The sequence below is a fragment of the Marmota monax genome, unplaced genomic scaffold, assembly GCF_021218885.2.
Source record: "Marmota monax isolate L192 unplaced genomic scaffold, Marmota_monax_Labrador192_F-V1.1 WCK01_AAM20220418_F8-fsc00007, whole genome shotgun sequence".
NCBI lineage: Eukaryota > Metazoa > Chordata > Mammalia > Rodentia > Sciuridae > Marmota > Marmota monax.
The window spans coordinates 16,632,569-16,759,256 of record NW_026692781.1 but is presented as its reverse complement, the minus strand read 5'-3'; the positions used below and the strand labels follow the sequence as shown (position 1 = coordinate 16,759,256).

General features: G+C 33.0%; 1 protein-coding gene across 2 annotated transcripts; it reads left to right on the top strand.

The window, feature by feature from the left end:
* Window positions 1-12,797: 12,797 nt before the first annotated feature.
* Window positions 12,798-112,646, top strand: Nckap1 (NCK associated protein 1). 2 transcript variants are annotated; one of them, XM_058580303.1, is made up of 32 exons: window positions 12,798-13,131; window positions 29,992-30,009; window positions 31,052-31,162; window positions 45,818-45,910; window positions 46,225-46,281; window positions 46,941-47,083; window positions 47,227-47,317; window positions 50,128-50,265; window positions 50,960-51,008; window positions 55,203-55,359; window positions 58,400-58,456; window positions 60,840-60,936; window positions 61,299-61,405; window positions 62,271-62,403; window positions 65,030-65,111; window positions 66,263-66,321; window positions 69,855-70,000; window positions 72,082-72,214; window positions 75,837-75,956; window positions 77,190-77,329; window positions 78,093-78,224; window positions 79,762-79,980; window positions 80,165-80,295; window positions 80,592-80,689; window positions 86,799-86,892; window positions 93,504-93,586; window positions 94,010-94,090; window positions 104,992-105,085; window positions 107,583-107,699; window positions 108,530-108,639; window positions 110,620-110,709; window positions 111,731-112,646. In XM_058580303.1, exons 1-32 carry the CDS (start codon window positions 13,024-13,026, stop codon window positions 111,845-111,847), a joined length of 3,405 nt encoding a protein of 1,134 aa, XP_058436286.1. In that variant the 5' UTR covers window positions 12,798-13,023; the 3' UTR covers window positions 111,848-112,646. The 2 variants fall into 2 exon arrangements, with proteins under 2 accessions (XP_058436286.1, XP_046303346.1); XM_046447390.2 differs by lacking the exon at window positions 29,992-30,009.
* The last annotated feature ends 14,042 nt before the right edge of the window (window positions 112,647-126,688 follow it).

The window sequence follows — 126,688 nt, the reverse complement described above, 5'->3', positions numbered from 1 at the left end:
CAAATAAAGAAAATAAAATTTGGATATTTTTGTGTGTTATAGAGAAGAAGTAAGATGATTTCATGAACACTACAAAATTTTATTATAGTTCTGACAACGACTTTTAAGCTTATCTTAAAACTTATTAAATGAAAATTAAATGAAGAGTATATCCATTTAAAAAAACAGAAAAAAGTATATTAATCAAGCTTTTAGATAAAGTAACTTTCAAGAGATATGGTCAATATTTCCAGCAAAAATGCTGTTTGATGATTCTTGAGGGGAGGGGGTCAACCAAAATGATTTTGCAAACTTTTTTTGTTGTTATTTGATATAAATATCTAGCAAATATTTAATGTTGAAAAAACATTTAGTCAATAAAATACTTCCGTATGATTTTGAATATTATCTGAGTTTCTAAAATTGTTTTTGTTTACACCTACATAGTAGCCAAAAAACTTTTTACCTAACCAAATTCCCAGCTCACCAAGTAGTTGCCTAATATCAAAATAAACGAAACAAGCAGTGCATGAGAATTATTGTAGACAAAACAGGTAGAACAATTCTTTGTGGCTTTATGCCTGTGAGTCCCTAGAAGAAAAAGAATGTGATTATTCCGGGTGTGGTTTATCTGTCTCTCTTTCAATTCAGTGACTCAGCGCAATGAAATCACTGGGTGTATTCTTCATCTGCTTCTCAAAAAAAAAAAAAAAAGATTTAGGAAGCTACTCATCACACACTGTTAGCTTAGGTTCCATTTGATAGAGAGATATGTATTTAACTGATCTTAATGAGTTGTACCCCTTGTTCTTACAGTCTCCTCTTTTAAAAATGTTAAAAATTACCAAATGTGAAAATAAAATTAAGCCGATGTTGAACATACTGTATAATGCAAATGTTTTTCTGAGCAAACTAGAAATAGTTGCCTTTGAAGAAATAATTCAGAGATTACTTTCAAGAGTTTCTGATAATAATATTACATTATTTATATTATATTATTAGCATCACATAAATAAAGAATTCTGGTTTTGATTACAGATAAGCTAAAACCCTTTATGTTCAAGTTTGGGAAAAGATCATTAAGATTCAAAGTTGGGTGATAATTATCATGCTCTTCTTTCTACTTTTTTATGTTTAAAATATTTGTAATAAATAGTTTTTAAAAACTCACAATGTAGTTGAGCATAGTGGCACTGGCACCAATCTATAATCCCAGCACCTCTGGAACTGAGGTAGGAGGATCACAAGTTCAAAGCTAGCCTTAGCACTTTAGTGAGGTCCTAAGCAACATAGCGAGACCCTGCCTCTAAATAAAATATAAAAAGGGCTGGAGATGTGGCTTAGTGGTTAAGTGCCCCCAGGTTCAATCCTCTGTACAAGCCAGTCAATAAATGGGCCAAGGAACTGAACAGGTACTTCACAGAAGAAATACAATGGTCAAACAACATATGAAAAAAAAAATGTCCAACATCTCTAGCAGTTAGAGAAACGCAAATCAAAACTACACTGAGATTCCATCTCACTCTAGTCAGAATGGCAACTATCAAAAATACAAGTAACAATAAATGTTAGTGAGGATATGGGGGAAAAGGTTCACTTATGCATTACTGGTGGGACTGCAAACTGATGCAACTACTCTGGAAAGTAGATTCCTCAGAAAACTTGCAATGGAACTACTCCTGGGTATATACCCAAAGGACTTAAAATCATGACACAGCCACTTCAATGTTTATAGCAGCTCAATTCAATAGCCAAGCTAAGGAACCAACCTAGCTGCCCTACAACAGATGAATGGATAAAGAAAATGTGGTATTACACACAATGGAATCTTACTCAACCATAAAGAAGAATGAAATTTGCCGGTAAATGGATGGAACTAGAGAACATCATGCAATGTAAAATTAGCCAGTTCCCAAAACACCAAAAGCAGAATGTTCTCTTTGATATGTGGATGCTAATCCACAATAAGGGAGGGGAAGAAAAGAAGTTCCTTAGACTAGATAAAGCAGAATAAGGGAAAGGAACAGGGATGGGAATAGGAAAGACAGGAGAATGAATCAGACATGACCTTTCTATGCTCATATATGAATACACAACCAGTGTAACTCTACATCATGTACAACCACAATAATGGGATCCAAATTGGAACAAGTTATACTTATTCTATGTATGTATAATATGTCAAAATACACTCTAATGTTATGTATATCTAGAAGAAACAAATACAAAATAAAATGAATTGATTGATAAGAGGATTAAATGATATGTACTTAGCATTTAGGTTAAACAATATGAAATTACTTTTTCTTGGTAGGTTAAAAATGGTAGATTATCAGCAATTTCACGTGTTCAACCTAATACTAAGTCTTTAAAATATTAATAGTAATAACTTTTTATTCATTAGTATGATCTTGAGAGAATTACTTTATTTCAGAGAGTCTCAGTTTCTCTATTAATACAACGAAAACCTATGATGTGATACAGGTGTGGCACTGTATCACATATCTTCAGGCCTGCTACTAGGGAGTTCCAGACCAGTCTGGGAAACATCTCAAGAAAATAAAGATTCTGCTTCTTCATCTAATTGCTGTAAGGTTTACATGAGATGATGTTTATGCAATCACTTTGAAGATGAAAAATATGAAGAAATCAGAAAATATTCTTAGAACTGGGCATCTCATGTACTTAAGAATGAATATTTATTCTGGAAAAATTAGAAGGGTATGCCTATACAGTATGAAACTTGGGAAGGGAGTTGTGGTTCGTAAAGTTTGGAGATTCAGAAAGGAAATCACTTTTTAAGCCTACTCTTGAGTTCAGCACCACTCAATATCACAAAAAACAGAAGAATAAAATCTGTGGCTCCTGCCATATACAAATTTTGTGTCACGATTGAGAGGATGGTTTGTACTAACTGCATGGAAAATAATAACTAACTTCTATAATGCTTGTCACAGGCTGGGCCTCTGCTGACATTTTCTACGTGTATTATTTCATTTAATCCTCAAAAAGTTCTATCATGGTTCTAGTTTTTCACAGATGAGGAAACTGAGGCACATGGGGATTAAATAATGTGTTCACACATAACAATAAAAGGCATTAAAGAAATAATACCTGTGAAAAAAATCTTGTGTTAAATGAGTAAGTTCAAAACTATAGCCAAGTAAAATAAATAAATAAATAAATAATATTTTGCTGAGGAAAAAAACCCACAAAAACCGAAAACCCCCAAATTCACAACCTTTCCAATGAAAGTAGGAATACCTCTTGAAATGAAAAGGACATAGAAGAAAAATAAATCTTTCACATGAATTAAGCTAATATGTCTCCCACAGAGAGAAGAAAAAGAAAACCCTTATTCTTAGTATTTGCTTATCTTTCTACAAGAGATAAGAATTGAGGCAGCTTACCTAACTCTGATAATTGTAGTCAAGTCTATGTTGTCAAACTTATTTAATGTTAAATGATGATGGGGTGGTGATATTTACTTTATATTTACTTTTCCCTACCTGAAAAAGCAATCACAGTATGAGACAAAGAACCGATTGTCTGGTGGTGTAGGAGTTTGCCACCTGGCATGGAAATCAAGAGAGGAGGTATTTTGCTAATAAGAAAATAACATCAACATTCTAAAACATCTGAACATCTAAATATTTGAAAACCTAACACAATAAATTTGCTTAGAACTGCTTCTTCTATTTTTGCAATCCTTTCCACCTATTTTATGTATCTTTCTCCCTCATGTTAAATTTTACTTCTTAGAAATAGGGTATGAAGACAGTGTACCAGCAACAGATTTCCAAATGTGCTGCTTTACACAGAGCAGCTTTGAAAGTTGAAAAGCTGGCTGGTTCTACTTTAGCAGCAGGCTTCTGAGACTACATTTACAATAATTCTGCAATCATTTTTGAGGCAGATTAACTATGGCTTATGTAATGTGTAGGACCCACCGGCTCTCTTTAAAACACTGTTAAGTTTCATTAAGGAAGCAGCCAACCCTGTATTACCTATAGCAATAAGAGAAAGGGATATGGAAAAAAGTGATAATTTGCAGTCCATCCAAATATTTTGTGCTAAACAGCAGTTTCCCTGTCTTACTTTCCACTAAACTGTTTAGACAAGGTGTTCAGTTGAAAACAAAAACAGAACAACCCAAGTTGTTTCATGTTTTCAGTTGTCCGTCATACCTTCTGTTGGAGATGCTAGAGGGAGGCACATAAGATTCTGCAACTTGTATTTGGGGTAAAAAATGGGAGTTCATAACCCACTTGAATCAAATGTATGGAAGATGATATGTCATGAGCTTTGTAATGTTTTGAACAACCAATTAAAAAAAACTTAAAAAGAGAATAAATAAAGCAAATAAATTAATAAAGATTGCAATCACTAAAAAAAAAAAAAAGAATGAACTCGAGTAATTGAGGTATAGTAGGTTATTTAATCCTGATAAAAATGTCAATTATAGAAGGCCACCCTGTTACCATAGGCTAATGCACTGAACTTATCAGGAAAGAGGCACTTTTTACAGCTCTGGATGATGTTTTAAAAAGTTTGTTTTCTAACTTTTATGTTGGTTTAAACCTGGACACTTGGCATATGATGACTTGGGTACAACATTCCTCCCATTCTGTTTTCTTTGACAAACATTACAATGCAGAGTGGTTCTGAATCTAGCTTTGGAGCTTTATACAGACTTAGTGAACCCAGAAACTCTTTAAAAAATTGTATTTTTGTTGCAGTGTTGGAGATCAAACCCAGTGCCTTGCGTGAGGTTAGGCCAGTGCTCTACTTTTTTTTTGAACTACATTCCCATCCTTGTCCATTTTTCTGGGTAAATGAGTAGTTTCATTTAAAAAAAAAAATGGGCCAGGGGTGGGGTTCATTACCCATATCTAATTAGAAATCTTAGAACTAAGAATTAATTTAGCCTATAAATCTGTACCACCATGTAAAGAAAAAAAATGATTACAGCTTTGTTTTATTTCTGCTTTGACTCCTTGAGGACAATGAGTAAAGATGAACTATTCACTTCGTTCCTTTCTTCTGATTCAAATCAAAGGCTTTAAATCTATCTCACTGTCTTTTAAAACAAGACAACTTTGTTGTTTCTAGAATCAGTTGCATAGTCAAAATTCTCTTCTAATGTTTGTAATTTCTATAGTTTGCAATCAATCTAGTAGTTGCATTTTTAGCTAACATAGTAGATAATAAAACTACTAGCTTTTTGAAATCTAATATATTAAATAACATAGCTACTTTCCACTTAAGTAGACTTAATAAATGTTTACTGCTCAAGTCATACAATTTTATAATTAAAATATGACACAAAGTATTTACACATACATATGTGTATGCTAAAGTTTGCTTTAAGATGTTCCTGATATTTTAACTCTAGAATAAACCATATGAAATAAAAAAATAAATTGAATAGTAGTTAAGGAAATGTCACTTTGCTCTCTTCAAAAGCTAAAAATAAATTGTTCATCCTTTCATTTCAAATATAGCACAAATGAAGATCATGGAATAGGATAAATACAAAAAGTAATTGTGGAAAATGTGACTAAATTCTAATTCTAAATGTCCACATTGAAGCAATTAAAAATGATGGAAGGAATGGTAAAACTTTAATCCACGAATAGTCTAGGTGGGGATGTATATGTTCATGGCTTTAAAAGAGTAAAACAGGATTTGATAGTAGTAATTTAATTTGTAAGATAGTGGTTAAGTAACAATGAATTTTAATTTAAGTGGGAATACAAAAGTTAAATTTAAGCACCAGTGAGCACCTGACTTATTGTAAACATTTAGACTTCAATGAAGTTTTAATGGGAAAAATAATCTTATAAAGAGTTTATAATATTTTAGCACAGTATGTGTCTTATAATAAGGAAAATTTAATGTTCTTAACATTTGTACATAATCCACACTTAGAAGTATAATGGGTATAGTATATGCCTAACATAAAACTGAAAATGTCACTTTCAGAAATTATTACTTGGAAATAGGAGTTTGTCAAGCAAAACATTTTAATGTAATTAGGTAGGTTTTATTTTTATAAAATTGAATATTATAACACAATGCGTTAACTATCTAAAGGAGTCTATTATTCCATAGCCAGTATTCTATTCTTTTTCTGCTCTCTTCTTCCATTGCCCTCACCTAAAATAAATAAATAAATAAACAACAACAACAGCAGCAGCAGCAGCAGCAGCAGCAACAAAACAACTCACAACCTCCTCCTTCTTCTTCTTCTTCTTCTTCTTCTTCTTCTTCTTCTTCTTCTTCTTCTTCTTCTTTTTTTTATCTGAAGCAACTTACCAATGTAGGAAATCTCAACTGGGTAGCCAGGGGCAACAACAATAATAATAACCATAGAATAGTAACAACAGGCAATACTTACAGTTCATGTAACTGTATAAGATACAAATGCTATAAATGATTTCATAGCTTCCTCACAACAATCTAGTAAATTATCTTGGGTACAGTTATTTTTATTTGAGGTAAAAAATGGAGAAGATTAGAGAACTACAGCCACATGCCCTAGGTCACACTGCTGTAAGAAACAAAGCCAGAATTCCAACTCTGTGAGCTCAACCTCAGAGCTTAGCCCCATCCCCTCAACCCCGCCCCCCTCCCGTCCTCTCTAACCTAAATATATAACATAAAGCTCAAGTGAACATTTTAATATTTTTGGACACCAGTTTTCCCTTTTAGGATGATGAAATATTTCCATTTCATTGAGAAATTAGAAAAGATGAGAAAGTTTTCTCATTTTCTCCAAATCAATTCTGCTGACCAACATCAGTGCACACAGCAAGTGGTGAAGGGTGGGAACATCATCCCTTACTAATTGTGATGTTAGGCACAACATCCTCATCTATTTAATAGGAACGATAAAGTATAGCTACTTCAAGAGTTTGTTCTGAAGGTGAAACACATTAATACATGTAAAACAGGTGGAACAGGCCAGGACACATTGCAAGTGCTCAATGAGAGTTAATATCATCTTATTTTCTCTACCCTTATCCTACCTTCACCACCATAAAAAAAAAAAAAATTAACCTGGCTTTATACCATTTGCTTCCTCTCCATCTCTTTCCCTCTTGTTCTATCCGTGCCTCTGCTCCTTTGATTATTTCATTCTCTACTTAAACATAGTTTTCCCTCTCTGATGAATAACCTAGAAACTGCTGTTGAAAATAAAAACCCTTCCCTTAGTTTTTTAGGTACTGATACAAACTCACTCAGTTTTAGTTTTAGCCAACTAAAACCAATCATATCCTTACACTGTTCATTCAATACAATTTTTTCCATAGAGAAAACTGAAGTTCTTCGAATGACTTTAAAGGAAAAAGACTTTAAAGGAAAGCCGAATCTATTGTTAGTTTTGTAGAGCAAAAGCAAACAAACATGTGCAAGTTGTATTACCAAACATTTGTCAGGCTACGAGATGAATCTAATTGGATATGAACAGTCAAGATCCAGCCTATCAGTAATTTTTCATTGTTTTATATTTGAACTTGTTGGATCAGCTCTATTTCTGGTACTTTTTTTGCTGCTGGCTAGTGGGGACTCTTACATTTCATTTAGGCCTGTATTTGTTATTCTTCTGCCATACCAAGTTGCAGTCTCTGCCTATCTTTACTACTTACTTCATTTCCTACAGATATTGGGATACTGTTGCTCCATCTTTTCTCTATTCTCTTTCTTAGTCATTTTTAGTGGAGCAAATTTCATGCCTCATGGACTTTGCCATGTAGGAGGACAGAGCTTGAGGTATTGAGCTAGCATATACTTTATTATCTAGCTTTTCTATAACCACTGCTAAACTACAGTGAAATCTATCATGTTTTTCCACAGATCTTCATCCAGAGGGAGTTTCTCTATTTATATAACATTCTGACTACGGTCTTTAAAACATTTTAAAAATACCATACCTGGAACCTCAGTGCCCATAGCCATTTAATTGTATTTTTGGATAACTTGGCAGATTTTCTTCATCTAGGGTACAAGCCCAAATTTCACAGATCCCTTGACTATGATCTACAGTTGCTGCTCGCACACTGAGGGCACAGAGGAGTCTAGATGCCAAGCAGCAACATGTTATATTTGATTGCTGACTTGTTTGATAAAATACTTTGTTCTTAAAAAAAAATACTTTAAAAATGACAATTCCTGGGGGCTGGGGTTGTGGCTCGTGGTAGAGTGCTTACCTAGCACACATGAGGCATTGAGTTCTATCCTCAGCACCACATAAAAATGAAAAAAAGATACTGTGTCCACCTACAACTAAAAAGTAAATACTTAAAAAGAATGATGATTCCTTGAAAAATCCCATTAATTTGTTATTTGATACCTGCCTCTTCCCACAGTTTGACCTACCTTTTAAAAATTTTTTAAATTAGTTATACATGACAGTAGAATGCATTATATATAATGAAGTTAAATTTCTCATTTTTCTGGTTAGATACGATGTGGAATCCCAGCAGTTATATAGTTACATATGCACATAGGGTAATAATGTCTGATTTATTCTACTATCCTTCCTACTCCCATACTCCTTCCCCTCCCTTCACTTCCTTCTACCTAAAGTAACTCTATTCTTCTCTAGCCACCCCCTCATTGTGAATTAGCATCCACATATCAGACAAAACATTTGATCTTTGTTTTTTTGGGGATAGGCTTATTTTGTTTAACATGATATTCTCCAGCTCCATTTATTTACTGGCAAATACCATGATTTCATTCTTCTTTAAGGCTGGGTAATACTCCGTCAAATATACACACCACATTTTTTAATCCATTCATCTGCTGAATGGCACCTAGGCTGGTTCCATAGTTTAGCTATTGTGAACTGAGCTGCTATAAACATTGATGTGTCTGTATCAGTTTAATATACTGATTTTAAGTCTTTTGTGTATACACCGAGAAGTGGGAGAGCTGGGTAAAGTGGTGGTTCCATTCCAGGTTTTCTGAGGAGTCCTATACAGTTTTCCATAATGGTTGCACCAATTTGTATCTCCACCAGCAATATATGAGTGTACATTTTCCCCCACATTCTCACCAACATTTATGGAATTGACCTACCTTTTACTCTCTGAAATCAGTTTTGTCAGAATGTAGCAGTTCTCTAAAGAGAGGGAGGGAAGATAGATGTGTCTAATATATGTCTACTATTCTATTCTTAGAATGTTTTAAAGATAAATTTGTTCACATATTTCTAGTTACACCTAACTACTAATACCTGATTTGAAATCTGATGGGAGGAAATATGTTGAATTTGTCTTGAAGAACACAGGAATATTACCTTTGACAGAGACATACTAATAAAATGGTTTTCACCTAAAAACTCATGGAAAGGCCCTTCATCTTTTTTTTTTTTTTGCCTTACATAGGGGATTGTCAGCTAAGTGTTTTTTTTTTTTTAAAGCAAACTAAAATATCTCTCACAATTTGCAAAAAGCATTGCAGAAATAATTCTCATTCTAGTTACTAGAGAAAGCAAAGCTGAAGAAAGCCATTTGAAAGAGCTGGTGAATCATCAGTGAGGGAAAATATGGCAGACTTGAGCTGCAAAAGAAAGTGAAATGACTATTTATGAAGAATTAATTAGGTATAAGAAATGCTAGAGGAATGGGTAGAAGTAGGTTCATCAGATGCATGACAAATGTAACGCCATCTAACTAGACATTAATGGCATCACAGTAAAGAGCACACATGACCTTTATAGTCAGACCAATAAGGGATCCAATACCAGCTTTTCCAATTTCTACAGGTATGACCATTGGTAATTTAAGACACCTTTCTGCATTTCATTTCCTTATCTGTAAAATGAAAGATAATATCTTGAAATAATTTTGAGAAAAGTAGATGAGGAAATAAAACTCAAATATAAGCACCTGACACAGTGCAAAAATATTTAATACATATTAAATATAATTACTATTGTTTATTTTATTCCTAATAGAGATATTATAATGTTGGCAGCAGAAACTGTTATCAGTTAGAATCAAGTTAGGCTGTAAGTAATAGATGTCCCTCTCACCCCCCACCAAAAAGGAAAACTGAATTAAAAGTTTATTTCTCTTTCACCTAAAATCCAGATCTAAATGGGCCAGGGTTGATATGGCAGTTCTGCTCTGAGAAGCCCACCTAACACCCACACATACCTTACATTTTCATGTTCTGCTATTTTGGCTGTTATGGTCTAAGAGAGTGGATGTTGCATCCTTGACACAGGTGGCCAAATGAAAGAAGTGGGCAAAAGGTGAGCCATAGCAGTCTCTTAAGGAAGGTTCTTGAAAGCATGTTTTCTAATGACCAGAAATTTAGTCATATGGTTACACTAAGCTACGAGGGAGGTTTGGAGATGTAGTCTTTATTCTGCTTTTAAGGAGGAAAGAGACTGCATACACATGCGATTGATCTAAATATCAAAATTCTTCTTGATGCAAAATATAGAGAAATGAAAAAATTATGAATAGTTCATTAAAATTTAATCTTTTATTCAAAAAAGATATAATATACTATGCCTAGTCTTTCTAAAAATTAGTTACAATACAAATTGAATAATTAGACTAGGATCTACAGCCAGAAGTGGTGGTGTACCCCTGGAATTTCAGAGATTCAGGCCCCTCAAGCAGGAGGGTGGCAACTTTGAGATCAGCCTGGGCAACTTAGTGGAAACTCTGTTTCAAAATAAAAATAAATAAATAAAAAGGGCTGGGGATAAAGCTCAGTGGTAGAGAGCCCCTGGATTCAATTCTCAGTGCCACAATAAAATAAAATTAAATAAAAAAAAAATAGGATCCATACAGGAGTCATTCTATTGAACACTCTCAGTTACAAGCATTCACAAATATTCAAGTTCATATGGAGACTTATAGTAGCTTTTCTTCAGTAAGAATTGTGTTCAAATTTATACTATGGTGTCATTTTCTTGTTCTGGCTATGCAGCATTTTCTAAAAAGTAGAAAATGAGATAAGCTTTCATTGGTAAGATTCTATAATTCGTCCTCTAGAACTGGCTTATTTGTGGTTTTCCCCAAAGAACACATATTTTCCTCTATGTCCAGCATCTTCAAAGTTTCTTACCTGGGTGCCCCAAACCTGGGTGCCTTCAATTCCCAGGTCTGCTCTTACTATCTCAGGCACCAGACCCTTGCCTCCTCTAAATTAAGATGTTAGCTATCAGCTTGAAAAGTAACTGGATACATTAAATTCCTCAACCAGTTAATGACTATAGTAAATAACTAAAAATGTGTTTGTATTAAACAAACGAGACTATATACAAAGTATTTATTGAAGGTAATGCAACTCTTATGTATAAACTTTCAAGAATAACTGCAGCTATCCTTTTGACTTTTTTTTTTGAAAGGAACAGGGCTCTTTTTAATACCCCTTGAATCAAATCCATTTAGTCTATTCCTTCTTTTAGGGATAGTAAAATGAAGATTTCCATACGAATAGAAGATGCAATAGTTTTAAAAGCTATTCATTACAATTTCCTTTTCATAGAGTGTTTTTATCAATAAATTGATGGCTTAAATTATTCTTGAGAATGTCTCATTGAGCTGGGCGAGGTGGTGCATGCCTGTAAACCCAGGGGCTAGGGAGGCTGAGACAGAAGGATCCGGAGTTCAAAGCCAGCCTCAGCAAAGGCAAGGTACTAAGCAACTCAGTGAGTCACTGTCTCTAAATACAAAATAGGCCTGGGGATGTGGCTCAGTGGTCAGTACCCCCGAGTTCAACTCCCAGTACCTTGCCCCACCTCCAGGGGGAAAAAAGAAAGAATGTCTCATTGAAGGTGACATTTTGTCATTGACTTAAAGAATGTAATATAAAAGGTTAACACATAGGAAGAAGGTAAAGTCCCAAATTTCAAAGTGACATGAATCCTCTTGCCTGGAATTTGTCACCCCAATCAATCGCATTAAATCCTTGATTTATTCAGTTTGGAACGTCTAATGTATTTGACCAGAGGGATTACAGTTGGAGTGTCGACGAGAAGAAATTGATCAGGAGGAAAAAACTGTGATGAAAGTTTCCAAGAAAAAGTGGAATCTGGTAAAAAAAAAAAAATGGGAACATTCCCTCATTTTTTGGCTACCACATCAGAGCCTATTAGGGTCCCCTCCGGATGGGTGCTCCTCGTAGACAAATTTCAGATTCGAATTATCTCAGGAACTTGAGTAGTCTTCACTTCCGACCTCCTTCCTTGCAAACAGGCTTGAGGCGGGGGAGTTAGGGTGGGTAGGGAGGTTGGGAGAGGCGATGCCGGTCTTGCTAAGCACAACAGCTGCTGTGTTCGGTGGGGAGCGTCTGTTAAGCAGTGGGAGGAAAAGCGCTCGGAGCCACCAGCCCACTCTTAGGCGAAACTCGCCCTCAAAACACCCCTTCTTCCCAGTGTTCCTGCGGGCCTCTTTACGGGGGTGGTGAGGAAAAGCAACTTTGGGGAACTAGAAGCCGAAGGGTGCGGGGATTAGTGGGACGAACAGAAGACGCGACCCCTGGTGCATCCAGCACGGGACGTTCGCATCCCGGCATCCGGCGCAGTGGGCCAGCCGAGCCAGGGCCGGGCAGGGAGGGCGAGGGCCGGCGGGGCGCAGTCCCCGGACTGGCCTCGCGGGGGCGCCAGCGGGACCGATCAGGTGACCGAGCGCCTGTCCGGGGCTGCGGGAAGCGGCCTCGTTCTCAGCCGCCGGAGACGCCGCCGCCGCCGCCGCCGCCGCCACACCTAGTGGAGGAGCCGGGGAAGGCGGCTCGGTGGGGGCTGGGGTGGAGAGCGCCGGGGGAGGGGACGGAAGGGCGGCGGGCGGAAGGCAGGAGGCTGCCGGGGCGCTGGCTGCTGCCCGGGAAGGGGCCCCGAGGCATCCGCCGCGGTTTGCTCTGTCACCGGCGCGGGCTTGGGGCTCGAGGGCTATGGGCGCGCTCCCCTGAGGCGGAGGTCGCGGGCGGGAGGGGAGGAGGCCTGAGAGAGGTTGCTGCGGAGGCTGCGGGCCGGTGACTGGGCGCGAGGCGGCCGGCGGCGGCACCGGCACCACCATGTCGCGCTCCGTGCTGCAGCCCAGTCAGCAGAAGCTGGCGGAGAAGCTCACCATCCTCAACGACCGGGGCGTCGGCATGCTCACCCGCCTCTACAACATCAAGAAGGTGCGCACGGGCCGGCGAGGCCGCGGCGGGGGCGGCGGGCCCTGGAGGGATGGAGGGCAGGGGAGGCCGGGAGGGTGGGGGCAGTGGGCAGCGCAGAGGGCAGAAATCTCGGCCTCGTCGCGTCAGGCCCGACCCCAGGTCGCCGGGATGCGACGCGGCCTAATGCAGAGTCCTGAGCGCCTCCCCCGCTGGCTCGCGCAGCGGCCGGAGGCAGGGAGAAGCCATTTCCCGGCTCCTGGCGGCCGATGGGAACCCGGGCCCGCGCCGGGAGAGGGGCGCCGCGTCCACCGTGTTCGCCCCTGGGTGCCCTCGCCGCGGGCCCGCGTCCTCAGGAAGCGCGGGGGGGGGTATTGTAGGTGGGCTGGGAAAACTTGGGGCTCCAGGACTGAGATCGAGGGGCTCTGGCGGAGATGGCAGCAGCGAACAGGGTTTACGGCCCTCCTCTCAATTATCTGGTGTGCAAGTGTGGGAATGTGGGCAGGAATGGCTAATCGGATGGACCCCGCATCCTTTCCTCTTCACTTTATTTTAGGTTGCTAAATAAAAGCCCTTTGAGAGAGTGTTGACGATTTAAGATTATTTCATTTTGAAGGTGGAGAGGAGGGGAAAGTGAGGGTGGAACCAATTTTTCTTCTGAAATACTTCTGGGCTGTGAGTCACTAGAACAGGAATAACAACCCTTTTCTCTTCCCTCTGTACTCCTCCTCATTTTAGTTTTTCTAATTCTTATCTGATAATACCAAAACACTTTCTTAAAAGTACAGTGTCTGTACAAAGTTAATATGTTGGCACTACCGCTGGGATATAGCATAGTCTCACAATTTGAGTAACTAAAACAGGTCCATTGAAAATGTACGTGTCTAAAGATTGAGAGGAAGGCAGAAAAGTGGATGAAAAGATAGAAAAAAAAAGTTACGTTCATTCTTTTTAGGAGAAAATAACCTAAATTCTTTTGCTTTTAGAGCAAGGTTGAGAAGTTTTAAAAAATCTGATAAAGAGAAAAAGGGGGATTTTTTTTTTTTTTTTGGTTTAGATCCTTATGAATTTTCAAAGTGTATTTGATGTCGTATCTTCATATTTTTTATTAGTTTTTTATGGTATCATAAATGTTACCTCTTTAGTTTAATCATAGCAGTAGATTGTAGGTTGTGAGTTAGGCCTGTGGAGATTTTCACATCAAAGGGTTAGAGTGTAAAATTGATTATTTCTGCAGATGATTTACACACTAATTATAAAGAAGACCGTCCTGAGTAATAATGATACATTTGGGGCAGGGGATATAGTTCAGTGGTAGAGTGGTTGCCTAGTGTGCTCAGGCCCTGGGTTCCATTGCCAGTACCACCAAAAGAAACAAACAAAGCACCAAAAAACAAAACTTTGGGAAAGGATAGCTATCTTCTTGGGCTACTCACCTTAATTGCAAGGATTAATTGACTCTAAACCCAGTGCAATCTGGAAGAGTAACTGCAACATGCCTATTTAGTTTGTTACATGTTATGTGACTGTAGCTCACTGTCATTACAAAGAAGCCATCTGCATTTACAGAGAAGCCTTGATTACAAATTTATGTAGTTTAGAAATAATTTAATTTTAGATAGAATTACTTTAGTTTACACTGACCTGAGCTTTGGGTGAGTTTATGCTGTTTAAGAAATTTGGAAATTGGTGCCTATATGAAAACTGAGCCCCAAACATGAACAAGACAAACATTTCTGAAAGTTACTAGACCTGTGGTATTGTGGTTAAAGGAAATGGTTCTGATGGTTTCTAGAAGAGGAAGTGAGAGTAACATCAAAAGTGATTTGGGTATTTGGGCAGAATACCTATTTTTAAGTAGTCATTAAACATTTTATAGTGTGCATACAGTCAGCTTTTAATATACACTTTCATAGATACGATTAAATGATAAGTATTTAAACTCTTATAATTCCAGTTCATTGCCTTTTCTCAAAGCACTATTTTTTTTTCACTTCCTGTTTTGAGGAACTTAAGGCTCTCCTTTTTTTAAAAAAGAAATATTTATTACACAATACCTTCATTTTATTTATTTTTTTATGTGGTGCTGAGGATCAAACCCAGGGCCTTACATGTACTAGGTGCTGAGCCACAACCTCAGCCCTAGGCTCTCATTTCATTAACTACTGAAATGTAAAGTAAGCTGAATGTGATTGTTGTCATATCCAAGTGTCAAGTATTTTGAGTTATTGAAATACTATATTTTAGCATTTGCCATATATTTATAGTTTTTTGAGAAATATTTTGCCTACCTTGCCTGATGATGAATTCCTTCTATACAGTGTATTTTTAAAGTACTTGTATATTAGGGCATTACTTGGACATAAGGCCATGGTTAGAGCTTGTTGAAATTTTATATATATACACACAGAGAAATATGTGTTTAATGATAATGACTTTTGTTTTGTTCCCCTTGTATAATTTTGCATATAAAGCATTGGATAGATTTTGGATTTTTAGCCTATGGAATTGTCTATAAGACTGTCATATCTTCCCAGCTGGCCAAGGGATTGAAACATTTGTTCAAATATCTTGCCAAAGAAGTGAGTAAGAGCTGTTCACCATGTGTTTATAAGGTTCATGCTGTCTGCATTCTTATGGCAGTATAAGCTACATCATCTTTTCAATCTCAATCTCAGAGCCCTCCAAAAAATCTTCCACCTTATAGTATGTGTCTGCCAGCCAATTATCACATTTTTATTAATGCATGTGCATATTAGATTGTCTACCAAATGTGGTTTTCTGCTCTATTTCAGTTGAAAGTGTAGGTTGAGTATTCCTTATCTGGAATGCTTGGGATCAGAAGTGTGCTGGATTTTTTCAGATTTTGGAATATATATAATGAGATATCTTGGGGCGGGACCCAAGTCAACATGAATGATTCATATGTGTCTTATACACATAGCCTGAAAGTAATCTTATACAATATTTTTTTGGATATCTGCATTTTGACTGTGACATGCCACATTATGTCAGGTGTGGAATTTTCCACTTATGGCATCATGTAGATGCCAAAAAAAAAAAAAAAAACTCTTCAGATTTTGGAGTATTTCACATTTCAGATTTTCACAAGAGAGGTGTATACAGTGGAAAAGATGTTAGTGAAGATATGCAAAGAAATATACTTTAGTGAGCTAAATAAAATAGGTTATTATAATATGCTTGAACATTTATGAGGGAAGTATAACATGGTTACTGAAAATTTTTTAAAGTCATCAGTCAAAAATTTTTTTGAGATTTGAATATTTACAAGTTTCAAAAATTAGGGGAAACTTGTACTTTAATAGGGGTTGTAAGAACACAAAGGGGAATTGGGAAGTAAATGATGTGAAGGTGATAGGTAGTTTAATGTTTAAATTTATTCCTAATTCCTTAAAGTTTTAATTTTTATTAAAAAAAATACATATCTTCCTTTTCCAAACTTAATAATGCTATTCAGTCAATCACATAGTGACAACGTTTTTGTAGGCCACTTTTCTGTCATTTGCTATAGCATGGCAGAGAGTGTGTTGGTAGAATTAAGAGCTTTGGGCCAAAGATTAGGAGATCTGCATTCCATTCTTCATTCTGTCCCGGAGAGTTCTTTTTTTTTTTTTTGTAGTTGTAGGTGGACACATGCCTTTATTTTATTTGTTTATTTTTATGTAGTGCTGAGGATTGAACCCAGTGCCTCATGCTAGGCAAGCTCTCTGCTGCTGAGTTACAGCCCAAGCCCACTGAGAGTTCTTTAACTATGAGGAGGTTACTTGACTTCCCTAAACTTCCCTTTTCTTGATGGGTGAAATAGGGAAAATTAAGAGGAACACTATTCTAACTTTGATTATGTTTATATTTATTAGTTCATTGAGAAGTAGTAGAGTACAAGTATTCTTGTACTGGTTCATTTTAAATAGTAAGGTTCATTTTAAATAGTAATGAACAGTTTGCTTTAGTTTTCTATAATACAGGGATTTTTTATGGAGGTGGGATACTGGGGATTGAACTCTGGGGCACTTGACCACTGAGCCACATCCCCAGCCCTATTTTGTATTTTATTTAGAGACAGGGTCTCATTGGGTTGCTTAGGACCTCACTAAGTTGATGAGGCTAGCTTTGAACTAGTGCTCCTCCTGCCTCAGCCTCCCAAGCCACTGGGATTACAGGCATGCACCACTGCTCCTGGTTTATTATATACGGATTGTAATGACTCCTATTTACTTCATAGAATTGTGAAGATAAAGGATAATAATATGTGAAAATAGGTTAAAATTTCTTTCTTTCTTTTCTTTTTTTAAATAGTTTAGGTTTTTATAAATGTTTGGTAATTTATAAATCTGAGGAACTTATTTTAGTATTTGTTTTTCTGAAAATTTACTGCTGTTTAACAAACATACTCCCAAACCCCAAAAGAAAGATTTTGTTGAGTTGAAAGCATGTTTCTTTCTTTTTTTTTTTTAAATCATTTATTCTTTTGCTACACTATCACCAACATAAGATTGATCTCTGTATCAAAAAAGATCCGTTGGGCTGGGGTTGTATCTCAGTGGTAGAGTGGTCACCTCACATGTGGAAGGCACCGGGTTCGATCCTGAGAATCGCATAAAAATAAAAATAAAGGTATTGTGTCTATCTACAACTAAAAAAAAAAAATTAAAAAAAAGATCTGTTAATACTTGCTCATTTTTCCTATTGTTAAATTATTGCCTCAGTTCTGAAGGTTAGAAAAGGAGAAAGAAAAATAAAAACCCCTTGCAGCTATCAGAAATGGTTTCTTTAATGGAGTATTTTCAAGGTTTCAAACACCGTTTTTTTTTTTTTTTAAATTAGATGAATTCTCTGTCCTCCAGTCCTTCTCATGGTTTTGGATAGTTTTGATTCTTTTTTTTTTTTTGTATATTTTTTTTAGTTGTGGGTGGACACAATACCTTTATTTTATTTTTATGTGGTGCTGAGGATCGAACCCAGTGCCTCACACATGCTAGGCAAGCACTCTACCACTGAGCCACAACCTCAGCCCTAGTTTTGATTCTTGAGGACAAAAATTACCAGAACAACAGTAAAATCAAAAGTCTTTAGCTGATCATGTGCTTAATGGCAGGGAAAAAAAGATGTTTGTAAAAGGAGCAGTGCAGGGTGAGGAGAGGAGAATTGGCTTTAGTCTTCCCTTTCAGAATTAGGGCATTCCTTTTTTGTTTGTCAGACAGGGGCAGAGAAATCAGGTTAGTCTTGTTTCAAGATGGAATTGTGACAGTTCTATGCTATTAAATGTTGTTAATATCAGAATTTTTTTCTTTCCATTTTGGGCTTCATTATTGAGAGCCTTAAACAGGTTAATAATAAATTTGAATTTAAATGATATGTATTTATTTAAATAAATCCTGTTATATCTGCTTGTACTTATTTAAATAAATCTGTTATATCTTGCTTTATTTTTAAGGTAGCTGCATGTAAAATGAGGATTGGTAATTTATTTTTTATGTTGGAGGTAGGCTGAGAGGATAAAGATCACTGAGCCTGTGTGTAGCTGTGTGGTAGAGCACTTACTTGCCTAGTCTTGGGTTCAATCCCCAGTACTGCAAACAACAACAGAAACCTCACTGGATCACTGGATAATACTGAGGAAAAATTATTATTTTTAGTTTTTTAAGTGGTAACAATGAATTATCCATATTGTGTTTCCTTTGTGGAATTGTTAAGTATCCTAAATATTAAAACAAATTTTAATCATTACAAAAGTTGTGTATGTTTATTATAAGAACCTCAAACAGAACAGAAATGTGTAACTTCAAATTCCCTGTCTGTTCATCTCTTTTAAAAATAAGCTATATATACTCACACCCTTCTCTGTACAAATGCTAACATATGTGCATGCATATTTTATTATATTATGATTAAATTAGGTAGATTCTTTACAAAAATCAAATTGGAGAAGCAGCATGGTACAATTTTCATATAAATGAAATATTTACATTTAAAGAAAATTAAAGGCTGGACATTTGGCTAACTATATCCAATATGTTAAAAATGAGGAAATCAAGATGAAAAAGTATGTCAGTGTTGAAAGTTCTTGTCCTTTCTGGCTAGGATGTTTGAAAGTCTAATTTACAATCTTCTTTGATCATGTGCCAACAATGTTATTAGTATTTAGTAAAATCCAACAGTAATTGGGCCAAGTGACATTTTATGTTAGTAGAGCTAAGCAGTTTTGGTCCTTCAGACTTCTTGGACCAACTGTCCAATAATAATAGTACATAATAAAAGTAATGCTACCTGCCATTTATTGAAACTTTACAATATGCTGCTTTGCATTTTCTTTCATTCTCCTTAGATCTATGATGTAGATGTATGTTATAAAGAACTTGAATTATTGAGATCTATGTTATAAAGAAATTGAATTATTGAGATTGCTGAAAAATTGAATTAGTACCTTCTTTCCTTGACCCCTAATCCTGGGCCCTAAATTTAATTATTTTGCCATCAGATTTACAGTCATTAGTGAAATTAAAAAAAAAAAAAGTTAGCCGTTAATGGAACTTTATTTATTTATATGTGGTGCTGAGAATTGAACTCAGTGCCTCACACATCACATGAAAGGCAAGTGCTCTACCACTGAGTTACAAGCCCAGCCCCTGAAATTTTTGTAGGAGAGATTTCTTCTGAAATCTTTCTGAGGAAAAATAGAATTCAGTATTTGAACATGCAGTAACCTTTAAAATATGCATAATGGTTATGTTACAGAAATTTTCCTTTTTTACTGTGAACTACTTCTGTATAAAAGTTATATGAATTTGTATGAAAAGACCATTTACATCATGTTATCAATGTCAGTGTACCAGAGTGAATTTTGTTTATTTATTTATTATTGGTATTAGGTATTCAACCCAGAACACTTTACCTTTGAGCTACATCCCCAGTCCTTTTTGTTTGAGATTGGGACTTGCTAAGATGCTTATTACAGGAGATTTTTACTTGATTTTTTAAAGTGTTAAAATGAGAAATAATTTAGAATTATGAACCTAAAAATTCAGTTCAAACTTTTTTTGGGAAATATATTTTGTGTTTACTTTGCATGTTAAATGTTTTTTCTTTTTTTTCCCTTATGATTACTTCTGAGATTCAGTCACATCCTCAGCCCTTTTTATTTTTTGAGAGAGGGTCTCACTAGGTTGCTTAGTCTTGCTGAGTTGCTGAGACTGGCTTCAAACCTGTGATCCTCCTGCCTCAGCCTCCTGAGCCTCTGGGATTACAGGCCTGTACCACTGCGTTTGGCTGCAGATGCATTTTGAAATGTGCAAACTGAGAGGACTAACCAGAGTAGTAATGCTAAAGAAAGTAAATAGGAAATTTTGCTTAAACTGGGGGAAGCAAAGTATGTATAAAACAGAATGTTAAGTGTGAAGGAAAAGAAACAACAAGCATTTTTCTTCCATAATTTTAGGAGTACATGCAATTATTTCCTCACTTGAAGATGTTTTATTTTTAAAGTCAAATGGTTATGTTTTTACATTGAAAAAAGCCTGTAACTGGAAATGTAGGAAATGCAATTAAGAAAAAATAACAAGTCTATTTCTTTCACTGTTTGGACTTTACAAAATTAATTGTACTTAATTATATGCCTTAAATGTGTGTGTGGTTTTTTTTTTTTTTTGGTCTGCTATTTTTAACATTGCATTTATTAGTAAATATAGTAAATCTTAATTTTGATTCTGTTATTTAAAAATTTATATTATTAGACTTTGGTAAATTGTTTACTTAATCTGACAATGATGAGAAAATCTCTTAAAAAACATAGTACTGGAGTATTTTATTTACATTACCAGACCTTATAAGTTCTTTATGTAGTTTGTAAATAGATTTGTATATGTGCCGATTTCAAAGGAATCTCTTATTTTCATAAAGCTGTACTAGAAAATAGTTTCTTACTACATATTTGAGTATTTTAGATATTTGTTTATGATAAAACTGCATCTTTAAAACTATTTTATAACTCATAAGAGCTGGTCTTTCAGGTGGTCCCAAATGTTATTCATTTTTATTCATTTATTCTATCCTGGCATTGGAGAAACAGGTAAATTAAGATGAAGTCTCTATTGCCAACACATTTGTATCTAAGTGGGAGAGAGATGCATAGATATTTAAATAAAATCCAGTGTGTGAATAGGATTCCAAGGGAGTCTTGAGAAGGAAATTAAGGATTTCAGTCTGAGAGAGATGGGAAGGAGAGGTCGTGACACTTGTGCTTGGTTTTGAAGTATGAGGAACTTCAGCCTTGCATTGATAAAGACTAATCATCATTATTTCAGATTCTGGAACATTTGTTCAGTAAAAATAGGTAGAGATGTAAAATATATAAGATTAAAAAATACCGTAGTAATGCACTTCTTACAGGCATACATTTATAAACTTTTCTATACTTCCTTTTCTGAACTTTTTCCATACTTGTAGTATATTTCTGTGGGTTGATAGCTACATTATAAAGCTCTGATACTAATGTTTTTAAAACATGGGCAAATTATTTATCTTTTCTTGGCTATAGTTATTTATAAAATGAGGAGATGAGTGGTTCTTAGCTACAATAGAATTATCTTGGAAGGTTTTAAAAATTTTTCACATATCTGGATCCTTATCTGAACCTACTGAATCACAAAAAGCCCTGAAGTACTTCTGATGTTAAGAACCACTGAAATAAGTAAAATGTAAATTTATTAATACCTGTGATTTCTTTCACTGATAATTATTCCCTGTCATGATTTAGTTTTGTTATACTTAAATTTCTGGACGGCTGCTCATTGTAGTGAAACTGGCTTCATAGTACTTAATATGCTTACAGGTCCTTTATGCTCCAAGCTGTTTTTTTGCTTTTTAAATCATGCTAATCTTACTGATTCTAATTCTTATAATCTCCAGTAGATATTCTAATTCTCCCATAATTAGGAATTTTTAAAAATTAACCTCATAAGTTGAGAATTAAATGACTTAATTTGTCAGAAGTCCTAGTACAGTGTCTGATTATGAGTAAGAAGTAAATGAATGTTGGATAAATGTTGGGTGTTGTTATTCTATCCTGGCTAGAATGCAGGGTCTCACACATGCAGGGCAAAATTCTATCACTGACCTACAATCCTAGCCTTTCATGTTAATTTTTTCCCCTCATTAAATAAAGTTCATGGCCACAAAGGCATTCCTGTATATCAGTGACAAATCCTCTGAGATGGTAATGAGAACAACCACCCCATTCACAATATCCTCAAAAATAAAATAAAATAAAATAAAATACTTGGGAATCAACCTAACAAAAGAGGTGAAAGAACTATACAACGAAAACTACAGAACCCTACAGAGAGAAATAGAAGAAGACCTCAGAAGGTGGAAAGATATACCTTGTTCATGGATAGGCAGAACTAATATCATTAAAATGGCCATATTACCAAAAGTACTCTATAGGTTTAATGCAATGCCAATCAAAATCCCAAGGGCATTCCTCGCAGAAATAGAAAAAGCAATCATGAAATTCATCTGGAAAAATAAAAGACCCAGAATAGCAAAAGCAATTCTAAACAGGAAGAGTGAAACTGGCGGTATAGCAATACCAGATTTTAAACTATACTACAGAGAAATAGTAACAAAAACAGCATGGTACTGGTACCAAAACAGGCAGGTAGACCAATGGTACAGAATAGAGGACACAGAGACCAATCCATAAAATTACAACTACCTTATATTAGACAAAGGTGCCAAAAGCATGTGATGGAGGAAGGATAGCATCTTCAACAAATGGTGCTGGGAAACTGGAAATCCATATGCAACAAAATGAAATTGAATTCCTTTCTCTCACCTTGCACAAAAGTTAACTCAAAATGGATCGAGGAGCTAGGAATCAAACCAGAAACTTTGCGTCTAATAGAAGAAAAAGTTGGCCCTAATCTCCATCTCGTGGCGTCGGGCTCCAAATTCCTTAATAGGACACCTATAGCACAAGAGTTAAAATCAAGAATCAACAAATGGGACATACTCAAACTAAAAAAATTTTTCTCAGCAAGAGAAACAATAAGAGAGGTAAATAGGGAGCCTACATCCTGTGAACAAATATTTACCCCTCACACTTCAGATAGAGCTCTAATCTCCAGAATATACAAAGAACTCAAAAAATTAAACAACAAGAAAACAAATAACTCAATCAACAAATGGGCCAAGGGTCTGAACAGACACTTCTCAGAGGAGGACATACAATCAATCAACAAATACAGGAAAAAATGCTCACCATCTCTAGCAATCAGAGAAATGCAAATTAAAACTACTCTAAGATACCATCTCACTCCAGTAAGAATGGCAGCCATTATGAAGTCAATAACAAGTGCTGGTGAGGATGTGGGGAAAAGGGTACACTTGTACATTGCTGGTGGGGCTGCAAATTGGTGCGGCCAATTTGGAAAGCAGTATGGAGATTCCTTGGAAAGCTGGGAATGGAAACACCATTTGACCCAGCTATTCCCCTTCTCGGACTATACCCAAAAGACCTAAAAAGAGCATACAACAGGGACATAGCTACATCAATGTTCATAGCAGCACAATTCACAATAGCTAGACTATGGAACCAACCCAGATGCCCTTCAATAGATGAATAGATAAAAAAAAAAATGTGGCATTTATACACAATGGAATATTACTCAGCACTAAAAAACAACAAAATCATGGCATTTGCAGGGAAATGGATGGCATTAGAGCAGATTATGCTAAGTGAAGCTAGCCACTCCCTAAAAAACAAATGCAGAATGTCTTCTTTGATATAATGGGGGTGACTCAAAACAGAGCAGGGAGGAAGAGCATGAGAAGAAGATTACCATTAAATAGGGACGAGAGGTGCATGGGAATGGGAGAGAGAAGGGGAATTGCACAGAAGATGGTAGGAGACCCTCATTGTTATGCAAAATTACATATAAGATGGTGTGAGGGGAAAGAAAAGAGAGAGAAACTTGTCACAGTAGATTGGGTAGAAAGAGGGGAGGGGAGGGGAGGGGGGGATAGGAAGGGCAGCACAATACAGTAGACACTAGTATGGCCCTATGTATAAATGTGGCTGTATAACCAATGTGATCCTGCAATCTGTACACGTGGAAAAATAAGATTACGTACCCCATTTGAGTCAAATGTATGATAAGATCATTGTAATGTTTTGAGCAACTAATAAAAAATTAAAAAAAAAAATTTTTAAAGTATATTTTTTAGTTGTAGATGGACATAATACCTTTATTTTATTTATTTATTTTTATGTGTTGCTGAGTATTGAATCCAGTGCCTCACGCTTGCTAGGCAAGCACTCTACTACTGAGCTACAACCCCAGCCCAAAATCTAATTCTTAATAACAAAAGTGTTGACAGTTTATAACACTTAAACTAATGTCTTTGTTTCGTAAACTGAAATGTTCTGTATATTGGAAGCTGAGAAATGTTTTGGGGCAATAGTAACAGACATCTTCTGAATTGAATAGTAATTAGTATCTTATTTGAATCATTAAAATTATTCTTTATTAAGAATTTTGAAGGATGTGGTGGTTCATGATCTTAAGTCATGATTATCCTTAAACTTGTGTCTAGAGAACAATAACCATAATTTCTGTATCTTTGAATCTGTTATTGGCTTTAAGTAGGAAGTGTAGTTATTAATAAAATTAAATTAATTTGAGGGGCTGGGGTTGTGGCTCAGTGGTAGAGTGCTCACCTAGCATGCACAAGGCACTGGGTTCGATCCTCAGCTCCATATAAATATAAAATAAAGATATTGTGTCCACCTAAAACTTAAGAATAAATATTAATAAAGTAAATTAATTTGAAAACATTTCCAGTAATTTCAGTATACTGTCCTTTCAGGCCTTTTAATCTCAACTGTTACCAGTGGATTGATTTCTTTTTTCTTTTTTCACCTTTCCAAGTACAAGGGAAGCACTAATTTAAAACAGATTGGCCAAAATATAGGTGATATACAAGAGAAAAAATTGGGAGACTAACCACTGATACCAGAATTCCAGGTTTGATTAGCTGTTGATTGGTTTTTAAATACTTACGTACAATTTTCATATTTGTTGTATTATTTCCATTACTTAAAAAATTTATCATAAAAATAACCAGTAGAGGCCAATGTGGTATTACACATTGACTAGGGGAAATCGAAACAGGAGGAGTGCAAGTTTTAGGCCAGCCTTAGCAGTTTATTGAGTCTCTAAACAATTTTTTTGAGAGAGACCATGTCTCAAAATAAGAAATAAAAAGGGCTGGGAATGTGGTAGTGGTTAAGCATCCCTGGGTCTAATCCCCAGTACCAAAAACAACAACAACAACAACAACAACAACAAAAAAAAACCAGTAGACTGGGCCTAATAGCATAGGCCTATAATCCCAACAACTCAGAAGGCTAAGGCAGGAGGATCATCAGAAGTTCAAGACCAGCCTGGGCAATTTAGACTCTCTCAAATAAAAAAGGCTGGAGATATAGTACAGGGGTAAAATGTCCTCTATCCTCAATACCCTGCAAAACAAAAGAATGACCAGTAAATTGCTTTTGCAGTCAATAATATAGGTGATATCTATTCTAGGTATTAGTTTTAGTTTGTTAAAAACTAAGAGGAGAGGGGTTGGGGTGGTGGCGCTTGCCAAGCATGTGTGAGGCCTAGGGTTTCATTCTCAGCACCGTATATAAATAAATAAAATAAAGGTCCATTGACAACTAAAAATATTTAAAAAACAAAACGAACAAAAAACTAAGGGGAGAATCTTGGTTCCTTGTGTCTTCAATTTTGCAAAACCTGCTTTAAAAAATAGGGTGTTTCTTGGTTACTGCGTGAAAAATGACAGTCCTTTTTCTAGCATGAATTGGTCACATTTTATATTTTTGTTCTCTTCCTGAAAATGATTCAAAGATGGGGCTGGTTTCTGTTCCAAGACCTCACCAAAGAGCATTCTTAGTTTGACCTCTAAGAATTTATTGAAAAATTTCAATTAATTTATTGAATTAAAAATAAATCATTGTGTTCTTTAATATTTTTACAAAGTAATGTATTTTACTGATGAATTAGATTAGAATTTAAAGCATTAAACTAGTCAAATCAATTAGATATTTTACTTTGATAGTAATTACTCCATGAATATTTTGAGTAGCTGAGGCATGGAAAGAATGTAAAAAAATTTTTTTACATAATTTTTTGGGAGCATATAGTTACAGATTGAACTTTTTTATTGTTTTGGAGTCAAATGTAAATTTGTATTGAGGTCTTGTCACATAGTAGATGTAGAACCTTGAACAAAATCAGTTTCTCTGAAACTCCATTCTTCTGTAAATTGGTAGTTTAGGCAATTCTAAAGCATGGGTGTTTTTGCAAACAAGAGTTGAGTCTTGGTTCTTTTCTTGTTTCTTGATTGTTGTTTAATCTCTTATGAATAGATAGAATATGTAGCATTAACCATGTAAAGTTAAGCCAGGGTATGTAATCTTAAGTGTAATAGCTTGAGAAAAGGATTCAAGAAAGGATTTAAGTTGTAGGGTGGCAGACATACTTCATTCAAAATTCTATTTTAAAATTCTGTCAAGCCTAGCCTAGTCTTGGTGTTTGTAGCCAAACACCTTTATTCTGTGATCCACTTAACACAGGAGGCTAGGTTCTTATTTATTACATTTAAGTACTTTCTTAAACAGTACTATAATTTAATATGCCACATTAAGTAGTCCTAGCCTTTTTGAATTTGAAGGTTATAACTAGAATACTTATTGATAATAAAGGTCTAATTCTGAGAACTAGAAATTTATATATTTAAATTCATTTGACATCTCTTGGAAATTGAAATTATATTTCCTATATTATGAAAACAGAAAGTAAGATAAAGCAAAACGCAATACCTTGTTGGTTGTTGGAGGAGTTCTTTTTAAAAAATTTATAGTTTACATATAGTTTCTGTATAGTGAAATAGCCTTTTTTATTCAGTTCTATGACACAATTTGGTAGGGTTATAAAATTAGGGGATTTAGATGTAATTTTTTACTGTATTCATCTTATTTTTTTTTCTCTTTTGGAGTGTAGGGAGGAAATAGAAGTGCTCAAAATTAATTTAGTTGGTAATTTGTTAAAGATTTTGATTCAGTCTCTGTTATAAGTCTTTCTGATATGTATTAGTCTAAAATATATTGGTATATATAGTCTTAAAAATGTTGGTACTTCAGGATGATAATAGTAAAGGATTCATTTTGCATAATATTGTAGCTATAGTGGGATGAGATATGTTTTTAAGTGAGGCTATATTCTAGAAAATCCAAGTTGTCATCTTATAATTTCTTTCTTTTCAAAATGAATTTTTTGTAGAGTGAGGAAGATTAATTTTTATAAATAGACTTCTGGTTAGATAGAATTTTGCTCTACTGCTTTAGTATAGCGTAGCTTAACTGAGTTATAGTTGCAGTTTTATGCTGGGATATATGTACCTAGATAATAACTATTAGTAACATCATAGTTTACTTTTTCCTTGTACTTTTTCTTTTTTGCCAAGAATTAATCATACAAATGTCTCTCTTGTAAACAAATCAAGTAAGTTGATTTCAGAAATAAATAAAATAGAGCCCAGTATTTCTATATAGTTTCTATGAACCTTGTATTTTTTTATTGGTGTTTTATGGTCTGTCAAACACTCTTTTAAGTTACACACAAACACACATTCTAATGTGGTGAGTACAAAACTTTTTAGGAGAAGTTTGGAATTATAATCTCCACTTTAATAGATAAAGTCTCTGGTACAGAGAGGTAAAATCTCTTGCTCATAGTTCCACAGCTTTTTTTTTTTGTTGTTGTTGTTGTTTGGTTCCCAGGATTGGGGGTATTCAACCATTGAGCCACGTTGCCAATCTGTTTTTTATTTTTTATTTTATGGCAGGGTCTCACTAAGTTGCTTACCGCCTTGATAAGTTGTTGAATCTGGCTTTGAACTTGAGGTCCTCCTGCTTCAGCCTCTGGAGCTGCTGAGATTACAGGCATGAACCATATGGCTAGTTACATAGCTATTAAGTGATAAAGCAGAATTTTAGGATAGCCTATCCTAAAAACTCTTGTTCTTGGGACTAGAGGTGTAGTTCATTGGTGGAGTATGCGCTTAATGTGAATGAGGCCCTGGGCTCAATCCTTGGCACCAGCAAACCAAACCAAACCAGTAAAACTCTATGTTCGTACCTATAAGGCTAAACTAATTTATATAAGTCAAACAAATACAGTATGTTTAAGCTTAGGGTGAATGAAGGAAATATGTGATTGAGAGAGGAAATCATGGTCATAAGGAAATTAACACTAAATTGCTAGTTCTATACTCTTTGATAAAGTATGATAAAGACTGTTAGTATTACTGTTTATATTAGACTTTTGGATAATTATTATCATTATTATTATAAACCACAGCTGCCATTTTTAGAGCACTTATGTGCCATTCATTTTGCTAAATGCCTTAAATGAATTGTCCTCTTGAAAGCCTCATAATGACCCTATGAGGTAAGTATTAATTGCCCCCATTTTACAAATGAAGAAACTGAGGCTAGGAGATGTTATATATTCAAGGTCACATGGCTGATAAGTAGTGAAAATTGAAACCCTGCTAGTTTTATTCTAGAATCTGTGTTTTTAATCTTTGTGGTGTACTGCTTCCCAATATAGTATGTTTAGATAGAATTACTAAGCAGTATGGAAAAAGGTAAACTACTTCCAAGGAAAGAGAAATGAAATTCCTTTCTTTTTGTTTTCAGTTTAAGAAAGCTGCACATGCATCTATCCACACACCTTCTTTAGTTGATTGGATACAGTAAAATTTGTGATCCTGGGAAATGGGCATTATAGTCAACCGTATTTTCATTATTTGGTAATCACTAATACTGTTAGAATGGATGGATGAAATTTTGAGTAGAGTATGAAAGTAATACATATCAGAAGAAAACTGACCATTATTTGGGTGTTTTAGGATTCCATACTATGTTAAGTGTTTTTAAACCTTGATTTTCATTATGCTATTCATGTAAGGAAATGCTAATTAGTAGCTATTTCTTTTTTTGGCAAATTCTTAGTTATTTTATTTTATAATATCTTGGGAAGAAGAAGATAAATTGGAAGATTAATTTACAATAAACAATATTTTAAAGGAATGATAGTTTATTCTGAGGAAAAGTCTGATACATGCTAATATTATGATGTTGGGGGTGAATTTATATGCTAACCTTATGTCAATCTGGTTAAAGATTATGGAGTTCTAAATTTTTAAAAAAGTTTTGGTTTATCTAATTATATTTAAGAATTAAGGGAATATTTTAAACTGCATTCCTATTTCTGCTTATAAAGTATAGGAATGTTTACATTGATTTTTTTTTTTATACTTTGGCTTAGAAGGAAGTTAGGTAATATTTTAAAAATAGTTTCAATTTTGAGCTGAAGTGCAAAAGTCATCCAATAACAATTTATTTTTATTCTTGGCTACCGTTTCTTTTTAAGGTATGTAAAATTTCACTAATGATTTTACCCCTATTTTTATAGCTGCATGTAGTCTTTATTTTTCCATTCTTTCTAACATTATTTAAGTTGGTTTAGGAAGAACACCAAGAGACTGACTGACATGGTTATACACTTACACAGTAGTATTTAGATATATATGAATAATATAAACTCTATAAATTTATTGTATACTAAAACTTAATACTTATAATACCTTAAAGTTGTAGCACCAATATAGTTCTAATTTTGTTTTGTTATTCGTAGTCTACAGTGCATAAGTTTTCTACTGAAAAGTATGTCATAGTTTGGCAATCATTGTTTACCCGTAATTTTCTCTCTTTTTATTACAATGCTTCCCCAGCAAGGACAAGTTTGGAAGGTTTGCAAAGCTTTTCACCTTCCCTCTGCCTGCTTGCCCGCTTTCCAGATCAGTTTCATGTTTCATAACTTCTCTTTCTGTAATCCACAACATAGCCATAGTCAAAAAATACTATATTTTCTCACACATGGCAGGCAGAAATAACTTTTCATAGGATGCATCCTTTTAAAAATGGAATAAAATTAAATAGAATGTTATAATTTTATTAATTCCCCTAGTAAGCATTTAATTAAATATCACATAATGAAACAGTGAACAGTACTCAAGACTATATTCTGTATTGCTAATAGTTCAGGTAAAAGTTCTAATAATATCGTACATTTGTATAGTGCTTTATAGTTCACTACAGAGAATGCTGTACTGCTGATGTGGTCAAATGTAAACATTTCCATTTGTTGTGTACTTGTAGATATAGACCAGATGTAGATTCATTGTTTGAAGTGCTGCTGGTATGATGGAAAACAGTGTTGTAACTCAGATGTTCAGAGGAACAGGCAACACTCTTTAGCACTGTAAAGATAATTTTAGCAGCTTCCAGTTCTTTTGAACTAGGGCTTTTGTATTAAAATTTTTAAAATGAATAAGGAAAACATTTTGGAGAAGACATTTAAACATAAGCTTTTATTTTAAAACACCTAGAAAGAAACATATCCAGTACTCTACTTAATATTTAATTTTGTGATATTTTATTAGCTTCAGATGAATACAATCCTACCTCAAACCAAAATTTTTTCTTTTTCTTTTCTTTTTTCCTTTTCTTTTCCTTTTTTTTTCTTTAGGTTTGAGCTTTTTCCTTCACTGCTGTTCTGCGCTGACTGCTTTGAAACTTTCCATGCATTTTTTTTTCAGTAGAAGAACATCTCTGTACTGTCTCCCATTGCATATTTCAGCTATGACAATCCCTGCACTTTGCCTATTCATTTTATCACCTGCTCACCAAAACAATAAATATCTCTCTAATTCCTGATTACAGATTTGCTATTCTTCCTTGATTTTAAGAGGAGGATGCATTTCACTTTTCTTTATTACTGTTGTTTTACAGGCATGTGGAGATCCCAAGGCCAAACCGTCTTACCTTATTGACAAAAACCTAGAATCTGCTGTGAAATTCATAGTCAGAAAATTTCCTGCTGTAGAAACTCGCAACAACAATGTAAGTATCTTGATATTTCTATTATATAATTTTAACCATCTGTAAGTTGTGCTTGTAGTATCTCTTATTTATTTATTTGTTCTTATTTAAATATGCAGATTATATACGTTGATTAAGGGTTTTTAGAGGCAATATTCTTCTCTCTGAAGACAAAAAAATGACAACTACTTTTGCATAGAGCTTTGTTGGTTTTGGTAATTAGCTGTGTTTAGTTTTAAAATACATACTTGCTTTTCTAAGGTTTTCATCATTGACAAAAGCATTTCTGAAAAGTAATACAGTAAAATTATGGTGAATCTTTATCATTCCCATAATACCTCATCATGTGGGAAAGTTTTTTCTTCATCAACTCTTCCTGGTATGTCAACTTTTGGTAGTTCTTTATAACAACATTTTAAAATAGCAAATTTTAGAAAATTTAAGAGTTTCTTTTTGCCTCATAGTATTTTATTAAGTTTTATTGACTTAGGATCATTCTTCATCTCTTTTTTAGTTTTATATGTTTTCTTTGATTTTCCCATGTTATAATCCATGCTATTTCTTTTGCTTTAGGTTCAAGTTTAGTCTAGAAATTTCCTATTATATGACTTCCCTATTTTGAGAATTTCTGTTTAAAAGATACATTGTTTTTTATTTGTTATTTTTAGATATATATGACAATAGAGTGTATTTTGACATATTGTATGTACATAGAGTATAACTTCCCATTCTTGTGATTGTACATGATGTTGCCTTATACTGGTCATGTATTCATATATGAAATAGGAAATTTAAGTCTGATCCATTCTACTATCTTTCCTATTCCCATACCCTTCTTTTCCCTTCATTCCCCTTTGTCTAATCAAAGGAACATCTATTCTTCCTTCCCCCTCTTTATTGTGTTAGAAAACATAGTGTTATCTTTTTGTTTTATTGAATCACATGTGTTCATTGAAGATTTTTATTTAACCTGTTGATACCGCTTTTATTTAAAACCCTTGAATATAGAAGAAAATTCTAGTCAGAATTAAATAAAAAAGATAAAGTGCTTTTTAAAGAAAAAATTGTAAGTGTGTTTTTGGAAGAACAGGCTAGTAGAGATCTTGGTTTTATAGATCATGTTTTATAATTTGTATTTTATGCATCACAATTTATTCCTGGTTATAAAATGGGTAATTCAAAGTATACACTTCTTAAAAATATGATTATTTGTGTGGAGAACTAATCTTTTAGTTACTGACATTAATTGCCTAGCCCATCTGAGATTATACATTCTAAGAGAGAAATTTTATTATGAATATGTCTTATTTAAATCTTTACATATCTGCAACATGAATTCTTTAAGAAAATCTTTTTAATTTAATGTGTTCATTTAATTTCAGATTGATAGTATAAATTTTCATGTAGCATAGTTTCTGAAAATAAGATCTTAGAAAATTACAGAGCTCCTTAAATATATATTCTTATTCTTTTTTTAATTATTTTTTTAGTTGTTCATGGACCTTTATATTATTTATTTATATGTGGTGCTGAGAATTGAACCCAGTGCCTCACACACGTGAGGTAGACATTTTACCACTGAGCTACAACCTCTGCTATATTTTGTTTAATATTAAACAGTAAAATTTCTTGTTAAATTGTTAATTGAGCATCTCTTCTATTCTTGATATGCTCCGCAAACTGTTTGTAATACCAATATTGTTGCTTTTCATTCTTTAGTAGTTGAACTTTCAAAGCACAAAATTAATATTTTTAATAACATCTTTTATTGAGATAAATTATCACAAAACAGTTTACCCATTTGATGTATACTTTCATTGGTTTTATTATGTTCAACATCCCAGTCAGTTATAGAACATTTTATCTATAACCCCTTTTTAGGTGTAACCCTTTTTAGATATACATGACAATAGAATGTATTTTGACTTTACACATTAGCATTTATTCCTTATTTCTTGCCAACACTTCAGTCCTAGGAAAACATTGATTCATTTTCCATCCTTCTCTATTCTAGAGACGTCATAAAAATGTAATTATATAATATGTGATCATTTGTGACTGGTTTCTGTCATTTAGCTTAATGTTTTCAAGGTTTATCTACATTGTAGCATGTATTAGTACTTCATTTCTTTTTATTGAAAAATGATAATCCATTATGTGGATTATCATTTTATTCATGGGTTGTTTTTACTACTTTGGCTGTTGTGAATAATGGTGCTATGAACATTTATATAAAAGTTTTTATATGTTTATATATTTTAATTTCTAGGCATATGTATACACACAAACACACACACACATACACACACACACACACACCCCTATATGTATGTGTGTGTACATATATATCTACCAGGAGTAAAATTATGGGGCTATGTGTTAATTCTGTGTTTCACTTTCAAAATTGGTTACATAGTATTGCTGAATGTTGTGACTACTCATATAGAATTTACTCTTATTTTTTGTGAAGCCTGAATTTTGTCATATCATATTTTTGCAAATATCCATATAATACGATTTTTTTTACCTGCTAGATATTTGTAAAGTCTAGTGTTTCAGTTTTAATCTGGACCTCCTGAAATATTAATGAGAGATTCCTTGCCAACTTGGGTTTGGAAATAAGAAGTGAGGAGTTCAGTTTTTTATAACTCCATAGAATTAGTTACTGGAGGTTTCAAGACTTGGAATGACAAGTAGCATCTGGGATTGATAAACGTGTAGATTCTGGCTACTAAGTATACAATAGTCTTTATATATGCTATAGAACATGCTTATTTTTTCTCAGGGATCAAAGTTAGCACTGGTTCTATGCTGATTCATGTACTACTCATCCCTATTTTCAGAAAAAGTACTCATAAAAATTGTTTTGGTGAATTCAACAAAAGTGCTTTTTTTTTTTTTAAGTTTTTAAGATAGAGTCTTAACAAAAAGGTTCATCTTATTTTTGCAGCCAAAAGAAATGTTGGTGTTTGTTTCTTTAGTAACTCCATTTTTTAAAATTCTACTAAAAGCTGTGAGCACATAGCAGCAGGATTGGTATATAACATGACTTTAACAGTGGTGATGTTGGAGTCTATTGAGTCATTTTTACTGTCTCTGTAACCATTTAATCTTCTGTATCCCTAATTCTGGATTTAGGAAAAACTTGGTACCAAAGATTTTTCTTTGGTTATGATGTTCAACTAAATGCCTCATATGCTTCAGAGTAGCTTGATAAAATAAAATTCAAGATGAATAAAAGCAATACCAGTTTTATGATTATAGCCGTCACTTGTTATGTGGTGATTATGTGCCAGGCTATGGGCCTTAATAGATTTCCGTTAAATTTCAGATTAAGCAAAGCATTTCTGAGCTGAGAAATTATTTATCTATAACATGATACCTTCTATTATCTTGAAAATATAACTGTCAGATGGAATTTGTTTCTCATAGGTTTCTGATTTTTTTCTTAGCTATGCCTTATTAGTACATAGAGAAAATATTTGTACAGGAAATTTAAAAAAAAATCTTTTATTGATTTTATTTTTTTTAAATAAACAACAGCAATATTCCACTACTGGAATTGCATTCGCAGTTCAATTTTTATTACACAAATAGAGCACAATTTTTCATATCTCTGTATATAAAGTATGTTCATACCAATTCATGCCTTTATATATGTACTTTTTTTTGCATTACAATTCTTAATACACACATACCACAATTTTTCATATCTCTGTTTGTATATAAAGTATGTTGACACCCAATGGCACAGGAAAATTTTAAAAGGTCCTTTAAGCAAATCTTTTTTTTTTTTTTTAAATTAGAGAGAGAGGGAGAGAGAGAGAATTTTTTTTAATATTTATTTTTTAGTTTTTGGCAAACACAACATCTTTATTTTATTTGTATGTGGTGCTGAGGATCGAACCCAGTGCCGCATGCATACCAGGCGAGCGTGCTACCACTTGAGCCACATCTCCAGCCCCCTTTAAGCAAATCTTAAGGTGTGTGTTAAAACTTTTTGTGCTAACTTTTTTCCAAAAATTTTTAGATTTAAATTTTTTTCTCTTTCTTCCTCTGTTTGTATTTACATTTAAAAGCTAGCTTATGCTTTTTTTTTTTAATTTTTTATTGTTGGCTGTTCAAAACATTACATAGTTCTTGATATATCATATTTCACAATTTGATTCAAGTGGGTTATGAGCTCCCATTTTTACCCCATATACAGATTGCAGAATCACATCAGTTACACATCCATTGGCTTTTTTAAATAAAAAAATATTACTTGGCATAAAAATGTCATTATGGAATTTGCCTATTGTGCATTTTAATATATAATTTGAGTTTGATTAACAAATTAATGAGAAAATAATATAAATTACTATCCTATGTATGTAGAATTAGAATGTCTTTAAAAAAAAGGACATTATTGGTGAGTGGAGTGTCACAAGAATTACGTAGGGATTCTGGACTCAACACAGTTTTTTCAGTTCTTGTCCTCCTACCCTTTCACCAGGGGAAGTAGAACAAAATAAAAATAGTATTTCTCTTTGGTACCCCACATATCTGTCTTCTTGAATCATGCAATTATCTTTGAATTCCTGTTGACTGGGAGGTGGTAGAGTGACAAATAAGACTTTGATTTAAAAGGAATCATCTTACTATACAGTAATGTAACTGAGAGTTGGGACAGTGTACTTCATTGTGAGTAAATATATCTACATTTAAAAAGACACTAATGGAAACTTGAAATGTCAGTATTCTTTTTTAAAGACAATGACCTCAACATTTTGAGGTTGAAAAAATGTTAACATTTACTAGTGAGGAAGCAAACAGAATAGGTGTGGGGTGAAGGTGTAGTGTAGGTAATATCCAACAATTCAGGATTGAGTGTTTTAGATTTGAGAGGCCTAATAGAAATCTGAGTGTAGATGTTGATTAGCCAATTCTATATATGAATCTAGAACTCAGGCTAGGGTTCAGGTGAGAGTTAAACTGAAGAACCCTTGAGGGTTTTAAGACAGAAAAGAAGGAGTGAAGTAATCCTTATTTTTGACAGTAAAAATGGAGTAAGTAGTGTTCTAGTCATTCAGTTATGGTTAATGATCATGAAATCAGGTTGAGATTAAGTTAGTGTAGGTATCTACTTTCTTCTGCTGTAGATCTTATAAGGTAGTTATAATAAAAGAGGAAATAATTAAAGTGATGGATCATTTAAAATTAAAATGGATAAGAAATGAAGTAGAACATGAGATGGTGAGTGACAGTAAAAAGACAGATGAATAGTTAGGAGATCCCTCTTAAGTTCAACGAATTGGTGGAAGCAGTATATTAGAAATTTTAAGTGGGGATTTATTCTCCCACTGTTGCCACCTGACCTTATCACCCATATCTCCCAAGAACAATAGATGTCCAAAAAGAACTAAGAGGAGCCAAGACAACTTAAAGATTATCTTTATTCCTGTTTACAGGCTTTCCAGTTGAGGAAACAGTAGCATCTGTCACTCACTCTTTCAACTTGTACTCATGTACCAAAAATAACCCTTGGGTGCCCTCTAGTTCTAGGTCCTCTTTAATTTTCCCTATCTTGCTTACCATCCTCATTGCTCTTAGAAGCTCTGATCTTTCTCATTGTTCTTTTTCATACCACTATACAGGGATTTTTTGTCCTCATTCCTATTATTACCAGTTTATGAGGTCTTTTGTCTTGATTGAATGTGAGAATTCATTATTGTACTTTTTCTATCATCTTTGAACTTTGTACCTGGATGTTAGTTGTGGTGTAAGGAACCAGCTTCTAAAACTGGATATTTACCTTAAAAAACAGAAGTGAGAATTCCTGTGTATCTATGTATCCCTTTCTACATTATAAGCTTATGTAGGGTAGACTTAGTGCTTTTTTCCTCAACTTCTTCCTAAAGCCTGAAAATATGATTGATTGCAGTATTCACAAATAAATGAATAATATATTATTACAGTAACTCTTTAGTTTAAAGGTCTCTTTTCATTCATTTGCCTGTCTGAGTCATATCTGAAAACAGCTGAGAACTAGGAAAGGAAACAGTTCTACTCCTGGGAAATCTTCCCAAGAGAAACGAAAATACATCTGTCCAAAACATGTTCATAGCAGCATTCATTATTCATAATAGCCCCAAACTGGAAGGAGTTCAAATGTCCATTGACTGATGAATGAATAGACAAAACTTGTTATATACATTTAACTGAATACTATTCAGCAATTAAAAGGAACAAACTACTGATACATGCTATAATTGGACATCAGAAACATTAGGCTAAGTGACAGAAGCCAAATATAAAAAAGCTCTGCATATTGTGTGATTCTGTTTTATAGGAAATGTCTAGAATGGCAAGTTATTGAGACAGGAAACAGATCAGAATTTGCCTAGGATTGAGGGTGAGAATAGGATTAATTTGTAAATGGGTACAAGAGAACTTTCTGGGCTAATGGAGAAGTTCTAAAGCTGGTTAGGGTTGATGGTTTCACAACTATAACTTTATAAAAATTATTTAAAAAACGGATGATTTTGAGCAATAAGAAGTGATATTCTATAAAAATAAATGAAGTTTATTTAGAAAAAGGCTTTTTGGTTCTCCTATGACTACGTCTGTTGAATTTACTGAGGCAAAATTGTAACAAGTATATTTTGTAACACTCTATATTAAAGGGTACTTTCCTCAGGAGCAAATGATAATTGACAGGAAAAAGAAACAAAAACTTTGAAAAGTATAGCAGACAGGAATGTTTAAGTTGTCAGATTACCTTGCACATGTCAGTAGCACCTGTTGCCATCTCAACATAAATAGCTTGATGCATTTATTGATTGCAAAGATGGCATGTAGTCAGTTAGAAAAGTTTGTTTTATGTCTGGTGTACTCAGGTTATAAAAATTAGGGTAATCACATAATAGATTTTTAAAATTATTGAATGTAAAGGGACTTGCTTATTTGTATTTATATTAACTTTGTAATAGACAATGGTGCCATTAAATAAGTTGTGTTATCTCTAATACAGTGTGATGTCTTTTATGTAAAAATGTTACATGTAAACCAACTCCACTATAGTGAGGCATGTAATTAGTGATTTTCTAGTATTTATGATAAAATTAATTTTAGCAGTTTGCTTTAATTTAACCATTTTGTTACCAGAATCTTAAGTTTTCAAAATTTTGGCTGAGACAAATTGATGTGCTTAGGTAGTGAAATACAGATCATTTTATTACTGAATTTGATATTAATCATTACTATGATTACCTTTGCAGACCACTCCATACTTATTGGCTGAAAAACAGTAACAGTTTGTTATTTCTTAATTCTGTGGGTTGCCTGGGAGTTTCTTTGTTGGCCTCAACAGCTCTAGATTATAGGTATATCCATTTGGCCTGTGTGTTATTGAAATGGCCCAGCTGGATTAGCGGAGATACTGAACTTCTATCTCTGTGAAATGATATTTCAGGCTTCCTCATACATAGTACTTAAGGACAGTATTTCAAAAGAGCAAAATTAGAAGGTGTAAGGCCTAATAATTTAAGTCCCAACTTTATAAGCAACACATTGCACTTCTGTTAGTCAGAAGGCCAATTGAAAATGTAGAACTCTTACTTTTTTTTTGTAATGTGGATTGAAACCTGGGTACTTTACCTCTGAGCTACATTCCCAGCACTTTTAATTTTTTATTTTGAGGCAGGTCTTGCTAAGTTACTTAGGGCCTCACTAAATTGTTGAGGCTCACTTTCAACTTATGGCCCTCCTGCCTCAGCCTCCCAAGTCGCTGGGATTACTTAATAGGTTTTATTTCTAAGAGACATAGACATAACTTTTGTTTCTCTGTTTAATTTTTTTGATTTTTAGTTATTTTCATAAGTAATTGATTTTTGAGAATTAATTTAAACAAATGACTAACAATGTAAACTTGGAAAAAATCACTTTAAAATATAAAATAAAGGGACTGAATTAGAGGACTTCTGAGAAGTCTTACTCTGTTGTGATTGATTAATTAAATGCAAATATTTTCTAAAAAGAAATCAGAAGGGGCTAGGGTTGTGGCTCAGCCTAGCAAGTGTGAGGCCCTGGGTTCGATCCTCAGCACCACATAAAAACAAATAAAAAATAAAGATATTGTGTTCAACTACAACTAAAAAATAAATATTAAAAAAAAAACCCAGAAATCAGAAGGGCTGTGGAAAAAACTGTGGTAGAGCACTTGTCTAGCATGCACTAGACCCTGCGTTTGATTTCCAGTGCTGCAAACAAAACTAAACAAAATCATATACATACATATATGTACATATAAAATATGTTTATATTTTAAATAAAAGAAAACAGAGCTTTAGTTTTTTCCTTATTATTTTTGTCTTATTGTATTGAAAATTTGTTTAGAGCCTGAATCTGATAGACTTAGACTGTCATCTTACTTTTTGCTAGTTCGTTTCTATACCTGATCAATTAGGTTAAAAATGTTATCTTGATTGGGGGTGGGGTTGTGGCTCAGTGGTAGAGCACTTGCCTAGTATGTTTGAGGCACTGGGTTCCATCCCTGGCACCACATTTAAAAAAAACAAAACAAAGCAAATAAACAAACGAACAAAAAACAAATAAAATAAAGGTATTATGTCCATCCATAACTAAAAAAATATTTTAAAAAAAGTATCTTGAGGTCTGGGGTTGTGGCTCAGCGATAGAGCGCTCGCCTCACACATGCGAGACCCTGGTTTCTATCCTCAGCACCACATAAAAATAAATAAGTGAAATAAATGTATTGTGTCCAACTACAACTGAAAAATAAATATTTAAAAAAAAACGTATCTTGATTGGGAAGATGAAAAGAGTTGTGAAGATGAATGGTGGTGATGGTTGTACAACAGTATAAATGTACTTAATGCTCCAGAACTGCACACTTAAAAGTAGGTTAAAATGGTAAATTCTTTGTCATGTATATTTTAGCACAATAAAAATAAATAAATATATCTTGAAAAGCAATTATGAGGACCGAATTTAGTAGCACATCTTAAATAACAAGTACTTATTACCTAAGTTAGTCTTGGGATAATTTTCCCTCAAATTAATTTACTAATTTGCTCAGAAAAATGCACTTCTGAAATATTTACTGCTAACATAATCATTGTGTATATGATAAAAGAAAAAATCCTACAAAGAATTTTAAATAAAATTCTATAATCCTTTTTTTTTTTTAAATGACTAATCTTTGTGTTGATTTGGATTTTCAGGTAATCTTGGGTGATTTACTTATATTTGATATGCATGTTATATACTTTTAGTTGATCCTCATTTCTTTTCTTTATCCTTTCCTATTCTGGAATGACACAATGAAATTAATTTGCCTAACTTTGGAAATTTATTCAAGGGATTAAATTGCTACTCTGTATGTATTAGTATGCAGAAACTCGATTGAGGTAGGAGTTTATATCTGATATTGAAAACATTTATCAGCAATGAAATTTTAATATTAAGGACTCCATTCATAATTGTTTTGTTGAAACATAAGAATTATTTGTTATTTGTTTATAATACATCCACCATGTGTTATGCTGGAAATACAGTAGGAAATAATATAAACTGCTTGCCCTCATTAAAATTTTTAAGTTGTAATGTTAGCAAACAACTAAAGTGAATAAATATATACTTTGATTTGGAGGTAAGTGGTAGGAAGAAATGGGAAACAAGATAAGGAGTTAAAGAATAATGTGGGAGAGTAGATTATTTTAGATAAAAGAGTGCTCAATAGTATGGCCTTCACTGAAGAGAAGTGGGGCTGGGTGAGGTATGCTAAGCAGTGGCAGCAGCATCACAGACATGAGAATGAGAAAATGGCAAAGGTTTTGAGTTGGGAACACGCAGGAAGAAACAGCGTAAGGACTACTGAGTGAGGGCGGAGGATCATGAAAGGAGATGAGGTCTTAGAGATAGGCAAGGGTTCTTATTTAGATTCTATTCTGAGGCACTGGTCAGGACTTTTTATATTTTATTCTGTGACAGGAAGCCAGTGGAATTAAAAACAAACAAAAACCCTTTTATTTTGAAATCATATCAGACTTAAAAGAAAATTTGCAAAAAATGTAGTGTTTCCTAATTCTCTCCACCAGGTGTTAGCATCTTACATAACCATCATGGGAATCACTTTTTTCATGGTAGAGTGGTGGGTGTCTTTAGGAAACCATTCTCCTGCTGCTATGTGAATAAGACTGAAGAGGCAAGAGCAGTAGTATAGACCAATTAAGTGGATATGATAGTAGTCCAGATGAGAGTTGCTAACAGTGTGATAACTGGGACAGTTTTAAATCTCTCCATAATCTCTTATTTAAGAAAAGCCAGGATTGTTGTAGCGTTCTAAGAAAATGGACAAAAGTTTTCCTTGAAGCCAAACTTGTGTGTTTTGGTATATTTTTGTTTTTGTTGTTTTGTTTTGTTTTTAAGAGGAACAAAATAGTAGCATAATTAGATCAAGGAAAATAATTTATTAGGCAAAAGCAATTTCAGTATGAAGGATGGTAATAATTGAAATAGGCAAATAAAAAAAAAAACTCTAGCCATATTCCTTTGTTGAAAATATGTGACCAGGAGTGCTAGTACACACCTGTAATTCCTGTGGCTTGGAAGGCTGAGGCAGGAGGATCCAGAGTTCAAAACCAGCCTCAGCAACAGTGAGGTGCTAAGCAACTCAGTGAGACCCTATCTCTAAATAAAATACAAAATAAGGTTGGGGATGTGGCTCAGTGGTTGAGTGCCCCTGAGTTCAATCCTTGATATCCAAACAAAAAAGAAAAACAAAAACAAAATATGTTAGTCAGCTCTGTTATTCATTAGTTCCTTATGTTAATTTGCCAGTACCTTTACTTTAAAAGAATGAAAACTGATGAGTAATAAATTTCAATGTTTTAGAAACTTATTTTTCTGTGGAAAAATGCTCCTTACCTGAACAAAGATTAATTACCAAGATTGTTCAGTACAGAGATATGATCTTTGTAGTTTGCATATCTGATGTTTACCTTCTTTATTTCTAGTCGTTAAACATTTTATTTGAATGTTAGAATAATGATCATTAGCTAAGAATCTTAATGAAAGAATCATGCAGATATTTGGCCAAAATATTTGCATGTATCACATGAATATGATTTTAAAGTATGAGTGAATAGAATCTGTCTTTCCAAAATATACTTTTCTAATGTTCTGTTGTGTTACTGATCTGCATTTTTAAACCATTTTCTACTTTTTGTTTACTAAAAAAAAAGCTTGAGCTGTTAAATTAAGATGAATTTGTTCTTGAGTATAACCAAAAAGTATTTTTTGTTAGTATCTACTGATTTTCACCCAAGAACTAAAATGTAGATGTTTTTTTACTTATAGTTGAAGTCTGAAAATTGTTATATTGGCCTCTTTCATTGAGGGTTTTGTGGAATTTAATTTCACTAAAATAGGGAATGTAATTGCAAAAAGGTGTTGAGGATTGTATGAGATAGTGTTATGTTTGAAACAGTGCCTTTCACATAAAGCATGCTCACAAAATATCTGTTCTTATTAGAAGTACTGAGCACAGTGTTAGGATTATTTAAAAGTTTTATTTTTGCATATTTTGAAGAAGTGGTCTATACATCTTCTTTATTATTTGCCTAATATGTAATGCATATTTCTGGGTGCCAGGCATTTATAGATGTTTTCATGTATGTTACCTTGGTTAATTGTCCACATCAGCTCCCATTTGATGATGAGTGTACCAGGCTTTCAGTTGTCAAGTCACTTAGTCATGATTGTATAATATGATATAGGCTTTCTAATATTACCTACCCAAACATGTCATCTGACAGTGATACAAAAGTGTGTTTTATGTTTGCATTATAATCCCTTATTTGATACTCTATCAGATGGTATGGACTGGGGAAATTAAAAACTTGTGTCTGATACACATCTTATAGTGTTGGAGATAGCTATGATAAGATTTATTAGAAATGATACACTTTTAGAGGAGTGAAATGTTGATACATGTTTTGAGAAAGAAGTTTAGTCAGGCATGGCTTCTTAAAAATGGGATTAGTATTTAAACTGTATTTTTTCTTTTCTTGTAAACTGAGTTATTTAACAGTAGCGGGATTTGGATATGTGTAAGTGGTGGGATTTTGACATTTCAGTAGGGGAGCAGAGTAAGAAAACATGAGATGTATGTGGCAAATAGTGAGTATATGAATGGATGCAGGGGAAATTTTGATTGTAAGGTAAGTTAGGGCCAGAATATAGATGGTCTTAAAAGCTTGATTAATTGTTTTGAATTTAGTTACCTAGAAATTATTCAATAGTAGCCAGTGTAGAGCCTAGTAATATGTGGTTTTGGGGAAAATATAATTCAATGAGAAATTTAGACTATATTGAGATTGTATTATTAAAAGAGGAGAGATGATGGGCATGTAGAAGAGTAGAAAGATAACTTTTTTTTTAAAAAAAAAAAAAAAAGGAGATGAGGTTTCTACTAGTTGTTTAGCTTTCACAGATGTTTTAGGATATTTTTTTTTTTTTTTTTTTTGGTACTGAGAGTTGAACCCAGAGGTGCTCCACCACTGAGTTACATCCCTAGCCCCTTCTCTTTTTTTTTTTTTTTTTTTGAGAGAGAGAATTTTTTAATATTTATTTTTTAGTTTTCGTCGGACACAACATCTTTGTTTGTATGTGGTGCTGAGGATCGAACCCGGGCCGCACGCATGCCAGGCGAGCGCGCTACCGCTTGAGCCACATCCCCAGCCCAACCCTTCTCTTTTTTATATTGAGACAGGGTCTCACTAAATCCCTAGCCCTTTTTATTTTTTATTAGAAGATAGAGCATTACTAACTTGCTGAGGCTGGCTTTAAACTTGCAGTCCTCCTGCTTCAGCCTCCCAAATTGAGTATTACTTTCTTAATATGTAAAATGGAGGTTGTATAAAAGATCATTAAGGCCTATGACCTATTTTATGATGACTGTCATTAATTGCTCAGACTAGGACACCAAAGTTGAAAGAGAACATTATTAATAATTACTATAGGCAACTGAAATAAATTGGAATTATTAAACCCAGTAGGAACCAAATTACATTTTGTATTTTGAAACTCAAATTTAAAGGACTGAAAAGCAGAAAAAAAGACTAAGATATCAATCACATGTTTAATGTTGCTGAACAAGGTAAAGATGATATAATCTGAGGAAATGGTATCATTTAGATAAGTATTCACTTCAGAATGCTGGAGCAATAATGGTTAAAGATGTGCCTAAAATAATGATGGAATTGTTTTGAAACAAATATGTTGTACAAAATAGACTCAGCTATTTTCATAGATGAAGCTAAAGATAGTTGCACGTCACTACAAGTATATACCTTAATTCCTCTGGCATATATGGGGAAGAGTGAGATATTTTATAGGCATTAATACTTTAAATGTCTTCAGAGTCTGTATATAGTAATTATGATATTTTAAACCCTGTAGTAATTGAGTTTACCAGACTGCTGTGCTTATTGTTTTAAATTGGCTTTTGTGTAGTTTTTTAAAGAATATTTTTCTTATGTTAGGTTCACTGCCATAACATTTCTGACTAGTACAATTATATATGAAGGCATCTCTTCCCCAATACTCCCATGTATGCATAAGTTACACTATGAGAGCCTCAAAACCATGTGGGCTTTGTAGTAACTTTAATGCTTTGAACTAATTTTTGATATTTTCTAGTTTTTTTTTTTTTTTTATGCTTTAGGTAAGTACTCTCAGGCATTTTATGTGTATTTAGATTACCTGGGTATATCTTGTTAAGAAGGCAGAGTCTTATTCAATAGGTCTGAGGTGAGTGAGCCCTTTTTAAACTAGGTCCAAAATGGTTGGAAGCTGCTATTCAATAGACCACACTCAGAATATCAAGGATCTGGATGGTTTTTTAAAATTTTGGCCATTCTGTTGTATAGGGCCTTAAATATGTCTAAATTATTTCAATATAGTTGGTTTTAAAAGAATTATTTGGTCTTGCAAATTTCATAATATAGTTGATGAAATAATATTTGTCTTTCACATTTTCCTCTTCCATGTCTTAACTCTAGTTTTGCTTCTTTCTCATTTCTTTTTCATTGTTGTGGTTTTTGCTTTTGTTTAATATATTATTGTGTTTTGTGGATCTGGTCAGGGAACCGTTACTGTATTTTATGTTTGTATCTACATTTTATTTTGCATGCGTAACGTGGCTTTGCCTGGATGTTCTTTTTGGTAAGTTCCAAATCTATATAGCATATTGGTTTTTTTTGTAGTGTAAGTTATAATGTTTTTCACCTTCTTTTCTTCCACTTCTAGAATGTGGTCATGTTCATAATTTGTTTTTAATTTTTTTAAAGAGTTCATTTGATAATTGTTTTTTCCTAACATTTTCCAATTTTCCTTAATAGTAACACATTTTCCAATTTTCCTTAATAGTAACGCAATTTGGTACTAATCTGCTTTGATTTGTTTTATAGCTTCACACTATCAGTTGCTGATCACTATTAGCAATTGCTGTCTCGAGTACTTTGGTTTTTTTTTTTTAAAAAAATGCCTTAATCATTTAGAAATATTCTAAAAGCTTGTGCTTCCATGTAGCAACCATAAAAGAAGATAGTTCATAGTACAATTAAATACTTCTGTTCTATGTAAAAACACATTCTAATTTTGTTTTCACAGCAACAGCTTGCACAACTACAGAAAGAAAAATCAGAGATTCTGAAAAATCTGGCATTATATTACTTCACATTTGTAGATGTTATGGAATTTAAGGTATGTATTTTAATACAAAATTTAATATTTTGGAAGTAGACTTATAATTGTTAATTTTATAAATTTCTTTGATACTTATAGATAATGAGATTGGAAGTCTTCTGGAACTGAAATTTAGAATATATTTTGTTTATTCAGAATTTAACATTATTTTTACAGGGCTGATGATAAGACTCGGGGAGAGGGCTTGCCTACTACGTGTGAGGCACTGAATTTAATCCCTGATACTACATATGCACGCACGCGCGTGCGTGCACACACACACACATACAATATTAAACACATATAAGATGAAAACAAACTTTTCTTTTCAGGATCATGTTTGTGAGTTGCTGAATACTATTGATGTTTGCCAAGTCTTCTTTGATATTGTAAGTATCATTTTTCAGAAAAATTTCTTAATTCTTCTTTCTGTTTCCAGAACTCAGGTGACCAATTTCTTTTCTTTAGAGAAAGTTTATGTAACTAGCTTATTAAATTTTAGTATTGTTAATTTGGCTTGTTCATTAGATTTTTTAAGAAATAAAAATTTTTAATGTATTTTGTATTACTAAGTCTGGTACATATTGGGAAATAGTTGTTAATTTTAGTATTAGTTAATTTTAGCATGCCCAGTTATAAAAAGTAGAAATATTTTTTCCTGTAAAAGTCATACTCAATAGAATTTTTCTTAATGTTAAGTTAGTGATGAAATTTGTTAAAAAATACTTCTTTTACTTTGGTGAGTTTGTTAACAGTGTTTTTTATTCTGGTTTTAATGTTTTTTAAAAGTTTTACTGTTTGAATTCACTGAAAGCCCTTTGCTTTCAGCCATAAAATTATGTAACAAATGCAAAACTATTACCTGTAACTGTCAAATTTTAGATGTTTTTAGTAAAACATCTAAAATTTTTTGAATTTCCTGATTGAATTACAGGAATAGGGATAAAATAACTACAAAAAATTACTAACTTCCAGTAGCTGCTAGGAATATTTTGTGTGTGTTTAAGTTTGGCAGATAGGATAAAGATGAACTTGATTCCTTTTCTAGACTGTGAACTTTGATTTAACAAAGAACTACTTAGATTTGATTATTACCTATACAACATTAATGATTCTGCTGTCTCGAATTGAAGAAAGGAAGGCAATCATTGGATTATATAACTATGCTCATGAAATGACCCATGGAGCAAGGTAGGACTGAAATATAGAATATATTTTAATATTATATTATTATATATTATAAAATTAATATATTAATATATTATAAAAATTTTTCTAAAATTCTCAGTTTGATGGCTTACAACTCATCAATAATTTGATATGTCTATTTTAAGTGACCGAGAATATCCACGACTTGGTCAGATGATTGTAGATTATGAAAACCCTTTAAAAAAGATGATGGAAGAATTTGTACCCCACAGCAAGGTAAAAACTGTTTTGTTTTATTTTTACACTGTAATAGTCATAAGAGATGATGTAAGCATGGAGAATTAGATAAAGGGGATAAACTCCATGGGATATGAAAAATAACTATGTATATTTTTATCCAATTGTGAACTTATTTGGTTAAGTTCACAATATTGCCTAGAGACTCAGGAATATATTGATTCATTATAGTTTTTAGGTTCAGAATAGTACAAATAGTTAGCAGAGTATGTTATTGTACTTGAGAATACTGTCATACCAGTCTCCATAGGCTGTAATCTCAGTTCTGCCAGTTACTGACTCTATAATATTGGATAAGTTACTTAATCAACCTCACTGTACCTAAGCTTTTTTTTTGGTAATACAGATTGAATTTTGGTAAACACATTACCTTATATGATTGTTATGAGAATAAAATGAATTACTTCATAAATAGTGTTTAGATATATAGTATTTGATAAATTTTAGCTTTATTATAATTTTTAATGAGAAAAATAAGTTTTGTGGAAATAATTTGAAATGTGTATTAAAAAATAGCTGATATTGGAATAATTTTGCTTGTAAAGAATCTTGCCATTATGCCTTGTCTGCAGTTGAGCTAATTCATATACCTATAGTTTCTAAGTGCTTCAAGGAAATTTTTAGGTATCTCATCTACTCTCATCATTTTTAAATAAGGATTGAGGGCTAGAGAAGTATTATGACAAGGTAAAACCATTTGGCAGCAATAATGTCAAAACCAGAATTGAAATCTAGATGATTAGAATCTTGGTTTATTATTCTCTTTGAATGATAAGGATTAATTAAGCTTTTTAGTAATATAATATTTGTATAAATATTTTTCCTTGACATACAGTTATTACCAAGGCTTTTCTTTTCTTTTTGTGGTATTGGGGATTGAAGCCAGAGCCTTGTGCATGCGAGGCAAGCACTATACCAACTGAGCTATATCCCCAGCCCCAAGGATTTTCTTTTTCCCATAAAAATTCTGAAAATGTTTTCTTAGTTTAATCTTTTTGCAGAGCTGTGCTATAAAGTTTAACATCCCTAATCTGAAAATCCAAAATGTTCAAAATCCAACTTTTTTGAGTGCTGACATCAGGTCTGGAACTTTTACACCACAGTGGAAAAATTCCACTCCTGATCTCATATAATGGGTAGTATTGAAAGTGCAGGCACTCTAACAGTATTGTACAAAATTAATTCCTTCCTTCCTTCCTTCCTTCCTTCCTTCCTTCCTCCCTTCCTTCCTCCCTCCCTCCCTCCCTTCTTTCTTTCTTTCTTCTTCTTAATGTTTGCATAATTCTATTACCAAAAACAAGGTAAGCAAAAGAAATGAGATCACAAGTTACTTTCAAACTTGGTATATGTGAAACATAAAATGAATTTTGTGTTTGGATTTGTGTCCATCCTGAAGATATCTCATTATGTACATGCACATATTACAACCTCTTTGTCCCAAATCTGAGACACTTCCAAACCCAAGCATTTTTGAAAAAGAATAGGAAGCCTGTACTTAAAAATTTATATATGTTTTATGTCTAGGAGTTAGTTGACTAATTAGTTTGAAAGAGGCTGGTAAATGGCATAACTTTTAAAGTAAAAACCATCAGCATTATGGATTGAGGTGTCAGATAAATTGAAATGCTCAGCGTGTCATGGTCAGCTCACACCACTCTGATTTTGGTGGTACTTTTTCTTACCTAAAAGTCTTTTCCTTACCTCTCTTTTTGCTCTCTCCATCCACTTCTGATTTTTCCCTAATCATGCACAGCCTGTTTTTATTTGGCCATTTCAAATTTCATTATTTCTTTTGCTGGGTGATTCAAATTTCCTTAAATGTTATTTTGCAGTCTTTTAAAATTCTCTGTAGCCAGTAAATTGTATTCAGCATGTAGTATATTATCAATAAACACTTAGAATTGTTCATTTGAATCAGATCAGTTATTTCATAACTATGATTTTCCTGATGTTCCATGATACTCAGAATTTTGATAGACTATTATACATCTGCTAGGATTTTAAAAAATTAAAATCACATAAATGAATTTTAAAAACATTTTTGTTGGCTACATCAGAATCACTATGTGGATCTTAGCAAAATGATTGATTCTGGGATTCTACTCCTAAAATTTAGTTTGTTAAATTTTAGATGGAGGTGTGGATTCTCTGAACAAATTCACCTTGCAGTTTATTTGTGAACAAATTAAAGAATCACTGTACGGAATTTTTAGGAAGCAAAGATGAATAACAAGGATAGTTAGAAAAGCAAGCAAGAAACAAATGAGATAAACATTAAATATCTTGATGATAAAGCTATAGTTAACAAAGTAGACATTAAGTAATTTATTAAGATAGAGTACAGTGGATTATTTTTATAAGGCATTATTTGAAGAAATACAGAACATGTTAAGCTTTCTTAATACTTGGGCATATAATCTTTAAAGTCTTTTTCTTTTTTAGTGGGAATTATCAGACTAGAAACTTTCACTTTGTGAAAGAATGGCAGTTGATCTCTGTCTCTTGAAATAAAGATCCCAAAGTTTACACAGATTTTAACCTCAAAGAAAGTAACAGTATTTCCTGAGTGAAGCTCTTGCTCAGAAATGTAAAATCTACGTAGCTTTTGTAGAATTAAAAAAAAAAAAAAATGTAATGGAGGGACGTCCTAACCCAACTCAGAAAGCTTCATAATTATGTTCTGTTGTTTTATAAAGGTAGAGTTGGAAAGGCACAGCAAGTTGTAGCTGAAATTTAATTGAAAAAGAAAAAGAATTATTCCTCAACTAACTTTTTCCTCTTTTAATTAGTCTCTTTCAGATGCACTAATTTCTCTTCAGATGGTATATCCTAGAAGGAATCTTTCAGCTGATCAATGGAGAAATGCCCAATTATTAAGTCTCATCAGTGCACCTAGTACAATGCTTAATCCTGCACAGTCTGACACTGTATGGTTCTATTTTTCTCTTTTTGAGTGAAAATAAGTGTTTTTTAAAAAAATATTTAACAATGTTGTTGAAACTTTTAAAGTTAGAATTAGACTATTAGCAAAGTTTATTATAAATTGCTCATTAAATCCTACTCTTTTGATTTTATATTTCAACAAAAACCGATGTAAATTTAATATGACTAATAGTTTATGTATTTGTCTTTTGAAATTTGTTTTAAATATCTTGATGATATCATGGTAGAAAAATTGGAAGATATAGAAAAAAAATCAGCTCAAATTTTACTAAGTAGATAAAATCAATATTCTATTATATTTCTTTTCAATCATTTATCTGTATATATGAACATAGAGAGAGCATCCAAGCACAAATCTCTTTTCAGTTGACTAAAATTTTCTTTTGGAATAATATAAACTCTGAAATAGGCTTGAAAAATTGGAGAGTTGTTATCTACTAGACTGAAGAAAATTTAGGAACAGTATTTTTAACAAGAGAGTTGAGCGTGTGCATATATAAAAGGGGCACACTTCTCCCATTATTGACTGCAAATCTACATGTAGATTACATAGCTTTATTCAGTTTTTCAAATTTGTTGTGGTACTTGATGCAAGAATTGAGGAAGAGAGGAGAGTAACTCAGTATGAAAATTTTTGAAGAATTTCTTTTAACCACAAATGTATATTCTCTTCTTAAGATGCCTTGTGAATATCTTTCTTTGGATGCAATGGAGAAATGGATCATCTGTAAGTAAAAAAGTTAGTTTTGGGGATTACCCACTAGGTTTTAAGTTTTAGAGAAAAGAGGTAACATGTCTTACCTCTGTGCTTTCCACTATGCTAAACCACTTACATGTACTTTATCTCTTTCAGTCCTAATATTGATCCTGTCATAATGTAGATAGCCTATATTATAGGTGAGGAACCCAAATCTTAGGCTACATAGCTGGTGAGTGGCAAAGACAAAGTAAGAGTCCAGGCTGACACCAAGGCTCATGATCTACTTTATGTTGCCTTTTCAATGTGACTTTCAACACTAAATGTTTGTTTAGCTTTTTTTTTTTTTTTTTGTGCTGGGATTGAACCCAGGGCCTTATACATTCAAGGCAAGCATTCTACCAACTGAGCTATATCCCCAGCCCTTTGTTTTGCCTTTGCCTTTAGTGAGTTTTTTTGGATGGCATCTATTCAGTTAATGTTTTTGGTTTTCATTTACTTTCGTAAATATAAATATTGCTTATCTATTTGACAGTTTGATGAATGAGGGGTAAAATTATTAATTTTTGCTATAGAAAGCTTGCAAACTATGAGGAGAATGGACAGTGTGGCACAGAATGGGAATTGTTATAATATGGTTAAATTTCATCTTCCCACTCCTCAGGCTTACTGCCAAAGGGGAATAATTTTGAGCAGTTTTTATTTTATTTCTTGTAGCACTTTGTTTCTTGGTTTATTAACTTTTAGATAGATTTTGTTGACTTTTAAATTTTCTATAGTTCTTTATAATTGCTCTATTTTTTATAGTTTTTTATTTTCTGTAGTTGTCTTTAACTTTTTGGATTGATACTTTTTTTTTTTAAGGAGAGAGAGAGAGAATTTTTTAATATTTATTTTTCAGTTTTTGGTGGACACAACATCTTTATTTTATTTTTATATGGTGCTGAGGATCGAACCCAGCGCCCTGCGCATGCCAGGCAAGCACATTACTACTTGAGCCACATCCCCAGGCCTGGATTGATACTTTAATAAAATAATATACAAAACTGGTGGTATTTCTAGAAAAATGAAATAAAAAGACATAGTTTTGATTATTAGATTCTGTTTACTCTGACAATTAGATTAGTGGGTTTCTATTTAGAAATCATTGTCAAATTTTATGAAAAATTTAAATTCTCATAATTTGTATGCTTTTTATAATGGACTGGCACTTTGAATAGCAATATTTTTGAGTATATAAAAGGAAGAATTTAACACATACCACCTGTTCTTAGCCATTTTTTAGTTAATTGTATTTTTTTATGGGCTTATGATATATTTTCTTCTATAAATATAATTGAGATTTCCATGTTTTGTCTGTCATTCAACTTATAAAATAAAACAGTGGTTAAGTACCATTGAGTTTAATCCCCGAAATCAAGGGGAAAAGAAAAATGGATGGGCAAGATACCTCACTGGTTCTTACTGTGTCACTAATTTATACACATATCTATCCAGAGAGATTGTTTATGCAGTACTGAGGACAAGAACGTTTTTATTTGCCAGAAAATATCTTTTATGACAAAAAGTCAGTTTCCAGTAGTTTCTACACTAAGTTACTGTTCTTTCTCTAGTTTCTTACCGGTAATTGGACTAAATCTGTTGCTTTGATCTGAGGTTTCAGAACTTAATATCTATAGAATTGGGTACTGAAAATCAGCTTTTGAAATATTTCTTTTGCTCAAATGTGTAGTGGTTCTTAGTTGTTTTCTGTTTATGGATATCTGACTAAAGAATGGTGTTGATAAGTAGAGTTAACTATCATGGCTGACCTTTGGCATTATGTAGGATTTTTTCCCCACCTCATTCTCTGTGAATGCTCATTGTAATGACCAGGGAAGTGGGTCAGGAAATGCGCAGTAACCACAGTTGTCAAAGCAAAGAACAGTCACTCTGTGTTTTGCTTTTTTTTTTTTTTTTAATATTTTATATATATCTATATATGTAGATATATAGATATAGTTTTAGTTGGGGATGAATCTTTATTATTTATTTATTTATATGGGGTGCTGAGAATCAAAACCAGTGCCTCACAGAGGCTAGGCAAGTGTTCTACCGCTGAGCCACAACCCCAGCTCTGTGTTTTGCTGTTTTTATATATTTCAACCTTGAACGGAACTACTGCAGAGCTTAAGAGTTACCTCAAACTTAGTATGAATACCCACAGTTTGATTTTCTTTTAATACTCCACTTTCTTTATAGCTTTGCAGTAGATTAATTCAAAGTGTGGTTCCTAAACCGGCAGTGTCAACATTACCTAGGAACTTCTTATATGTGCAGAATCTTGATCTCCATTTAAGACCTCCTGAATCAGAAACTCACTGAATAGGAACCAACAATCTTGTGATTTAATAAACTTCTCTAAGTGATTCTAATGTAAGCTGAAGTTCAGGAATCACTATTTTGGATTATAGCTTGGGGCCAAGAGTTATGGAAGATCTCAAACTATTTGAAATGTAAAAAAATTATCCTAATGTTCTTTACAGAGTCTACTCTTGCTATATTGGTTGGACTTGGGAAACTCTTTGGGATTGATTTCCTTTTAATCTGTAGACTCTGGGATTATTAATTCCTGTCTCCTTTTATTTAATTGATAATCCATTTTCATCTCTTTTATGTTCAAAGATTTCTCCAACTTTCTTGTCTACTCTTGGCCTTCTGTTTTGTTCACATTTTTTATGGATATATATATCTTCTTTATTAGGATGTTGGTAGGGAAAGAAGATTAGTTTTTGGTGTAATTATCCTTCTCATTTTAGGCAGTCTAATTTAGATTCTTTTGCGCTTTTTGATTTTATTTTAAATAAATGCACATACTTAAATTTATAACCCATATCTTTTTAAAAAAAACCAAAACAGAACCCTGTTACTTACAATATAAGTGATAAAATTTTTTTTTTGTCAGTAGCAAATATTTTATAAATCTGAGTATGGCATCCTTCCATGAATTCTATATCCTTAGATTGAACCAACCCACTGATTGATAGCATTTTTAAAAAGTTGCATCTGTACTGAACATGTATAGAGCTTTTTCTTATCATTCCCTAAAAAATAAAATGTATTAATTTAGGATTTACATTGCATTTGATAATTATAAGTAAACTAGAGATGATTTAAAGTATACAGAGAATGTTTGTAGGTATATGCAAATACTGTACCATTTTACATAAGGCATTTGAGTGTTTGGATTTTGGTATTCTGGAGGGATCCTGGAACTGTTCCCCTGTATATAATAAGGAATGACTCTATAGAAACAGGTATAAGATATTGGTATGAGGGATTAAGGTAAAAATTCAGTATATAAAGTAAAAATATTTTACATTTCTATACACGTATTTGTTTTATTTAGTTGCATATCAGACCAAGTAATTGGCTTGCTTTTAGGGACCCAATGTATGAAAAAAAATTTTATATTTTAAAAAATTTAATGGAGGTAAAAATATTTCAATATTTATAACACCACTGTATATATCTACTTAAATATGTTAACTTGCTTGCATAATTGCCCTTTAGGAAAGTTGAGCTACGGAGAAAAAAGATAAGTTTTGTGTCAGCAGATTTTGTGTTAAAGTGTGTTAATGTTTGTACAGCTACAATGCAATTTGGTAGTTTATAAAATGGGAGTGACTTGAAAATCACGAGGAAATCTCACAGAAAATGGGACTGGTTTGTAACTGGCCCAGCATAAAACCTTGAACATGTATAGTAGGTACTAAGTAAATGTTGAATGATTGAAAGATGAGGTCTTATGTCTTACTATAGATAGGACATCAATGAGCATAATAGAATTATACATTTGTGTAGGATTTCAGGATTAGGTAATAGAAGGTAAAAGATAATTGAAATTCAGATAATAGAGAGTAGCTTAGTACATTGAAAGAATATTTGTCCCTGAAAAATGTTTTATTAAAACGACTTCATTCATAATTCCAGAAATGACATTTTTTTCTCTTGTTTATTAGTGTGGGTCTGAAGAACTGATTTTGCAAAATACAGAAAATTATAATTGGGAAAGAAAAATATTGTTTCATTCACACACACACACACACACACACACACAGAAACACACACGTCATCTTAAAAGCCTCAGGTGATTGTGGTTATGTTTCAGGGTCTTTAAAAAGTTACACTGTGACTGAAAGAACATGTTTTACATTTTGTATTTGCTTTTCTTTTTATTTAAAGTTGGCTTTATTTTGTGTCATGGGATCCTAAATACTGATGCTACAGCACTGAACCTTTGGAAGCTAGCTCTTCAAAGTAGCTCTTGCCTCTCTCTCTTCCGGGATGAAGTTTTCCACATTCACAAAGCTGCAGAAGATTTATTTGTAAACATCCGAGGGTATGGCACTTTCAATTAATTTGTCTTTTTTGGAAAAGGGTTGTGAACGGATTATCTTTCCTAAGTAAGATGTAGCCTGTATCATGTTAGCATAATTTTTAAAAACAACTTGCTGAGGGCAGAATAAGATGGTATAGGCTACAACTTCCTGCAGGATGTAGTCCCAGCCAGTTGTTTTTTAAAAAAACTATGCTGATATGGTATTGATCATATTTTGACAGATACCTCCATAGTTTAAAAATTTAAAAAAGAAATCTAGCATTCCTGCCCTTTAAAAAACTTGTATTCTAGAGAAGGAAAGAGGTGTCTTCTTGTAAATCATACATATATCATATTACTGAAAGCATCATATATGTTTTTAAAAGTTTGACATTTTTAGAAGTGTTATTTGAGAATAGAAGGTATTTATAAAAGTAGTGGAAGCAATACAAAATGATTTCACTAGATTATAATAGTCATAAAAGTTAGACTACTGTAATAGGAAGTCATGTTTCCTTATAGTAGAAGTTAACCCAAGTGATTTATTTTCATTTAGTTCCTGTAAAGTCAATAATCCTCTGAAGTTTATGTCATGAAAATTTTTAATGCCTTCATTTCTTTCCATTTGAGTTCTATAGCCAGTATTATAAAAAGTCAAGTTGAGCCATACTTTGTAATAATTATAGAATCTTTTGAACTATGGAGCTTCTGAAAAATCCTGGATCCCCTTTACTTATTTTGAATAATTGTATTGGCCTGCTAACTCCAGATAAAAATGAAATTTGTCTGCAATTATTTCACATCCAATTTAATAATGTCTCAATGAAATTGAGATAAAATAAAACTTCTATTATTTTAAAATAAAGATGTGTCTAGCATTGTATAAAACTTGTATAAAGATTCTAGTAATTATTGAATAGTAAAGATGTGTTTAGTATTAGTAGTTTAAGCCACTGTGTATCTCAAATTTTAGTGTGCTTAAGAATTACCGTGGAAAACAAATGAAAATCTAGGTCCTTGGGCATTTTATTTGACCTTTTATCTTTGTACCTTGGAGATGTTAAAGGAATTTGCCCTTTCCTCCTTAGGACTTTATTAAGGTTAAAAACTAGAAACAGAAAAATAAATACATCTTAGGTACATTGCTCAATGAGTTTACATGTGATTGCTCTTGTGTGTCCACCACCAAAACCAGGATGTCGAACATTTCTGTTATTCCTACATAATTTTGTGCCTCTTTCTGATCCATACTGCAGCTCCTAGCCTTCCCTCTCCTTGCTCCATTCTCAAGTGACCACTTTCTGGCCTCTGTCACCATAAGTGATTCTAAGATTTTTTATGAAGTGATCTGTCAGTCATAAAGTGAGAAGTAGGGCCCTCTGTACTTTTCAGCTCTTGTTTTAGATGGTGGAATAGCCTAAATATTCTGTGTTATATGGGCCTTGTCATTTTCTAATTGATGAAAATTGAAAATCAGGAAACTTGTATTATATCTTAGCATATTGATCACCTCTTTATGGAATCATTATATATATATATATATATATATATATATATATATATATATAATCTATTTATTTTTCTTGATGAATTTTTAAAAAAAATTTTTATTATTAGTTGTTCAAAACATTACATAGTTCTTGACATATCATATTTCATACATTGGATTCAAGTGTGTTATGAACTCCCATTTTTACCCCGTATACAGATTGCAGTGGTGCTGAGGATCGAACCCAGGGCCTCGGGCCTCGCATGTGCTAGGCAAGCGCTCTACAGCTGAGCCACAATCCCAGCCCCCGTATTAAATATGTTTAACATTTAAAACCAAGTAGTCCGTGTTCATTGAGTGAACTTATGTATGGTACAAGTAAATATAATGACAGTACAAAACCAAGTGATTTTAATTATCCTTTTAAAATGATAAATTTGTCATTGAGAATCTCTATATTTAAATTTGAGAGGTTTAAATGTTGATTAAATTATGAGTGACCAATTTAAAATTTGAATTGTGGTGGTTAAATCATAAGTATAAAAGCTTATTAATAAATATAGAGGCAGAAGATTATAGGATTAATGTGTTTTGACATTTGCTCAAAGAACACGAAGGTATGCAGAAGTTGGAGTTCATTTTGATGTAAGTGGCTTTACCAGTTGTCAGGAAGATATATTTTTCTTTAACATTTTAGGGCCTTTGAGTTTTTATAGTTAGTATTCATCAGTATTTGTTTTTCCAATGACACTTTTAAATTGGATGATGAGAAGAAAACCACATCAAAAGGCTGAAAGATAAAAGGACTATGAAAAACTGAAGTAAATAGAAAGATTTCTGTAAAAGAATCTGTTATGGTTTGGAAAATAAAAGTGGGCATGTGTGTGTGTATGTGTGTTTTTAATAGTAGGTAAAAAAAATCACCCATCATTCTGCCTATTAAAAGTAAGCAAGTGATTTTCTGCCTCATTTTTTTCCATCACAGGACCCCTATGCCCAGAGAGTTACTACTACTGTTTATCCCTTATATATGTCTTTTCAGAATTTTTCTGTTTATGGCATAATCTGACTTTATTTTAGTATCTCTGTTGGGCTTATGGAAGCAAAAAGATTTAATAAAATAAAAATCTTCTATGGGTGTGGTGACATGCCTATAATCACAGCTAATCAGGAGGCTGAGGCAGGAGGATCACAAGTTGAAGCCCATTTTGGGCAACTCAGTAAGACCTTGTGTCAAAATAAATAGGGCTGTAGATGTAGCTCAGTGGTAGAGCACTTGCCAAGCATTTGTGAAGCCCTGGGTTCAATCCTTAGTACCGTTACAAATGAATAAATAAATAAAAATCTGCATTGTAAAGTTTAATCTTATTGTTGGATTTATTTTTCTAGGAAGACTTTCATGGGGCATTTAATAATCTAGGAAAAGATGTGGACAGACTTCTTCCATTCATTTTATTTAAGGAGCAGTTGATAATAAGTCATTTAGATTGACTTTTAGTATTTCACTGACTCCTTTGTCTGTTAATCATCAAATTAAGATTGACATAATTCAATTTTTCTTTTTACACATAGTTACAATAAACGTATTAATGACATAAGAGAATGCAAGGAGGCAGCTGTGTCACATGCGTAAGTATTTCTCTTTTTTTGTCATACTTTTAATCAAGAGGAATTTCTTAAAGCATTGTTTTTGTGAAGTTAATATAGATTAGTGATGTGCAAGATGTGGCAGTAGAAGAGGGAGAATTTTACTCAAGGAAAAATAATAAGTATATAAGCTCCATCCCTTTGTGTAGACAGATTTTAAACATTTTCTGACTATTGATAAAATTCTCCAAAGTACCATACAAAGGACTTTTGTTTAAGATATCATCTCTTACTGCTGCTGTGGTTCCCACACCAATAAATTGTGCTCATTTTTGTATTACCTCATGAAAATTGATTCAATCTCATGCTGTCCCAATAGTGTATATGTTTGAAAGTATGCGTACTCCATACCTTTTCCCAATTTTGTTTCTTATATTAGTAAATACATAGATATCCTAAATTAGAAACTAGTGTACTTAAGACCTTTGAATGACTTTCACATTACCTCATGAAATAATTCTACATAATTTGATATTTCACCTTAATTGTTATGTATGTGATATATATATGTAGAATATTTTCGTCAATGAGCTTTAGATCATGGAGAGAAAATACTATCTGATTCATCAGTATTTCTATAAGGTGGAGAGAAGACAAGTAGTACCATTCCATAAAAGAAAAAAGAAAACCATAAGAAGTTTTAAAATTTAGGCTGTAGGATAGATATTGGGATTTTAAACCATCTTTATTCATTATATCTGTCCTATCATTCATTGTGCCTACTGTTTTCACCTGAATGAGGCACATTTTGTAATTCAAAAATGATTCTCTGCTTGGTGCTTTGTTGCATGCCTATAATCCCAATGGCTTGGGAGACTGAGCAGGAGGATTGCAAGTTCAAAGCCAGCCATAGCAACTTATCGAAACCCCAAAGAGCTTAGCAAGACCCTGTCTCAAAAAATAAATAAATTTTAAAATGCATTCTGCTGTCATATATACCTAATTAGAGTAAATAAATTAATTAATTAAAAGTAAATAAATAAATACATAAAAAGGGGTAGGGCTATAGCTTGGTGGTTTAGCACCCTGGGTTTAAGCCCTCCCCTCCTCCTCTCCCCCAAAAAAAGAATAAAAAATGATTCTCTAGTTAAAATAACATACTTTGTGGAGATTATTAGAATTTCTTTCTCGACCTGTAGAAGTACACATTACCATTTCTTCATGGATAGAAATATTATCATGGTTACCTTTTATAAAAAGCATTTTTACACATAATATATTTTTATTCCTTTTATGCTTTTTTAAAAATATAAATAATTATAAAATACTAAGCAGTATTAAGTTCTCTAACTTGTTACCTTGTGCCAGACCCAAGTTCTTTATAAACATTTTCTCTCAGGGTTAATATACACTCTTCATAGCAACCCTATGAAGTGAAATAGTCAAAATAACATGTGTCCATTTTCTTCTCAGAAATGACACCAGATGACTTTAATGTACTATGTCACAGAAAAATAATTCAGATATTCTTTATACTTGTGTTTTAACTCAGATATTATTTATACTTGGGTTTTTGGTATGTTCATTCATATATATAAATATCATTATGTAACTATCTAAAACTTTCTTGAAACAGTGTACATTTTGCATAGTATGAGGTGTTGGAAAATGTAGGACTTTTTTTTTTCCTTCTGTTAATATGTGAGAATAAGACCTAATTTGCATTTTTATTTTAAAATACCTTGTGTAGTTGCTGGGGTTGTTTGTAGCTCAGTGGTACAGTACTTGCCTAGCACTTGTGAGATACTGGGTTCAATACTCAGTACTACATAAAAAAATAAATAAATAAAATAAAGGTATTGTGTCCATCTACAACTAAAATAATATTTTAAAAAATGCCTTTCCATATCTGTTTTTGAACTGACTTGTTTAGACAGTTTAATGGGAATATACTATTTAATGGGAATATACTCAACAAATGTGGGTGTCAGTAACTTGATATCTGTTAAGATATGTTTATTTCCATCTGTAATTGACAAAAATGTATATAACAAGATAGAGTTTGCTTTCAAGAATCTCACAGTTAAGTTTATGAAGTGCTTAGCTTACATAGTATTAAAATTGTAGAAATTGTTTAGAAGTAGAAGCCGGATATTGGGAAATGTTTCTTGAAGTATTAGTTTTGATGGGTAGGATTTTTATTGATGGAGAGCAGCAGAATAAACATTGCTACAAAAATAACACAAGAAAGGCAACATAAATTTAGGAAGTCATTTAATGATAAACATATAGAAGATTATTTTTATTAGGCCCTCTGTTTCCTAAAAGAACTTTGGAAGTTAACCCTGACATGCTATGTTACTTTAAGTTGCTGATGATAATTTTAATAGAAACAGATAAACTATAATGATATCTTTTCCTATAGTGGTTCAATGCACAGGGAAAGACGCAAGTTTTTACGGTCTGCTTTGAAGGAATTGGCTACTGTTCTTTCTGATCAACCTGGCTTGCTTGGTCCCAAGGTAATTGATTTAATTCTTACTTCAATGTGTATACCATATGAAAAAATTTAAAAGCGTTTCTTCTGTATGAAATTTTACTAAAGTATGAGTCAGGGACTCCATAAAAGGATTTTTGCATTTGGCCAAGAATGAATTTGCTGACTTGACACTCATACATCAAACTTGCCTGCATTTTCCTCTGTTCTTATATGCATGCTCGTCCTACATACCTATAAGTTTTCTTTCGTCCTTTCATGTTAGTGTCTTCCCTTTTGAGTTTAATATTGTTTCTTGCCAATGACTTTTCACTTCGAAAACTGTTATGAATATTTTGTTTTTAATCTTTGAATGAGAGTAAATCATTTTGTTGTTGTTTTTAATAGGCACTTTTTGTTTTTATGGCATTATCTTTTGCCCGTGATGAGATTATCTGGCTACTTCGTCATGCAGATAACATGCCAAAGAAGAGTGCAGATGACTTTATAGATAAGTAAGTTAGTGACATTAGAAAAACATTATTTTCTGTTTATTTTGATTCATGGGCTACAGAATGTGAGGTCTTACATTTGAAGCAAAGTTATTTTGAAAAACATTACAGGGATTTTTGTCAAGATAGGAATATTTGTAACATATCATTAATGATATAAATTAGAAAAATCACCTGATTTGAAATTAGGGCTTATGTGTTTTCTCTAATTAAGTACTAATAATAAAGTTATTGTTTAAGTTATTGTTTATTCTTTTACTATGCCCAGTAATATTTCCTATGAATTTGTTTTTCTAAGTCATTTATTATACAAAATATTTAAATAAGAATCCTTACAGAGTACATTGTAACCCAGTGTGTCATTTGGAATATCTTTCAGTTTTTAATCTGTATTCTTTCAACATGACTTCTTAGGTAAATAAAGTAGAGAAATAAGAGCATACAAAAAATTACTTATTTCTTACTCATCCTCTTTCACTTGTGATTTAAAATGATGTATTTATCAGATGTCCAAATTTCATTTTCATTTCCTTTCTATCAGTTTGAGTATTAGTAGTTTTTCATTTTTTTTTTTAGTTTCTATAATTTCTTTATTCATATGAAATAATTTTGAAAATAAGTATGACATTAAATATTAAAAATGCTCTTTCTTGGGCTGGGGATATAGCTCAGTTGGTCGAGTGCTTGTCTCCCATGCACAAGGCCCTGAGTTCAATCCCCAGCACTACAGAATAAAAGAAAAAGAAAAAGAAAAAAAAAGAAATGCCCTTTCTCAGAAAGAGTTCTGGAAATAATATCAAAAGCATTTAATATTTTCTTTGATAACAGTGCATTTATTCTTTGACATTTCTCTTGAATTTTTAAAAAGGCACATTGCTGAATTAATATTTTACATGGAAGAACTTAGAGCACATGTAAGGAAATATGGACCTGTAATGCAGAGGTATTATGTGCAGTACCTTTCTGGCTTTGATGCTGTTGTCCTCAATGAACTTGTGCAGGTAAAAACTGTTTCATATTATTTTCCCTTTGTTCTTTCCTTCCTAATAATTTGGTAATTGGTTTGTTCACAAACATTTATAAAGTGTAATCATGTGCTCAGCAGTGGAAATATAGATGTAAATAAATCATGGTTGTATCTTGTTAAAAGAACATTTTATAAAGGCGAAGAAAAATTAGTTGTAGTGTAGTATGGTAGGTGTTATGCATAAGTGTGTATAAAACTCAGGATGAACACAATAAGAGAACAGTTATTTATTCTGGACATGAAAATGTCTTAGTATTATTTTCATTTTGAATTTTCCTCAATTTTTTTTTTTTTTTTAGTTTTTTTTTTAAAGGGGGAGAGAGAGAGAGAGAGAGAGAATTTTTTAATATTTATTTTTTAGTTTTCGGTGGACAAACATCTTTATTTGTATGTGGTGCTGAGGATCGAACCCAGCGCCGTGTGCTCGCATGCCAGATGAGCGTGCTACCACATGAGCCACATCCCCAGCCCTGCTTTTAGTTTTATCTTTTATAATTTCCATTATTTCTTCAATCGTTTTCACCTTAATGTAAGTTTTCTTTATTCCAAAAAAGTGACCAAAAGGAAAATAGTATTTTATTTTCCTTTATTTTGGGAATCATAGATATCCGAAACTACTGTAAGCTAATAATACAGTTCAGAGAAAGAGCTGTAAAAATTCTCTTTACATAGCTACTGGTCTTCCTATACTAATATATTTCTTCTTTCACCCACTAGATGGAGCTCAGATACTTCCTTTCTAGAATGGCCATTAAGAAAAGAACTGAAATTTAGAGTATCGTTGCTTTGTTATAATTTTATTTGTGAATAGTTATTACTAACCAGATAAACCAGAGGTTATGGTTACTGTTCATTTTTTATTCATATCAGCATGCAATCTAAAAAGGAAACCAAAATTCTGGTTTCATGTGACTTTTTTAATAGCTTTTTTTTGTTGTTGTTGTTGTAGATAAATATAATACCTTTATTTATTTATTTATTTTATGTGGTGCTGAGGATTGAACCCAGTGCCTCACACATGCAAGGCAAGCGCTCTTCCACTGAGCCACATCCCCAGCCCTCATGTGATTTTTTTTTTTTTTAAGGTACTAATGTTTTTAATTTTTGACTCTTTGCTGTGACTATTTGAATATTTGTTTATAGATTTTTGATACAGTGTTAATGTTTAAGTTACTTTAAATCTCTTGGTCTTTTATATAAAGTGGAGTTTACCAACAGTGAGAAAATTTAATTCCTAGCATTTCTTTTGGGATTATAGTATCAGTAGTAGTAATACCAGCAGCAGGAATAATACTGATGTTAAAGGTTGTTAGATTTATTGGTAACAGTTTATTAAATCTATATAATAACTCTGTGAGGATACATATAGTAATCATTATTGACTGAAGGAAAAAGACCTAATGTAACTTGCTCAATATCACATGGATTGTAAGGAATAGAGCCATTCAAACTTAACTCTGAAATCCAAAGTCTGAGCTTTTTACTTCTCTCTTCTGTTGTAAAGTACATTCACAGTTCTTTTAACCTCTTGCTAGAATGTAAATTTTGTTTTTCATTTTTATTTTTTGCTGTTCTGGGAATTAATGCATGCTAGTCAAGCATTCTACCATTAAGATATAACCCGTAAGGATGTAAAGTTATAGCCAAGATTGTAAACCTTTTAATGTATTTTATTGTAATAGTATTAAATTTTTATTGTGGTAAAGCATGTATAATAAAATATACCATTTAGTTATTTATTTTTAATATATATTTTTTAGTTGTAGATGGACACAATACCTTTATTTTGTTTATTTATTTTTATGTGGTACTGAGGATTAAACTCAGTGCCTTACATTTGTGAGGCAAGTGCTCTACTACTGAGCCACAACCCCAGCCCCATCATTTAGTTATTTTTAAATGTGTAGTTCAGTGACATAATATACACTTAAAATTATTGTGTTGGTCTATATGTTTGTTAGCTAAGCATTTGCTTTTTTAAAAAAATATATACATATATATAATTTATTTATTTATTTTTTTTGCAGTGCTGAGTGTTGAACTTAGAGACTTGTGCATGGTAGGAAAGCACCTTACCATTGAGCTATGCTCCGAGCTCCCAAATATTCATCATCTCAGCCATTTTGAAAGGGCACTTTTTTATAATCCTAATTTTCTTGAAGTATAATTTATATGTTATTAAAAATTATCCATTTTTATTGTATGTTTTGAATTTTGGCAGTGTATATATCCATTTAACTGCTACCACATTTAAGATGTAGAACATTTCCAACACCTATAAAAGTTTTTTGGTACACCTTTATGATAGATTCCCTCACAGATCCCCAACAACAACTGATTTGCTGGCAATATAATTTTGCCTGTTACAAAATTATCATATAAGTGGAATCATACACTTTGTAATCTTATTTTTTTTATTTCTTTCACCTAGCAGAATGTTTTTGAGATTCTTGTTGTTGTATATCAGTATTTATTCCTTTTTATTTCTGAAAAATGTTCCATAGCATGACTGTACCACTTTATCTATCTGCTAGTTGATGGACCTGTGAGTTTTTTCTTAATTAGATGTTTTTTAATATTACTTTTTGTTCATTTTATAGAATCTTTCTGTTTGCCCTGAGGATGAATCAATCATCATGTCTTCCTTTGTTAACACTATGACTTCACTAAGCGTGAAACAAGGTAAGTCTTTTTAGTAAAGGCATTTTTTTTTCTTTTCTCTTCTTAATTGATTTTAAAGTTTGATTATTAAGGAGAAAATTTAACAGTGAATTTTTAGAGAATTATCTCATCTTTGAACGTATGTGGCCTTTTTTTTTTTTAAACTTTGTTGTCTCTAAAGCAAATATTTTCAAAATGGGTTTGTGATCATAAGAATGGTGTCTTGATATTTCTTATTTGGGGGAAAAAGAAATATTCTATAACAAAAATAAAACAAGAAAGGATACGGAGTATTCTAATGAAGTGTCAGAGAGCTTAGGAGAGAAGTTTACTTCTTCTAGCATAACTGCCTCCTTTATCTTTATAGTATTTGAGAAGTGTTTCACTATCTTAGTTCTTAAATTAAAAGCTTTTATTTTTGTTTTTTAATTATATACATAATGAAAATTTTACCATTTAACCACTTTTGCCCATGTAGTTCAATGGTGTTAGGAATGTTCAGAGTCTCGTACAACAAAGCTCCAGAAATTTTTCATCTTTAAAAACTGAAACTCTGGCCATTAAGCAACATTCCATTTTCTTCTCTTATCGACACCTAGCAAAACCATTCTATTCTCTATTCCTATGAGTTTGACTTCTCTATATACCTCATATAAATAAACTATACAGTTTTGATTCTTTGAGATAGGCTTCTTTTATTTATATGAGTATGTGGTGATGGGGTCTCAGTTTGTTGCCCGGGCTGGCCTTGAACTCTTTGAACTCAGGTGGTCCTCTTTAGCCTTCCATGTAGCTGGGACTTCAGGTGCATGCCATTGCATTCAGCTCTATTTTATTTCACTGAATGTAGTGTCCCCAAGGTTCAGTCATATTGTAACCATGTATCAGAGTTTTCTTTCTTTTTAAGACAGAATAATATTCCATTAATAATTATGTGCTACGTTTTGTTCATCCATTTATCTGTTAAGAATGTTTAAGTTGCTTCCACCGTTGGCTATTATGAATAGTACGGTTGTAAACATGGGTTTACACATGTCTTTCAGACTCTGGATTTAATTCTTTTGGTTATATACTCAGAAATGAAAATGTTTTAACTCTTAAATTGTATGATGTAATTATAGATTTGTGAAAACATTAATTTGCTTTGTAATCTTTTCTCCCCATTTTTGCAGTTGAAGATGGAGAAGTATTTGATTTCAGAGGAATGAGATTAGATTGGTTTAGATTACAGGTATGAATAACAATTTTTATTATTGTTCTGTTTTGTTCTTCATTTTAGTTAACATGAAAAATTTTATAGACGATATATATAATATGTATTTATAGAAGATATATATAGGGAAAGACTTTATTTATTAGAAAGACTTTCTTTGCATATTAACTATAAAAGAAACACAGGGTACTAGTTATTAAGTTTACTTTAAGACAATATAACAGTGCTTTTCAATAAAGTAGATTATAATTTTATAATTTAAAACAAATTATAAAAATTTAAAACTTAAATACCAATCTCTTTTGATTATCCTGATTCAGATATTTAAAGTAAAAGCATAAAATCTTTTAAAAAAAATATATAATCCAGTTATTGACTATTTTAAAATAAAGAACCGGTTAGTAAAAATTTTAGGCTTGCTGACCATCCAGTCTCTGTTATTGTTCTGAGAGCAACTAGAAACAATATATAAATGTGGGGTCATGGCTGTGTTCAAATAAAACTTTATTTATAAAAACAAATAACTAGGTCAGAGGCCATTGTCTATCATCATCAACTGATCTAGTGATGTAAGCTTTAATTTTCTGAAATGCAGAAATAGTTTTAGATTTCAACAGTGTTCAGTTATATAGATCTCTCACATGGTTTTAAAGGGCTTTAAAGTTGAAACTAACATCTTTCTATGTACTGTCAATTTAACAATAGAATTTTGTTGCCCTTTAAATGATTCTAGTACTTAGAAGAAAAGGAAGAGAGGAATTGTTCTCTTCTTTGCAGATTTTATAATCTAGCTATGGAAAGAAGGCATAAAAGATGTAAACAATTAAAAGGCAGTTGTAAACCTAAAAGATTGGGAGATTTTGGATAGAATATAATTATTCATTAAATATAGTCTTCTCAGAAGGGAGAAAGCTTTTGTGAAGTAGGAATTGCTAATAATAACTTTAAAGAGAAAGCCAGATTTTACCTGGAAATTGAAAGATGGGTAGAATTTGAATTAGAAAATAGCTTGTCCAGGAAAAGGGCAAATAATGAATAAAGGGCAAATAAAGAGACTTTTAATATGAAGTTTTAATATAAGAAGGAGCAGATATTCACAAAATAAATGAATGATTTGACTTTGACTACTGATAATTGGTTTCAGTTAGAAGAGTTCTTGGAAAAGGAACCTGGCGTAAGAGACAGAAAGAGTTCTGTAGATAAATATCAGTAGTTCCTTTGGTAGAACAGGGCCAATGGAAGTTTTTGGGAGAATATTAGTAGTGTGCTTTGTACCTTCACTGGAGTCCCATCCAATTTTGATCCTAAAGTTCAAATTTGATCCTAATGTTCTTCAATAGGTCACTTTAATGTTTTCTCTTTTTTCCTGCTCTTAAAAGAAGAATTCGGTCTTCATGTATTCTTTGTCATTTTTTCTCCTACATTCTAAAGGGTCTCATTCCCCTGTTTTCCATCAGTCCCTTAGTCATCTTTAGTTCCTTTTCAAATATCTCATTCCTTTTTGTATTCTAAATTATTTGGTTTGCTCTTATCTTAGACTTTTTTTTAAATTGTAGATGGACACAGTACTTTTATTTATATATATATATATATATTTTATGTGGTGCTGAGGATTGAACCCTTGCACATGCTAAGCAAACACTCTGCCACTGAGGTACCAAAGTCCTATCTTAGACTTTTATTTAAAAGCATTTAATAGCATATATTTCTCTTTCCATTGTTGTCAGTCCTTTCACAGGAGTGTTTTATATCACGTAATCTCATTTTGTTAGTTTCTTCTAAATTTTTTTTGTAATGTTATTTAAATTCTGAGTCCTTAAAATGACATTAGTTAGTGGAAGTCTTTATTGAACTCATGGCCACAACTGATTCCTCTTTACACTCTAAAGCTGATTAAAGGTAAATAAATCTAATAAGGCTTAGTTTGTTATAAATATCAAGAGAAATTTTGACCTCAGAGTATTGTCTTCATTATTCTTCATTCCCACCCCTTTCCTGACAGACTAAGTCAATAAAATGCAAAACTCTGCTTTCTCTATGGTGTTGCTATCTTAGTGAATGGTAACATCATCCACCCAACGGCCCTTGCCATGGTAGAGTTTGAAATTTGATTTTTATCATAGACTTAGAAGGCAAGTTCTTAATGTTTCATGGATTTTGGCAAAAGACCTGGGCCTCCTTGGGCAGAGACCAAGTACTTTATTATTCACAGTACAGGAAACAGTGTGAGGATTAGCATATATGCTTTGATTTGTCCATATCTAATAAGTCCTGCAGTGGTGGCCAGGGGGAGCTGTGTAACATGCAGTGGATTTGTGTCGTAGCTAAGGAACACTGAGTTTGAGGAGCTTTGCATTCTGTCATCAACATATTGTATGCTTGCTATTTGATCCAAGGAAAACATTACTTCACCTCTCAAGTTTGGTATCTGCAAAACAACTCTGAGAAGTATCCTGGGGAATAAGTAATACAGACCTTGCATTTCTTGCATACCCACCAAATGTATGGGAGTGCATGAGATCCATGAAGGACGTCCCCCAACACCCAGAACTCTGGCCAACATCTGTAATTCTTCTGTTGCCCATCATATCTAGTAATTTCCCAGATTAAGCTCTTTAATTGGTTTCTATCCTAGACCAGATCATCATAGTCTTTGTCTGATTTATTGTCACCATGGCTTTCAAATAGATTTCTGCCTCATTTTCTCATCCTACCTGCACTTGACCATTTCTCCACTCCCTCCATGCAGAACAATCTTTCTGAGACAAAAACTGGCAATTACACAGAACCCTTTCTGGTTCACCAAAAATTCAAATTCTTTAGCATGATATATAATGCTATAAATGATCTAGTTAAAACTCATTTTCACCATTTTTCTTGTTTTGTTTATGAACTCTGGGCATAGTAAGCAGTATGTATTCCATAGGCACTTCCCTTATTATTCTCTGTCCTCTGAAATGTCCTCTATCCACAGGCATGAGTCTGTTCTTTTGTGATTTGGTATCTTAGTCATGGAATTTCTTTTCTTATAACCTGTCTTGATGATTTGAGTTAAGTTCTATTAACTTTTTGGCTGGCTTACCCTAATTTTTTACTATCTTCCAGACTTTTATAGAATCCTTCAAATCAGTGCAGTGTATAGTATACAGTTTTTTTTAGTGATTCAGTATAATCTAAAATATCACTGAGTCAACATATACAATATTTAGTTTCATCTGATGTTTACTGTATCATTTTCTTAAGAGTGAAAATTTCTTTAGGTAAGGTTAACATAAAAACAAATTGCTTTTTCCTTTTAATATTATTAACTTTTGTAATTTGTGATTTAAGATGACCCATATCTTAAATTCTATTTTATGGACCTTAATTTATTTAAAAATATTCTTGATAGGAATTTCAAGTTAGGATCACTAAGACAAAATAAAAAGATGAACAGTATCACAATAAATGGTTTAAATATTTTTCAGTAATGGATGTTTCCCCCCTATAGAAGATAGGTCAGTCTTTGGTCTCTACATAAACTACTTTTGTTTTTTGTTGTGCTTTTACAGGCATATACTAGTGTCTCTAAGGCTTCACTTGGCCTTGCTGATCACCGAGAGCTTGGAAAGATGATGAATACAATAATCTTTCATACAAAAATGGTAGATTCCTTGGTGGAAATGTTGGTGGAAACATCAGATCTGTCCATATTTTGGTATGTTGTAATTTTCCTCAAATCTGGATTTGAAGTTTTTAGTAGCCAAATATAAGTTTCTTGACTGTTCCTATGTTAGTCTGGTTTTTAAGATAATTCAGTAAGACTCTTAAGAATAAAGGAAATAGGAGGCCAGGTGTGGTTTGCGTGCCTGTAATCCCCGCTGCTTGGAAGACTGAGGCAGGAGAATTGCAAGTTCAAACCTAGCCTCAGCAACTTAACAAGACCCTAAGTAACTCAGTGAGACCCTGTTTCTAAATTAATACAAAACAACAAAAAAGGGCTGGAGATGTGGCTCAGTGGTTAAGTGCCCCTGGATTCACTCTCCAGTTCCCTACCCCCCCCCCAAAAAAAAAAAAAAAAAACAAAGGAAATAGTAGAATTACTTTAAAACTTGCCAACAAAATGTACCAAGATGGGGTTGGGGATTAATGTCTAGGTTTAATTCTCGATAAGAACAATCCTTTTGATGTGAATTTTGTTTCTTAGGTTTTGTTTGAGGGCATGAAAAACATCCCCTCCTTTGCATAGTTTGACCAAGGGGCCAAAAGTTGTGCATCAGGGTCAAGTAGAATAAATAAATATTAGAAGTTATTAAGTTATCTGGTAATTTCACTTCCATTGTGCTAAGTTAAATATTAGTATTATAATGATGATTCCCTATATTGTGCTTTATTGTCCTTTGTTTCAGTCATAGCCTCTTTATTAGTACTTAGAACTGGAGTTTACTTTTTGCCCCTTTTCTTCCTTCCTAGAAACCTTTGAAGAAAGGTTATATTTTTTGGTATTTAATAAATGTTTGAATGCATAAATGAACTTGTTTGTGATCAGACTAATAAACAGTAGAGCTAGGATTCAAACCTCAAGTCTTCTGGCTCACAGCTGTATAATATTAACTATATTTCCTGATATTTGGCCCTTTTTTCCTTCTTTTATTTTTTAATATTAGGGAAGTGAATTATAATAACCAAGTCTGTCTTTTTATTTCTAAAATGTTGAGGTAAACTGAGTGAATAATGGTAGTAATTTCTAGCTATTGAACAGAGATCACTGTGAAAAACTCTTCCTTTCTTTTATTTTGGAAAATAGCCTAATCCATGATCATTTGTGCACTTTGTTGAAAATAGTGTTAGCAGTATTATAAACGAAATCTAACTCATCAGGTAGAAAAGGCCAGCTTCTTAAAGGAACTCATGAACACATCAGTATGTACACTTTTTAGCTTTAGATATATCACATGTCAGATTCATAAGAATTTTAAAGGTTATTTGGAGACCTATATTACTTTCTGACCCAAAGGCTATCCTAGAAAAAAAATTGGGACATTTTAGGTATTCAGATACTTTTAGCCACAGAAAGGTTTCTATGACAAAAGAAAGGTACAAGAATTAGATATTCCTCTCATTTTCTTAAACGAAAAGCACTTTGAATAATGTTTAAATTTGGAATTTTTAGTCATACTTCATTAAATTTTATCCATATCCTTTCACAGTTGCATTCTAATTTACATGTCATATCCAGCATAGAAACACGTTTACTGTTTCTGTTTTTCTCATTACTCTGAGACATACTGCATTGTATTCACGTATACTCTTTTACATTTAGATTTAACATGTTAAATTTGGATGTAGTTTAAAATTGATGGCATGTGATTATATATTCAGCAGTGTTTTCTATTCTCATTGGTACTTAAATTAATGGTGTCTCTTAAAATTGATGACTCAACTTTGATGAAATTAATAATGTAACACTTGAATATATATAGTCTTATTCCATAGATGTGGCTTATTTTCTCTTTAATTTTTTATTTTAAATATTTCTTAATGATATACAAATAACATCTGTATTACTCCGAAATTATTATTAGCATGTAAAAGAAGCTTTTTTTTCCCTGTAAAATAACTATTCCTAAGGGAATAAATCCCACTGGTTGGCAACTTTCATTCGCTTGAATCAAACTGAATTAATTGTGCAGTATCATGTTAGAAAATTTTTGTTTTAACTATTAATATATTACTATTTATAAGTGTCTGTAACTATAAAAATTACAATTCTAATTTTCAATTTGTTTCTTAATATAGTTTTTATAGTCGAGCTTTTGAGAAGATGTTTCAACAATGTTTGGAGTTACCCTCTCAGTCAAGATACTCAATTGCATTTCCGCTACTTTGCACTCATTTTATGAGTTGCACACATGAATTGTGTCCAGAAGAGGTAATTTCAGTGAAGTACTGTGATTTATGTGGTCTGCAGAGTGAACTAGATCAAACTTGTAGCCAAGTAATGTTTTCAAAGTGGGTTACTTCACACTTAAAGCATTTTTATGCAGAATAAAAAAAATTCTTGCATAGATAATTTGATTAAGGTGTAATAGCTAAAATATATATGTGGATGAATAAATATATGTATGTATATGTTAGAACATTTAATAAAGCCACTTGTAATTGCCTTTATTAAAATAAATGTTGAGACAGTTTCCCACTGAACACAGCATGGTGATGTGTATTCATCTAACCCCTGCTGGAGGAATTGTGACACTATATAAGTGTCATATATTATGTCCCTGCTGCAACTTTAAACAAGCAAAATGCAAAGTTGATAATATCTAAATTTTCCTTCATCCCGTACTTTACAAAAAAAGTCATATGGAGTAGTTATACTTTGAATTTAGTTTACAGAATGAAACCAAAATGTATAAATTTTGTGTTTCCTAACATTTCACAGTGTACATTGTATCTTTGTACATTTTGCCTGACTTGCCCTATTTAAAGTATTTTTTGCTATATAAACTTTAACAGTTATTAAACAATGTTTTCTTTTTGGTTACATAATGTTCTGGATATGGAGATGTTACATATAGTTCTTACTATTGTGTTAGGATGAGACTTAACTGCTCTATCTTCCACTGTACATAGTGTACATTGGGGTTGATATAGCACTGCTGGAAACAAGAAGAAACTGGACTAGAATAGCACTTTGTATTTAGTCTGTATTCATCGTGGATGCCTTCCTTAATAGCCATATGCAAAAAAATAAAATATTTATGAAAAAAAAGGTGGGTCAGGTAATATTTATGGTAAAGATAAGTTTGTATAGTTGCTTGCTTTTCATCTTAAACTATTAGTGAAAGCACTTGAAAATTTAGATAATGGATTACTGAGTAAACAAAATCAAAAAGACATTTCTGACTTATGTTAATAGATACATTAAACAAAATCCAGATTTGCTGATGTTTGTGAGGTGTACACACACACACATACACAATTGCTGAACAATTGAACTAATCAGTTTTATTGAGCCCAAGTATCAAGCACAAAGTTCCAAAATGTACCCAGTATCATGGGGTAGTGATCTATGGTACTTCATGGTGGCATAGATAATAATAAGGTGTGTTTTTAAATTGTTGGACTACCTTTTAAATGTTCTCACCACAAAAAAAGTGAGTTGGTGAAGTGATAGATACATTAATTAGCTTGAATGAATCTTTTTTTTTTTTTTTGTACCAGGATTGAACCCAGGGAGCTTAACCTAACTGAGCTACATTCCAAGTCCTTAGTTTTTTTTTTTTTTTATTTTGATACAAGGTCTTACTGAGTTGCTTAGGGCCTCAATAAGTTGCTGAGGCTAGCTTTGAATTCTTGATCCTCCCGCCTCAGCGTCCTGAATTGCAGGGATTATAGGCTTGCACCCCCATGCCTGGCATTGATTGGATCTTTGTACAATTCTCATATAGTTCAAAACATTAGGGCGCTGGATGTATGGATCAGCAGTAGAGTGCTTGCCTCACGTGCAAGTCCCTGGGTTTGATTCTCATCACATTATATCCTACACACACACACTCTCACTCTCTCTCTCTCTCTCTCTCTCTCTCTCTCTCTCTCTATTTGTCAAAAGAGGGAAAAAATATATTCAATGTTTCTTCTAATCTTTAAAGAAGAAATACCATTTTCTAAGTGTGTTAATAAGAATATATATTAAAATTAATGTATTTCTTTTAAACTTAGTGTTTTGTTCTATAACGTAGATCTGCAAAACTTGTAGAAAAGAAACTTGAGACTAGAATAACATTGTCAGAATCTTTAAGCATTAGGTAATATCTATTGTACATTGTATGCCAATATTCCATGGAAAGAGGACTTTGAGACATAATAGCTTGAAGGAAGGTTTTGGGGAAATACTTTTAGAATTAATACCTGTGCAACAATTTTAATAGATTTATAGATTTTTCTTAGATGGAATGGATTTTTTTTTCATCCCAAGCTTGACACTTAAGACATGCTATTCACTCTTCCTCACCGTCATGCCCTATAGATACCACAGTCTGGATACTCTAGTATTCACATGTAAGCTATACACATCCTCTCATATACTTTAAGTCATCCCTTGATGGCTTATAATACCTAATACAATGTAAGTCCTGTTTAAATAGTTAAGTATGACAAATATAGAGAATATTGACAAGGAATAAAGTCTATACTTATCCAGTATTGATGCAGTTATTTCCCTCAAATATTTCCAATCCATGGTTGGTCGAGTCTGTGGTTGAGGAATCTGTGGATATCGAGGGCTATCTATACAGTAAATGGATTCCATCTTTCACCTGGATTATTGTTGTGGGCTCCTTAGCCATTGTCCTCTAAAAGTCTATGTTCAGCACTATAGTAAGAGGCAGAGGGAGGATAGTAGACTTGTATAGCATGTTGAGAACAGTTGTTTTTTACTCTCTAGCAGGTAAACAATATTTAATTGTATCTGGCTGCAGATCCCTTTTGGTTTGGCTTCCTGTTGTATTAGTTTTAAAGGGCATTTTAAGTAAAGTACATTGTAAAGTCTCATGATGAATCTAGGAAAGTTAATTTTTATGTCAAGTATTTTAAAATTTTCTTATATTTCAGCAAAATAGGAATACTATATGTAATCTCTACATTTATAATTATGGAAGGAAGGGAAACTTTTAGTAAATTTGTTTTTTTTGTAAAGCATCACAAATGTATTGTGCAAAAAAAAAAAATTATGGCATTATATCTTCAACATCCTAGTTGCCGTTGAAAAGAAAAAACAATCAAACTGTTATAACTCACCAGAATTGGAGAAAATACAGGGGGTGGGGTATGACTTAGTGGTAGAGCCCTTGCTAGCATTCACAAGCCCTGGTTTTAATCCCCAGCACTGCCAAAAATAAAAATACAGATTCCTATAGAGATGTTATATTTGAGAGAAAAATTGTGTGTATCTTTACATATACATATATAGTATGATAAAACTTAAAATTTTCTTTTTGTTTTGTTCAAAGAATACTTGCTTATTAGACTTTTCTTCTTTTTCTCTCCCTCTTTCTTCTATTCCCCCTGGTAAGGGATGACTGGTTTTAGAAATTTTTAATGTCTTATGAGTTTAACAACTTGATTTCTAATGCTTTTATTTAAATATTTTTCTTTTTCTGTTTACATGTAAATTTAAGATGAGATAAGATTGAAAAACTATTAAAATTTGTTCTTACATATGTGTTTAATATTTTAATGTTACATAACTGGATTAAAGACTTTGTGGATATGAAAATTAAATGCATAGTTTTTTATGTTAAGGAAATACTGATCTTTGAAGATTCTTCCTAATCATACATTTGTATAATCAACAAGTACTTGTTATTTCATGTTAACTCTGTGCAAATACAATATAGTAGATTAATTGTTAAAAAGAGGTCAAAGAAATCTATAACATCATTCACTCCTTATTGCAGAATAAGACTTTAGCCTAATTTTCCATGTTTTCTTAGTGTTTTAATTCAGATTACTTTCTTGTAACTATTATTATTGTTATCATTTTATTTTAACAGAGACATCATATTGGAGATCGAAGTCTTTCCTTATGTAATATGTTCCTGGATGAAATGGCCAAACAAGCTCGAAATCTCATTACTGATATTTGCACAGAACAGTGTACTCTTAGTGACCAGGTATAATTTGCCAATTTATCATTTAGTGTTTTAGGAAAGACTCATAGGGATTAGTACTTCTTACATTTTTGAATGTTCCTGATAGTTTATTCCCTTTGTAACAGAAAGTTATTGGCTGTGCTTATAATCCTTGTTTCACATTGCCTTTCTCTGAGTATTTTAAATGTTCATTTTCTTCTGTTATAAAGTTTTCCTTTGAGAGTCTCATGATGATATAATTCTTTCTGTTCCAAATCAGTTTTTGACTAGATGGTTGTAAGATTTATATGACATTAGTTTACCCAGTCTTGGAAGGAGTAGTTCAGAATAATTTTTCTTACTGCCCAGAACACTTTTTTTCCTGTGGTTTCCATAAAGTATTAACAAAAATAACTGCTTGCTATTTCAAATTTCCTAAGTCTTTTTTCTACTTCACGTCTGCATCTTCTCTTTCATTCATCTCTGTTGTCCTTATCTTGTCCTAATTTTGATTTCACTTCTAGGAGTTTCTCCTCAGTGTGGGGCACTCAAGGAGAGATCTGGCTGGTCATTTTGACAGTTAATGGGGATTGAACTGTTTTAGCCTCATCAAAACATATTGTAGGCCTCTTGCACTTACTTCCTTTCAACTTAATTCTATAGACTTGTGGAATTTGCTTTTCCCAGTGTCATCAATTTCCCTTTTGTTTCTCCCCGTTTTTCACACAGACACTATAGAATGACTAAATTTATTTCTCTGGCTCAGCACTATCCAGTAGAAATATTATGTGAGTCATATATGTAATTTTAAAATTTCTAGTAGCCATGTTTAAAGTATAAAAAGAAATAGGAGAGTCCAATTTAAAAATATATATTTGCTTTAACTCAATGTATACAATTAAAAAAAAAGAGTTTTAGGAGGGGCTGGAGATATAGCTCAATTGGTAGAGTGCTTGCCTCTCATGTACAAGGCCTTGGGTTTGATCCCCAGTAACACACACACACACACAGTTTTAGAATGTTATCATATTACTAATGAAATATTTTACATTTTTTCTATTAATTCTTTGAAATTTGGTGTGTATTTTACATTTAAAGGACAACAAAATTTAGACCAGGCATATTTCAAGTGAACAGTAACCACATGTGGCACATGACTACAGTTATAGTGCAACTTTTCTTCTGCCTATGAATTATGCTCATTTTCTTGTTTGTCAGACTGAATGAATTATTTCCCATTTGTGTAATGTAAGATTTCATTCCTATTTAATTTAGTTGCTGCCTAAGCATTGTGCCAAAACCATCAGTCAAGCAGTGAATAAAAAGTCGAAAAAACAGACTGGTAAGAAAGGGGAACCTGAACGGGAAAAACCAGGCGTTGAGAGCATGAGGAAAAACAGGCTTGTAGTGACCAAGTAAGCCATCTACTTCTATTGTGTCTTTTTGTTCTGGTAGAGACCTTTCCCTGCTGTGGCATTAGTGCTGAGAAAATGGTAGGAATTGTGTATTCTTTATTTTTCAGCCTTTAAAGAAAAATCTTTGTGAGCCTGATTTACCTCTTAGTGCTTATTTCATTCTAAAATACAGATTTTTGGATTTTAGAAGATAATATATTTAATAGTTGGTATTTGTCTTAATATATTGACTATTGAAGGCCAAGAATCTGTCGAAAATTTTTCTGAGGTATACTATAAGCAACCTGTAATTTTTTAATTTATTTAAAGTCAGGTAACTGAGACTTTATTTTGTCATGTAGTTGTAATTAGAATATACCTGAGGTCATTTTTTGAAACAAATATTAGACCAGGTCATTCAGGGCTCTTTGTTTATTTGTTTGATTGATTATTAAACAGTGTTCCTTCTCTTATAAAAGTATATAGTATATAGTAGTATTTGGAAATGATTGTTTTTGAGTGCATTACTATTTATTAACTCAGTATAATCATTATTAACTGACTGTAGAAACAAATGATGAGTGATACTGTCTTTTAAAAATCGCTCTTTTAAGTTATAAATAACTTATGTATATTTAGTTATACACATAAATATTTTTAACTTGTAATTTTAAGAAAAAAATCAAATTCTGAAACAAACTCACTATGTTTATAAAATTAGTTTTGTACCACCTATGAGGAAATGTCATACACTTTATTTAGTGTTTATTAATATTTTTTTCAGCCTTGATAAATTGCACACTGCACTTTCTGAGTTATGTTTCTCTATAAATTATGTACCAAATATGGTGGTATGGGAACATACCTTTACACCACGAGAATATTTGACTTCTCACCTGGAAATCCGCTTTACTAAGTAAGAAAGAATATAAACTATTTTTGCTTGTTAATGTGTTTGTTATATTAATTGTCAGTATCTACAGTGTTTCATTTTATGAGAAAAAGCGTCAGTAGAACTGGTATACTATAAAGAGTAATGAATTGGGAAGTATAAAGAATAGTGAGCTGAGAATTGCATGAATTACCCAGATTTTTATTCCATACCTGTTGTTATTAATTGGTAACACTAGGCAATCCATTTCATCTCTGTATTTTAGCTTCTTTATAAGCAAAATGATATGATCGTAGTAAATGAGTACATTATAGGTTAGAAGTGCCAACCCAGTAAGGTCCTGAAATTAGTTTAGTAGGCTGCAGTCAATATTTAAATAAAGAAGATTTGGGAGGAAAAGAAGGAAGAAGAAATAAGAAAAGAAAAAAAAAAGAGACACTAATGCATTGTGTAAACTTGTCAATTATGTATATGCTGAGTTGTGCTATTGGAGATGTATCTTGCAGTAATGTAGGTAAGAGTCAAATGTTTGAAAACCTCACGACTAGGTGAATTCAAATATATTCTGAATTCAAGTGTATGCTGTTAAATGGATTGAAGTTCACTATCTTGAGGACTGGATTTCAAGTAGAATTTTTTAAATTGTAGACATATGTTTTGAAATGACATTGCATGTAGTAAATCAGACACCCCTTGATTTCATAAATGTTGCTGCATCTTTTTTGTGAAGTTACACATTTTACTAAAGAAAATGTTAATTTATTTGACAGGGTTCCCCCCCCTCCCCCTTAAAATCCTTAAAGCAGTTTATAAAAAAAAAATTTGCCAAAGATTTTCAAAAGTTTCTCTGGTCATTAACAAGTAATATTTGTATTTGCCATTAGCTAAGCATGTGTACTGTAAGTAATAAGAAAATAGTATAAAGCTAAGGTAAGACTTAAAGAACAAAATAGGACAGTTATCTTCAAGGATCTGTCTTTATAAACAAACTAAAATCTTTATAGATCTAATGTCCAGTGGAGCTTTTAAAGAAAGTGAAATAAAGATAGCCTTGTAGTAAAAGATTGGTGTAGGGAAGTGTTTTAAAATTTGGATTTCATTTTACCCTCATACAGTTTCTTGGGACATAAACAAAGCTGCATAGCTGCATTTTAATGTTTATTTACTAGATATGTGGGCTGTAGTTAATTTATGTAAAACCTTTAAAAATCCTGGCAGCAGTGGTAAATGAATTCAAACTATGGACTTATAGCCTGTGGTCCTTGTTAGAATCAACATGTGTTAAACAATTTCAAAAACCCTTCATACTTTAATCATTTTTGTACCTAATGTTCTTAGAATGTTATTAATCATTTATATTTCTATTTCATTATAGTTTTATATATTCTTTGTTAGCTTTTTCCTTGGGATGATAATGACAGTAGTAATTTCATTGCTGTATAAAAATTATTTTTAAACTTATTTTATTGCTAATTTAATATTACATATAAGTAAGTTGAATGGATTATATATACATAAATTAAAAAGTTATATCTCTTTTATTATTTTCCCCTCCACCCAGATCAATTGTTGGGATGACTATGTACAATCAAGCCACACAGGAAATTGCAAAACCATCAGAGCTTCTAACAAGTGTAAGAGCATACATGACCGTACTCCAGTCGATAGAAAACTATGTGCAAATTGATATTACGAGAGTATTTAATAATGTTCTTCTTCAACAAACACAACATTTAGACAGTCACGGAGAGCCAACCATTACAAGTCTATATACAAATTGGTAAGGAACACATTTAGAAATTTGGAGTGATAGAAGTTTTTTAGTAATGAACTGCTTAGGAAAATTAATTTTTATGGATAAGTATTCATATTATCACTTGACTTAAAATTATATGAAGGATGTATACCATAATAAATTTGAATTAAATTATTTCTATCAGTTATAAATTTGCTTTTCTCTTTAGGTATTTAGAAACTTTGTTGAGACAAGTCAGCAATGGCCATATAGCTTATTTCCCTGCAATGAAAGCATTTGTGAACTTACCTACAGAAAATGAATTAACATTCAATGCAGAGGAATATTCTGACATATCAGGTGAATAATACCATACATGGTTTAGAGAATGAAGAAAATTTGTTTTACTTGAAAACTTGGTTTCTCTTGTTTTGGCTTTCTATTCTGTTGCAACTATTTTCATTCAATTTTATGTATAACTGTACATTGTATCTTAGAATTATTTCTGCATCTTATGTTATCTTTTTATTGCAAACTTTTTTGAAGGATATTATATTAATAATTTGTTTCTATATTGTATATTCCAAGGTGTAATGTTCATTTTCTTAATGTATTTGCTGTGTCAAAAGTATAAAATTAATTACATTTCCTTTCAGAAATGAGGTCATTATCAGAACTACTAGGCCCATATGGTATGAAGTTCCTCAGTGAAAGCCTCATGTGGCACATTTCATCACAAGTTGCTGAACTTAAGGTAATACAGTCTTTTATCAGTTCTACCTTTTCCTATAAAACATTTTTGAAGAATGTGAACAATAAGCCTAGAATGTTAATTCCTTTAATATGACATGAAAATACTAGCATGTAAATGAAATTAAAGAGTGGGCAGAACCTTTCAGTGGCACCTAATGTAGTTATTTGTTTTATAGTTGAGAAAACAGGAAGTCTAAAGAGGTGAATTGACTTGCCAGAGGGGACTGAAACTCAGATATCTTACTGTTTTCAGTCAAGCCTTCATTCTGTTGTATCATGGTGATTTCTATGAATGATTAGGTTTAAAATTCCAGCCAAAGCTGTTTGTTCAGATTTATATTCAGATGTACTGCTTTTCACAAATTGAGATATAAACATAAACATTGTTAGGCTTCATCACTTTCCTTTTCCTTCTTTCTACTTCTTTGTGTTTTTTTTTTGTGGTGATAGGTATTGAATCCAGGGTCTTGCTCATGCTAGATAAGCACTCTACCACTGAGCCATATCTCCAGCCCTTCATTTTCTTTTCATAAACCCTCTAAACTTGGATAGAAATGTTTAGAATGCTTATTGTTTATTAAATAAACATATAAAGGGCATCAACATTTTAAATAACTTTTAGAAATATCTTAATTCTGAGATGATCTATATTGAAAAAGTTTATATATCTACATTTATATATATATATATATATATTATATATATATATATATAATATATATATAAAAACTTTATATAACTATAGTTTTTCAGAGAATTTGAACTTGGGCCGCTAAAATTTTGGGGATTTACAAACAGATTAGAAAAGAATGTTTTAGAATATGCCTTTTTCTTTGTGAAAGATTTCTGGTAGTTATTTGTGCCTTGCATTTTTAATTCCTTAAAACAATTGTGTATAGTAGTGTTAACTTGCATTTCAGATGTAATGTATTTCTAAATGTGATAACCTTATTTACTTAGAACTCAGCAAAACCTTATTTACTTAGAACTCAGCAAATATATAAAGTAAATGCTACATATTTTTTTTCTTTTTTAAGTATTTTTTTTATTTGTAGATAAACACAATACCTTTATTTTATTTATTTATTTTTATGTGGTGCTGAGGATTAAACCTAGTGCCTCACATGTGCTAGACAAGCACTCTACCACTGAGTCACAACCCCAGTCCCTAAATTCTTCATATGTCTTAGCTGTACTGAGAAATTGTCCTGGCTTGCCTTGCCACAGTATTGATGCATATTTTTTATCTGAATCTTACTCCCTAAAATAGCAAATATCACTTTTTATTCTCTCTATCCAGATGTATGTATATTTTACTTGTGAACTCTCATGCTGTGTTTATTCTCTGACTGGAATTGTACAGTTATACACTCTTTATCTAGGTGCTCAAATAGTATTTAAGACAGAGTAGGCATTTAATAAATAGTTATTGGGTACAAAAATATCAATGACTAGCCAGCTGTCTTGATTCTTTACTTTGTTCCACGATTTTTCTAATCTTTTTACATGTATTGTTAACTTAAATACTTAAAACAGACATTTTCCCTGTTTTAGAAATTAGCCTAGGTAACTTACCCAGGCTAATATGATTAATAGAGAAATCAAATTTGAACCCATGTAGTCTTAGTCTAATTCCAGAATTTATACTAGTACCATGCTTTATACCCTCTGGTACCAAGAAGGATCACAGCAATTACCTGAAACAGAAATATGCTTTATTTTTCTAGGTGAATGATCTGGTCTTTTTGAAAATGAAACAATCTTACCAATTACTGCATATTTCTAGTTAGATTTTATCACTGTCTCTTTTTGCTCAAGATTGCTTTGCTTATTTGAGTGTTTTTTGTTTTGTTTTCTGTGGTTCCATACAAATTTCAGTCTTGTTTCTTCTAGTTCTGTGAAGAATGTCATTGATATTTTGATAGAAGTTGCTCTGTAAAAAGCTTTGGGTAATATGGGTCTTTTTTTGGGTACTGGAGATTAAACCCAGGGACACTTTACCACTGGGCTTGTTGACTTTAAGATGGTGAGGAGTTTGGAGAGTAACTACTGCCAACAGAAACTTGTAGTAATCCTCTTATTTTTGGCCTCAAGCCTTCCTAAGCCTTCCTTTCTGTGTTGCTTCCTTCAATTTCAGATCCCTTCCTACAACGTGAGGAAATAACTATTACAGTGTATGGGTTCTATAGGAACTTGCTAATCAAATTTCTTACCTCTTCTTATTCTTTGCTGCAGTTTTTTTTTACTTCCAGATTTGTTGACGTCTGCATTTGACCTTGTTTTCTCTACCATTTTCTTGTTATTGTAGGTTTATGTGTTTTTAAATTCTTTCCTCTCATTTTAATGGGCTTCTGAAAGGAGCAGAATTTTAGAAATATGTATAGAATTCCCTGCAATTAACCAGCACTTCCACAGAGTGAGTGCACATACTTGTTTGAGCATTTCTGTAGGAAAAATTTCTAAAAGTGGATCAAAAGATATGATCCACTTTTAAAAAAATTTTTGATATTGTCAAATAGTCCCTTGAAGAGAGTATATTTCACAGTCTCCCCAGCAGAGCATTATCATGCCTCTAAGAGCACTTAAGTCTTTTGAAATTATTGCACAAAATGTTTTGGGGGAATTATATAAGATTATTCTGTCATACCTTTGCTTTTCTTTCTTTTTTTAAAAAAAATATTTATTTTTTAATTGTACTTGGACACAATACCTTTATTTATTTATTTTTATGTGGTGCTTAGGATCGAACCCAGGGCCTCGTACGTGCTAGGTGATCCCTCTACCGCTGAGCCACAATCCCAGCCCCCTTTGCTTTTATTTCTATTTTAAAAAATATATTTGATTCAAACTGACATAAACTAAATATCATGTGGCTGTATCTTTTTATCCTAAAGAAGACCTTAATTATTTTAGTTCCTGTTTTAGATGAAAACCTTTTGTTTGAAAGAGTAAATTTGTGGCAAAAAAAGAACTAAGCAGAGCTTCTGTTACATTGTATGGTTGTGAATAATTTGTGTATCAAACTTAGTCAATATCGTATGGATGGATTTGTGGTGAAACGTGTTTGTTCCTTTCTGGAGGAAGAACAACCAGTCTTTTTCAGTGTTTACTAAGTCAATTTCTCCTTCTAGTCTTGAGAAAAGAATTATTTTGGCATTTTACTGATTAGTTTCAATTCTTCATGGGATCCAAAGGATAGGAAATTTAAATTTAAATTATGCCAAAAAATTAATACTTTGTTTTTAACACACTATCACGTAAATTTAAAATAAATAATTAAAAAAACTCTCTTTGTTTTATTTGGTTTCCCTCAGTTTGTTCCAAACCATTTCATTTGTAGTTACTGTTATTAAATCCCAGCTTTCAATGTATTAGTTATCAGAATTAATTGCTGAATTTAAATGCATAGAGAGCCCTATTTCAGGATGCAATTGAGGAAGAAGTGGCAAATACTAAGTACATAGACTATACTTTCAAGAGAGAACATTGCAGATTGGTTTTTGTTGGTCTGTCTTTTTTTTCCTTTTCTTTCACAAATACTTTAGATTAATGGTTCCCTGACCACCACCAGCAGCATCACCTTAGAGCTTGTTAAAAATGCAAATTTTTAAAACTCTGTCTCGTACCTGCTGAGTCAGAAATGGTGGGATTGGGACTTAACAGTGTGTTTTAATAAATCTATAAGAGCATTCTGATATGCACTGTTTTAGTCAGCTTTTTTTTTTTTTTTTTTTTGCTGCTGTGACTAAAAGATCTAACCAGATTAATTGTAGAGAAGGAAAAGTTTATTTAGGAGCTCACGATTTTAGACGTCTTAGTTCATAGGAGGTTGGCTCCATTCCTTGTGGCTCAAGGTGAGGCTGAACATCATGGTGTAAGAGTAGCAGAGAGAAGTGGCTCACATGAAGATCAGGAAGCAAAGTGAGAGACTCCACTCGCCAGATACAAAATCTATATGCCAAAGGCACGCCCCCAGTGACCCACTTATTCTAGCCATTCCCTATCTGTCTTTAATTACCACTCAGCTACTCAGTTAATCCCATAAAGAGATTAATTCACGGATTGGTATGGCTCTCATAACCCAATCATTTCTCCTCTAAACCTTGCACTCTTTACACATGAGCTTTTGGGGGACATCTCACATCCAAGCCATAACACACGCTAAAGATTAGGGCCATTTCTTTGGAGATCAGCAACATGGATTTTAAAACAGACATACCTGAATTCAAATTCCAAATTCCCTTATTTAATATCTTGATGATTTGGGGTAAGTTTTCCAGCTTCTCTGAGGTTCCTCAGCTGTCAAATTGGAGTAGCACCTTTCATTTGGTTTAGAGTAAATGCAAAAATTGTTTATACACTGTCTCATACAGGAACTTAATAAATGATTATAATTATTCTTACTATTAAGTATACACTGTAATTTATTGATTCAAAGGCATATTTATCTTATTAATATCCTGAAACTTTATGTATATTATTATATAATTTATAGTCTTTTGCATATATAAAATAAGATATATTTAAAATTTGATATTTTTGATTTGCTAATATATAACATTAAGTTCAGAGTGCATGAGCACTATCTAAGATGATCTTGGGAACCTTGCACATTCTAGGCCTGTGCTTTATCACTAAGCTTTATCCCCAGCCCATTGCGTGTGTATTTAATCAAGTTTCAGGATGGAAGGAACAGTATCAAAGTAGTCCAGAGAAAGTAAGCAATCTTTTCAAGCACTATAGCAATTGAAACTAGCAATTAATTTGATGAGAAAATTTATACTATTGTTTTAGTAAAAATGATTTTTTATAGGTTTTTTTTTCCTCTGTAGTTTTTCATGTGCCTCTTAAATCACTTGTCATTGACCTTTTGTTTATAGCAAAACCATCAGAGCCCTCTAACTACATACTTGCTACATCTTTCCCACTTCACAGAATTGAAATATCGTGGCATGAAGCCTGGGTATATATATTTGGAAAGAGCTCCACAGGTGATTGTAATGTGTAATTAAGGTTGAGACTCACTATAGAGCGCCAAAAGTAAAGATAGTTTTGACTTATGAGAACTTCATAGAGATACAGAGATCAGAAATAGAATCAAATTCTTTGGAATTGTAACGAACTAAGGAAGTGTGATAGTGTCAGACCTAGTTGTAAAGGCATTTGGTATACATAACAATGCAACAAATAGTAGAATATCTTACTCTTTTCCCCCCATTATTTTGGAAACTCAGCTTATTGTTGTACAGGCTTTTCTCTGCAAGAATGAAATTAATTTAATTGCTGTAGTTATAATTTTTTAAAAATTAATTTTTGTAGTTGTTGATGGGCCTTTATTTATTTATTTATATGTGATGCTGAGAATCGAACCCAGTGCCTCACACATGCTAGGCAAGCACTCCACCATTGAACTACAATCCCAGACCTTGTTTTAGTTTTAATTTTTAAACTCAATTGCTTTTCTAGTGCTTTTAGAAAAAAACATCCTATAATGAGTTATACTCTTCCATTGCTTCTTTTTTTTAAAATTTTCTCTTCCCTTTTCTCAGTGGTTCCTGAAAGAAAAGTAGATAGATTGCATTTCCACTTTATATATAATAAAACATTTTAAGTATATAATTTGTGCTGGGAAATATTGTTGTAATATAATTGTCATTAAAAGGTATCATATGCTAACAAGTTATTCTCCTCCTTATTATATATATCCAGCCACGTACTCATTGTCTAAAGACGTACTTTGACCAGCTTTGATTTCAGAAAGTTTTTGTTTTAGTTAGAACTTACTGCTTGCTGTATTCACTTTAGTGTCTACTTTTTATTATTGATACTGTTCTGTACCTAAGCATAAAATGATTCTTTATTCTACTGCTTACCTTTGTTGCTTTTTCCTGAACTCATCTTGAATTTGCAAACTGAAGTAAAACATTAATCCTATGTAAATAAATTTAAGATTATTTTATTAAAACAACAAAAATGTGTAGTATAGAGCATCTGGAGTTCATGAATGGTGTTTTCTACTTGATGGATTATAATTTGCAAGCATGCTTTTTATCTTATTAGCACAAAGAGGTCTGTGCCTGACCTAGGCTCTTTCATTCTTATTTTTTTAGAAACTTGTAGTGGAGAATGTTGATGTGCTAACACAAATGAGGACCAGCTTTGACAAACCAGACCAGATGGCTGCACTTTTTAAAAGATTGTCATGTGGGTAACTCATGATACTTTTTATAAACATTGAAAAAATCTTTATACTCAGTATTTAAATTTTGGCCAAAATTTCTAACATGAAGCAGTAAATTATGAAAAGTACTCCCTAATTTATGAACTGAACTAGAAAACTTTTATAGTGAAAGGATCTTTTTAGTATATAACTTATCTGTTTCAGACTTTTTTTAAACATACTTTTAATATGTATCAATTATTTAACAGATATTGTCATTATCAATTATTTAACAGATATTGTCTAGACTCCGTTTACTTGGATTCTGTGTATAAATAGCAGCTCTTAAACCTATTAAGTGTATAAATAGCAGCTGTTAAACCTATTAAGTTTAATACAGTAAGTCTGCATTAGTTTAGATTAAAAGTATTAATTTCCAAGTCTGTGATTTTTTAAAAATCAACTGTATTGGTATATAATTTACATGTAATAAAATACACATAGTTAAGTGAATAATGTGGTAGATATCGACAAGTTTATACATCTATATAACAATTGTCAGAATCAAGATACAGAACAGTTCCATTACCTCGGAAGTTGCCTCCTGTCCTTTTGTAGTCTGTCCTATCTCTGGCCCCAACCCAGATAACCAGTAATCTGATTTGTATCATTATAAATTAAATTTTATATCTGGCTCCTTTCACTAGCATATGTTTTTGAGATTCATCCATCTCTGTTAAGTGAATGAATAATTTGTTCGTTTTGGTTGCTAAATAGTATTATATTGCATGAAAACTTGAGCCTGTAAAATTTTGTTTAAATGTCTTCTTGACATTGATTGTCAGAGGTACAGTGTGAAATGACATAGAGTGATGAATATTATTGAAGAGTATTTATCTGGATAACTATTTGGGTACACTGGAATTAATTTTATTTAGCTTTTTAGTACTTGAACCTTTAAGGTTATAATTAAAATTTTTCAAATTCACACTTTATTATAAATCTCCTGAAAACCTGAATAAAATCCTTATATTAAGGAAAACTGGAGAAAGGTTTTTTTCCCAAATAAAAATAATTCTGGAGGCAGGGGGAAATTATTCACTGAGTGTATGCACTAGGTCCTGGGTTCAGTCTCCAGCACTAATGCTGCTGTTTCTGCTGATGATGATAATCTAAAGAAAATTAAAACTAAGCATATATTTTACTTACTTTCCCATTTGATATTTTTCTTTTAAATGCTTTAGAGAATCACTTATCTTGCTTTAAAAAATAAAAACTTGTTCAATAAGAATTAGCATAAAGTGGGGCTGGAGTTGTGGCTCAGTGGTAGAGCACTTGCCTGGCATGTATGAGGCCCTGGGTTCGATCTTCAGCACCACAAACAAACAAACAAACAAATAAAATATCCATTTACAACTAAAAAATATTAAAAAAAAAAAAAGAATTAGCACAAAGTTTAAATACACTAAAGATTATCTTATGCAACAGATCTGTAGTTGTCAGGACTATAAAGGAAAAGCAATGAGGGAGTTTTTTGGGGAAAATGGAACTGTTTGTAATAGCAGTGATGGTGGTAACAAATTTATACATATTAAAATTTATAGAACTGTATCAAACGGAAAAATAGCAGGTTTATTATATTTTTAAAAATAAAGTGAAAAGGAAATGATTGACTTTTGACAATATCGTAGGGAAGAGAATTATGAATAGGAAATAGGAAAAATTTTAAAAATTCTACATATGTTCTTTTTTATTGTTCATTGTTTTACTATCTATTTATATTTTTTATTTGTTCTTTATTCATATTGGTTTTCTTTTCCACATTCCTCTCATTTTTAATACTCAGTTGACACCTTTATTAGCTTTTAACTCTAACTTTCCTAATAGTAAGCAGTCTTTTGACTATACCTTCTGGTTAGAAACACATAATGAACTGAAATGTTAAATACTTTGTTTACTTAACCATCCTCCTTGTGAAATTTAAACAAAAATTCATTGAAGTTCCAAGGAGATTTTGCAAGTTTTCAAAATACAATTCATAGTGCTTTGTCTAGACTCTGTTTACTTGGATTCTGTGTATAAATAGTTAGCGATTCTATGACTTTTAGATTTGTCCAAACCAAAATCTAAACCATTGACTTTCTATCACCTATATTCATTAAATTTGTCTTTAAGTAGAATTTATTAAGACTTTTTGTTATTTGGAAAAAGAAAAGCTTCACTTAAGAGAGGCTTATGTAGAGAAGACTACGCTTGAGTTGAACAGTTTCGAAAATACTCTCTTTAGTTTTTGCTGTCCTTCTTGTGCTTCCTTCATCACATATCCAGAAGTCTGTTATTTTCATAGAAATTTGATTTCATAATCAACAAACACATTCTTTTACAAAGATAAAGCATTAGGATTTACAAAAGTAGCTCTGAATCAAGAAGCATTCTTGAATTTTTTATTTTTAGGAAATGAATCTCATCATGTCCCTATTTCGGACTTTCTGTTCTAACACATTTCATTGGAGCTCCTTAATCCCAGGCCATTATTTTCTTCAGCATTTCTTTCTTTCTTTTCTTTTCTTCTCTTTCTTTTCTTTCTACCAGGGATTGAACTCAAGGGTGCTTAACCACTGAGCCCACCCCTTATTTATTTATTTGTTTTATTTATATTTATTTATTCTTTATTTAATAATTTAACCTTTATTTTATTTTTTAAATGTGGTATTGAGGATCAAACCGAGGACCTCACCTATGCTAGGCAAGTGCTTTACCACGGCTAAACCCTCAGTTTCTCCCCTCCAACTTTATTTTTCGAGACAGGGTCTAAGTTGCTTAGGGCCTCACTAAGTGACTGAAGCTGGCTTTGAACTTGGGATCCTTCTGCCTCAGCCTCCCAAGCCACTGAGGTTGTAGGTATGCACCACTATACGTGGTGTAATTCTTCATTTTAAAAATCATTCCGTTTACTTTTGCCCTATTCCTACCATCTACAAATCTACAAGTTTCTCCAGAGACCTTTTCTTTAGTAGTAATTTGGAAGTTGTTATTGCCTAAGCATACTTCACTGGTACAGGTGTTGAACTTTGAAACTGTTCTCAGATCATAGCCATGTTTTCCAGGTCTCTATTCCTTTGCTCTTATTGAACTTCTTTTGTCTAGCTCACTGAAACTTTAATGCCTCTCTGCTTTCTTGATCATTCTCTTCTTGACTTGACTTATATCCATTGTGGACTATAAAATTTGGAAAACTCTGTTTTCTTCATTTGCCAAAATGTTTATCTCTGCACTTTCTTATTCATTTTCACTGGCTCATCTTTTACATTTTATCAGTGTGTGATATCCTGTTCTTCCATTCTTGCTGTACAACCCTATTGGGAAAATTTTTTTCAGTTGTATTTACCAGGGGGTCTTAAATATTTATCCTCAGCCTTAACTTTTTCTGTTGAGCAATAGACATTGAAATAACAAATGATAGTTTGATCAGTGCTTCTCAAAGTCTGATCCTTAGGCCATTAGCAGCAAGCAGCATCACCACCTGGGAACTTATTTAGAATATAAATTATTGGGCCTCACCCCAGACCTACTGAATTAAAAACTGTGGGGATGGGACCTAGAACCTGTATTTTAACAAGTCACTTTGAGAAATGTTGAGTTAGACACATTCAGCCATATGACCCACAGATAGTTCACATCTCTACAATAGTGGAGTATTTCCCTCTTATGGGAGGTACAAATAGGTGGAGAGGAAAAGCCTGATATTTTTTATTGACCATTTTTTCCTTCTTTGTCTTCCTCTCCTCACATTCCACATATAATAGCTATAGATTTTGTTTGTTTATTTTGGTGTTGGGGATTAAACCTGGGTTGCTTTACCACTGACCCCATATGCCCAGTCCTTTTTATTTTTCTTATTTTGAGATAGGATCTTGCTGAGGCTGGCCTCGAACTTAAAATCCTCCTGCCTCAGCCTTCAGAGTTCTTGGAATTATAGGCATGCACCACACACCCAGCACAATAGCTATATTTTGTAGATCAGAATATGTAAACAGGTGGGTCACATTTGACCCAAAGACATGCTTTGGCCTTATACTTCATTAAATTTTTAAAAACATTTTTCTTTGGACTTTATTTTTAAAATAGAAAATTTCATATAATAATCCAGACTCTTGGCTTCTTCCCTTAAAACCTAGGCAGTGCTTTTCCACATGGCGAGGCTGTAGCTTATTAGTAATTGCTCCCTTTAGAATGTTTGTAATGTTTCTTTCAGTCTTTTGCAGCCACTATTCTCTTTCACTCAGTTTACTTCACTATTTTATGTTACCTGCCTAAAGGTATTTGAACTTGTAATTCCTCCTGCACATCCTACCTCTTAAATGTAAAGCCCCAAATCTGGTGCTTTGTATTCCTATGGTTCCTATTTATAGCTTCATAATCTTTGTGAACTCTAGTCATACCTTCCTAGTATGCACCCATTTTTCCCCATTCTACCTATCAAATTCAGAGTCATATTTCTAAACATAAATTTTCATATAACTATTTCTTTTTTGTATTTTGATTGGTGCATTATAATTATACATAATAGTGGAATCCATTGTTACATTTTCATACATACACACAATAAAGCAGTATAATTTGGTCACCTTCCAACTCTATTTCAAAAACCCTGAACATCCTCCTCGTTTAAAGGACAGTATAAACTCCTTAGGATGGCATTCAGAAATCATTATTTGGATTAACCTCACACTTAATATTCTTTTTCTTTTCTTTCCTCTACTACCCATGGCTTGTCTGGCTCAGGGCTCAAAGCTGCTGTTCCAGCAATACTTCCTTGGGAAGTTAATGGAAATTTTGGAGACTAAAGGAGGCAAATAGTCCATTAAGCAATAAATTAAATTCTTACTGTGAAGTTTATTGGAACTTTTAGTAGGCATTTAAATACTCAAGGGGAGGTTGTAGGATATTGTTTTCACAACCTTGTTTGGTAAAATTTTGGAGAACATCCTCTGAAAAGTATTTATGAGATTATTACACTTATTCTAATTCTTCACTTTATTCTCAATTTATCCTTTTTATGGTTTTGTTATTGTTTTGTGTTTTGGCCTACAATGTCTTTATCTTCCTGTGCCTCCTTTTTTACCAACTTGGATGCCCCCTCTCCTAATTTCTTTCCTTTTCTGGTTAGTAACAATTTCCTAGTTTTATCTTATATCACCAAACCGCCCTCCCACTTTTTCTAATAGAATTAAAAAAAATTTTTTTCGTAGTCGTAGATGGATACAATACCTTTATTTTTAATTTATTTATTTTTATGTGGTGCTGAGAATCGAACCCAGTACTTCACACGTGCTAGACGAGTGCTCTACCACTGAGCCACAATCCCAGCACCTCCAGCCCTTTTCAGTTTATGTTTTGAGACAAGGTCTTCCTGAGTTACCCAGGCTGTCCTTCAACTTGTGGTTCTCCTACCTTAGCCTCCCAAGGACTCTGGAATTATAGGCATGTGCCACCATGCCCAGTTTTGCATCACCATTTCATTGAATATCTGTCTACTAGTCTGGTTATTGGGCACTCTTTTAAGTACTGCAGCTCGATAAAAAGATCTCTAAGATTGATGCTTGTTTATGGAATGCATAAAGCATTATGCCTTACATCATTTTGCTGTTTTTTAAATTTTCATCATATTTTATTTTATTATATCTGTTTATGTGGTTTAATAAAACATGCTTATGATCAGAATTTAAACAAGCTACACAGAAAATAGAAAGTCATAACAACACTTCCCTCCATTCCTGCTCTTCAACTAGTAACTATGGATAGCAGTTTTCTGTATACTACTTCCAGAAATTTGTTATGTAAATACAAATAAACATATGTGTATATATCTTTCTTCTCTCACATAAATGTGATCATATTTTGTTAGTCATCTTAGCAGTCGATTTAGATTTTTTGGTAATTAGGTTCTAGATTATTATTCTATTTTCAATCTCATACTACACTGACTTACATGGGGTTTGTGTGTGTGTTTCTTTTCATAGTAAATATCTGTTAGTTTTATAAAATGTAATTGTATTGACACTTCCAATTCTAATCTCCCTTGATTTTGTTAACCTAGCTTGAATATTAGTATATGTAATTTCTGAATATTGTTTCCTAACCAAGATATAAGTGATCAAATTCATTGATGGGCTTCAACAACCTGGTCCTGCCAAAATGACTTATGATTTCAGTAGACATTTTTTGTTTCTTGACTCAAGACCACAACAGCTTAAGAATTTAATTTTTCAAAATTCCTCAGTCTTTTGAGGCTTAACTTCTATGTACTCTGATCATCATCTTTCGCCCCTAGTCACCGGTTCTTTACTCCTATCTTCACCCTTTTTATATAAATGGCTACATAGAAGATTGAAGATTCTGGTGACCCTTCTAACCAATAGCAAAAGACAGTGCTTTCTATATATTTGAAATAATAAACTAATTAATTGAAAGTTTGCAAAATTTAAATATTAGCTCTCAATACCTTTTCCTATTAATCATTTATTGTAATCAAATTACCATTAATTGTGCCGTTTATCATAGAAATTTTATGACTTTAAAGAGTTTTCTCTAAGGTTAAGAAAGAATTAAATTCATACTTTTTTCTTCTCTTCTCCCCATCCTTAAAATTTAGCTGTTGACAGCGTCTTGAAGAGGATGACAATAATTGGTGTAATTTTATCCTTCCGATCATTGGCACAAGAAGCACTTCGAGATGTAAGAATCCATTACAAGTATATACCCTGTATCCAAATAATTCCTTTTGGTTTTCCGGAAAGTTACTCTTTAAATTCACAGCTGGTAATGATATGATTAAAATTCCAGTTTTCATAGTTATGGAAATAAATTATATAGAAAGTTATTTAAACTCATTTTTTTTGTTTTAGTATTAAAAATTTTAGGATATAATTTGGCTATTATATGATACTTTCAACTTTGCGATTCATTAAAACATTTTCCATTTTGATTATATCCAGTTTAACATTGAACATACTCCTTTCCATATATGTTGGTACTTTAGAAAAGTCACATGGAAAATAATTTTTATGAAGACGAGAATTAATGAAATGGAACTATTTCATAAATTTAGAGATATCCACTTAAAACTAATTCTGTGTTCTTATTTGTTGTTCTGACTAGGTGTTGTCCTACCACATTCCTTTTCTTGTAAGTTCAATTGAAGATTTTAAGGATCACATTCCAAGGGAGACCGATATGAAGGTAGTAATATAACTTCTGTTTGGATTTTACAGTTTCTAAACTGAAATATTCAAGTTGTATATGAAATAAAATGTAATAAATTCTAAACTTCTGAAAAGTTTCTGTTTTAGAGTTAGCATACTTGCCTTTGAAGTTGCATCCTCAACTTCTCAGCAGCAAAATACTACCTAGGCATTTTCAAAGTTAGTCATCTTTGATCATCCATAGCAATGTAAAATTGGTTAAAAACCTGTCCTTTGTCCTGATGGTCATTTGTGTAGGGTCTTCAAGTGGAATGAGAAAACCCAATAAAATGAGATGTTTTAAATAGACTCAGTCAGTTTTTTAAAATACATGTTAAAAAATCTTATAAAAGGATGTTAATTATAGGTGGTAATAAAAAGTTATTTTAGTTTCTTCTTTTTAATTAGTAAATATGAGGTAGGAGGTTGGCAACCTTATGTGAGCCCACAGTTTTTGTTTTGAAATTTATTGAGCCATGAAATCCAACCACTCCTCTAATCTCAGCAATTTTCCAGTGGTTATACATCTAATATATGACTTACCAGTACTTCTCATATGTGTGTATTCTAAGCTTTCATGTTTCCTGGAGAGGTTTTTTTTTTTTTTTTTTTTTTTTTTATTGGTCGCTCAAAACATTACAGTGCTCTTGACATATCATATGTCATACATTTGATTCAAGTGGGTTATGAATTCTTATTCTTACCACGTGTACAAATTGCAGGATCACATTGGTTATACATCCACATTTATACATACTGCCATACTAGTGTCTGTTGTATTCTGCTGCCTTTCCTATCTCTCCTCCCCTCCCCTCCCCTCCCATCTTCTCTCTCTACCCCATCTACTGTAATTCATTTCTCTCTCTTTTTTTTTTTTTTGCTTTCCCCTCACATCCTCTTATATGTAATTTTGTATAACAATGAGGGTCTCCTTCCATTTCCATGCAATTCCCCTTTTCTTTCCCATCCCTCCCACCTCTCGTCCCTGTTTAATGGTAATCTTCTCATGCTCTTCCTCCCTGCTCTGTTTTGAGTTGCCCTCCTTATATCAAAGAAGACATTTGGCATTTGTTTTTTAGGGATTGGCTAGCTTTACTTAGCATAATCTGCTCTAATGCCATCCATTTCCCTACAAATGCCATGATTTTGTCATTTTTTAGTGCTGAGTAATACTCCATTGTGTATAAATGCCACATTTTTTTTTTTATCCATTCATCTATTGACAGGCATCTAGGTTGGTTCCACATTCTAGCTATTGTGAATTGTGCTGCTATGAACATTGATGTAGCTGAATCCCTATAGTATGCTCTTTTTAGGTCTTTGGGGAATAGTCCGAGAAAGGGAATAGCTGGGTCGAATGGTGGTTCCATTCCCAGCTTTCCAAGGAATCTCCATACTGCTTTCCAGATTGGCTGCACCAATTTGCAGTCCCACCAACAATGTACAAGTGTACCTACCCTTTTCCCCACATCCTCGCCAGCACTTGTTGTTGTTTGACTTCATAATGGCTGCCATTCTTACTGGAGTGAGATGGTATCTTAGAGTGGTTTTAATTTGCATTTCTCTGATTGCTAGAGATGGTGAGCATTTTTTTCATGTAATTATCAATACGCATAAGTCAAAGGCATTCCTGTATATCAGCGACAAATCCTCTGAAATGGAAATGAGGACAACCACCCCATTCACAATATCCTCAAAAAAAATAAGATACTTGGGAATCAACCTAACAAAAGAGGTGAAAGACTTATACAATGAAAACTGCAGAACCCTACCAAAGAGAGAAATAGAAGAAGATCTTAGAAGATGGAAAGATATACCCTGTTCATGGATACGTAGAACTAACATCATCAAAATGGCGCTATTACCAAAAGTACTCTGTAGGTTTAATGCAATGCCAATCAAAATCCCAACAGCATTTCTTGTAGAAATAGAGAAAGCAATCATGAAATTCATCTGGAAAAATAAAAGACCCAGAATAGCAAAAGCAATTCTAAGCAGGAAGTGTGAATCAGGCGGTATAGCGATACCAGACTTTAAACTATACTACAGAGCAATAGTAACAAAAACAGCATGGTACTGGTACCAAAACAGCCGGGTAGACCAGTGGTAAAGAATAGAGGACACAGAAACCAATCCACAAAATTACAACTACCTTATATTAGACAAAGGTGCTAAAAGCATGCAATGGAAAAAGGATATCATCTTCAACAAATGGTGTTGGGAAAACTGGAAATCCATATGCAACAAAATGATACTGAATCCCTTTCTCTCGCCATGCACAAAAATGGATCAAGGAGCTAGGGATCAAACCAGAAACTCTGCGTCTGATAGAAGAAAATGTTGGCTCTAATCTCCATCTCGTGGGGTCGGGCTCCAAATTCCTTTTAGGACACCTATACCACAAGAGTTAAAATCAAGAGTCAACAAATGGGACATACTCAAACTAAAAATTTTTTTTCTCAGCAAGAGAAACAATAAGAGGTAAATAGGGAGCCTACATCCTGGGAACCAATTTTTTACTCCTTACACTTCAGATAGAGCCCTAATATCCAGAGTATACAAAGAACTCAAAAAATTAAATAAGAAAACAAATAACCCAGTCAACAAATGGGCCAAGGACCTGAACAGACACTTCTCAGAGAAGGATATACAATTAATCAACAAATACATGAAAAAAATGCTCACCATCTCTAGCAATTGGAGAGGTTATTTTTGCATATCTTGAAGAACACTGGCTAAAAATAATAATATCTAAACTCTTCTGTATGACACTTGAGTCTCAAATTGGTGCTTTTTAACCTTTCTGATGCTTTCACCTCTTGTTCCTTCCTTTTCATAATTCTCTTCCCTTTATTTTTTTCCCTCTTTTTATTAGTATATTGTAATTGTATATGTTGATGGCATTTGCTTTACATACTCACACATGCACACCATATAACAATATAATTTGGCCAATATCATGCCTCAGCTTTCCCCTACTCTCTGCACCTCCCACCCCTTGGTGCCTTTCCTCCACTGATCTCCCTTTGATTTGGGGGAGATATACCCCCACCTTTGTTTGAAGCTACCTCTGTAACTTCCCTTTGATTTTTAGGAGATTTACCCCCACTTTTGTTTTCAGCAACCTCTCTAGCTTCTGCATATGAGAGAAAACATGACCCTTAACCTTCTGGGTTAGACTTATTTCACTTAACTTGATGGTCTCTAGTTCCATCTATTTTCTTGCAAATGTCATCATTTCATTTTTCTTTACGGTTGAATAAAACTCCATTATGTGTATATATGCCACATTTTCTTTATCCATTCATCCACTGATGGACACCTACTGGTTCCACAGTTTTGCTGTAGTGAATTGTGTTGCTGTAAACTTGGGTATGCATGTATCACTATAGTAAGATGACTTCAGTTCTTCAGGGTAGATACTGAGAAGGGGTATAGCTGGGTCATATGGTAGTTCTATGCCTAGTCTTTTGAACAATCTCCACACTAATTACCATAGAGGTTGCACTAATTTACAGTCCTACCAATAGTGTAGGACTTTTTCTCCACATCCTTTCCCATATTTGTTATTGTATTCTTGATGGCTGCCATTCTGACTGGTGTGAGGTGAAATCTCAGTGTAGTTTTTATTGACATTTCTCTAATTGCTAATGATGTTGAACATATTTTTTCATGTATTTGTTGGCCATTTGTATTTCTTCTTTTGAGAAGTGTCTGTTTAATTCATTTGCCCATTTATTAATTGGGTTATTTGATTTTTTTTCTTTTTTTGGTGTAAAGTTTGTTGAGCCCTATGTATATTCTAGATATTCATCTTCTGTTAGAAGAGTAGCTAGCAAAGATTTTCTCCCATTCTTTGGGTTCTGTCTTCACATTTCTAATTGTTTCCTTTAGTATGCTCTTCTCTTTATTTACTTTTCATATGTATACTGAAAGTTAATTATATCTGTATACATGTCACATGTATCCATTTTATCCTCTTAATGTATTCTATTTGAAAATACTGCCCTTTTCTGCCTTTTAAAATCCTGTCTTTTAAGGCCTGAATCATTTGCCATTTTCCAATGATAAAGAATTTTTTTCTTAGTGTCATCAAGGAATGGATGTTTTGTTTATGTATTGTACAGTTGAACATATTCTATTCTGCCTTGTATTTTTCCACTTATATTATACCATGTCATAAATATCTTAAGTTTCCAGCAAGCTTTCAGTAGAATTTCTGTTTTGAAAAACCAGATATTTTAAGTTTTATTGACTTACTTGATAAGTCTGTCTTAAAAAATTTACTCATTTATAGTGTACAATTCAGTGATTTTTAGTACAGTAACAAAATTGCAAAACAGTCACTATGATCAATTTTTGAACATTTTCGTTATCCCACAAAGAACCTCAGTACCCAGTGGCTGTTAATCCCCACTTTTCCAGGAAGTCCCCAGCCCTAGGCAATCTGTCTATAGATTTGCATTTTTGGAATGTTTCGTATAATCATACACCATATAGTCTTTTATCACTGGCTGTAATTTAGCACAATTTTTCAAGTCACTGACTGTACACAAAGTATTTTCACACCATTTATGTCTTCATATATGTACTTAGGGTAATGATGTCTAACTCATTCCATCATCATTCCTACCCCGGTATCCCCTGCCTTCCACTCCCTCCCCTTTGCCCTATCTAAAGTTTCTCCATTCCTCCCATGCTCCCCTCCCCACCATCGCCATTATGAGTCAGCATCCTCATATCAAAGAAAACATTCGGCCTTTGGTTTTTTGGGATTGGCTTACATCACTTAGCATTATGTTCTCCAACTCCATCTGTTTACCTGCAAATGTCATGACTTTATTCTCTTTTAATGCTGAGTAATGTTCCATTGTGTGTGTGTGTGTGTGTGTGTGTGTGTGTACGTACCAAAGTTTCCTTATCCATTCATCTACTGAAGGGCATTTAGATTGGTTTCATAATTTAGCTATTGTGAATTGTGTTGTTACAAACATTGACATGGCTCTGTTCCTTTGGTATGCTGTTTTTAAATCCTTTGAGTAAAAACTGAGGAGTGGGATAGATGGGTCAAATGGAGGTTCTATTCCAGGTTTTCCAAGGAATTTCCATACTGCCTTCTATATTGGCTGCACCAATTTTCAGTCCCACCCAGAAATGTATGAGTGTGTCTTTTTCCCCACATCCTCGCCAACCCTTACTGTTGTTTGTATTCTTGACAGCTGCCATTCTGACTGGAGTAAGATGAAATCTTAGTTTTGATTTGCATTTCTCTAATTGCTATAGATATCTAACATTTTTCCTATGTTTGTCCATTGTTTGTATATTCTCTTCTGAGAAGTGTCTGTTCAGTTCCTTGGCCCATTTATTGATCGGGTTATTTGTTTTTTGGTGTTAAGGTTTTTGAGTGCTTTATATATTCTAGAGATCAGGCTGTATCTGATATGTTTGTGGTGAAGATTTGCTCCCATTCTGTAGGCTCTCTATTCACCTCATTGATTGTTTCTTTTGCTGAGAAGAAGCTTTTTAGTTTGAAACCATTCCATTTATTGATTCTTGGTTTTAATTCTTGCACTATAAGAGTCTTATTAAGGAAGTTCGAGCCTAATCTAACGTGTTGGATATTTGGCCCTACTTTTTCTTCTAATAGACACAGGATCTCTGGTTTTATTCCTAAGTCCTTGATCCATTTTGAGTTGAGTTTTGTGCATGGTGAGAGATAGAGGTTTAATTTCATTTTGTTACATGTGGATTTCCAGTTTTCTCAGCACCATTTATTGAAGAGGCTATCTTTTCTCCAATGTGTGTTTTTGGCGCCTTTGCCTAATATAAGATAACTGTAGTTCGGTAAATAAATTTTACTTATTTTTTCTGAATCCTCTATTTTGTACTATTGGTCTACAGGTCTATTTTGGTGCCAATACCATGCTTTTTTGTTACTATTGCTCTGTAGTATAGTTTAAGGTCTAGAATAGTAATGCCACCAGCTTCACTCTTCTTGCTAAGGATTACTTTGGCTATTCTGGGTCTCTTATTTTTCCAAATGAATTTTATGATTGCTTTTTCTATTACTATGAGGAATGTCATTGGAATTTTGATTGGGATTGCACTGAATCTGTATAGTGCTTTTGGAAGTATGATCATTTTGACAATATTAATTCTGCCTATCCAAGAACAAGGTAGATTTTTTCAATCATCCAAGGTCTTCTTTAATTTCTTTCTTTAGTGTGCTGTAGTTTCATTATAGAGGTCTTTGACCTCTTTTGTTAAGTTTATTCCCAAGTATTTTATTTATTTATTTATTTATTTTTGAGGCTATTGTAAATGTGGTGGTTTTTCTCATTTCTCTTTCAGAGGATTTGTCACTGATATACAGAAATGCCTTTGATTTATGGGTATTGATTTTATATCTAGCTATTTGCTGAATTCACTTATTAATTCTAGGTGATTTCTTGTGGAATGTTTTGGGTCTTCTAGGTATAAATTATGTCGTATGCAAACAGTGATAGTTTGAGTCGTCTGATTGCTCTGGCTAGAGTTTCAAGTACTATTTTAAGTAGACATGGTGAAAGAGGGCATTCCTGTCTTATTCCAGTTTTTAGAGGGAATGCTTTCAATTTTTCTCCATTTAAAATGATGTTGGCCTGGGGCTTAGTATAGATAGCCTGTATAATGTTGAAGTATGTTCCTGATATCCCTAGTTTTTCTACTGTTTTAAACATGAATGGGTGCTGTATTTTGTCGAATGCTTTCTCTGCATCTATTCAGATGATCATATGATTTTTATCTGTGAGTCTATTGATGTGATGAATTACATTTATTGATTTCCCATATGTTAAACCATCCTTACATCCCTGGGATGAACTCCAATGATCATGGGGCACTATCTTTTTGATATGTTTTTGTATTCGAGTTGCCAGAATTTTATTGAGAATTTTTACATCTATATTTATTAGAGATATTGGTCTGAAGTTTTCTTTCTTTGAAGTTTCTTTGTCTGGTTTTGGAATCAGGGTGATATTAGCCTCATAGAATGTGTTTGGAAGTGTTCCCTCTTTTTCTATTTTATGAAATAGTTTGAGAAGTATTGGTGTAAGTTCTTCTTTGAAGGTCTTATAAAACTCAGCTGTGTATCCATCCAGTCCTGGACTTTTCTTGGTTGGTAGGCTTCTGATGGTGTCCTCTATATCATTCTGATTTAGTTTGGGCATATCAAATTTGTTGATGCCTTCGATATTTTCTATTTTATTGGAGTATACTTTTTAAAATAATTTCTAATTATCTTCTGTGTTTCTGTAGTGTCCATCATAATATTTCCTTTTTCATTATGGATGTTAGTAATTTCAGTTTTCTCTCTCCTTCTCTTCATTAGCATGGCTAATGGTTTATCATTTTTACTTATTTTTTCAAAGAACCAACTTTTTGTATTGTCAATTTTTTCAGTTGTTTCATTTTCTACTGCTTTTGCAGTTGATTTGTTCTTCTAGGGCTTTGATATGTAATGTTAGATTATTTATTTGTTTACTTTTTCTTCTTTGAAGAAATGAACTTCCTGCAATGAACTTTCCTGTTAGAACTGCCTTCATAGTGTCCCAGAGATTACGATATGTTGTATCAGTGTTCTCATTTACCTCTAAGAATTTTTTAATCTCCTCCTTGATGTCTTTTGCAACCCATTGTTCATTCACTCTCATATTATTTAGTCTCCAGGTATTAGAGTATCTTTTATTTTTTATTTTATCATTGATTTCTAATTTCATTCTGTTGTAGTCCGATAGAATACAGGGTAGTATCTCTACTTTTTTGTATTTACTAAGATTTGCTTTGTGGCATAATATATGGTCTATTTTAGAGAAGGATCCATGTGCTACTGAGAAGAAACTGTATTCACTCATTGATGGATAATATATATAGGTCAGTTACGTCTAAGTTATTGATTATATTATTTAGTTCTATAGTTTCTTTCTTTTGTTTGGATGATCTATCCAGTGATGAAAGAGGTTTGTTATTATTGTGCTATGCTCTATTTGACTCTTGAACTTGAAAAGAGTTTTATTGATGAATGTAGATGCTCCATTGTTTGGGGCATATATATTTATAACTGTTATGTCTTATTGATGTATGGTTCCCTTCAGCAGTATGAAATGTCCATCATTATCTCTTTTGATTTAGTTTGGTCAAAGACTACTTTATTTGATATGAGGATGGAAACCTCTGCTTGTTTACGTAGACCATGTGAATATTATATTTTATCCCAACCTTTTGCCTTCAGTCTGTGGGCATCTTTTCCTATGAAATGAGTTCTCTTGAAGGCAGCATATTGTTTTTTTTTTTTTTAATCCAATCTACCAGCCTGTGTCTTTTGATTGGTGAGTTTAGGTCATTAACAATTAGGGTTATTATTGAGACATGATTTGTATTACTGGTTCTTTTGTTTAGTTTTTGATATTTAGCTTGACTTGGTTTCTCCTTTGGTTGGCTTTTCCATTATTGTAGTTCTTCCCTTTGCAAATTTTCGTTGTTATTTTTCATTTCCTCTTTGTGGAATATTTTGCCAAGAATATTTTGTTGTGCAGGCTTTCTTGCTGTAAATTCTTTTGGCTTTTGTTCATCATGGAAGGTTTTTATTTCATTGTCAAATTTGAAGCTTAATTTGCTAGATAGAGGATTCTTGGTTGGCATCCATTATCTTTTAGAGCTTGGTATAAGTTGTTCCACAATCTCGTGGCTTTGAGAATCTGGGTTGAAATTTTGCTGAGATCCAAATTGGTCTTCCCTTATAGGTAATCTGATTTTTCTCTCTTGCAGCCTTTAAAATTCTATCATTATTCTGTATGCTAGGCATTTCATTATAATGTCTCTTGTAATTTTGTACATTTGGTGTCCTATAGGCCTCTTGTATTTGATTTTCCAATTCATTCTTCATGCTTGGGAAATTTTCTGGTATTATTTCATTGAAGAGATTGTGAAGAGATTTGGTCTTTTAATGGTATCCCATAATTCTTTGATATTCTTTCTGTTCATGGTTTCTTAACATCTTCACTGTGAGGACAACTTTATTTTCAAGATTGTATCTTTTGTCTTTGTCTGAGGTCCTGTCTTCCAAGTGATCTAGTCTGTTGGTGGTACTACCTGTTGAGTTTTTTTAACTGGCTTATTGTTTCTTTCATTTCAAGGATTTCTGGGTTTTTTTTTCCTCATTATCTCTAGTTCTTTCTTGAAGTAATCTCTTGCAACTCTTTGTTGGTGTGATCAATGGTCACCTGATTTTTCTCTTATCTCTTTGTTGGAATGTTCAATTTTTGCCTGTGTCTGCTCACTTAGGTTGTTCTTTAATTCCCAAATCATTTTAGTTATGTATATTCTGAACTCCTTCGCTGACATTTCACCTACTGCACTATCTATGGATTCTATTGTTGTAGTATCTTGGTTTGTTTGGAGCACTTTCCTCCCTTGTTTTTTCATGATGTCTGTGTGTTTTCCTCTCTTGCAGTGTAGATCCAAGTTATGACAGCTTTTTCCCTATTGTCTTATAAAGTGTCCCTATAGGTTACCAATACCTCATTTTTAAGGGGGAGATCAATATTATAGCACTCAGTGTACCCAATGTGCAGCCATATATCAGTTAGCTTTTATTTTTACATTCATAGTCTTGTCACGATCATCAGAAATGATGAGATCGATTATCTTCTACCATAGAGTCAATAGGTTTGTGTAATGGTTTACAGTTTCTAATGGTAGAAGGGAGCCTGGGGGCTTGGCTGAGATGTTTATGAGGTAGAATGTGAAAATATGGAGATATTAGATGATTTGACTAGTGAGAGGGTAATCATGAGAAGTTGGCTGTTAGTAGGAGAAACAAGAAATAGGCAACCCCATTCAAGACTCCCTGTTACCTTAGCAATAGAATAACTGTTAGCACTCCTAGTAGAGAAACCTCTGGCGCAGCCAGATCCACGGGGACCTTGGTGATGTCTTACCAGGTCCTTATTGTTGTCCCTTGATAGAAGTAGCGATATCCCAGTTTCGTGGTGGTGGCAGCCTCAAGCCTCTGTGTATCCTGATGTTGGGCTGTGGACCCACGCTTTGGTGAATCAGGAATCCCAGCACAGGGTGACTCTCCATATGATGTGCTGGGGTAGGTGTCTCTGTGTGCAGCAGTGTGGCGGGTGAGCTGGGCCTCTCTCTGGATATACGGATCTCGGTGTGGCAAAGCAGGCGGGCTCTCCCCTAGTATTATTTTTTTTTTAATCCCCAGAACTTTTTTTATTATTATTTATTTATTTTTTTTGTGGTGCTGAGGATTGAACCCAGGGTCGCACATGCTAGACAAGCACTCTACCGCCAAGCCACAACCCCAGCCCCCCTAGTATTACTTTTGACTTGATATTTTATATATCTTTTTTTTTTTTTTAAGAGAGAGAGAGAGAGAGAATTTTTTAATATTTAGTTTTTAGTGTTTGGTGGACACAACATCTTTATTTTTATGTGGTGCTGAAGATCGAACCCAGCATGAGGATCGCATGCCAGGCGAGCACGCTACTACTTGAGCCACATTCCCAGTCCTTATATCTCTTTTGACTTAGTATTTTATAATTATGCTTCTGAGAAAAATAGTAACTTTAGAATGACTCTGCTGAAATTTGCCACAGAAAATATACAAGTTTTGTTTGGCCTAACAGAGGAGGTGATAGCCAGCAGTGAATCAAAGTAATAAAGCAATTGTTCAGTATAGGCTAATTACGGTATAGCTATAGTTTCTGCTTATGCCAAGTTTCAGAAATTCTCTTGTATTCTTAATAAGCAGACTCTGATTTGAACAGTAAATTTTTTCTTACTAGAGTGAACTCTCAGAAATTTCTTAACATATTTCTTATTCTGTAATTCTTGTATTTTTGTCAGGTTGCAATGAATGTGTATGAATTATCATCAGCTGCTGGATTACCTTGTGAGATTGATCCTGCCTTGGTTGTAGCTCTGTCCTCACAAAAATCAGGTAAAATGCATTAGTACACATGTAGTTTAAATTATCCAGGCAACATAGATATTTAGGTGTGATAGTTATCCATTTATTCAAATATTTGCTTTATGTTCAAACTGTGTTTATAATTTTTGGTGTTGGTACTATATCAGTAGAAAAAAAGACAAAAGATCCCTGCCATATGGAGTTTATACAATAGCATAGTTTTCACGTAGATGATCTCTTAACTATAGGACTGGATGAGGTTACTAAAGTGGCTTAGTGTATATATATGCAGCAGTGGAGAGGATCAAAGTGTGAATTGAGTCTTTCCTTCAGAGCTCCAGGAAAAGAGGAAGAGCCACCAAAAAACCAACAGAGAAGAAAGTATCAGTGAATTTGAAGAACACTAGAGAAGAGCATCTTTACAGAAAGAATGATTAACTATGTAGAGTTAAAGAGTTATGCTGACAAGATCAATGTCAATCGAGTTTTAGGGGCAAAAGACAAACTAGAGAGCCCTTAATGATGAATAAGAGGAAAGGAATTTAGAACAAGTTGTTTTATAGTAAGTATAAAGCAACTCAAATAGTTTTTTTGTAAAGGGAAACAAAATTATAGTAGCTATAGACAGGAGAAAAATCAATGGAAGGCTGCATGTGCGCGTGCTGCTGGGGATCAGACTCAGGGCCTCCCACATGTTAAGCAAGTGTTCTAGTTCTGAGCTGTATCCTCAGCCCATGAGAAGGATTTTTTTTTTTTTTTTTTTAATTTTTTATTGTGGGTTGTTCAAAACATTACAAATTTCTTGACATATCATATTCCACACTTTGATTCTAGTGGGTTATGAACTCCCACCTTCACCCCATACACAGATTGCAGATTCACATCAGTTAAGAAGGATTTTTTTTTTAAGATAGAAAAGGTAACAGTTTTTGTATGCTGGTGAGAGACGGTCGGTCCATTTGATAGCAAAAAATTGGTGTCTAGAAAATGGTGTGCAATTTTAATTGGACTAGAGTTATTTACCATAAAGAATTTGTGCATCATTAAATAATGTTAAACATTTCAAATAACTTTAAGGCAAGCCTTTTGATATGTAGTACCCAGAAGCTCTGATGACTCTGGATTTGTCTACAATTTAAATAGCATTTCTTCTGTTTCTGGTACTGAAATGCTTTCCCCCAACCCTTTGAGGCAGTAGTAGTATGGTGTTTTGTTAGGTTTATCAGTTCCTTTCTCATTTAATGATTTTTTTTGTTTCTTCATTCATATAGTATGTTAATTATAATCATGTGGGTAATTATTACTTTATTTGCTATAGCTATTTTTTTAAATAATCAAGTTTTTGCAAACATTGTAGCTTTTTTCTTGTGTTCAATTCTTTATTATATGTGATGGTAAATAGTAGGGTCCTGGAAGTTCTCAGGTATCTGATAAGAGGCCAAATGTCTATGTAACTCAACAATTTGAGTATATGTTACAATAAATATTTTATAGAAAGTTACTATCTTAAAAGATTTGAGGTAGTTACAGATATCTTCATTCATGGTGGTTCCTTCTGTCTTCTGAAGTAGAGACTAGAAATCCAGTTTACTTTCCATATATATCTTTTTTTTAGTTGTGGATGAGCCCTTATTTTAATTTTTTTTTATGTGGTACTGAGAATTGAACCCATGCCTCACACATGCTAGGCAAGTGCTCTACCATTGAGCCAAACCTCAGCTCCATGTATATATCTTTTAAATAGTAAATTTCAAATCATAGTCATATTTACTTCAGGAAAAAATCAAGGATTTTGGGGGTGATTATAATAATTTATGAGGTAAATTTTCTAAATTGTATATTATATAGAATTATAGTAATTTATCATCAGTTTTCATTTGGGAGATTTTAGGATTCAGTTATTCTAACTAAATAAAATTTTAAAAATAAAATCTTGCCTTAACTGTTTCATTAAAAGTCCCCCAAAATAATGCCTGAGTAGGGCTGGGGCTTTAGCTCAGTGGTAGAGCACTTGCCTTGCATGCGTGAGACCCTGGGTTTGATCCCCAGCACCACATAAAAATAAACAAATAAAGATATTGTGTAAAAATATCAGCTACTCAGGCATATATATATATACATATATGTATATGCCTGAGTAGCTGATAAGAGCCAGTGGTAATAAATATTTTTAAAATATTTTTATTATTAGTGTAATATTGGGGGTTCATTTTGATATAATCATACATTCAGAGAATATAATTTGTTCCTTTTTAGTTCCTACTACTTCCTCTTTCTGTTCCTTCCTCACTCCCTATTCCCCTTCCTCTACTGGTCTTCTTTCTATTTTTTCTGTATTTTTTATAACAAAATTGTGACCAGGTTTAAAGAGTTCTGTTAAAATACTTTATTTTTTTTAGTAAAATAGTCAATTTTAAAATAATTATCTAAATAAATATAAATTTTTACATTTAAAAAGTTTAAATTATCAACTCTTAACTAATCTTGAAGAAATTGCTTGATTTTATTCTTAATTTTTCTCCAATAGAAAACATTAGTCCAGAAGAAGAATATAAAATTGCCTGCCTCCTCATGGTCTTTGTAGCAGTTTCTTTGCCAACACTAGCTAGTAACGTAATGTCTCAGTACAGCCCTGCTATAGAAGGTAATCATGGTTTAAAATTGTTTGGGCAATGAAAAAAATCATTGGTTTTGGTATAGTAGCTATTTTTCTCTTCAGGTAATTGATGCTCCTTTATATGACTTAAGTTCTTCCACTTAACTAGCTATGTAACGTGGGGTAGTGTATTTCTTTTTTGAAGCCCTAGTTTCTGATATCTAAAATGTATGTAAGTGAGTTCACACATGGCTGAACGTGTGCATGTTAGAGTATGGTGAGAGAGTATCTAGATCATAGGATTATTTTAAAGATTGAATGATAAAATGATTGTAAAGGATCTTATCGTCTTATGTTTCAGTGATAGTAGTATAAAGCCAATGCATGATTTCTTTTAAGGATTTTTTTAAAGTGTATGTATGTTTAATATAATACAGACCTGAACATTTTTTGTTACCTTGCTATATTACCTTTTTTTTTTTTTTTTGGCACTGGGAATTGAACTCAGGGGTGCTTAACCATTGAGCCACATCCCCATCCCTTTTTTATATTTTATTTAGAGACAGGGTCTCACTGATTTACAAGTGCCTTGCTAAGTTACTGAGGATAGTTTTGAATTCGCAATCCTCCTATCTCAGCCTCCTAAGTCGCTGGAATTACAGGCGTGCACCACCACACCCAGTGATATATTACTTTTAAAAACACTAGTCTTTATGAAAGTAAAAAGAGAACAAATCAGTTTGTGCCCCAACTCTTTTAATCATTATTTATTTATAGAGATTGTGAAGTCATCAAAGACTTGCCTTCTATTTCTTGATAGTTGAGGGTTACACAGATATTTTGGGATCAACATAACCTTATTTGTACTTTTCTAAAAGGGCACTGCAACAACATACATTGCTTGGCTAAAGCCATCAACCAGATCGCAGCAGCTTTATTTACAATTCACAAAGGAAGCATTGAAGACCGTCTTAAAGAATTTCTGGCGGTATGTATAATCAGAAAACAAAACTCATTAAGAAAACTAAAAATTATAAGTGTGAGATGTAATAGAGTAAATTCTCTCTCTGTCTCTGTCTCTCTCTATCTCTCTTTCTCTGACATTTTATTGAGCACCCTTTAATGGCATATTTTCACATTCTTTTCTCAAGTATATAAAGTACGTTTTCCTTTTAGTGTTTATTGGGTGTTTTATTTTGGAGGGAGGAACATGTGAAAACAAGGCATTAAAATCAAGGAACAGTCACTCCATAAGTTCTTCATATAGTTTCTGGTTTTCATCCGTTGCAACTTTGATGAACGTTAGTGCATTAGCAATAGTGAATGATTCCCACCACTGTATTATGTCCAGATTAGATCTGTATCAATTGCTGATTGAACGCAGTCAAATACCAAGTGAGTGTATGTGGCCTTGACAAATTGAACAATGCATGGACAAGGGACTGATGTAGAGATTGTATTTGGAGGTAAAAATACAGCCTCTGCTTTTTCATTTTCATAGTGGACAGATTCTGGAGTGCTAGACCTGTTAATAGACTTTAGGATTCCAACTGTTCTTCCTCTTCCACATATTTTTTCACTTCTGAGATGAAGCATTGGAAGAACCATTCCATAAACAAGCAATTGGTACCTGTACTATTTCTGATTATGTTGTTAGAACATGGGTAGATGATTTTTATTTTTGAGAACTCTTAGGTTCTTCACCCTGTACCTTGTGTGATTGGCTGTATCATAGTCCCTGCAGGGTTGATACATAGTATCAGAGTTAATCTGTCCTTTAAATTCTATTTGGCATCTTCTTCTAGAAGAGCCTGGTTTCGTCACAATTGAAGACTTGGAGAAGGTATCCTTTCTCCTTCATCAATATCTTTGACTCTACCGAAAATGTAGCAGCAGTTTAGCAAATGCAGCCTCTCCAGTAATTATTATAGTTTTCAAACCAAACCTGTTTGTGAATCTCTACAATCATCCCTTATTTGGAATAAATGGCGTGGAGACATTCATTTTAGGGAATCCTTTGCTGAAAAGTCTTTATATATAGTTTTAGTTCTTTCTTGCACATGTTGCCATAATTTGGAATACCTTTTCTGTTTGTGTCCTCTATCCCAAATTCAATGCCTTTCTCATCTTAAGCAAGCACTTGATATGTAGTGTGGCTATAACCTTACTATTTTGAGATGTGACAGCAAACTAGCACAAATTTCTCCTTCCTACATAATTTTAAGATAGAAGATTTGTTCTTACTGTAAATCTTAGCAGTCTTAGCATATGACTTTTTTCTTTCTCTAAGTTGACAGCTTTGACCTTTTTACTTACAGGAAGCAGTTAATTGCTTTTCTTTGGCCTATCCAAACTGCGAGCATCACTGCTATTGTGCTTTGGGGCTATTACACAGTAAATTAAGGGTTATTGGAACACAAATATTACATTAGTGCCACAGTCAATCTGATAACTAAGACAGTTAACTGAATGGCTGTTGGGTAGGTGGTATATACAGTTTGGATATGCTGGACAAAGGGATGATTCATCTCCCTGGCTGTATGGAACGGTATGGTATGAGATTTAATCACACTGCTTAGAATGGCATGGAATCTAAAACTTAGGAAACATTTATTTCTGTAATTTTCCAGTTCGTATTTTCTGACCCTGAAAAGTGAAACCAGGAGTGGGGGTGGTGGTGGTGGTGGTGGTAGAGAAACCACTGAATATTTAATACAGGTACTGGTAAGAGAGAAAATAATGTGAATCATTTTGAAAAGTGTGTTTTCAAGATCAGTAAGAATATTTGATTACATTTATACCTTAATAGCTCTCTAAATTATTGCTTGAATGAAGATATCTAAGTTTATCATTACTTTATATGTAGTACTGAATGATTGAAATGTGTTGGAAGGTGAAGCATACTGAAAATAAATTAGTAACTGATGAACATTTTGTTAAAAACTCAATATGTACATGTACTTTTAAGCTTGCATCCTCCAGTCTACTGAAAATTGGCCAGGAAACAGATAAAACTACAACAAGAAACAGGGAATCTGTTTATTTACTGTTAGATATGGTAAGTTTTATTTTAATTTTCATTAATAATGAAAGTCATTTGAATGTCTTTTTCTTGGTGCTGAATTATTATGTTTTGCTTTTATTGGTGGATTATAGTATGTAATAGCTGGGTTCATTTTTACATAATCATGTATGCATGGAATTTAATTTACCCCATTTCAATCCCCATCTGAATGTCTTCATTTCTTGTATTCGCTCAACCCAAGCCATATTACTTTGTAGAAATTGCTGAAAAAACTGGCATCACTCATTTTATCATTAAGCTAATATCAGAAAATAGTAAAATCAAAGTTAGCATTAACTAAGAGGGTATTCTTTTATGAAGGGCTTTTCAACATGTTGGGAAATACTTGGGCCTTATTTTTTCCCAGTTTATGAGTTTCAGTTCTCTTCCAGTTTACTGATTTTTCTCCATTCTGACTATTTTGCCCATCTACTGTAGTTTCCTATAATTCTCTCTGCCTTGTCAGTTCCTTCCTTGCAGTGTCTCTGATCCAGCTATGCTTGTTTCTCCTGCCTGGCTCTTCCTTTACTTAAGAGTCATTTACTTTACCTGCAGAGTTCTGTGTCTGTCTTAAAGACTTAACATACCCCACAGTTGAAATCTTTTTCCAGGTAGTCTTTCCAGGTAATCTTACTCGGGCATACATTAATCTTTCTGCTCTTTTGAACTCTTAATATTTATAGCTTCTCACTTAATTATAGTTGGTCTTAGGTTTGATTTTGATTTCTAATTTAGTCTTGAGTCTCTAGTTAAACTTAATGGTATGGACCATATTTTTATATTCTTTTTTATGTCTAGTATATTGTTGAAGACAATGAAAATGCTCAATATTTTTCTACTGATTGATTTCATTGGAAATTAGCATTTTAAAACATTTTGATAGAATTCACTATGACACATTTACATTGTAGATTTTAAAGTAAAGGGAAAATAATTTGTGTTTATTTCTAATTAGAGCAGTAAATGTTCCTATTGCAAATAACCTGAATTTTGTTGCATTTTTGGAATTTTTCAGATTGTACAGGAATCACCATTCCTAACAATGGATCTTTTGGAATCTTGTTTTCCTTATGTGTTGCTGAGAAATGCATACCATGCTGTCTACAAACAAAGTGTTACATCTTCTGCGTAAAATATCTACTTATTCAAGACAAGCACGCATTTTTGTTGCCTCGGTTTTATCTGTAAACTGTGGAACTATTTTACCTTAAGGCCTGAAAAACAGTTTTGTGGATTATAAACTGCTTTCATACGGTTGTATTTTCTGATCATCGGTTTCTTAATATAATTGTACTACAGTAGGTTAATTTAGTTTGCACATTACTGAATTCACTGAAATTATTCCTATAATTTTAGAGTATCATTTGTTTGAAAGACATACATTATCTATATGTTTTTGATATTTGATAATGGGAAAAAAACCTTTGCTTGTTTATTTCTGAAAAAAAATGTATTTAGTGATTATTTTAGATAGTGATATTATAGCATTCATCTGTGTGTAAATTATTTCATATAGGGAAGAGTTCTGATCTGTACCTATGTTCTTATTGAAAACAAAATTGGATGTGCATTTCTGTGATGTTATGAATACATTTCTACTTTATTTTGAAACAATTGCCAAACTAAATACTCTAACACTGTATAACATTGAAAATGTTAAAGAACTGCTTAGTGTTAGAAGCAGGTCATGTCCCAAAATTCTAAAACAGCAGCATATGTTGTTGCTTGTATAAAGCCTAGTGATAATTTTAGAATAATTTCATGGTGCCCTGTTGGCATTAGCACTACCATTGTATCCTGCTGTATAATAAACAATCTTAGACATTTATCAACTATTGATACAAATGTTAGTCCCTAACCACTTTTTATATGTTTTAAATTTTTGAAATTCAAGTGTACCTGCCATAACATAAAATAAACAATAGACTGTATCACAGTTTGAATGATTTCTTTAATTAAGATCTTTGGAAATTTATCCCACAATGTGAAAGTTCCAGTGTAAACTTAGGAGAATCTGAAGTATAGCATTTGATACCAAGTCAGCTATTAAAAGTCGTTTTTTTGTTTGGTTTGCATTGCTAGGGATTGAACATAGGGCCTTGCACATGCTAGAAAAGCATTCTACCTCTGAGTTGCATACCCAGCCCTTTGTTTAAATGTTTTGAAAAATATTCCATTGGAAAAAATATTTCAATTAGAAAATAAAATTACATGACATTATTTTAAAGTGAAGAACTAAAAGAAAATTTGTGTGCCATTAGCTCGCTAATTATATCTGTTAACAAATGGAGTTATTTAAAAGAATAGGGGGACATTGAATGATCATGGAACTAGTGTGAATGTTGTTCAGAACTGTAACATCAGTGAATAATGAATGGGAAATACATAAAGGGCCTTTTGCTTGGTGGTTGGCACATAGAGCAAAGCAACTCATTTAGTTTGAAAACTCACCAGATGTTTTGCTCTTTGATTGGCATTGTAAAGGCTGTTACTCAACATCTTTGTGTCTGGATATCATAAAGAGCTGTTGTTCACAGCTTCCTGTGTATATACTAGTAGCTTGTGTGGAGATAAAAGAAAGCTGATGTGAACTCAGAATGTTTCTAACTGAGTGGAATGAAATTACTGTGCCATAAGATTATCATACTGTGATTTTTTGTACAATTTATTCAGTTTATATTTAAGGCAGGGAATGGTTGTCACTGTTGAAAAATTTTAGTAGTTCCCATGGGATTTTTTGAAAAGAAATTTTAAAAAGAAATAGTTTCAGACTTAAAGTAGTCTCAACTGTTCACTGTGTAGTCAGGCTAAGATTTAATGCAGTTGACTTCAAAATATTAGAGAGGCAATAATTTTGTTGGCAATGCTATCTTGAGAAGTAAAATAGGTATTTGAATATGTGTACTTTGGAATATCTGCAAGAGAATAAGGTTACAAAATAGGCATTTTCTGCCACTGTTAATAACAAGAAAAGATCATGCTTTCATAGTCATCTGAAGTTTCTCTTTTCCAAAATTTCTTTCTCATATACACAAACATCCTTAATGACTTATATTTTATTTGATTACCCCACCCCCCATGGGGTTGGAGGCCCAAAGGCAACTTGGAGGCAAAAGTTAAAAATAAATTGGTAACTATTATTTTTCATGTCTTGTTTTACCCTTTGTTATTTTCCTTTAAACTTACACTTTTTCCATTGTTTTCTCTATAGTAATATGATCGTACCATAATACTGACCTGTAATCTGCTTATTTCACTCAAAAATAGAAATTTTTTGATATTCTTTTTATTTGGATGAACATGTAGACAATTTCTTGTTTTTCATTATTATAAGTATCTTGTATCTATATCTTGGTGAACTTGACCTGTTATTTCCTTAGGAAATTTCTGAGAAGTCAAATTGCTTGCTTTTTACCACTTTTCCATTCATTCACTAAGCAAATGATAAATATTTAGCAAATAGTTTTGGATGCTTGGATATAATGGTGAGCAAAATAGTTTCCCTTTTCACCTTTCCCAATTGCATTTTAGTGCTGGTGGACAGTAAAGGGAGCAGCCTTCTGCTGATGATAGCAAAGTGTCTATGATGATATGCTGGGAGGCAGTAAGGGAATCTGTGGGGGCACTACTGTAGAAAGTCTCATCAGAAAGACCTGAAGAGGACATGCTTAAACTAATACATGAAGGATCAGCATGAACCAGAACTGGACAGAGGCTGAGCAGTGTAGGTAAAGGCCCAGAAGGCAAGCACAAACTTGACATGTATGAGAAGTTAGTGAACAGTGTACCTGTTAATATCTCTGGCACAAGGAGTGGTCAGGGACTTTCTATTAGCCTCCCATTTGGCTGACCAGCTCTTTTACTTTCCCAGTCAGCCTTCTTTCTTTCCTTGCTTGTTTAATCAGTTCACATCCAGTCTAACTCTGGTTGGTTAATAAAAAAATAAATAAATGAATATGAATTCACTGATATGCTGTGGCATTAATCTGAAAATGGTAAAGTCTGTTGTATACTATGAGGTCTTCTGAACCAAGCTGAAATTTTGCCAGTGAACTGTTACCTACTAGTTAATGTAGTATGTAATCATGTTCATTCTATTATAATGACTTGTTTAGGTGAGATTTCAGCTACCTATTTGTAAGATTTTTGTGAATAATCCTTAAAGTAGTAACTCCTTACATCTTTCTTTGATTACTTCTTTATAGTTACTTGAAATGACAGCATAAACCCTCAATTCATTGGATGGCATTAGCCTGCATTTCTAAATAGACAAAATCCCCTCTTTTGTGAAGATTTGCCATGATCTCTGTCTTTGGGGAAGAAGGTTTGTTTGAAAGCTTTCGTGTCTTAATCTTTAATACAAAAATGCTTTTTTTTGGGGGGGGGGGTGATTATGATGCTGTTGAACTGAAAGGAAAATTAAATATTTATGACTCTTTGTTAATTTTCAAAATGGAAAGTTGCTTTAAGTATCCTAATATTTTATCCATTCTTGGATGAGCCAAACTTTCCATACATATTACTGTTATTAACAGTCCACACATCAAGCATATTGAACTCTGGAATATTTCATTTTTAAGACAAGTTTTCAGCCTATTATTCTGGCCTGGAAATAACAAAATGGGATAAATTGGAAATCTGAAGTCTAGAACCTAGCCACAGAGGGCCATGTCTTATTTTTCATCTAAATGTGCAACCCACTCCCTATCTTCTTTCTCCTAATTGAGGAGTGAGATAGATGGACATAATTACTGGTATAGTAGTGTCCTGGTCAACCTCTGACATGAGGTCCATGAACCTGGCAGACAGATGACCTGGAGACAGGGCTGTACAGGGTGTGTGGCTTTGCTGATAACCATGCCTCTCCTGTGGTATATGGCTGAGTCACATTCACAGTGCACTTAAATACACACATTTATCAAGTACTCCATGAGTCTTGAAGTTAATATTGGCCCAGGCCCAAACAGAACTTTATCATAGGATAAGCTTTTAGAATACATGAATAAATGATTTTTTTAAAAAATTAACTTTATTAGAACATTGGTTGTTTAAAAAAAAATCTAACAGTTTAGAATCATTAGTTTTTCAGCATTATCAGCAGTTAAATTACCCCCCAAACTCATAAAATCACTCACTTAAGATATTAAATAGTTACTTTGAAGAATGGAGTAGAGAGTAAGGAGCGACCCATGATGAAGGCTACCAAATTAGAATTTGCTTTTCCTCCATTTGTAATTGACCAGAGTAAAAGCATCTCCCCTTTTTATTTCTAGTATTTTTTTTCTAGTATTTACTGCATCATGTGGTTGAGGAAAAAATATTGTTCCTAAACCATGTGTTATGCTCTGAATTTTTGTGTCTCCCCCCCACCCTCAATTCACAGGTTGAAACCTGATCACCTTATGATGGTATTAATGATATGGGCCTTTGGGAGATGATTATGTCAGAATGTGGAACTCTCATAAACTGGGCTAACCTTCCATAAGAGATTCCAGAGACTTACCTTGCCCCTTCCCCCATATGAGGACACAGAAGTTGCCATCTTTGCCAAAAAGCCCTTGACAAATACCAAATTTGCCGGCACCTGATCTTGAGCTTTTCAGATTTCAGTACTGTGAGAAATACATTACTCTTGTTTATAAGCAAAACAGTCTAAGACATTTGTTACAGCAGCCCAAATGGACTAACATCTTGGTTCTAGAAATGTGGCAATAGAGTAATGTTGCAAATACAAATCCCAAGATGAAAATATTGCTTCTGAATTTGTATTTACATATCAACTTTAGCTGTATACACACCAATTTCAGTGTCTTTGTCTTGAGTAGAAAGAATCTTCAGCAAGTGTATAAGAAGGGCTTGCATTCTGAAGGTACATTTACACCAGCTGATTGGATAGAATTCAGCATATAAAAACAATTTTCATTCCACATTATATGTACAATGTTTTTATTAATCAATTATTAATAATGAACCAGAGTACTATAGCAATTAGGTATAGCCATATCCTTTAATCACATGGTCATTGATTACACACAAGTGCTGTATGTCAGGAAGTACAGTGAAGTAGTTGTTTGAGACTTTGCCAAGGCTGAAGCTGGGGAGCAGATAATCATAATTTCCCACATTAAAGCTGACCATCCCTTCATTCCTAATTCTTAACCTTTAGCCAAAATATACAAGTTTTTGAGTGCAGTCTGATGCAAGGTCCAGTGGGCAGGACTTGTGATGGTAAGGAGGGAAAAGTTTGACCTTGAATGATGCTAGGGGTTTTGTCTAAGCCAAAAATTCTGGCTAGTATTTATTGAGAGCTCACTGTGTACTGCACTGTGTGCTTTTTATCTAATTTAATCCTCTCAATATTGTTCATTTAGTTCTGATACTATATGATGAGTAGCCCCATCTACTAATATGGAAACCGAAGCTAAGAAAAGATAAAGTCCTTTATACAACTCACATTGCAAGGAAGTTGCAGAGGCCAAGAATTAAATCTGGTACCAGAACTGAGTTCTTACTACATAGTCTCAGAACTCTCACATATGTTTTTTTCTGTCTAATAGCATTTAAAGCTGCTTTACACTAACTTAACTACAGCTGAGGGAGTAGAAAGTACCAACGAGTGTTTATGTTATGCCACTTTGAATACTAGACAGGTGCATGCCCATTACTTCATTTAATCTTCTCAACCAAATTGCTCAGTGGGCGTTTTCCCCAGTTTTCATAAATGAAGAAACTGACTCAAAACATTAGATTGTCCAGTGTCACAAAATTTTTTAATGACAGAGCTGAGATTTAAAATTTATGGCTGTTGGATTTCTAGCCCATATTTTTCTTGCTGTAGCATGCTCTTTATCTAAGCACCGAAAATGTCCTGGTTAAATGACAGTGGACGTGAGGACACTATGCTCACTTTCTATCCATCCTAGTTGTAATTTGCCTCTTTGTTTCTTTTCTTTTTCTCTATGGTCCTCTTCAACTTAATCTACTGACTCAAATTCTTTCCTAGTTAATCTTCATTCCACAGATAGTTATGTCACATATTTAACAATTTTGAAAATACTCCTTTTAGGCAAAGTGTGGTGGTACACTCCTGTAATCCCAGCAACTCAGAAGGCTAAGGCAGGAGGATCGCAAGTTTGAGGTCAGCCTTAGCAACATAGCAAGACCCTGTCTAAAAATAAAAAGGACTGTGGATGTAGCTCAGTGACAAAGCATCCCTGGGTTCAAGCCCCAGTATCAAAAATGGGGAAAAGAAAACAAAGAAAAACACTCACTTAAAAAGTCTTAAAATCACAAAATAATTGTGTTCTATGTTAACAAAAATGATATTTTGGCTATTCTGTGAAGCTAATCTAGCTGCTGAAGTGATACCCCACTTTGGAACATATAACTTTCCTAGTATTTGATTAGTGTAAGGAGCTCTCTATTTGCAATTGATTGAAAGATTGACTTTGCCGTTAAAAAGATAGGCTTATTTCAGGATAATAGCTAATCCTTGAATGGGCAAATCATTATGTTGCAATTTCCCCATATACATATTCATTCCCTAATCTAACCCTAGCCCAACCCCAAATTTAATACTAACCCTAACCTTACCTCTATACCTAAACATAATTTTACATAAAAGCATGTATAATAATATGAATATATGTATATTTTGACTCAGATATTCAATAATCAATAGTATATTTGTATATATATTATGATATATTCATATATATACTTTATCAATGCATCCCCAAATTAAGAAAAGTTACTTCATTGTATTTACATTAAACACTTCCCTATTTCAAATCATGTTTCATACGTATTTTCATGTATATATTCTCATGAATATTCATATTTTTTTATATACATATTATTCCCTAGCCCTAATCCTACCCAAAATTTAATACTAATCCTATCTCATCCTATACCTAAACATAATTTTCCATAATAGCATATATAATAATATGAATATTTATGTGTATTTTGACATTGATATTCAATCATTCAAGGTATATTTGTATGTTATTAAATATTCATATATAAAATTTACCCATGCATCCCAAAGTTAAAAAAGTGACTTCAGAATAAACCCTTTGTTATTTCAAAACATATACGTTTTCAAACATATTAGCACACATTCTTATGAATATTTGTTTCCTAATATACATATTTATTCCCAAACCCTAACCCTAAAAGACCCTTCCAGGCTGCCTTCCATCAGGACAGCAATATTTAGTGCTTCCTCATAGTGCAGGTACATTAAGCATAAGGTGATTGGCTTATAGATGTTAGGAGCTCATGTGTGATTGGTGGGCACGCCCTTTCTGAACTCTAACAGCTGTATGCATTCCAAAAATAAATGAGCTTGAGCTTGCTGAACATCCACTGAGTTTGTTGAATGTCGACTCCGGTTTCTCATCTGCCAGCTCTCTCACCAGCTCCCAGTGTCGGTGTTGATTTGACACTGCATCTCTCCCTCCCACAACTGAGGTAGCGGAGTGACCATCTATCACATCAGTGACTAGGAACACATACAAAAGGCATGCTGTCCATCTACAACTACAAAAAAAAAAGAGAATGTATGTATGAAAATCTTATAAAAACATATAAATATATGTGATTTGAAATAGAGAAGGGATTAAGGTGAATCATATGAATAGACTCTTTAAATTTGTGGATGCATGGATAAATCACACATATGAATATGTAATAATATATACAAATATACCATTGAGAATTGAATATTGAAGGAAAAATACACATAAATATTACATTAATATATATGATCTTATGTTAAATTAGGTTTATGTAGAGAAATAAATTTAGGATTGGTATTAAATTTTGTGTAGGGATAGGTTTAGGGTTGGAGAATGAATGTATATCAGAAATTTAATATTCATATGAATGTATACATTAAAATTTATATGAACATCTATAGAAATATGTTTTGAAATAGGGAAGGGTTTAAAGTGAGTCATGTTAATACACCTTTGAAAATTTGGGGATGCATGGGATAAATTACAAACATGAGTATATAATAACATGAAAATATCATTGGTAATTAAATATATGTCAAAATATACATGACTATTCAAATTAATATGTGTTTTAATGTTAAATTAGATTTAGGTATAGAGTGAAAGTTAAATTTAATATTCAATTTTATGTTGGGTTAGGGTTAGGTTAGAGAATAAATGTGTATATTTGGAAACATGAATACTCATAAAAATATAGGCATGAAAATTCATATAAATATGGAAGTTTTGAAATAGAGAAGAGTTTAAAGTGAATTGTACAAATATAATTTTTGTAATTTGGGGACACATGGATAAACATATGAATATATAATGATATATATGCAAACATATCATTGATAATTGAATATATATGTCAAATATACATAAATACTCATATTAATATGCATGCTTTTATGTTAAATATGTTTAGTTAAAGGGGTACATTTAGGGTTAGTATTAAACTTTGTATTGGGTACTGTTAAGGTTAGGGGATGAATAAGTAATTGGGAAATATGAATATTCATAAGAATGTACATATAAAATATGTATAAAAACATAAATTACATGTTTTGAAATAGGGAAGGGTGTGAAGTTAGTCATATCAATACAATTATTATAATATGGAAATGCAAGGATGAAACATAAATGAATGTATAATAATACATATGCAAATGTTACCACTGATAATTGAATATATAAGTCAATATACATGTAAATATTCATGTTAATGTACATGCTTTTATGTTAAATTGGGTTTACATCTTGGAGTAAATATAGGGTTAGTATTAAATTTTGTGTAGTTTTATGTTTAGGGTTAGGGAATGAATATGTGTATCAGAAACATTAATATTCATAAGAATGTATACACAAAATATATATAAAAACATTTTTTTAGTTTTATTGATATTATTTTTTTAATACATGACAGCAGAATGCATTACAATTCTTATTACACATATAGAGTACAATTTTTCATATCTTTGTATATAGAGTATGTTCACAACAATTCATGCCTTTATACATGTACTTTTTTTGCATTACAATTTTTATTACACATATATACCACAATTTTTCATATCTCTGTTTATATATAAAGTATATTGACACCCAATTCGTGTCTTCATACATGTATTTTGAATAATCATATCCATCACATTCCACCTTGCTAATCCCCTTCCTCCTCCCTTTCCCTCCTACCTCTCTTCCCTATCTAGAATCCATCTAATCCACCCATGCTCCCCCTCCCTACCCCACTATGAATCAGCCTCCTTATATCAGAGAAAACATTTGGCATTTGTTTTTTGGGGATTGACTAATTTCACTTAGCATTATCTTTTCCAATGCCATCCATTTACCTGCAAATGCCATGGTTTTATTCTCTTTTAATGCTGAGTAAAATTCCATTGTGTATATATGCCACAACTTTTTTTATCCATTCATCCACTGAAGGGTATTTAGGTTGGCTCCACAGTTTAGATATTGTGAATTGTGCTGCTGTAAACATTGATGTGGCTTTGTCCTGTAGTATGCTAAAACATATATATCGTTTGAATTGGGAAGGGTTTAACGTAATATGAATACACATTTTAAAATTTGGGAATGCATGGAGAAACCATATATATAAATATATAATTATATATGCAAATATATCATTGATAATTAAACTCATAAGTCAAAATACACAAATATTTATAAAGACATATACTTTTATGTGAAATTAGGTTTAGGTATAGAGTTAGGGTTAAATATTAAATTAAAGGTGAATTAAGGGATAGTTTTCGGGAAATAATATGTTCATCAGGAAACAAATATTCATAAGAGTTTAGGCAAAAATATGTATAAAAACATATAAATATATATGTTTTGAAATAAGGAAGGATTTAAAGTGAGCCCTATAAATATATTTTTTTCTAATTTGAGGATGCATGGATAAATCATATATATGAATATATAATATATAAAATATACCATTGATATTTAAATATGTGTATCAGATACACATAAATATTCATATTAATATATATGCTTTAATGTTAAATTAGGTTTAGGTATGGGGTAATTAAATTAGAGTTAGTATTACAATTTTTGTTGGATTATGGTTATGATTAGGGAATGACTATGTATGATGGGAAACATGAATGTTCATAAAAATGTACATCTGAATATATGTATGAAATCATAAATATCATGTATATATATTTTGACATAGTCTGGAAGAGTGAAGTGAGACATATGAATACAATACTTCTAATTTGGGAATGCATGAATAAAACATACTTTCATAATATATTTAGATGTACATTTTAATGAACATTCATGTTTCCCATCATACATAGTCATTCCCTAATCAGAACTGGGATTGTGGCTCAGCGGTAGAGCACTTACCTAGCACATGTGAGGCCCTGGGTTCGAGCCTCAGCACCACATAAAAATAAATAAATAAATAAAATAAAAGATATTGTGTCCAACTACATCTAAAAAATAAATATTAAAAAATATTCATATTAATATATATGCTTTATGTTAAATTAGGATTAGGTTAGAATTAAGGTTAGAGTTGATTATTATTAAATTTTGGGTTGGGTTAGGGTTAGGGTTAGGATTTGGGAAGTATAGTGGCAAATATGAATATTCATAAGAATATATGCCTGCAAATATGTATGAAACATATTTGTTTTGAAATAGTGAAAGTTTTAAAGTGAGTCATATGAATGCACAATTTTTTGAGGGGAAATGCATGCATAAATGATACATATAAATATATAATGATATATATAGAAATATACCATTAATAATTAAATATATAAGCCAAAATACACATAAATATTCATATAAATATATATGCTTTATGTTTAATTAGGTTAATTATAGAGGTACAGATAGGGTTAATATTAAGTTTTGGGTTAGAAGAGGGTTAGAATTAAGGAATGAATGTGTATATTGGGAAACAGGAATATTCATAAGAATGTACATTTGTAAATATGTATGAAAACATATATAAGTACATATGTTTTGAAATAGGGAAGGGTGTAAAGTGAGTCATATGAATATAATTTTTTTTCTAATCATGGGATGTATGGATAAATCATATGAATATATAATGACATATACAAATATACCATTGATAATTAAATATGTAATCAAAATATACATAAATATTAAATTAATGTATATGCTTTTATGTTATGTTAGCTTTAAGTATCAAACTAAATTTAGGGTTGGTAACAAATTTTGGTTTTAGTTGAGGCTATGGTTAGGAAATGAATATGTATATTGGGAAACATGAATATTCATAAGAATGTATGACTGAAAGTATGTATGAAAACATATATGTTTTGAAATAGGGAATAGTGTGAAGTGACTTGTGCAGGCACACTTTTTAAATTTGAGGATGCATGTATGAATTCTCTATACAAATATATGAAAATATACAACTGATATTTAAATATGTCAAATACACATAAATATTCATATTGCTATAATCCTTTTTATGTTATATTTGATTTAGTTGTTTAAATTATTAAATTTAGAGTTAATATTAAATTTTGTGCATGGTTGACGTTAGTGCTCGGGAATGAATGTGTATATTGGGAAACATGAATATTCATAAAAATGTACACTTGAAAACCTATATGAAAACATTTATAAATATTTATGTTTTGAAATACAGAATTGTTTAAAGTGTGTTGTATGAATATGCTTCTTTTTAATGTGGGGATGCATGGATAAATCATGTATATAAATGTATAATAATATATGTATAAATATAACATTGATAATTGTACACATAAGTCAAAATACTCATGAATACTCAATACACTTTTATGTAAATATATATTTAGTTAAATAAAGGAGTAATTTTAGGAATAGCATTAAGTAGTTTGTAGGGTTAGGGTTAGAAATAGGGAATGAATATTTACATAAGAAAAGATTAAGGACTTCAAGATGGCAGACCAGAGGGAAGCAGTATTCTGTGTTGCTCTGCAATCCAGATCTCACCTTGTCGAAATACTGCATCTCTGAGAGTTTTTGAGGACCCCTATACAGCTTCTCTCTGCAGAAATTACCAGCACTGTGACCCCACGCAGGGCTCTGGGCCTCAGTGTTCGAGTAGGATGCCGGCGTTTGAGCAGCACCCAAAGCCCAAAGTTCCAGTCCACACAAGACTTGTAGTGGACTGTGTTGATAGGTGATTAGCAGAATCACCTATCAACACATCTGCAGACCATCAAGACTTCGCTCTGCTCCCATGGAGGTCACTCAGCTGTTATCTACCCACAGCACAATGCCATCACCCGGCTCCCCCAACCTCACCAGACACCCCGGTGCTGAAAGCCGACCATGGCTATCTTGGCTCAACATTCTCACCATATTAGGAGGGGGCAGTTCCCAGATCGGATCTACAGGGGCCAGTGGATTTTCTCAGAAATCACCAGTGCTGCGACTGGTGCGACCAGCACTTCAACCACCCATGCAGAAATCAGAGCCTCTGGGCTCAAGTAAGTCTCTGGACTCCCGACCCAAAGCCCACAGTTCTAGCTCAGGAACGGCTCACACGCAGCTTAGCAGAAACAGCTATCCGCACCTCTGCAGAACTCCAAACTGCACTCTGCTCCCACACAGGTCACTCGGATGCTACCTATTCACAGCACATGGCCATTGCCCAGCTCCTCCCACATCACCAGATACCCTGGCACTGGAAACAGACCGACTCCATCTTGGAAAACCTTCCTCTCCATTTTGTGGTGGGCATGGCTATCAGATTGGATCACCATTTGAGCAGGTACCTGATTTCCAATTCCTCTCCCCTCCCCAATGGCATTAACTTGACACAGTGACCACCCAACGCAAGATCAACTCTCAGTTGGACAGGAGTGCAGTGCGAACAGGGTGCCACCTACCTGGTGTGAGCCTGGGGGTGAGAGGTCCCGCAGATGGGACCTGATAAATAAGAGAGGGAAGGGGACTAAAGTCTGGAGCATAACATAGAGATCAGGATTTGGGAAATCTTCAGGCAAAAAAAGACCCATGAGGCACTATTTCCCTGCTGGGACTGATGGGCGGCACTCCCTGCTTCCAGACACTCCACATCAGGTCCAGTCTTCACAGTCTGGTTACCTACACCATCCTGAGGTCAGAGACACCTACTGGATGAGAAGAGAAAGAAACTAATCTCTAAGAGTACTTTTTTTCTCTTTCTCTTCTATACTCGGGCCCTCACATCCCCAACATATGTAAAACCAAGAACTTTGCATGAAATAGGACTTTGAGGACTGAGTCACCTGAATAATGTAATATAGAGGAATTGCATAAGCCCCCCCCCCCTTTTCTTTTTCTTCTCTTTTTTCTTTCCCTTTTCCTTCTCTTCTTCCTTCACCCTCCAAATTGTACTATTTTAAAATCCTGTATTTTTCTAAAAACATGTGTTTGTTTGTTTTATGTACTCTACTGTCTTTCCATGTAATTATCTACCCCAAATTACCTCCTATCTATTTTCCTACTACTAACCGTCTTCACTAGATTTCTCCTTCACATTTCCTAAGATATATTAACTCTATACCCTCACATCTTCTCCCCTCAACATTTAATCTTATGCCTGACCCCCAGTTCATTGTCCACCACAAGAAACTATGAATCTTTTTATGAAACTACTGATTATATTTTAAATAATAATCGAATCCAACATTTCTGGACGTTGAGACTATACTGTAAATGTCTTAATAACAACAATTTGTTCATAGGTCATGTATTGTTGATATTGGGATCTGTTAACACTGTTCTTCCCCACAAAGGAGAGATCTTGGAACCCTATAAGAGCACTAAAAATCTATAGGGTAAAAACAATAACACACCAGATCCACAGAGCTAGAAAGGAAGACACATGAGCAATTTGAAAAGACAAGGGAAGAAAGTACCACAAAAAAATCAAGACAACACATCATTAGAAGCATTGGCAGCTATAGCAGAAAAAATGACAGAAAAAGAATTCAGGATATACATGGTTAAAATACTTTGGGATCTCAAAGAAGATATAAGTGAACAAATACAGTCAGTGAAAGATCACTTCCACAATGAGCTCCATAAACTAATCCAAGAAGCAAAAGATCACCTCAACAGGGAGATAGAGGTTCTACAAAAAGACCAAACAGAAATCCTTGAAATGAAAGAAATAATAAACAAAATTAAAAACTCAAATGAAAACATCACCAACAGAGTAGACCACTTAGAAGATAGGACATCGGACAATGAATATCAAATAAGTGATCTTGAAAAGAACATAGACCACACAGCAAAAATGGTAAGAAACCACAAGCAGAACATTCAAGAAATATGGAATAGCATAAAAAGACCAAATTTAAGAGTTATTGGGATAGAGGAAGGCATAGAGGTCCAAACCAAAGGAATGAACAATCTATTTGATGAAATAATATCAGAAAACTTTCCAAACATGAAGAATGAATTGGAAATCCAAATTCAAGGAGCCTACAGGATGCCAAATGTACAAAATCACAACAGACCCACACCAAGGCACATTATAATGAAAATGCCCAACATACAGAATAAGGAGATAATTTTAAATGCCACAAGAGAAAGGAATCAGATTACATATAAGGGAAAACCAATTAGGATAATGAAAGATTTTTCAACACAGACCCTGAAAGCTAGAAGATCCTGGAACAACATATATCAAGCTCTGAAAGATAATGGGTACAACCAAGAATCTTGTATCCAGCAAAATTAAGCTTTAGATTTGAAGATGAAATAAAAATCTTCCACGATAGACAAAAGTTAAAAGAATTTATAGCTAGAAAACAGGCACTACAAAACATCCTTGGCAAAATATTTCATGAAGAGGAAATGAAAATTAGCATAGGGGGTTAATACACTAAAGGAAAAACTAATCAAAGAGGAAAACCAATTCAAGTAAAATAACAAAAATAAACAAATATGGATGGAAATACAAACCATGT

Excerpts from the sequence above, each read along its gene's own strand:
- Nckap1 (XM_058580303.1), top strand. The coding sequence starts at position 13,024 with ATGTCGCGCTCCGTGCTGCAGCCCAGTCAGCAGAAGCTGGCGGAGAAG. Across the intron at positions 47,318-50,127 it reads AATTTGTACCCCACAGCAAG|TCTCTTTCAGATGCACTAAT; the intron begins GTAAAAACTGTT and ends TCTTTTAATTAG. Across the intron at positions 50,266-50,959 it reads ATCCTGCACAGTCTGACACT|ATGCCTTGTGAATATCTTTC; the intron begins GTATGGTTCTAT and ends TCTCTTCTTAAG.